The sequence below is a fragment of the Nicotiana sylvestris genome, chromosome 4 (genome assembly GCF_000393655.2).
Source record: "Nicotiana sylvestris chromosome 4, ASM39365v2, whole genome shotgun sequence".
NCBI lineage: Eukaryota > Viridiplantae > Streptophyta > Magnoliopsida > Solanales > Solanaceae > Nicotiana > Nicotiana sylvestris.
Window position 1 is genome coordinate 2,104,752 of NC_091060.1, and position 144,179 is coordinate 2,248,930.

At 37.0% G+C, this 144,179-nt stretch overlaps 6 protein-coding genes across 8 annotated transcripts; 2 read left to right on the forward strand and 4 right to left on the reverse strand.

Annotated features, from left to right (window-relative positions):
• Positions 1-28,393: 28,393 nt before the first annotated feature.
• LOC104237586 (xylan glycosyltransferase MUCI21-like) lies at positions 28,394-31,271 on the forward strand. Its single transcript, XM_009791761.2, has 3 exons — positions 28,394-28,924; positions 29,006-29,077; positions 29,776-31,271. The coding sequence occupies exons 1-3, from the start codon at positions 28,750-28,752 to the stop codon at positions 31,071-31,073; spliced, it is 1,545 nt and encodes a 514-aa protein (XP_009790063.1). The 5' UTR covers positions 28,394-28,749; the 3' UTR covers positions 31,074-31,271.
• A 4,761-nt stretch (positions 31,272-36,032) lies between these two features.
• On the forward strand, positions 36,033-54,922 carry LOC104211314 (F-box/LRR-repeat protein At5g63520). Of its 3 annotated transcripts, XM_070171715.1 has the most exons (10): positions 36,033-36,299; positions 36,836-36,943; positions 50,965-51,057; positions 51,151-51,279; positions 51,497-51,598; positions 51,905-51,944; positions 52,059-52,211; positions 52,829-53,010; positions 53,726-53,844; positions 54,175-54,922. In XM_070171715.1, the coding sequence occupies exons 1-10, from the start codon at positions 36,087-36,089 to the stop codon at positions 54,626-54,628; spliced, it is 1,593 nt and encodes a 530-aa protein (XP_070027816.1). In that variant the 5' UTR covers positions 36,033-36,086; the 3' UTR covers positions 54,629-54,922. The 3 variants fall into 3 exon arrangements, with proteins under 3 accessions (XP_070027816.1, XP_070027818.1, XP_070027817.1); XM_070171717.1 differs by lacking the exon at positions 53,726-53,844; XM_070171716.1 differs by lacking the exon at positions 36,836-36,943.
• A 981-nt stretch (positions 54,923-55,903) lies between these two features.
• LOC104211311 (kinesin-like protein KIN-14L) lies at positions 55,904-64,862 on the reverse strand. Its single transcript, XM_009760351.2, has 20 exons — positions 64,737-64,862; positions 64,213-64,300; positions 63,464-63,621; positions 63,222-63,368; positions 62,868-63,123; positions 62,444-62,535; positions 62,289-62,360; positions 61,153-61,245; positions 60,634-60,708; positions 59,745-59,826; positions 59,564-59,659; positions 59,190-59,363; positions 58,989-59,095; positions 58,688-58,866; positions 58,429-58,593; positions 58,075-58,325; positions 57,724-57,887; positions 56,590-57,575; positions 56,265-56,440; positions 55,904-56,181 (listed from the first exon to the last, which is right to left on the reverse strand). The coding sequence occupies exons 2-20, from the start codon at positions 64,277-64,279 to the stop codon at positions 56,114-56,116; spliced, it is 3,408 nt and encodes a 1,135-aa protein (XP_009758653.1). The 5' UTR covers positions 64,280-64,300; positions 64,737-64,862; the 3' UTR covers positions 55,904-56,113.
• Positions 64,863-71,565: 6,703 nt separating this feature from the next.
• Positions 71,566-72,953, reverse strand: LOC104211312 (protein MIZU-KUSSEI 1-like). Its single transcript, XM_009760354.2, has one exon. The coding sequence runs from the start codon at positions 72,656-72,658 to the stop codon at positions 71,810-71,812; it is 849 nt and encodes a 282-aa protein (XP_009758656.1). The 5' UTR covers positions 72,659-72,953; the 3' UTR covers positions 71,566-71,809.
• Positions 72,954-79,223: 6,270 nt separating this feature from the next.
• On the reverse strand, positions 79,224-85,080 carry LOC104211313 (MADS-box transcription factor 23-like). Its single transcript, XM_009760355.2, has 8 exons — positions 84,855-85,080; positions 82,750-82,828; positions 82,563-82,627; positions 81,564-81,663; positions 81,358-81,399; positions 80,925-80,966; positions 80,681-80,775; positions 79,224-79,538 (listed from the first exon to the last, which is right to left on the reverse strand). The coding sequence occupies exons 1-8, from the start codon at positions 85,034-85,036 to the stop codon at positions 79,451-79,453; spliced, it is 693 nt and encodes a 230-aa protein (XP_009758657.1). The 5' UTR covers positions 85,037-85,080; the 3' UTR covers positions 79,224-79,450.
• Positions 85,081-113,914: 28,834 nt separating this feature from the next.
• LOC138889107 (uncharacterized) lies at positions 113,915-114,253 on the reverse strand. The gene has a single exon (XM_070171668.1). The coding sequence runs from the start codon at positions 114,251-114,253 to the stop codon at positions 113,915-113,917; it is 339 nt and encodes a 112-aa protein (XP_070027769.1).
• Between the last annotated feature and the right edge of the window lie 29,926 nt (positions 114,254-144,179).

The following is a 144,179-nucleotide window of genomic DNA, read 5'->3' on the forward strand; positions in this document are numbered from 1 at the left end:
TTTTCTGTTTGATTTTCCACACTCAAATCTGACTTTTCACTCTCTTAAAAAAAAACTTTCCCTGAAGACTGATATTCAGTCCTAAACTCTTTGTCTGAAAACTGATTTCTCTCTCTCAATTCCCTCTTAAAATCTGATCTTGAAATCTCTCAATCTCACACTCTTTTTTTTCTTCTTCTGTCTGAAAGGCTCTGCTCTTTAAATCTGATTTTTTCTCTCCTAAAATCTCCTAAAATCTGCCTTTTAAAGTCTGTCCAGCTCCCTGTATTTATACAGGGTTGCTCCTATCTTTTTAAGTGCTTCTTGGACCCTTTTCTCCTTTTAAAATCAGAAAGTTTTCCATTAAAACTGCTTTTGAATACTTTAAATCTAAGTGCTCTTATCCTGATTTTTCAGCATCCCCATTATCCCTTGTTTCCCATTATCACTTTAAATAATAGCCACTAACTTTCCATTTTCAGCCCATTATGCTATCATATTACCTTTACTGTTCTGCCCCAAAATGTCCCAAATTTACTGTTTTCTACTGGCATTACTGTCTCAAATTTTAACAAGTTATCTGAATCTAAACTTGTCTAGCAGCTACAACCAATCCTAAAGTTTTGGACTGATTCCTAACTAAGAATGTAATCTTCTAACATAATTACATTTAATCAACATTTGTAAAATTACTGAATTCAGAACTATCCTCATAACAACATCTCACTGAAATTATTATAACAATTCAGACTGGACTTAAACGTTGAACCAAGATCAAACACACACAGGAGCATTGTCAATATACTGACAATGCCCTGTTCAGAAAACAATATATACACATCATACATTTGAATTTACTGATTTGCAAACAAACATGATTTAATTGACGAGTATTAATCAGTTGACTATTTACAACATTTGTCCATAATCAGTCTAAAACAATAGAAGCAGATTGTTTCAATTAGCATTATCATAAATGAGAATTCATAATATAACTAATCGACGAACTTAATCGAGTCGATTACTTACATTGTAAATAATCACAACCAACAGAAACAATTTACATTTAGAATCAAGTAGACGGGTAGGAGACAGTATAACAGAATGAACTAGAAAATTATAAAAATTTAAACAAACTAATGAAACGAACATAGAATACATGTAGAATACACATAAAAACAGAAAATTAACTCTGAACCTTCAAATTCAACCGGACTCAACTCAACTTGGATTTGGACTTTGTTTGAAATCAAACAGACCTTAGTCGAAGTATTTTCTACTGAAAATACTTTGACTAAGGTCGATTAAACCTCAATCTTTCGTCTGAAGTGAAAAAGATGCCAAGGTTGGAAAATTTAGGGTTTCAGAAGGTTCGATTTTGGGTTTAACCATTTCTGGTTAGATTCGAGGGGAACCAACAATAACACAAGGGTGAAGGTAGCCTAGGGGTCATTTGGCGTCAGTTTAGAACAGACTTGAGTTTGTTCTTGTTTGGTCCAAATCTTCAAAAGAAGATTCGAGAAGCTCGGAAACGATTCGAGCCAAACAAACTTCAGATCCATAACGAGGCATGCTAGGGGGTACTATGGTGTTAACTAGGGGTTGTTTGGTTTAGATCTGAGTTTGGCTCGAATCTTCAAATGAAGATTCGAGAACCTTCAGGAAGATTCGAGCCAAGAGGCTAACATATTCGGATAGAGGGTGTTCAGGGGGTTCTGGGGTGTTAAGGTGGTGACCGGCGGCGTTGATGCCGCCGGGTTTCAGGCGAAGGGGAATAGGGGCGGCTAGGGTTAGGGGTTTGGTTTGGGAACGATGATGAATAGTGAGAGGAGGGGGTGTTAAGTTAGGGGCCGGGGTAGGGGTTTGATCCTTAAATAGGGGTGGGGTGGATTGATCTCATCCGTTGGATCAATTAAGATTCACGGTTGAGATCAATCCACTTAACCAAACGTTGTCGTTTGGTCTAAGTTCAGGGTCAGCCTGGATCGGGTCATTGGGTCGGGTAAGGGCTATGGGTTACGGTTCGTGGGATCTCAGCCGTTGGTTGGCTTTGATCCAACGGCCTTTGATGAGGGCGACCAAACGCTGTCGTTTTGGCTTGTGTAAATTGGACCGGACAGGCTATTTGGATTGGGCTGTGGGGAGGGTAATTTGATTTGGGCCTGGATTTTAATCCAGGTCCAATTTTTATTTACAACTTATTTTATTTTATTTTATTTTATTATTTATCATTAAAAAATCCTAATAAAAAATTATAAAACAATTTTAACCTTACACAAAAATATTAATTACTTTATAACAACTATTTAACACATAGTCAAAACACTAATCACACAGTAACATATTTAAAATAGAACGAATGCATATTTTTTGTGATTTTATTTAAATTATCTTTCAAATGCATAATTAAATCCTATATGCATGCAACATGTATTTTATTTTAATTTTCATTTTATTATGACAAAGTAAACATTTACGGACATAAAGCAAATATTTAACACCACGCAAATTCAAAAATTACACAGTAAAAGAAATTTATTTTATTTTTTGATTTATTTTGGAGTAGTTTTCGTAAGGCAAAAATCACGTGCTCACAGCGGGTAAACTTTATCTTCGATAAATTTTGGAATCCGGGTACGTGGGCCCGAGGGCAATTTTGTCGGCTTTTTGACCGGGGTTAGAATTGTTATAAATTGGATTATAATAAGTAATTGAGCATATATATTAATGGGTTTAAATAATTATTGGTTAGTTTTGGAGCGTTGTGCATCGATTTGAGTCTTCGGAAGGGCGTGGAATGCCAATTATGAAACTTCGGAGCTAGGTGAGTCTCCTTTCTAACCTCGTAAGAGGAAATTGTCCCCATAGTTGAATTAATTGGTTATGTGCTTCTATTTGTGGGGGCTACGTACACACGAGGTGACGAGAGTCCGTGCGTAGCTACTATTATGCTTAAGTCCGGGTAGTCTAGGACCCAAAATCATGATTTACTTATAATATTTGTAACCTTATTGGCAATTGAAATTACTTAAATCGTATCGAATCGGTAAATGAATTTCTAAAGAAATTAAACATCATTTTTCATGACCGTTGTCACACCTCCTTTTTCACCTACACCCCGCAAAGGGGCGTAAAAGGAAATTTTTCCAATTAAGGGACAATCGAAACGAGATTTATTATTTAATTCAGAGTCGCCACTTAGGAGATTTATGGTGTCCCAAGTCACCGGTTGAATCCCGAATCGAGGAAAAGATTGACTCTGTATTACAGTCCGTGAACCAGAAATCCAAGTAAGGAATTTTGTTAACCCGGGATAAGGTGTTAGGCATTCCCGAGTTCCGTGGTTATAGCACGGTCGCTCAACTGTCATTTTCTGCGTATTTACTTGATTTTAATACATGTTGAACTTATGTGCAAATTTTAATTATGTACCACTTTTATTATTATTATTTTTATCGAGAATTACAACATCGTGAAAATACATCTCGAACCACGTCACATCAATGCACCCGTGGTTATTGACACATTTCAACTCTGTTGAGATTTGGATTTGGGTCACATAAATGTGCGCCCGAGTTTAAGAAGATAACATTATTAAATACGCGCCTAAAGCGACTAGCGTGTCATTATTTTGGGTAGGGGCGTGAAATTTTGATAAACGGCTCATCCCGAAGGCTAAGTAATTTTACCAACACGTATAGAAGGCCCTGCAGCTTGCGTATTTTTGTTTGTCGAGACTCGTCTCATTCATTATTTTTAAAAGGAATTTGCAACGTCATGGAAATGCATCTCGAACCACGTCACAATCAATGTACCCGTGATTAGCGACACATTTTGACTTCGTTGAGATTTGGATTTGGGTCACATAAATGTGCACCCGAGTTTAAGAGAGTAAATTATTTAAAGCGCGCCGGAAGTGACTTGCGCGTTATTATCTTTTGGGGAAGGCCGTGAAATTCGCTAAACAGCCCGTCCCTAAGTCTAAGTATTTTAAAAAAAATAAATATTTATTGAGGGCCCCGCAATTTTGTATTTTTTTTATTCGCCGAGACTCATCTCATTTTTATCAATTTAACACTTCCTTGATTTCGCCGGACATTGCAAGCTCCCACAGTATCAGAAAGTGCTCTAATACCATTGATGTAACTCGAGAAAAATAAAGAGAAAAGCTAAGAGAATTACTAAGAGAAGAAAAAAAAGTAGAAATCATTCTTTTATATCTGTAAATGAGCATGCTTTTGTTACATATACCCTCAATTACGAAGAATGATTGAGGTGTAAACTAATAGAACTATTAGACTTAAGTGTAACTAAGTAAGGGACTAAACTATCAATATCCAAAAACTATATAACTAACTTAACCACTTATTCGTTACTACTACTAAAGGCTAAGGTACTACTTCCCGCAACTGTGCACAACTCAACTACTCATCAAATCATATCAGAGGAAGGTGTGACTTCTTGGAGGAAGTTGAGTTTTTTGAAGAAGAGAGGGAAATATTTTGACAGTTTGGAGTTATATAGAACTAACTACCTAGCTTGTTCAGTTGGAAACCGTTATTCACACACATATCTTTTTTTTTATTTCTCACCCGGTGTCAGGTACCCGTTTAAATCAATTTTTACGTATATTACTTACTAGATAATGATATTTGGGATCACAATTTACAATTAATCCCAGTATAATTATAAGTAAGATATACAAGATAACAATAACACCAACAATAATAACATACCCAGTATAATCTCACATAGTGAGGTTTGGGGAGGGTAGCGTGTATGCAGACCTTACCCCTACCTTTATGGAGGCAGATAGGCTATTTTCAATAGACCCTCGGCTCAGGCAAGCATAAATACCACAATAATAACAAGAAACAATACGAGACAACACCGAAAAACCATGTAGAAGCAGCATGCAAAAAAACAACAACCTACTACCGATCAAATGCGAAAGCACGTACTAACAGTGCCGATATGAATAATCTAGACTACCTAACCTACTAATCATAATCTTAGACCTCCACACCCTCCTATCACGGGAGTCGTGTCCTCGGTCAGATATAGTTGCGTCATGTCATGCCTAATCACCTCACCCCAACTCTTCTTCGGCCTACAATATACTCCCTCCGTTCACTTTTACTTGACAAGTATACTAAAAATAGATTTTTATTTTTTACTTATCACTTTACGCATATCAAAAGAAGACAATTTTTTTCCTGTTATACCCACAATATTTATTACCCATTTCAAATCATTTATCAAATCCAATAAAATATGCATCAATTAATATGGGTATCATGGTAAATTATGCACTTCATTTATTATTTTTTAAGGGACGTGAAAAGTAAAAACGTATCAAGTAAAAGTGAACAGGGAGAGTACGTGATGTGATATAGTTGCAATTTTTTTTCCTTCGATAAAACTTTCTACTTCGTCTTAATATTATAACGCATGTTCATGTAATTTAGTTCAACAAATATTTTGATATTATTATTAAACATTAATACACTATAATATCAATCAAGAAAGTATTTTACCTTGTAGTTGAATTTATTTATTGTATCATCAAAGTTTGTGGTAGGGTAATTATATCCATTTATTCTTAACCAGAGATTTTGGCTTCAAACCTTATGAACGGAGTTGCTTTCGATATGGAGCACTTTACCCTCAAAACTTTCCGACAAAAATACGAATTAATCAGATCTTAAATAGAGTATTGAACACCTAATAATGATAAAAATGAAAAAGAAAAACTAGAATGCATGTCGCCCTTTCTTGGGTTTGGGACAGTACTGAATGTACGTCGAATATCCGTACTCATCGATCCTCACATGATTAGACTGTTTCCATGCAGGGTTCACAAACTAAAGGCTATTTTTGACCTAAGAATTGTGTGTTATCAAGGTTCGTAGTTACTGCAATTTTGTTCATGAACTTAGGAGTTTATTAAAAAAAAACTGCTCCCTCCGGTCTAAAATAAGTGATTTTTTAGTCGTTTTCATACAAATTGAGAAATTCACCTTTTAACATTAATTAGCAATGAACTTGACCATATTAACATTTACTATCTCTTCACATAAATACTCCTAACACATACTCCAACACTATTTACTCCAAGGACAATGTAGGAAAAAAATAATTAATTCATTCTTGAAGTGAGAGCCCTAGTCCCTTACTTTTAGAGAAGAAGGACAGCTCCGTTCGTGATTCCCGGGTGGGGATCACTTCACTCCAGCGCCTGTAGAGTCTTCTTGCATCTTTCCTTGAAAATCGACTAAGCGCGAACAGAAGCATCCATGAGCGAGAACTAGAACAGATAGGACGAATACGTGACCAGAGAATGAGATGGGAGGCGTGACTACCGTGCTCTTATGCTGAAAAGTACCTCTTATCCGCCCTAAAAACGTGCGAGAATTGCAATGCAAGCGGCGAAACTGCAGCAACAGCCCCTCTCCTTAGAGTCAAGTGGCTGAACGCCCCTCGAATCTTGTCTTCGGTTGCTAACCACCTGCGCAAGGGCCTTGTTATTTATAGGAGAGATTAGGGAGATGAGGCAACCACCCTACTAGGGAGGCTACGCTTTCTGAAAATACCTTAAATAGATATCACTTATTTTGAACCACAAAAAAAAAATCAAAAAATCACTTATTTTGGACCGAAGGGAGTATAAAAATAACGTTGTAAATAATGGAGTTGTTATTAAGAAGAGAATTTATATAATCCTATAATAGTTGGTTTAGGAGTTTTAAATGAATGCCTTTGCATGACTCATTTGGAACGTGATAAAGGTGTCAAAGAATCATGGACATGGAGAATTTATATAATCCTTATTTTTCATCACGAGCTTAATTTATATAGTCCATGACAAAGAATGGAGAATTGGCTTTGATAATAACACAACACTATGAATATTGTTCTTCATTAAAAGCAACACTAAACGAGTTTTCTCTGTGCTCTTTATTTTGGTTCATAACCTCTTTATTTTGAGGACAACCTGTCAAAAAATTAAAATTAATAGTAAAAGTTACCATATCTATTTACTTTTTAAAATTTGTCAATATGTTAAACGTTAAAAAAAATTGAACTTTTACTTAACAAAAATTAATTCAATCTATTGCAAAATACTACTCCATTTATTAATTAAGTCAAATAGATTAACAAGCGCTAACATATTTGTTATGATAAACTAATCATTACAAACAATAATAATAGAATAGAATAGAACTATAAACTAAGTAAATTAATAATTTTAGTAGTATAAGAACTGTAGAAACAAATAATAAAGAAACGGTGAGAGGGGAAATGAGAGGAGGTAAGCAGAATAGTTCAAAATATTTGAATAATTTCAAATTTAAAAAATATATATATAATTGATATAAAAAAAATATTTGAAGAGAAAATAAGAATGTTTGTATACTTAATTTAATAAATTGTACGACATATTAGACGAGTATAAGGGTCATGGGTTAAATGTATTTTATTGTAAGAAAATGAGATTTTAATATGGATATATCAAATGTATGTTATTTATTTTTGGTGTCAAAATATAATAGCTAAGTGACTTTATTATCATAAAATAATAATAATAATAATAATAATAATTTTAGCAAATATTTCCATGAGTTGAGAAGTGGGGCGTTATCAGTTTTTTCAATCAAAGATTAAAGTACAAAAGAGAAAACTAAAAAAAACGAATTTTATTTAAACAAAAAAAAAATAGAGAAAAAGACTGATAGGTGAAATTGATTGGTTGGGATTTGGGAATTTTAGATTTTATGGGAATGGATAATTTGTGAGTAAAATATCTCATTGATAATGTAACCAAACGATTTAATTATTGTCCTTGGTATATTCCAAATTAACAGCTCAGTTTCTGAACTTGTTCATATTGAGCTTTTCTGACTCCTTGTCAGTAAAAAGAAAATGCATAATTTTGAACATATAAAATAAATATTAGTAGTACTAGTTTATTTTTAATATTTATTTCAAGCACTGATATATATCATAAAAAAATAAACCACTTTTTTTTTTTTGCTTATAATGAAATATTACATATATTACTAATATTTATAGCGAGTAAATAGGCGGATGTTTCATAAATAAAAAGAGAGTGGATAATCATATTACAAAATGCTTCCAAAATTTTCAGTGAACTTTCATGCTAATTAGAGTTGGAGTTTTCTCCATTCTTCTTGGGTTCGAGCATTGGATATTAAGTGGTCTTTGTTAGGAACCGATTTACCCCCTAATATGGAATTTTTTGACGTGAATTCGAATTTAATAGGACACCAAAACAGATACCGCACAGTGAATAAAAAACTAAAAAACAAATTGTATAAGATATCCAATTCTTATGTATAAGATAAATACATTTATAAAGAAAATATGAAGACAAATTGCAGATTTAGTAAAGGTTTAAAAGAAGTATACTAAAATAAGAAAATAAATATTTGTTCATATGGAACCTTAAAATTTTATTTGTCCAAGTGTTTATGCTAAATCAATATCAACTTAGTGGGCTTTCGGACAAAAGAATTGTAATTTTTTTAAAAAAAAAAAAAAAAAAGTGAAAATGGTATTTGAAAATGAGAGTTTTGTTTGGACATAAATATAATTTTGGATTGTTTTTGAATTTTTGTGAGTGATCTGAGTGATTTTTTTTTTTTAAAAAAAAAAACTTTTTGAAGTTTTTCAAATTTTCGAAATATTTCAAAATTCGTCTTCAAATGAAAATAGAAATTTATGACCAAATACTGATCTCAAAAAAAGTAAAAAAAAATCGAAAAAAGTAAATTTTTTTAATGTCCAAACGGGGTCTTAATAAAGTTAAGTGAGAAAAATATAAGTGCAAACACATATAATATATTTATTGATTCGATAAGATGTGGTTAAATTATTTTACTTATATAAAACATTACCCTGCAGGGTAAAATTACGTACGATAGACTCTTGTGATCCGACCTTTCTCCGAACTCTACGCATAGCGGGAGCTTACCGCTTAGTGCACCGGTATACCCCTTTTAAAACATTATCTAAAGTGGGGTTTCAGTCTGCCAAGCAGCTCCTGATTGTCATGTGGTAAGATACTTTAAATGAACTCCTTTAAATAAATAAATAAAAATCAGTTGATTCTTTGATCTAGTTATAGAATCTGCTGACTATGATCTATCACTTTCCCAATTATACTTTTTTGTTTAATTTTATTTCTTATAGTTGTATTTTAAATTGAAGAAATGCCCAACAAGTTGGAAAACTCTCACTCAATTCCATTGACCTAATCTTCCCATTATCACTTCAATTAGGCCTCGTTTGTCCCTAAAAAAATTCTTTATTTTCAAAAAAAATTAAAAATATATTTGTCCATAAAATTTTTACAAGTTTATGAAAAATTTTCGAAAACGAGTTTTTTAAAATCAAAATTTTCAGAAAATTTTTTCCCCCACTCACAAAACTGCAATATTTTTTCAAGTAAAATGCATGTCTAACATAATTTTAAATTTCAAATACTATTTTTTTTTAAATTATAATTTTTATGTCCAAACGCCTACTTAATCACCTTACAACTTGTTTGGATGGTCGTTACCTATTGTATCGTATCGTATTGTTACTTTAAATACGATGTTTGTTTTGGTTGTTACTTAAATTTTATTGTATCGTATCGTTAAATCCGTTGTTACGTAACGACGAAATGTGTCATTTTATGTAACGACCGATTTGGTGTGGTTGCGTCATTATCTTGTCTTTTTCTCTCATCTCACCCTTCACTATGATTAAATTATTTTATTTTATCATTTACCCTACCTTTTTATATAATAAATTTACCTCGTATCATAATTTATCTTTATAATATTACAAATTTATTCTTCATATTGCTAGTGCATATGATATCATAAAACAATGGCAAACGATACAATCTATCCAAACATTGTATTCATCAAACGATATAATACAATACAATACAATACGATACATTATGAAACGACGTGTAACAACCATCCAAACAAGTTCTTAATACAAGGAAAATCTTTTCTTTACATTTTTATCCTACTTTTCTTTTATATTGGCTGAGAAGCAAGAAAATACCTTTGAAAAAGAAAGGTATAAATGTACCGTTAATTATGCAATGTATGAATTATAATCGGGTATTGTCACACTATTGTGATAGATACATATGACTGATAATTTATTTATTTATTTATTTTACATTTGGTGCACTAGGTTATCGACTAGTTCAAATTTGCATTACGTAGGCCATTAAAAGAGGAAGCGCTTTTTTTTGTTCAGAATTGTGACTCGAATCAAAGAATCTTAAAAAAAGTGTAGAAAAATCATATTCATTCCATCACAACTCTCGACAATAACTAATACTCCTTCCGGTCCACAATAAGTGACCAATTTATTTTTTTATTTGGATAAAAAATAAGTATCAATTTATATAATCAAGATAAAATTTAATTTATTTTTTCAAAATTACCCTTATGAATGTATCCCTGAAAAGTCTTTTATTCCTCACATTAAATTATGATGCAACATTTAATTAAGGGTAATTTGGTCACACTAACTATTTTTGTCTAGATTTTAGTATTTTCTTAATGGGTATGCCTAAAGCAAATTGATATCTTATTTTGGACCGGAGCGATTATATCGAAGGAAAAGGACAACCAAATAAAAGAAATTTTGAAATGGAATAGTTCGATGTACCTTGTCTTAAAAATTACTACAAAACAAAGAAATAAGTATAAAATGGTTTATACAAAAAGCCTCCAAGCATACCTTTTCGAGGCCTTGATTAGTGCACTATATTTATATATTTATATATTTATTTATTTAAAGGCACTCTTTTTCACGGTATTATTGCTATAGAGCTATTAAAAATATTGCTAAAAAAAACTATTACAAATATAATTCAAAAAGAACCTTTCTTTTCTTTCTAAGCACATGATTTCAAGCTTTACTAGTTCCACCATATGTTTTTACTTTACTTAATGGAAATAATTTTATTATAGGATAAAATATAATGAACGTATGTTTTAGTGGGTTTCATTGTCATGTTTATTTGTAATTCAGACAGAATGTGGCGCGACTTAGGATTACTGAGGATATGGCCCTTGACAGGGAATTATGGAGGTCGAGCATTAAGGTTGTAGGTTAGGAAAAGTTGTGAATATTTCTACAGCACAATAGAGTGAGACTAGCTAGTTAGGAGTTGGACTAAGAATGTCATTGGTCGTCTATTGATGCAGGACTTTACCTGCTAGTTTTACTATATCAGTCATCTATTTCGTATTTCGTATTTTGTATTTCATATCTCTTATATTGCTGTTATTTTATTACATTTTTATGGTACTAATATATCGGCTCCTGTTGCTTTTTTTGAGCTGAGGGTCTCCTGGAAACAGCCTCTCTACCCTTCGGGGTAGGGGTAAGGTCTGCGTACATATTACTCTCCCCAGACCCCACTTGTGGGATTATACTGGGTTGTTGTTGTTGTTGTTGTTGTTTATTTGTAATTCATATACTTAATTATATCGTTGACGTATAATTAAGAAAAAATATTCACATCTTTTAGAATTCTGTTTTAAGAAAGGTCATAATAGGAACGATGTTATATAATATATAGAAAAGAAAAAAAAAACGAAAACTAGAATTACACGGAACAGAAAAAAAAAATGCAACATACATTGATTTATTTATTACTGGTAAGATGCCATAAGAGGTTTTTAATATTTAACAAAATCTTTTGAAACCATAAAAAAATATAACACTTATAGAAAAGCTAAAAATTATTAAAGTGTCCTTTATAGTAAGAACTCAGAAATCGTTGAAATGTGATTAATATACACAAAAAAACTTATTTCTGATGAAAGCAAAATTGAATTCTAATTATTGAAAAAATAACACTGTATAGCTGATGTAAAAATAATAGTTGAAAAATATATAAAATTTGTATATTTTTTTGTATATATATACATTTTGTATGTTATATAAAAAAATTAAACAAATTTTATAACTTTTTGACTACCAGATATAAATAGTTTCTGACGCGGGCTAAAAGTGATAATACGTCTTTATTATTAAACATAAGCAACTTTTTCCTGGTGAAACAAGCAAAAGATTTCATCCCCTTTTTTTAATTTTGCCAATGTCAAATATAACTTTGTATATTTTTATTATTACTCAAACTACACTCTTCATTCGTCATACAAAAAACTTTGACTAAATAAATTCATAAAGTATTTTGTAAGGCTACTTTTAATTATATTGAATATATACACAAACTTTTTCAAAAACTTTATTCGCATATATTGCTTTAATGTATTATTGAGTGTTAAAGAAAATCTTTGCATCTTGAAAATATTTTATTGTCTTTATAGTATTATATATACCTTTTCTTAGCGATTCAACGTCCTCGCTCAAATTTACCACACCAGTTTCTCAAAGACTTGGTATTTACACCGAGGAATTTTAATACTGATATTGTCCTTTTTAAATCTGAATTTGTACGACTTTTATACATGGTACTAGAACCGAAAACTAGCTAAATTATATTATTTAATATCTTGTTCATGTTTTGTCGATATGAAATTTACATTCTTGGTATAACATTATTTGTTCATGAAATATAATCAGTTTTTTTAAAAAAATTAAATTATTTTTCAAGTTTCCAAAAACTGATTTAGGGTAATTTTGGGTGAAATTTTTTCTTCCACTTACAAAACTTCAACTTTTCTTCTAAATAAAATGCATGCCCAAACACAACTTAAACATTCAAAAATTATTTTTTAACACAATTTTAAAAATATTTTTTGCAGGTTTCAACTAAATGTATATCTAGTTTGTTATTGAAAGTCAATTATTTTATGTAATTATTTACTATTTTATTCTGAAAATTGTTGCTTCACCATTCCCTAAGTAGTAAAAGACATCATTGGTGGCATTGGACTACTAATTAGTGCTCTACTTTTCACAGCATTACACCTTTTCTCCATTCATCCCTTTTTAGACTTGTTTAATTTAATGATGTTTAGAATCGAGATTCTCGTCATCTGACGATATTATTGTAAATAAAATATGTTTAATTTTTTAATTTCGATAAGTTTTCTCACATTAGTAAGATCTCGTTTTAAATACCTTTATTTCAACTTCAAGTTTGGCTTTGCTCATGGAGGCATTTCATCACCCAAGTTATCTTATAATCAATTATTCGGGGAATATATAGTTATTCCGTAATTATTATTCAACCTTTCATAGGGATAACTAATTTCATAGTTAGTTATACCGCGATTTTATCTCAACCAAATGCGAGATAATTTCATCTCAAATTTAATTCCGATATTAATTATCTCGTATCTTTCATACCAAATGAGCCCTTATTGTGTTGTGAGTGCGTGACTTTTTCTTCTTCCTATTTCTGAAAATAGATGAAGATAGCAAGATAGGGGCATATATCATGCATTCTCTATGTCGAGCTGTCACGAGCCAAGTTCGCCCTCCGTGAACTGTTGTGACGGCACCTAGTATCTACGACTAGGTAAGCCTAACAATTTCGGAAAAGAAAACAAAAGGATAAAACTAGCCAAAACTATAGAAAAATATCAAAATGAAGCATTTAAGATACCGCTCGGCATATACAATACAACTCTCAAACTGAAACTACATTTCCCAAAACCCGGAATCTCATGAAATCACAAGCTATTGAATAACTACAAGTGTCTAACTCCAGAATATCTAAACAAAGGTAAATACATAAGGGCTGATATTATAAGGGAGAGTAGAAAGGGACTCCTCGGTCTGCGGATGCGGCAGATATACCTCGAAGTCTCTAGAGAATCGCCTCGCCTCAAGGGTAGTAGGGCTGAGTCGAAGTACCTGGATCTGCACATAAAAAACATGCGCAGAAAGAGCATGAGTATACCACAGCAATACTCAGTAAGTGCCAAGCCTAGCCTCGGTCGAGTAGTGACGAGGAAGGTCAGGGCCCTACTGCGTTTAAATGAAAAACAAGGTATAACAGTATGGAATAAGACAATATAATTAAATGCAACAGTAAGAAGTAACGTAGGATAGAAAGGACATCAACAACTACAACAGAGACAAAATAATCACAGAAAGGAATACAGCTCAACACAGAGATACCAACCGGGGATCTCCCATGTTACAACCCATATCCACACGCGTTAGTTCATGCCATATATTAGTTAATATAAATCCAAGAAGGAATTACCTTTGATATGATAAGAAGTTAATCCTATTGGTCTTAAGTGATACAAGGGTGTATAAGGGTGATTAACAAGTATTAGAAGTTAAACGAATCAAGGATGTTGTAACTCATATTTTCAGGTAAACCTAGAGGTTCTTTATACACTCAAGAGGTCATGTATTAAGGTATTTAAATCATATAATATCCGTATCATAAGTCTTGAAGTCAAACGAGTTATGAAACAAAAGTCGACAAACATTGTCGCAACTTAGGTTCATAATTTTACTTAAACATTAGGTTAAATGTTTCTGAGCTTTTCTTCTAATTTACAAGGAATTACGGAGTGATCTACCCACCAAATTAAAGATCTACGAGTCTAGTTTCCAATGCATTAAATCGTTTGTCAATACGATCTCGGAGTATAGAGATATTCATATTTTTGCAAGCCTGCGCAGATTGGTAGATGACAAGTAGGTGCATCACCTACTTGCCAAAATGATAGGACAAAATTAAAAGACCTAAGTCGGCCAAGAGAGGACTTTTAAGGGGTTATGAACTCAGTTATTTCATCCATATTTCAGACCCTCAAAACCAAAGTTAACCCCTGCAACTCCTCCCCAAAAATCCCACACAAACCCTAATCGATTTTCCCTCTCTTTCAAGTTCTATTTGAAGGTAAAACCTAGCGTTTGAAGAACCAAGGGAAGGGCTGAGTTATCCAACAAGTAAGTTAAGTTACTGCCATCTTTCATACATTTTTCTCTGTTATGAATTCATGGTAATTCGTTCTATACATGTAAGAACTCACGGGACGGTGATCGGAAGCTGTGAGTTCGAGTTATTCACTTGTAGCGGACTGTTTTGTGGATTGTTTTGTGTTGCTATTGGGCTGCGTGTTTTACTACTATTTTGTAGAGTTTTGGAGGTGGAAGGGTGTGGAGAAACACCATATATATGTAGGGTTGTGGGCTGATAATTATTCGTAACATTTCCGGATCGTTTGACACGACTACGGTGGCCGTCGTATGCATGATGTAATTTGGTTGTGCGTGGACTATTTTGGGAGGCTCAATATGTTTATTATTGATGTTGTTTGGGCTGTTTGGTGATTGTTTTGAATGGTGTGAAGTCATATATATAGGGGAGGTGCTGTCCGTTTCAACGTAAAATAGGTTGTGGTCGATACATAATAGTTATGACGCTTAAATGATAACGATAGTATCGTTTCTCTTATTGTAGACTAAGGAGTTGTGACAATTGCATAGCTTGTGATTGGGGCAGTATATACAAGGTATGTGAGGCTATCCCTTTTCTTCTTTTGCACGACTCCGATTGTACATAATGTAATGAACGAGCTTCCAAAGATACTCTACTCTTAGAAGCTAGCAGTACTTACATTGCTTTCCCTCTTATGGAACGATTGATGTTAATGTTGCTTCTCTTATTCTTATGTTATCAATGTTGTTGGTACTTCCTGATTCTTATAAGGTTCGTAATGAAGAGTTGGTCCTAATAACGTGTACAGAGGATACCGACCTTACGTCACTCCGAAAGGTTTAGAATGTGATTCCATGAGTCGAGCATGCATTATATATATGTATCTATTTTACACTATCGAGCCGTGCTATAGTCGGCCAGGTACGACACATATTGTGCAACCACTGATCAGTTGGGTTTTACCGAGCTCCACGTGGCCGGGTACGATTCTACCGAGCCATATGACGGCCGGGTATGTTTTTACCGAGCCTATTATGGATGGGTATGATATGATGATGATGATACCCACAGAGGCGTATGTTTTAAAAGTTTATGTATACATACATATGTATCATGCATTTCATGTCAGTAGCCCTCAGAGGTACTCAGATGTTCCAGGTTGTATATTCTTTATCCCTGCTTACATTACTGTTCATATTTATGGTTCCCTACCTTACATACTCAGTACTTTATTCGTACTGACGTCCTTTTTTTTGTGGATGATGCATGTCGTGCTGCAAGACCTAATAGACAGGCAGGTGCAGCTCCCCCACCATAGTAGGTTGTCCAGTTCAGCGGTGATTGGCGAGATCCCTTCTCCGGACTTGCCTTGGTCTTGGTATGCAATTTTTGTTATAGACATTATGGGTATGTCGGGGCCCTGTTCCGGCTATGTTGCAACACTTATGTTCTTTTAGAGGCTCATAGACAGGTGTCGGCTCATGTATAGTTTGGTATGCCTTGTCGGCTAGTTTTTGTTGTATAGTCTTTCATAGTAGCGTGGTAGCTCATACCTTATACGTAGTTTCTTGATTGTCTGGTCATCCCCTGCTATGTATGTTCATGCCGTCATATTTTATTGCTGGTTGTCCATGATCTAGGTCTACCATTTATATTGATCTCGTCAGCCTTAAAAGATAATAATGAAGGTTAGATGAAATGTACGTTGGTGCTCGGCAAGTGTGGTCGGGTGCTAGTCATGGCCCTTCAGTTTGGGTCGTGACAAACTTGGTATCAGAGCAAGTCTGTCCTAGGGGTTGTCTATGAGCCGTGTCTAGTAGAGTCTTGATTATGGATGTGTAGCGCGCCACATTTATAATCAGGAGGCTACATGACATCTAGGGTTGTTACCTTCTTCCTGAATCTAGATCGTGCGTAGAGTTGAGTCGTAAGTGTTCGTCTCTAATATTCACCTTGTTTTCTTTCAGCGATGCCTTCGACTAGGAAGCAAACAATTAGTAGACGGCTTGATACAGCTGCGGGAGAGGGTACCAGTCAGGTGCCCCAAGCTAGAGCAGGCCAATGTGAGGCTCAGAGTGAGATGTCGTCTCATACCTCAACTACCCCGTCTCCCCCAGAGGATATTAGGAGACACCTAGCACCTCCAGTTCCTCCGTCTGGCACTATAGACCAGGATATGCGTAGTGCTTTGCAATTATTAACTAGCTTGGTAGCTGCTCAGGCTAAGAGGCAGAATACATGTGCTACTGATAAACTAGTTAGTACGAGAGTTCGTGATTTTATTAATTTAGACCCTCCAGTGTTTACCGGATCAAACCCCAAGGAGGACCCGCAGACTTTTATTGACTAGGTTCATCGTACACTGCGGGTTATGCATATTAGTGATACAGAGGCAGTAGAGTTGGCTTCTTATCGGCTACGTGATTTAGCGGTTCTCTGGTATGATAGTTGGGAGAGATCCAGTGGTCCGAACGCTTCTCCAACTGTGTGGAAGGAATTTTCTGAGGCCTTTCTTCGTCACTACTTGCCAGTTGAGATATGACGAGCTAGAGCTGATAAGTTCTTGAACCTTAGACAAGGTAATATGAGTGTGCGAGAGTATAGTATGCAGTTCAATTCTTTAGCAAGATATTCTCCCCATATAGTGGCCGAGATGAGTGATATGGTGCATTTGTTCGTGAACAGATTGGGACTACATCTGATAAATGAGTGCACGACAGCCTCCTTGGTGGAGGGCATGGATATTTCCCATATTCAGGCTTATATCCAGACCCTAGAGGATCGTAAGCGCCAACAGAGGGCAGATAGGGAGAAGGATAGGGGCCAACATAAGAGGGCGAGATTTGCAAGGTATTCTAATGACTTCAGAGGCAGCGTCAGGCCCCAGTCTTCGAGGAGTTTGGCGCCACTTGTAGCTAGTGCTCCTCCACAGTTTCAGAAGCCTCGATATGATCGATTTACCCATTCTGGTCTAGGTCAGAGTTCGCAGGCATCAGGCTCACAACATCACAGGGATACTAGTCAGACGAGACCCACAACACCAAGTTGTCATTAGTGCGGCAAGGCCCACTTTGGACCGTGCCATCGAGGTTCTGATGCATGTTATTCTTGCGGACAGCCTGGCCATATGATGCGGGATTGTCCTAACAGGGGAGGTGATGGTATGGCTCAGCCGACTGGATCTGTGTCTGCTTCTTCCTCATCAGTTCGACCTCCAGCACGGGGTTTTCAGCAGTCGACAGGTCGTGGTAGAGGTAGAGGTGCAGTGCCGAGTTTGAGTGGTGGTCAAAATCGAACCTATGCTCTAGTAGGTCGACAGGATCTCGAGTCATCTCCAGATGTTGTTACACGTATATTATCTATGTTTTCTTATGATGTATATGCGCTGATTGATCCGGGATCTACATTATCATATGTTACACCCTTTGTGGCTAATAAGTTTGGCATTGAACCTAAATTGATAAGTAAACCCCTTGTGGTATCTACTCCGATAGGAGATCCTGTGATTGCTAGAAGGGTATATAGAGGTTACACTGTGATGATTTGTAGTCATCAAACCTCGGCAAATTTATTTGAGTTAGAAATGGTTGATTTTGATGTGATAATGGGAATGAACTGGTTGGCCTCATGCTATGCAAATGTTGACTGTCGTACGAAGATGGTTAGGTTTCAATTTCCTTGTGAACCCATCATTGAATGGAAAGGGAATATTGCTACACCAAAAGGTAGGTTTATTTCCTATCTTAAGGCAAGGAAAATGATCTCAAAAGGTTACATTTATCATTTCGTTCGCGTTAGGGATGCGGAGGTGAAACCACCTACTTTACAATCAATCCCCATGGTCAACGAATTCCCAGATGTTTTCCCAGATGAACTCCCAGGCCTTCCTCCTGAAAGGGAGATTGAGTTTAGCATTGATGTGTTGCCTGACACTCAACCGATCTCTATCCCTCCATACAGAATGGCCCCGGCAGAGTTGCGAGAGTTGAAGGTGCAGTTGAAGGACTTGCTGGATAAGGGCTTCATTAGACCTAGCACTTCACCTTGGGGTGCACCAGTCCTATTCGTGCGGAAGAAAGACGGGTCGTTACGGATGTGTATCGACTATCGACAGTTGAATAAGTTTACTATAAAGAATAAGTATCTACTTCCAAGAATTGATGACCTGTTTGACCAACTCCAGGGTGCCAAGTATTTCTCCAAGATTGATTTACGTTTAGGGTATCATCAGGTGAGGGTTAAGGAGAAGGATATTCTAAAGACGGCCTTCCGGACAAGATACAGGCACTTTGAGTTCTTGGTGATGTCGTTCGGGATAACAAATGCCCCAGCAGCTTTTATGGATCTTATGAATACTATATTTAGACCCTATCTTGATGTGTTCGTGATTGTATTCATTGATGACATTCTAGTATATTCTCGTTTGGAGGCGGAACATGCGGGCCACTTGCGAATAGTATTACAGACGCTTCAGGATCGTAAGTTATATGCTAAGCTCTCCAAATGTGAATTTTGGTTGAACTCAGTAGTGTTCCTTGGCCATGTGATATCTGACGAGGGTATTAGTGTCGACACTCAGAAGATCGATGCAGTAAAGAATTGGCCGAGATCTACAACACCATCAGAAGTTCGCAGCTTCCTAGGGCTAGCAGGATATTATAGGCGGTTTGTAGAAGGGTTTTCCTCTATATCATCACCATTGACTAAGTTAACACAGAAAGCTACCAAGTTCCAGTGGTCTGACACTTGTGAACGTAGTTTTCAGGAGCTGAAGAATCGATTGACATCTGCACCAGTGCTCACTCTTCCTGAAGGAACAGAAGGTTATGTGGTATATTGTGATGCCTCAGGTATAGGTTTGGGGTGCGTATTGATGCAGCGTGGGAAGGTGATTGCTTATGCATCAAGACAATTGAAGAAGCATGAAAAGAATTATCCAACCCATGATTTGGAATTGGCTGCAGTAATATATGCTTTGAAGATATGGCGACACTACTTATACGGCGTCCATGTTGACATCTACACAGATCACAAGAGTTTACAATACATCTTCAAGCAGAAAGAGTTGAATTTGAGGCAGCGTAGGTGGCTTGAATTATTGAAAGACTACGACGTCGAGATATTGTATCATCCCGGTAAAGCCAATGTTGTGGCAGACGCTCTCAGCCGTAAATCAATGGGAAGCTTAGTACATATTGAGGCAGGTAGATGGGGGTTGACTAAAGAGCTTCATCAGCTAGCCAATATGAGAATCAGATTGTTAGACTCTGATGACGGAGGTGTTACTGTACAGAATACATCAGAATCATCTTTGGTAGCCGAGGTAAAAGCACGGCAATATGAAGATCCTATCTTAGTACGATTAAGAGAGAGCATTCAGCAGTGTAAAAGTATGGCTTTTGAGATCGGAAGAGATGGGGCACTGAGATACCAGGGCCGATTATGTGTGCCTAATGTGGCAGGGTTGCGAGAGAAGATTATGAATGAGATTCATCAATCCCGATATTCCATCCATCCCGGCTCGACAAAGATGTATCATGATGTCAAGGAGCAGTATTGGTGGGATAACATGAAGAAGTCTATTGCAGAATTTGTAGCCCAGTGTCCCAATTGTCAACAAGTAAAGATAGAACATCAGAAACCCGGTGGATTGCTTCAGAATATAGAGATTCCGACCTGGAAATGGGAGGTGATTAATATGGACTTCATTATTGGATTACCTCGCTCTTATCATAAGTTTGACTCCATCTGGGTGATAATTGATCGACTTACAAAATGTGCCCATTTTCTGCCAGTTAAGACAACTTACACGGCTGAAGATTATGCGAAGTTGTATATCAAGGAGATTGTTAGGCTTCATGGTGTGCCGGTATCTATTATATCAGACCGAGGAGCTCAATTTACAACTAACTTTTGGAGGTCTTTTCAAAAGGGTTTAGGCACACAAGTGAATCTCAGCACTGCATTTTATCCGTAGATTGACGGACAGGCTGAACGTACCATTCAGACACTGGAAGATATGCTACGAGCATGTGTTCTAGATTTTAAGGGAAATTGGGATGACCATCTTCCACTCATAGAATTCGCCTACAATAATAGCTACCATTCCAGTATTAAAATGGCCCCATACGAGGCACTATACGGGAGAAGATGTAGATCACCAGTTGGATGGTTCGAAGTCGGTGAAACAGAATTATATGGGCCAGATTTGATTCACCAAGCTATTGAGAAGGTGAAAGTGATACAGGAGCGATTGAGGACGGCACAAAGCAGGCAAAAATCTTATTCCGATGTCCGACGTCGTGATCTGGAGTTTGAGGTTGATGATTGGGTTTTCCTGAGGATCTCACCAATGAAGGGTATTATGCATTTTGGGAAGAAAGGTAAGCTGAGTCCAAGGTATATCGGGCCGTATAAAATTTTTCGACGGATTGGACAGGTTGCTTATGAGTTAGAATTGCCATCCGAATTGGAATTTGTCCACTCGGTATTCCATGTATCTATGTTGAGGAAATGTATTAAAGACCCTTCTTGAGTCGTCCATATCAAAGATGTACAGGTTGCAGAGGACCTATCATATGAAGAAGTGCCAGTGGCTATATTAGATCGACAAGTCTGCAAGCTGAGAACAAAAGATGTAGCTTCCATCAAAGTATTGTGGAGGAACAAGAATATGGAAGAAATTACATGGGAAAAAGAAGAGGAGATGAAGTCTAAATACCCATACCTATTCCAGAATGAAGATAACAAGGATATTGGTGGAACACATGATACATTGGAAGGTGAAATGGCTCTATGAGGTAAGCAATAACTTGAGAATACTCTTCCTTAATACAAAATGGCGATATGCAGATAATGTACATGTCAATAATGCTTTGCATACTCTTGTAAGGCCATACATTGAGTTAACCGCTTGCAAGTTTGTCCTCTATTTATGGGAGAAACTTGGCCAGAATCCACGATGATTTAAACTCCCCATGAACCCTTACATTCGAGGATGAATGTTCCTAAGGGGGGAAGAGTGTTACAACCCATATCCACATGCGTTATTTTATGCCATATATTAGTTAACATAAATCCAAGAATGAATTACCTTTGATATGATAAGAAGTTAATCCTATTGGTCTTAAGTGATATAAGGGTGTATAAGGGTGATTAACAAGTATTAGAAGTTAAACAAATCAAGGATGTTGTAACTCGTATTTTCATGTAAACCTAGAGGTTCTTAATACACTCAAGAGGTCATGTATTAAGGTATTTGAATCATATAATATCCGTATCATAAGTCTTGAAGTCAAACGAGTTATGAAACAAAAGTCGACAAACGTTGTCGCAACTTAGGTTCATAATTTTACTTAAACATTAGGTTAAATGTTTCTAAGCTTTTCTCCTAATTTACAAGGAATTACGGGGTGATCTACCCACAAAATTAAAGATCTATGAGTCTAGTTTCCAACGCATTAAACCGTTTGTCAATATGATCTCGGAGTATAGAGATATTCATATTTTTGCAAGCCTGCACAGATTAGTAGATGACAAGTAGGTGCATCACCTACTTGCCAAAATGATAGGACAAAATTAAAAGACCTAAGTCGGCCAAGAGAGGACTTTTAAGGGGTTATGAACTCAGTTATTTCATCCATATTTCAGACCCTCAAAATCAAAGTTAACCCCTGCAACTCCTCCCCAAAAATCCCACACAAACCCTAATCGATTTTCCCTCTCTTTCAAGTTCTATTTGAAGGTAAAACCTAGAGTTTGAAGAACCAAGGGAAGGGCTGAGTTATCCAACAAGTAAGGTAAGTTACTGCCATCTTTCATACATTTTTCTCTGCTGTGAATTCATGGTAATTCGTTCTATACATGTAAGAACTCACGGGACGGTGATCGGAAGCCGTGAGTTCGAGTTATTCACTTGTAGCGGACTGTTTTGTGGACTGTTTTGTGTTGCTATTGGGCTGCGTATTTTACTACTATTTTGTGGAGTTTTGGAGGTAGAAGAGTGTGGAGAAACACCATATATATGTAGGGTTGTGGGCTGATAGTTATTCGTAATATTTCCGGGTCGTTTGACACGACTACGGTGGTCGTCGTATGCATGGTGTAATTAGGTTGTGCGTGGACTGTTTTGGGAGGCTCAATATGTTTATTATTGATGTTGTTTGGGATGTTTGGTGATTGTTTTGAATGGTGTGAAGTCATATATATAGGGGAGGTGCTGTCCGTTTCAACGTAAAATAGGTTGTGGTCGATACATAATAGTTATGACACTTAAATGATAACGATAGTATCGTTTCTCTTATTGTAGACTAAGGAGTTGTGACAATTGCATAGCTTGTGATTGGGGAAGTATATACAAGGTATGTGAGGCTATCCCTTTTCTTCTTTTGCACGACTCCGATTGTACATAATGTAATGAACGAGCTTCCAAAGATACTCTACTCTTAGAAGCTAGCAGTACTTACATTGCTTTCCCTCTTATGGAACGATTGATGTTAATGTTGCTTCTCTTATTCTTATGTTATCAATGTTGTTGGTACTTCCTGATTCTTATAAGGTTCGTAATGAAGAGTTGGTCCTAATAACGTGTACAGAGGATACCGACCTTACGTCACTCTGAAAGGTCTAGAATGTGATTCCATGAGTCGAGCATGCATTATATATATGTATCTATTTTACTCTACCGAGCTGCGCTATAGTCGTCCAGGTACGACACATATTGTGCAACTACTGATCAGTTGGATTTTACCGAGCTCCACGTGGCCGGGTATGATTCTACCGAGCCTTATGACGGTCGGGTACGTTTTTACCGAGCATATTATGGCTGGGTACGATATGATGATGATGATACCCACAGAGGTGTATGTTTTAAATGTTTATGTATACATACATATGTATCATGCATTTCATATCAGTAGCCTTCAGAGGTACTCAGATGTTCCAGGTTGTATATTCTTTATCCCTGCTTGCATTACTGTTCGTATTTATGGTTCCCTGCCTTACATACTCAGTACTTTATTCGTACTGACATCCTTTTGTTTGTGGATGTTGCATGTCATGCTGCAAGCCTTAATAGACAGGCAGGTGCAGCTCCCCCACCACAGTAGGTTGTCCAGTTCAGCAGTGATTGGCGAGATCCCTTCTCCGGACTTGCCGTGGTCTTGGTATGCATTTTTGTTATAGACATTATGGGTATGTCGGGGCCCTGTTTCGGCTATATTGCAGCACTTATGTTCATTTAGAGGCTCATAGATAAGTGTCGACTCATTTATAGTTTGGTATGCCTTGTCAGCTGGTTTTTGTTGTATAGTCTTTCATGGTAGCGTGGTAGCTCGTACCTTATATGTAGTTTCTTGATTGTATGGTCATCCCCTGCTATGTATGTTCATGCCATAATATTTTATTGTTGGTTGTCCATGATCCATGTCTACCATTTATATTGATCTCGTCAACCCTAAAAGATAATAATAAAAAGGTTAGATAAAATGTACGTTGGTGCTCGGCAAGTATGGTCGGGTGCAAGTCATGGCCCTCCAGTTTGGGTCGTGACATCCCAGGATACCGTCCTGTAGTCCCAAATATAAATATCCAGTGGATCTTTCGGGATGCCGTCCCGTAGTCCAACTCAAAATGCACGGGGATCTCCCGAAATACCGATCCGTAGTCCCAAATATAAATATCTAGTGCTAGGGGGAATCTACCGGGGTGCAGCCCCGTAGTTCCAATGTAAAAGTATAGAGGGATCTCCCAGAATTCAAATCCGTAGTCCCAAAGTAAACATGCATGGGGATCTCCCGGTATACCGTCCCGTAGTCCCAAAGTAAACACACAGCAACAACACGAAGAACACTCAATTCAATTCAAATTTCGTACCAAGGTAGAACATGTATTTATAACTTAGCATGCTGCACAGAATCCAAATATGGAAGTTTGAGTAAATAAAGCCATTAAGTCAATTAGACATGCTTCCCTAAGCTAACAGTAAGCTTAAATTACAAGTAGTATAGATTGGGAAAGAAGCACAATTATAATTAATTAATGAAAATAGAATTTTCAACAATCAGCACAAGCACACACTCGTCACCTCACGTACAAGGCATTTCCAATATCAACAATACCAAATCCTAAGGGGAGTTCCCCCCACAAGGTTAGGCAAGCCACTTACCTCGAATCGGCTCAAAATCGACCCGAAACCACGCTCTTGCCACGAGTACTCGACTCCAAATGGTCCAAATCTATTCAATTCAATTACATAATGTAAATATAACTTCAAGTAACTGATTCCACTAATTAAATTTAAGATAATACGCGAAATTAGGAAAAATGACCAAAACACCCCTCGGGCCCACGTCTCGGAATCGAGTAAAATTTATAAATTCGAAAGCCTCACACTCTCACGAGTTCATTTATACCAAAATTATCCCAATCTGACATCAAATTCCATATCAAAGTCCCAAAATTAGGCCTAAGAACCTTTTCAATTTTTCTCCAATTTTTCCACCCCAAATTCGAATTTAAAGGATGAATTTAAGCATATACTCGTGGGAACTAATCAAAACCGAGTAAGAATTACTTACCCAAAACACCCAGGTAAAAATCTCTCTCAAAATCGCCAATCCCGAGCTCCCAATCAATTTCTAAAGTTTTGAAACTAAACCCTCGATTCTGCCCCTTTTCAAACTAGTGAAATCGCATCTGCGATGCGGTCCCGCTTCTGCGAAGACCAAGTCATATATGCGACATTTCATTAAACCACAAATGCGACTTCCTTTCCGCAGATGCGGTGCCGCTTCTGCGGTGCCTTGGCCGCATCTGCGGTCAAATCCCATTTCGCCTCAAACCGCATCTGCGGTACCTCAACCGCTTTTGTGTGCTCTCACCTGCGGTCTCCAAGCCGCAGGTGCGGTTATGACAGCAGACTCAGCAGCTTCAGTTGCGAACTCCCAACTTCCCGTTAACCATCCGAAATCATCCCGAGGCCCCAGGGACCTCAACCAAAAGTACGAACAAGTCATATACCACTATCCAAACTTATATCAATTCTCAAAACACCTAAAACTACATCGAAACATCGAATTAATCATGGATTCGAGCCTAAGAACTCCAAAAGCTCTCAAATTACGCTTTCGATCAAAAAGTCTACCAGACCTCGTCCGAATGACCTGAAATTTTGCACACAAGTCACATTTCACACTACGGAGCTACTCCAACTTTCAGAATTCCATTCCGACCTTTAGATCAAAATCTCACTATCGAACAGGAAACTTTAAAAATTCAACTTTCGGCATTTCAAGCCTAAATAAGCTACGGACCTCTAAAACAAAATCCGAACATGCCCTTAAGCCCGAAATCACCCAATAGAGCTAATGGAACCGACGGAATTCCATTCCGATGCCGTCTTTACATTGCTACGATTACGGTCCAAATTCTAAAACTTAAACTCTCGTTTAGGGACTAAGTGTCCCAAAACTCTCCGAAACTCCAAATAATCCTCCCTGTAACTCACAATAGCAGAAACAAATATGGGGAATGCAGTTAATAGGGGATCAAGGCGCTTTGGAGAAGGTTAATGTGATTCAGGACAAACTCCGTACAGCCCAGTCCAGATAGAAGAGTTACGCGAACCGGAAGGTTCGTGATGTTTCCTATATGGTTGGAGAGCGGGTTCTGCTTCGGGTTTCACCTATGAAGGGCGTCATGAGATTCCGGATTTTGGAAAATGTAGTTTCAGTTTGAGAGTTGTATTGTATATGCCGAGCGACATCTTAAACGCTTCATCTTGATATTTTTCTATAGTTTTGGCTAGTTTTATCTTGTTGTTTTCTTTTCCAAAATTGTTAGGCTTACCTAGTCGTAGAGACTAGGTGCCGTCACGACAGTTCACAGAGGGCAAACTTGGGTCGTGACACAAGCAGAGGCGGACCTATGTTTGGAGAAGAGAGGTTATTGGACCATTTTATTTCGGCAATATATATATATATATATATATATATATATATATTTAAAACGATGATATATTTACTTAGAACTCAGATCAAAAGTCAGATGAGGATATTAATTGAGCAGTCCGCTCATATGCCTGCGACACCTTCAAATCCTGAGTCCATCTTGACACCAAGAGAAGAGATTGTTACATAGCGAAATTTTATTATATAAGAGTATAACACCATCTTTGGTTGAAGATGAAATTTAAACAAAAAGAGAATGACTTTTAGCCCATACCAAAAGTATATTAGAATTTATGATTTAATCTGTTATATGACTTAATAGTGAAATGAAAATTTAAAATTAAAGTCTTTTAAAATATAAAAATACTTATATCGTTTTTTTAGAATGGATTACAAAGAAAAGAACCACATGAAATTAAAAAATAGAATTAAAAATTGCCTATCATTGAATGTTAATTTTTTTTTCCCCCTTCAAGCACTAGTATGCAGAATTTACTGATCTAATTAATTTAAATTTGTATCATAATTGGCAAATACTGTTATAAATCGAAATCGATTGAACGTCCATTCAACTATGATTTACAAGTGTTATTGCGACTTATAAGTTGCATTATTGAAATTGCGATTTATAAGTCTCAACTTATAATTGTTAATTACGACTGTAAGTCCGCTTTGCCAATCTCAATAAGATAAGAATTTAATTATGTACTGAAACTTCCTACTTTGGTCACTAAAATACAGCTGACTTGGCTTCCTTCCATTGACAACTCTAAACGGTGATTCCTCATTCCTCACTTAACACCCCCCCGCCCCAACACCCCCACCCCCCAACCCACAACCCCAACTTTACAAAATCCACCACTCTAAGTGGGCGTTTGGACATAAGAATGGTAAACTTTCAAAAAAAAAAAAAAGTAAAAAGAAATTTTAAGTAAAAATGGTTATGTTTGGACACAAATATAATTTTGGGTTATTTTTAAAATTTTGTAAGTGATTTGAGTAAATTTTTTGAAAAATAGCTTTTTGGAATTTTTTAAATTTTCAAAAAAATTCTAAAATTCATCTTCAAGTGAAATTGAAAATTTTGACTAGATTTCGAAAAAAAAAAAGAATTTTTTTTGACAAAAAGTAAAAAAATTCTTATGTTCAAACGGGCACTTATAGCCTGTTTGGCCAAACTTATTTTTGGTCAAAAGTGTTTTTTTTTTGCCAAAAGTACTTTTGGCTAAAAATTGAGGTGTTTGGCCAAACTTCTGGAAGGAAAAAAAACGATTTTGAGGAGAATTAGAAACAGTTTTGGAGAAGCAGAAAACAGTAGATTCTCTCCGAAAACACTTTTTTGAGAAGCACTTTTGAGAAAAATACACTTAGAAGTAATTTTTTAAAGCTTGGCCAAACACTAATTGCTGCCCAAAAGTGATTTTCAAACTAATTAGCCAAACACAAACTTCTTCTCACCAAAATTAATTTTGAGAATCCTTGTTTGAGAATCTCTTTTTCAAGCCTTCAACCCTAGAAAAACCTTTCCCATAAGCAAACTACAAACACTATTTACACAGAAAGTTCTCTTCTTTGAAACATATATTTACATATTTTATAAAAATTTCTTTTCTTTGCTCTCTTCAATCTTGAAAAAATAAAAAAGCTTTCATCTTTCTCCTCCTCCTCCTTTTCTTCTTCAACCCCATAAAAACCTTCTCTTAAGCAAACTATAAACACCCTTTTATTCTTTCAATACATAAATACAAATAAAGTTATCTTCTTTGGTATCTTCATTCTGCAAAAAAAAAAAAAAAAAAAAAAAAATCCTTAAAAACCTTCTTTTAATCAAACTACAAACACCCTTTTGTTTCTTCAACAATTATATTTTCATTCTGAAAAAAAAACTCTTTTTTTTTGTTCAATATGTGCAAGAAAATGATGCATTATAAGAGATATCAGCACTGGAATAAAAAAGAAGATGTGTTTGTGGTTTGTGTAGATGAAGAACTAAACTCTGGTTATAATTGCAAAAGAGCTAAACCAAAACTTTTTTACCTTCTTTTCCTTTCTTTCATCTCTTTCAGCTTTATTTTCTTGTGTAAGTTGCTCTCTGTTTTTCTCTGTTTTTTTTTTTTTATTTTTTTTTTCCTTTTTCTGATTTTGTTTTGCATGTGTGCAGATTCATTTCGTTCTGAAGAAGCAGGACTTGTTCCTAAAACAGATATAAATTCTTGTTCCTCTGTCTCTAACGGTTAGTTTCTCAATATTTTTCTATGTTCTGTTTTTCTCTTCTGCTTTTCTTGAGTCAAGGGTCCGTAGTCGAAGCGCAGGATAAGTTCTGCATACACACTACCCTCCCAGAGCCCAACTAGCGGGATTTTTACTGGGTCGTTGTTGTTGTTATTCTTTTTTTCTCTGCTTTATTTTTTCTCATAAAAAATGGTCCTATATCCTTCTATGTTAATATACAACAACATAGACAGTATAATCCCACGGGTGGAGCGGGGTTAGTGAGCTCTATTTTTGGTTTTTAAGGAACTAGAGCTATTTTTGGCTTCCGAAAAGGAAAAGTTTTTGTTGATTTTTGTAAAATAATATGGATTTTAATTTCCTGTTTTTGAAGGTTCTTTAGGGTAGTAATGAAATATTGTGTACAAAGGGATGAAAAAGCTGCTACTTTTTTATTGCTTAATTGTAGTCCTTTTATGGTAGTGATTTAAATCAGGTTGGAAAATGGTATAAATGCTCAAGTTTATTTCTTGATTAATTAATAGTCTTTTGTTGACAAAGGGAGCAAAAATTATATGTTTATATGTGCTGACTGAGTTTCTTCTTGGTGTTAGAATCTTTTGTTTGTTAAGGTTGTTGGTTTTAATGTAACAGTAAGAGAGTAATATCAACAACTTTTTTTCTTCGCGATTTTTGACAGTTCGTTTGATTGAACTGCAGGGACAATTTGTTGTGAAAGAAGCAGTATTCGCTCCGATGTATGTGTTATGAAAGGTGTTGTTAGGACAGATTCTGCTTCCTCTAGAATTACCCTTTACAAAAACAATGGTCATAGCGATTATGTGTTGCGCGATACTGATGAGAATGACGAGGTACTTCAGCATGAAAAGATTAGGCCGTATACTCGGAAATGGGAAAAGAATGTGATGGATACCATTGATGAGTTAGACCTTGTTGTGAAAGGGAAGCATTATGGCGTTCGCCAAAAGTGTGATGTCGAACATGATGTGCCCGCTGTGTTTTTCTCTACTGGAGGTTATACCGGAAATCTCTACCACGAGTTCAACGATGGACTCTTGCCCCTTTACATCACTTCTCAGCAGTTCAACAAGAAGGTTGTGTTTGTAATCCTTGAGTACCATAATTGGTGGATAATGAAGTACGAGAACGTTCTTCCTCACCTCACTGAATATCCTATTATAGACTTTAGCGGAGATAAGAGGACTCATTGCTTCCCTGAAGCTATAGTTGGTTTAAGAATCCACGATGAGCTAACTGTTGATCCTTCATTGATGGGAAACAATAAGACGATTAGAGATTTCAGAGACCTTCTGGACCGAGCTTATTGGCCTCGAATTAGAGGTTTGATCCAAGATGAGGAACGTGAAGCTCGGATGAATAAAGAAAAACTTATTTCGTCACCCTCATCTGAGTTAAAGATGGTGACGACGGAAGAAAAGAAGGATTTGAAGAAGCCTAAAGTGGTCATAATAGCGAGAAATGATTCTAGAGCTATAATGAACGAAGATTCTTTGGTTAAAATGATCGAAGATATTGGGTTTCGTGTAGAAGTTTTGAGGCCACAACGAACGACAGAGCTTGCAAGGATCTATCGAGTCCTTAATTCGAGTGATGTTATGATAGGAGTTCACGGTGCTGCCATGACTCATTTCCTCTTTATGAGGCCTGGTTCTGTTTTCATCCAAATCATTCCCCTCGGAACAGATTGGGCAGCAGGCACTTATTATGGAGAACCAGCAGTCAAACTAGGTCTCAAGTACATCGGATACAAAATTCTTCCGAAAGAGAGCTCCTTGTATGATGAGTACGATAAGAATGATCCCGTCCTGATGGACCCCAACAGCGTGAACGACAGAGGATGGGAATTCACGAAAAGGATCTACCTTGATCATCAGAATGTGAGGTTGAATCTTGGAAGGTTTCGTAAAAGATTGCTTCGCGCCTACAATCATTCTGTTGCTAATGAAAATGAGCGCCTTCGTCGTCAAAGTCAGTAACTCTTTTACCTTTTTGTGGTTTACCAAATATACTTAGTCTCAATTGTTAAAGCTCTTAGAGTTGTATATCATAATTCTGAATAAAAGAAATAAGCATTGCTGCAGATCTAGATTAGTGGCAATGCCTTTTGTGTACATCAAGTAGGGAAATGGTAAAGTTGTTCTTTGGTTTCTAAGAAAAAGAAATGCTTTGCTTTCTGAGATTTTGCCTATATTTCTGGTTCTCATGCAGTGCATTAACCTCTTCTCCTGGGGCCGCACCCCAAGGAGGCCTCCTTGGGGCGGCCCTTCTCGGACCCTGTGTGAACGCGGGATACTTTATACATCGGGCTGTCCATTTTTCACAGTTCATGATTGGGTTTTTTATCTCACCTAAGCAAAATGTATCTGAATTGTCAGGCTAAATCCTTATGTTTTACTTATTTTTTGAAAATTTGCATAGTGTTTTTAAATCACTGTGTATACTTACCAAGTTTGTTGGCAGGGCACTCTTTTTTTTTTTTTTGGTTTTTAAAAAAAAATAGATTCCCCGAAATTTTTCGCTATGTAGATAATATATCTATATGTACAACAACAACAACATACCTAATGTGATCCCACAAGTGGCGTCTGGGGAGGGTAAGATAGAGGTTGTTTCGGATAGGCCCTCATCTCAATGTATCTATATGTACATATATTATAAATGGCATTTATGTCCTTGAACATGTCATTGCAATTTTTGGTTTAACCATCCTGTATCCGAAACTTATTGGCCAACTAATCCAGATTCTGGGCGGATAAGGCTCAATAAAAGGGGAAGTTATCCTATCAAGGGTTTCTTCATTCGTAATGTTTGACTCTAAAACTTCTTGTTAACGGTGGAGGAATCATATCCATCTGATCACACCTCTTGATAGAAAACATCAAGATGATAGAAGTTCAAAGAGTTTCTCCATTCGTAAGGTTCGACTCTAAAATTTCTGATTAATGGTGGGGGGTCATATCTATCTGATCACACTTCTTGATGGTAAATATCTAGATGGTAGAAATTCAAAGAGTTTCTCCGTTCGTAAAGTCCGACTCTAAAACTTCTGGTTAATGGTGGAGGAATCGTGTCCATCTGATCACACTTCTTGACGCTTACCATCAAGATGATAGAAATTCAAAGAATCCTTTGCACATATTGCTTTTGACTCGAACCAAGTAGTTTTTGAAAAAATTAAAACACATGTATGTCTAATAAATCACAGCCATATCCCACATATCTTGGATCTGTCCATCTAATGACTTTTCCATATGCCTATGAAATTTTGTTTCTAACATGACTTTTGGTGCTAACATGATTGTATTTCTGTTCTCATTAGATCATCTTCTACAACATTTTAATAAATAAATAAAAAAAACAGCCCAGTGTATTAAACTTCCGCATGCGCGGGGTCCGATGACGGATCGGACCACAAGGGTCTATTGTACGCAGCCTTACCCTGCATTTTTGCAAGAGACTGTTTCCACGGCTCGTGACCTCCTGGTCACATGACATTAACTTTACCAGTTACGCCAAGGTAACCCCTTTCTTCTGCAACATTTTAAAATTTTATCAATTATTTTTTCTGCAAAATATTAGTCCTAGGTTTTATATTACTGCAATCATAGAGTTGCATCTATTTTCTTTGCTGGCATTCACAGAACACTAACCTACTTTTATTTAAATATACTGTCTATACATGATACATTTTCTTAAACTAATAATACTTAGATATATTCAGCTTGAATCTTATTAAATACTATGACCGTTGATGCATGTGATTTCGATTGCTTTCCTAGTCAACACTCTAGTTTTCAGCAGTTATTAAAATGTTCCACCTTATTTGTCTTTCCCAATGGTGATGTTTCCGGTACAAAATAAATCTTTTTGTACTATACGGTCGTTTTGAAGGGAGCCTTCGCATAACTGGTAAAGTTATTGCCATGTAATCATGAGGTTAAAGCAGTGAAAACAACCTCTTGCAAAAATGCAGGATAAGACTGCGTACAATAGGCCCTTGTGGTCCGGCCCTTCCTTGGACCCTGCGTCCCGCGCATAGCGAGAGCTTAGTGCACTCAGCTGCCCTTTTTTACATTCGCTTTGAATCCACTTAGTTTGGATCCAATCTCTGATTAGATTTCAAAGTTAATTTTGTCTATGAAGTTTGTGTTTCCAACATGTACTTCTTCTCCATGATTCTATCATTTCTCATCTACCTAAACTTTGGTAGGCAAAGTTATTTGATATATATATTAGTAGAAATTAACAGGTATTCAATAGAATAGTTGAGGTGTGGCCAGCCAGTTCGAGCATCACCATTATAAGAAAAAAGTTTTTCTCTAAAATCCATCTTTTGCAGCATTATAAGAGCTTGACGATTCTTAGTAAGAGACGCAAAATGCTACAACTTTTTCCCATTTGTTCAAGCTTTTGGTGGGTAGAGTTACGCTTCCCTTTTTTTCAAAAATTCATCCATTTTCCTTCACTTCAGAGGGCTTCTCTAATAGGGAAAAACCTTCCATTTACGTCAAATGACATGGCCTTCCCGAATCATCCACCATCCGAGTTCCCTTTCCTCCCTATAATGCTCCCTAGCGCAGGCCTATCACGCTTCACGTACACGGTATCTGTGCAGGTAGGAGGCGATAAATATCTAGTCGAACAGTCCAGATGTGCATGAAACAGTCCAAGTATGCGCAAGCTGATCCAAAAATTACAGTTACTTTATTGTAAAATAAGAGGACCCTAACAATTTTCCATGTACAACTTGCTAGTCTTACTTAAGTTGTTGTACATTAATGCACATGTAGAGTCAGGGTCTTGCTATGTCTGCACGATTTCTTCCAAGTAAAATGGTACGTATCTAGTTTCTTTATTGGCACTTAAAAACCACTAAACTTACTTTTTTTTTAACTACACACTGAATACATAATATATTATCTTAATCAGTGATATACTTATCCAGCTCCCTTGTCATTAAATGCCGTTAATGCATGTGATTTCGATTGCTTTGCTAGTGATCAACACTGCATATTCTGCTGCAAGTTTTTGAGATGTTCCACTTTTTATGTGTTTCCCAATGGTAATGTTTTCAGTACGTACTGATAAATCTTGGAGCAATGTTAGAGTTGTCTCCGTATGACCTATAAGTTACGAGTTCAAGTCGTGAAATCAACCACTGATGCTTGCATCGGGATTATAAGGTTGTCTATATCACACCCCTCAGAATATTGCGGCCATTCCCTAGATCCTGCGTGAATGCTAGATGCTTCATGCACCGGACTTGCCTATTTTTTATACTGATAAATCTTGTTGTACTCTTCATTTAAATACCAATCACGTGTTGCACTCTTACTATTATGGCAAAAGCTCCGATAGCGATACCCATCTTGAAAACTTTATATTATAGTTTCGATTTTCAAGTAAAATCCATATGCCTGAAGTTTGTGTTTCCAACAGGGACTTCTTCGGCTCCACGATAGTGTATATGTTCTCTGATCAAATGCGAAATCACATTTTAATTATGAGTTTAACTGAATCTATTGCTTTGACTCGAATTATATATGCATGTGCACTTTTTTGTTGTTGTAAATGTGTACATAAAATAATATACATTCTAAATCCATTGACATTTAGATCCTAGCTAGATTCATCTGTCTCCATTGATCAATCTTCATATATTAATGTCGTAGTTCTCCATGTAAAACTGCCTAGTCTTAAGTTTTTGTGCTAGTAAGAGGTAAAAAATCAACATTATCAAAAAGGAAAAAAATAATTTGGCTAGTTCTAAGAAAAATGGTACGTATCTAGTTTCCTCATTGGCACCCAAAGACCAATAACTACTTTTTTAAACTATATACTTAATTGTCAATACTTGATATATTATCTTAATTAATCAACGTACTTTTTCAGCTTCCTGAATAAATCAAATTAGTAACTTGAATAATAAGACATGATAATATGCTATAACATTATTAATATTTTTAGAATATTAATAATGATGCTAGGGTCACTTGTTCCTATCTTGACGAGGGTCGAAGCAACACCATCTTAAGGGTGGTCAATTGACCATCCTAAGAAGAAAAATTACAATGTATATAACTTGTGTATTAGGTCTTCAGGGTATAATATATATTGAACACCTTTTGTCGAGAAAATTTTTACTTTTTTCAAGTTTGAATATTCTTGAAAAAATTTCTGGCTTCGCCACTAATCTTGACTATTTTTTCGTGTATCTGCTACCTCCTGCCAACATAAATATTAGGTAAATTTGTCCATCACGACGTGAAATTACATTGAGTATGTTGTCATTGTTGTTGTTATAGCTTAAAATGATAAGAACTCCGAACCATAAAATGGTACCATTTGAATTGGAATCACATATATATGCATAAGAGCAAAGGTTTTAGAGAAAAAGTCTAATTATATGTAGTCGAAGGGGTTCAAAATGAGCATTATCTCATTACATGCATACATTCTAATTTCTTCTTCTTTTGATATATATATACACAATTCGAGCCAAAAGCAAGGCGTTTAATTGAACTTACAGAACCCGCTCTAAATCCCTTACGCGCTTGTAGTAGCTTGATTGGTCATGCTACCAATTTAGATATTTGCCATCAAATTTTCAATCTAGGAAGCATGGGAGGCTCAACACTGTTGAACTACGAGAACAACAAAGGTATAGATCGTTAAACCTCTCTATAACAACATTGCTATATAACAACTATTCACTATAAAAGTCAAGTTACTTTGGAATTAATTTTCATGTTATGTTAATATATATTCTTTATAACAATACTTTGCTATAATAATCAATTTTATTTATTTCAAGGCTATTATAGAAAGGTTTGACTGTATCGGCTAAGCATTTAAACAAAACAAAGAGGACAGGCGGCTAAGTTTTAAATACTACATTTCGGCTATTTTTAAAATTAGCATCCTAAAAGCTGCAGAAGGGCAGAAGACAACACACACAACCAATACGTGGGGATTTCAGCTCAGGAAAAATGGCGGCGAAACCAAGGCAGAAACAGGAGGAGATGGCGGCGGCGACGATTGATATGATCGGAGAAGACCTTCTACACAACATTTTGTCTAAGCTTCCGGCAGTAGAATGTGCAGCAGCAGCATGTGTTAGCCGTTCGTGGAACCTTATCATCACTCGCCTCCTCTCTCTTCCAAATCTCTCCTCTTCTCTTTCCCGAAACCCTAATCTTCAGGTTTCTCTAAATTTAACTAGTACAACAATTAGTCTCTCTATTCCAATTTATGTGATAAAAAAATTATCTTTCTTAGACTCACTTTTGAAACTTGTGGTCTAAATTAATTGAGAAGTTAAAAGTTGAATTGGTTTTATATATAGAAAGGTGTCGTTCTTTTTAGGATTGACTAAAAAGGAAAGTGTGGTATATGAATTGAGATGGAGGGAGTATGATTTGGAGTATCTTTTACAGAATTTTTGAATATGTTGATTATTTGGAAAAATTGAAGAAAAGGGAGTCTGAATACACACAAAAAGCAATAGAATTGACCCTTGTACTCCAAGCCTTGCCTTTCTTTTTAGGGCAGAAGGAGTAATTTATGCTTACAAATTTGAATTTTGATATTATTATATGAAATACAAGAGGAGGAGTGATGAAAGAATACACTTAAGTTTAATCGATAAACAGTTTGTTAGACTTCAGTGAATGAAATGGAGTATTTTGTTTAGTTCATTACAAGAAAGTATTGGGTTGAAGTTGAATTTGTGGTGCAGTGTGCTGTGAATGAGGTTGTTGAAAAGGTTTTAGCGAGGACGATTAGACCCCAGTTTGTCATTGCTTCCATTGGTCCTTCTTTTGACTTGCAAGAAGCTCACCGGCTGGTGTGTGATCTCTCTCTCACTCTCTCTCTATATATTGTTATGAAACTAAATGCAATTTACTATAAACTTGAACACGATAATAGAGATAGAATGAAAGAAGAGAAATTATTTCTTCTTTAATTGTGTGTATTTTCCTATCTATTATAAGGCCTTTATATAGGCATGAAAAGTGAAGAAAATATGTCAAGCATTTGTCAAAATCATGGAGGAGGACTAAACATCCACCATAAGATTTATCTTATAACACTCCCCCTTGGATGTCCATAGACTCGTTAAAACTTATTAGGAAAAAACCCTAATGAAGGAAAAAGAGTACACATGTTTAGAAATATGCTTTTTGGTTGCCTCGTTTAAAACTCCCCCTGATGAGAGCATCAATTCACATCCTTGAGCCTTCGCATCCCAATCTTGTACACTAGTTTCTTGAAGGTTGATGTCGGTAGAGATTTGGTGAACAAATCAGCCATATTATCACTTGAATGAATCTGTTGCACATTAATATCACCATTCTTTTGAAGATCATGTGTGAAAAATAACTTTGGTGAAATGTGCTTTGTCCTATCTCCTTTTATAAATCCCCCCCTTCAATTGGGTTATGCATGTTGCATTGTTTTCATACAAAATTGTGGGTAATTTGTCAGAGTTCAAACCACATTTGTCCCAAATAAGATGTATTATAGACCTCAACCATATACATTCTCGACTTGCTTCATGAATAGCAATTATCTCAGCGTGATTAGATGAAGTAGCCACGATTGATTGCTTAGTTGGTCGCCAAGATATGGCAGTGCCTCCACATGTAAACACATAGCCTGTTTGAGATCGAGCCTTGTGTGGGTCAACTAAATACCCAACATCGGCATAACCAACAAGATCAGGACTGCAATCATTGCCATAAAATAATCCCATATCGGCAGTCCTTTTTAGATACCGCAATATGTTTTTGATTTCATTCCAATGTCTCCTTGTAGGAGCAGAGCTACATCTTGCTAAGACATTAACTGAAAAAGTTATGTCAGGCCTTGTTGAGTTAGCAAGATACATTAGTGCACCAATTGCACTAAGATATAGTACTTCAGGACCAAGAAACTCTTCATTCTTTTCTTGAGGTTGGAACGGGTCCTTATTTACATCAAGTGATCGAACAATCATCGGAGTACTTAATGGATGCGCTTCATCCATGTAAAATCGTTTCAATACCTGTAGGCAGATTGATGAACAAAAGTCCCATTTGCCAAATGTTCAACTTGCAAACCAAGACATAATTTTGTCTTTTCGAGATCTTTTATCTCGAATTCATTCTTTAAATAATCAATTGCCTTTTGGTGTTCTGTAGGAGTTTCAATTAGGTTTATGTCATCAACATATACAACAAGTACAATAAACTCCGATGTTGTTTTCTTTATAAAAACACATGGACAAATGACATCATTTATATAACCTTCCTTTAATAAATACTCATTAAGGCGGTTATACCACATTCTTCCTGATTGCTTTAGACCATACAAAGATCTTTGCAATTTAATTGAAAACATTTCTCGAGACTTTGAATTATGTGCGTCAGGCATTTTAAATCCCTCGGGAATTTTCATGTATATCTCATTATCAAGTGAACCGTAAAGGTAGGATGGAACCACATCCATTAAATGCATGTCAAGCTTTTCATGGACAGCAAAACTAATGAGATAACGGAATGTTATAGCATCCATAACAGGAGAATATGTCTCTTCATAATCGATACCAGGCCTTTGTGAAAATCCTTGAGCAACTAGACGTGCCTTATATCTTTGTACCTCATTTTTCTCATTTCTTTTACGTACAAAGACCCATTTATATCCAACAGGCTTAACACCATTAGGTGTTTGCACTACAGGTCCAAAAACTTCACGTTTCGCAAGTGAAGTTAATTCTGCCTGGATAGCGTCTTTCCATTTTGACCAATCATCTCTCTGTCTACATTCATCGACAGATTTTGGTTCAAGATCCTCGTCTTGTTGCATTATTTCAACAACAACATTATAAGCAAAAACGTTATTAATAACAATATTGTTTCGGTTCCATTTTTTCCCCGTTGAGGCATAACTTATTAAGATCTCTCCATCATCATCATTTTCAGGTACCTGAACCTCCCTTGAGGTCTTATCATTTGTTATGTCTATGTGCTCTTCTTGAGCCACTACCTCCGTATTATGATCACTTTGATCATTTACTCCTTTTCTTTTCCGAGGATTTTTATCCTTAGAACCGACTGGTCTACCACGTTTCAAGCGTGGTTTAAACTCATTTGCTTTAATTGATTGTCCTACCGGGATATCAACTCGAACTGGAGTATTAGCAGCTGAAATATATGACTTAGTCACCCTTGGTAGGTCAGTGAACGCATCTGACAGTTGATTTGTAATATTTTGCAAATGAATTATCTTTTGAACCTCTTGTTCACATTGATTTGTTCGAGGATCTAAATGAGATAGTGATAATACATTCCAATCTATCTCCTTTCTCAGCTGCTTATTTTTCTCCCCCTAATGTTGGGTATATTGATTCATCAAAATGACAATCAGAAAATCTCGCTGTAAATAAATCTCCAGATATTTTATGATAGAAGGAGATTCATACCCAACATATATCCCCAACCTTCTTTGGGGGCCATCTTTGTGCGTTGTGGTGGAGCAATTGGAACATATACCGCATAACCAAAGATTCTAAGATGGGAAATATTTGGCTCCTAGCCAAAAACCAATTGCAATGGGGAGACTTTATGATAACTTGTGGGCCTTATCCGCACAAGTGATGCTGCATGCAAAATAGCATGACCCCATACTGAAATGGGAAGTTTTGTTCTCATAAGCATTGGTCTAGCAATTAATTGGAGACGTTTGATTAATGATTCCGCCAGACCATTTTGTGTATGAACATGAGCGACCGGATGCTCAATTGTTATCCCAGGTTATATATAGTAATCATTAAATGCTTGGGATGTAAATTCACCGGCATTATCAAGACGAATTGTCTTAATTGCATAATCTGGAAATTATGCTCTTAGCTTTATTATTTGAGCCAACAATCTCGCAAATGCCATGTTGCGAGTTGATAGTAAGACCATCTTATAGATGCATCTACCAAAACCATATAATATCTGAATGGTCCACATGGAGGGTGAATAGGCCCACATATATCGCCTTGTATACATTCCAGAAATATAGGGATTCCATCTTAACTTTAATCGTTGATGGTCTAATAATTAATTTGCCTTGAGAACATGCAGCACAAGAGAATTTCTTAAAATGAAGAATCTTTTGGTTCTTCATTGAATGTCCATGTGAATTTTCAATTATTTTATGCATCATAGTAGAGCCAGGATGACCCAACCGGTCATGCCAAATAATAAAATTATCTTGATTAGTAAACTTCTCATTTACTATGGCATGTGTTTCAATCCTGCTAATACTTGTGTAATATAAGCTAGAGGAAAGAGCAGATAACATTTCAAGCATATATTTCTTACCCGAATTTATTGTAGTAATATAAAGATATTCAATCTTTTCATTATTTGTAGTCTCAATGTGATATCCATTTTGGCGAATATCTTTGAAGCTTAATAAGTTTCTTTGAGATTTACTACAATATAATGCTTCATCAATAGCCAAATGTATTCCTCCTGGTAGTAATAAATTGGCTTTTTCAGAACCTTCAATTAATTTTGTACTACCGGATATTGTATTAACATTGGCTTCTTTCATTACCAAATAAGAGAAATATCTCTTAAAATAGTGTGTGTTGTAGCACTATCCAGAAGACATATATCATCTTTATTAATCTTGAGTCCAACTGAAGACTAGGAAATTTTCATATTCTTCATAAAAAAAAATCAAAAAGTACATTATAAGAAATATGAAAGACAAAAAAAAAAGCATTAAAAATTACATACTAGCAACACATGATGCGTTAGGAAACACACTCAAGAAAAATAAACTAGTTGCAATCATAAAAAATGACAACTTTTATTATAGCCTTCAATCCCCAACAAGATGATTAGTTCTTCAGTCAATATTCTCAAAGAAGTCTCCAGCTTCTAAATGAGTAATATTTGCTAGGCCTCCAAAATCATCATCTTTATATGCAAGATGTGCCTTAGAATCATATTTGTTTGAGGGACTTGCTTCAACAACAACAACAACGACCCAGTATAATCCCACAAGTGGGGTCTGGGGAGGGTAATATGTACGCAGACCTTACCCCTACCCCGAAGGGTAGAGAGGATGTTTCCAGGAGACCCTCGGCTCAAGAAAGCAACAAGAGACGATATATTAGTACCATAAAAACGCATAATAAAATAACAGCAATATAAGAGATATGAAATACAAAATACGAAATACGAAATAGATGGCTGGTATAGTAAAAACTAGCACGTAAAGCCCTGCATCAATAGACGACCAATGACATTCTTAGTCTAACTCCTAACTGGCTAGTCTCACTCTATTGTGCGGTAGAAGTATTCACAACTTCCCCCTAATCTACAATCTTAATGCTCGACCTCCATAATTCCCTGCAAGGACCATGTCCTCAGTAATCCTAAGTCGCGCCATGTCCTGTCTGATCACCTCTCCCCAATACTTCTTAGGTCGCCCTCTACCTCTCCGCGTGCCCACTACCGCCAGTCGCTCACACCTCCTCACCGGTGCATCAGTGCTCCTCCTCTGAATGTGCCCGAACCATCTGAGTCTTACTTCCCGCATCTTGTCCTCCATGGGGACCACGCCCACCTTCTTTCGAATATCTTCATTCCTAATCTTATCCATCCTTGTATGCCCGCACATCCACCTCAACATTCTCATCTCTGCTACTTTCATCTTCTGGATGTGTGAGTTCTTTACCGGCCAACATTCAGTTCCATATAACATGGCAGGCCTAACCACTGCTTTATAAAACTTACCTTTTAGTAACGGTGGCACTTTCTTGTCACACAAGACTCCCGACGCTAACCTCCACTTCATCCACCCCACCCCTATACGGTGTGTGACATCCTCGTCAATCTCCCCGATCCCCTGAATAACCGATCCAAGGTACTTGAAACTACCCCTCTTGGGAATGACTTGAGAGTCAAGCCTCACTTCAACTCCCGCTTCCGTCGGCTCAACTCCAAATTTGCACTCGAGGTATTCCGTCTTCGTCCTGCTCAACTTGAAACCTTTAGACTCAAGAGCATGTCTCCAAATCTCTAGCCTCTCGTTGACGCCGCCTCGTGTCTCGTCAATTAGAATAATGTCATCAGCAAATAGCATGCACCATGGCACCTCCCCTTGAATATGATGAGTCAGTGCATCCATCACCAGGGCAAATAGGAATGGGCTGAGCGCAGACCCTTGGTGCAACCCCGTAATAACTGGAAAGTGTTCAGAGTCGCCTCCTACTGTCCTAACCCGAGTCTTAGCTCCAGCATACATGTCTTTAATCACCCTAATATAGTCAACCGGGACCCCTTTATCCTCTAAGCAGCTCCATAAGACCTCCCTAGGAACCCTATCGTACGCTTTCTCCAGATCAATAAACACCATGTGGAGATCCTTCTTCCTATCCCTGTACTGTTCCACCATCCTCCTAATAAGGTGGATAGCTTCTGTGGTAGATCGCCCCGGCATGAACCCGAACTGGTTGTCTGAAATAGACACCGTCCTTCGCACTCTCATTTCTACCACTCTCTCCCAAACTTTCATGGTATGACTTAGTAATTTGATGCCCCTATAGTTGTTACAGCTCTGGACATCACCTTTGTTCTTATACAACGGGACCATTGTACTCCACCTCCACTCTTCAGGCATTCTATTAGTCTTGAATATAACACTAAACAATGCAGTAAGCCATTCCAAGCCTGCTTGACCCACACACCTCCAAAGTTCAACCGGAATTTCGTCTGGCCCGGTAGCTCTGCCCCTTCTCATCTTACGCATTGCCTCCATGACTTCATCGATCTCAATGTCCCTACAATTACTTAATTCATGGGGACTGTCGGCATTCCTCAATTCCCCAAGTATAATATCCTGATCCCCTTCTTCACTTAGAAGTTTATGAAAGTAGGTCTGCCACCTCCTCTTAATCTGGTCATCTCCCATCAAAACTTTGCCGTCATCATTTTTTATGCACCTCACTTGGTCCAGATCCCGAGTTGTCCTCTCTCTCACCTTAGCGAGTCGGAATGTGCCTCCATAGTTTGAGGGACTTGCTTCATCATCATTATTTTGAAAGGTCAAATGTGCCTCTATATTATTTTCTTTCTTTCTAAGGGAGGCTTGATAAAGTTTGACAAAATGATCTGGCGTACGACAAATGCGTGCCCAATGATCTTTCATACCACACCTGCGACAATTATTAACTCTACCTTTTAAAGGATTATTTTGAGGATTCTTATTGTTTATTTCCACCATAATAACGATAATTATTTCGCCCCCTTCCATGTCCACGTCCACGACTATGGCCACGACCACGATAATAATTTTGACTTCTTTCAAACTTTTGAGTGATTGTTACCATATTAACTTCAGCAAAATGGTGCAGAATCAGTAGGACGGGCTTCATGATTTTTCATTAAAAGGGTATTATGTTGCTCAGTTACCAGGAGGCATGAGATTAATTCAGAATATTTCTTTAAACCCTTTTCGCGGTTTTGTTGTTGCAATACCATATTTGATGCATGAAAAGTAGAAAGAGTCTTTTCTAGTAAATCCTCATCATTCACAATTTCCCCACATAATTTAAGTTGAGAAGTTATCCTGAATATAGCAGAATTATATTGACTTACAGTTTTAAAATCTTGTAATCGCAAGTGAATCCATTCATATCTAGCTCTTGGTAATACCGTTTCCTTAAGATGGTCATATCGTTCCTTCAAACCACTCCATAGTTTAAATGGATCCTTTAGGTTAAGTATTCAGTTTTTAATCCTTCATCGAGATGATGACGAAGAAAAATCATAGCCTTTGCTTTATCCTGACTTGATGTTTCATTTCCTTGTATAATAGTATTTTCAAGAACTTTTGCAGCAGGGTGAATTCCAGCATCAAGGACACTTGAATTCGTGGCACTAGACATTACCGGAAAGAATTACTTATCATGGGTCCTTGAATTGAAACATCTTGCTGCAAAATATAACAAAAAAGTGAATTCCAGCATCAAGGACACTTGAATTCGTGGCACTAGACATTACCGGAAAGAATTACTTATCATGGGTCCTTGAATTGATGCTGAAATTCACCCTGCTGCAAAAGCTCTTGAAAATACTATTATACAAGGAAATGAAACATCATGCCAGGATAAAGCAAAGGCTATGATTTTTCTTCGTCATCATCTCGATGAAGGATTAAAAACTGAATACTTAACCCTAAAGGATCCATTTGAACTATGGAGCAGATTGAAGGAAGGATATGACCAACTTAAGGAAACGATATTACCAAGAGCTAGATATGAATGAATTCACTTGCGGTTACAAGATTTTAAAACTGTAAGTCAATATAATTCTGCTATATTCAGGATAACTTCCCAACTTAAATTATGTGGGGAAATTGTGAATGATGAGGATTTACTAGAAAAGACTCTTTCTACTTTTCATGCATCAAATATGGTATTGCAACAACAAAACCGCGAAAAGGGTTTAAAGAAATATTCTGAATTAATCTCATGCCTCCTGGTAACTGAGCAACATAATACCCTTTTAATGAAAAATCATGAAGCCCGTCCTACTGGTTCTGCACCATTTTGCTGAAGTTAATATGGTAACAATCACTCAAAAGTTTGAAAGAAGTCAAAATTATTATCGTGGTCGTGGACGTGGACATGGAAGGGGGCGAAATAATTATCGTTATTATGGTGGAAATAAACAATAAGAATCCTCAAAATAATCCTATAAAAGGTAGAGTTAATAATTGTCGCAGGTGTGGTATGAGAGGTTATTGGGCACACATTTGTCGTACGCCAGATCATTTTGTCAAACATTATCAAGCCTCCCTTAGAAAGAAAGAAAATAATATGGAGGCACATTTGACCTTTCAAAATAATGATGATGAAGCAGGTCCCTCAAACAAATATGATTCTGAGGTACATCTTGCATATAAAGATGATGATTTTAGAGGCCTAACAAATATTACTCATTTAGAAGCTGGAGACTTCTTTGAGGATATTGACTGAAGAACTAATCATCTTACTGGGGAATGAAGGCTATAATTAAAGTTGTCATTTTTCTTATGTTTGCAATTAGTTTATTTTTCTTGAGTGTGTTTCCTAACGCATCATGTATTGCTAGTATGTAATTTTTAATGCTTTTTTTTTTTTGTCTTTCATATTTCTTATAATGTACTTTTTGATTTTTTTTTATGAAGAATATGAAAATTTCCTAGTCTTCAGTTGGACTCAAGATTAATAAAGATGATATATGTCTTCTGGATAGTGCTACAACACACACTATTTTAAGAGATATTTCTCTTATTTGGTAATGAAAAAAGCCAATGTTAATACAATATCCGGTAGTACAAAATTAATTGAAGGTTCTGAAAAAGCCAATTTATTTACTACCAGGAGGAATACATTTGGCTATTGATGAAGCATTATATTGTAGTAAATCTCAAAGAAACTTATTAAGCTTCAAAGATATTCGCCAAAATGGATATCACATTGAGACTACAAATAATGAAAAGATTGAATATCTTTATATTACTACAATAAATTCGGGTAAGAAATATGTGCTTGAAATGTTATCTGCTCTTTCCTCTAGCTTATATTACACAAGTATTAGCAGAATTGAAACACATGCCATAGTAAATGAGAAGTTTACTAATCAAGATAATTTTATTATTTGGCATGACCGGTTGGGTCATCCTGGCTCTACTATGATGCATAAAATAATTGAGAATTCACATGGACATTCAATGAAGAACCAAAAGATTCTTCAATTTAAGGAATTCTCTTGTGTTGCATGTTCTCTCAAGGCAAATTAATTATTAGACCATCAACGATTAAAGTTAAGATGAAATCCCCTATATTTCTGGAACATATACAAGGCGATATATGTGGGCCCATTCACCCTCCATGTGGACCATTCAGATATTATATGGTTTTGGTAGATGCATCTATAAGATGGTCACATGTGTACTTACTATCAACTCGCAACATGGCATTTGCGAGATTGTTGGCTCAAATAATAAAGCTAAGATAATAAAGCTAATTCGTCTTGATAATACCGGTGAATTTACATCCCAAGCATTTAATGATTATTGTATATAACCTGGGATAACAATTGAGCATCCGGTCGCTCATGTTCATACACAAAATGGTCTAGCGGAATCATTAATCAAACGTCTCCAATTAATTGCTAGACCAATGCTTATGAGAACAAAACTTTCCATTTCAGTATGGGGTCATACTATTTTGCATGTAGCATCACTTGTGCGGATAAGGCCCATAAGTTATCATAAAGTCTCCCCATTGCAATTGGCTTTTGGCCAGGAGCCAAATATTTCCCATCTTAGAATCTTTGGTTGTGCGGTATATGTTCCAATTGCTCCACCACAACGCACAAAGATGGGCCCCCAAAAAGGTTGGGGATATATGTTGGGTATGAATCTCCTTCTATTATAAAATATCTGGAGATTTATTTACAACGAGATTTTCTGATTGTCATTTTGATGAATCAATATACCCAACATTACAGGGAGAAAATAAGCAGCTGAGAAAGGAGATAGATTGGAATGTATTATCACTATCTCATTTAGATCCTCGAACAAATCAATGTAAACAAGAGGTTTCAAAAGATAATTCATTTGCAAAATATTGCAAATCAACTGCCAAATGCATTCACTGACCTACCAAGGGTGACTAAGTTATATATTCTAGCTGCTAATGCTCCAGTTCGAGTTGATATCCCGGGAGGACAATCAATTAAAGCAAATGAGTTTAAACCACGCTTGAAACGTGGTAGACCAGTCGGTTCTAAGGATAAAAATCCTCGGAAAAGAAAAGGAGTAAATGATCAAAGTGATCATAATACAGAGGTAGTGGCTCAAAAAGAGCACATAGACATAACAAATGATAAGACCTCAAGGGAGGTTCAGGTACCTAAAAATGATGATGATGGAGAGATCTCAATAAGTTATGTCTCAACGGGGAAAAGATGGAACCGAAATAATATTGTTATTAATAACGTTTTTGCTTATAATGTTACTGTTGAAATAATGCAACAAGACGAGGATCTTGAACCAAAATTTGTCGATAAATGTAGACAGAGAGATGATTGGCCAAAATGGAAAGATGCTATCCAGGCAGAATTAACTTCACTTGCGAAATGTGAAGTTTTTGGACCTGTAGTGCAAACACCTAATGGTGTTAAGCCTGTTGGATATAAATGGGTCTTTGTACGTAAAAGGAATTAGAAAAATAAGGTACAAAGATATAAGGCACGTCTAGTTGCAAAAGGATTTTCACAAAGGCCCGATATCGATTATGAAGAGACATATTCTTGATGAAAAGGTATTGAAACGATTTTACATGAATGAAGCACACCCATTAAGTACTCCTGTGATTGTTTGATCACTTGATGTAAATAAGGACCCGTTTCGACCTCAAGAAAAGAATGAAGAGCTTCTTGGTCCTGAAGTACCATATTTTAGTGCAATTGGTGCACTAATTTATCTTGCTAACTCTACAAGGTCTGACATAACTTTTTCAGTTAATGTCTTAGCAAGATATAGCTCTGCTCCTACAAGGAGACATTGGAATGGATTCAAAAACATATTGCGGTATCTAAAATGGACTGACGATATGAGATTATTTTATGGCAATGATTGCAGTCCTGATCTTGTTGGTTATGCCAATGCTGGGTATACTGACCCACACAAGGCTCGATCTCAAACAGGCTATGTGTTTACATGTGGACGCACTGCCATATCTGGGCGATCAACTAAGCAATCAATCGTGACTACTTCATCTAATCACGCTGAGATAATTGCTATTCATGAGTAATTGCAAGTCGAGAATGTATATGGTTAAGGTCTATAATACATCTTATCGGGACAAATGTGGTTTGAACTCTGACAAATTACCCACAATTTTGTATGAAAACAATGCAGCATGCATAACCCAATTGAATGGGGGGGGGATTCATAAAAGGAGATAGGACAAAGCACATTTCACCAAAGTTATTTTTCACACATATCTTCAAAAGAATGGTGATATTAATGTGCAACAGATTCGTTCAAGTGATAATATGGCTGATTTGTTCACCAAATCTCTACCGACGTCAATCTTCAAGAAACTAGTGTACAAGATTGGGATGCGAAGGTTCAAGGATATGAATTGATGCTCTCATCAGGGGGAGTTAATACGTGTTGTACTCTTTTTCCCTTACAAGGTTTTGTCCCACTGGGTTTTCCTGGCAAGGTTTTTAACGAGGCAACCAAAAAGCGTATTTCTGAACATGTGTACTCTTTTTCCTTCATTAGGATTTTTTTTTCCCATAGGGTTTTTTCCTAATAAGGTTTTAACGAGACACATTATCTATGGACATCCAAGGGGGAGTGTTATAAGATAAATCTTATGGTGTATGTCTACTCCTCCATGATTTTTACAAATGCTTAATGACATATTCAATGACATATTTTCTATGCTTAATGACATATTCAATGACATATTTTCTTCACTTTCCATGCCTATATAAAGGCATTGTAATAGATAGGAAAATACACACAATTGAAGAAGAAATAAATTCTCTTCCTTCTTTCTATCTCTATTATCTTGTTCAAGTTTATAGTAAATTGCTTTTAGTTTCATAACAATATATATATATATATATATATATATTGCATTTACGTGTACCTAGAAATTGTGGCATGCCAGTGAATTTGTTTGTTAAATGGTCTTTATCGAAATGAATGTTAGCTAAATATTCAAGTTGAAATAGAATTAACTATCTTACTTTTTAATTTTAAGTTTGCAAAATAAGTCATCTAGGGATGACAATTGGGGCGGGCCGGGGCAGGGAAAACTCTTAATGGGGCAGGGCAGGGCAAAATCTAAATGGGGCGGGGCAGGGCAGGCAGGGGAAAATTTTATATTTAAAAAATTTTAATAGGGCAGGGCAGGGGCAAATTCCAAGTTAATAACTAGGTCAGGTTATTTTTGTTATTTTTCCCCAATTCCTACTGTGAATATACGCATTATAATGCGTTTCATTTATAAGCTCGGGTGTTGTAGAGTTCACCTTTCCAATTGTTTTCTACTAATCATTAAAAAATATTTCCTTTCTAATTATCTCCCCGAAAGAAGTTCAATGACTGATGTTTATAATTAAAACTTGTTACAGATAAAATGACTAGGATGAACTCTTGAAATGCCAAAATCGTTGATGTCCTCCAAACTGAAAGGAAATTTGTCATTATTTGATTGTCTTTGAATACAAATTATTTCATTAATTTGATTTGTAATCTCCAATATATATTTCATCAATATGTGCATATCGTTTTATTCACGAATGTTTTAATTTTTCCATTCTCACCTTATTTCAAATATTTTTCCATTCTCACCTTATTTCAAATATATCATAAAGATATGAGAAAATCTTCTTTTGATTTCCTTTTCCTCTAATAATCCCAAATTTTCTGTAAAATCATATGTTTAAAAAAAATTAAATAGAATATTACAAATAAAAAAAATGAAGAAGAGTTTAAACGGGGCGGGGCAGGGCGGGGTGAGGCGGGGCAGGGCAAATTCTGGAAAAATGCTAAATATGGCAGGGCGGGGCAGGTTAAAAACTTAGTAGGCCAAAGCTTGCCCTACCCTGCCCTACCCCAATTGCCATCCCTAAAGTCATCGAAAAGGAAACCTTTTCTATTGATTCTAAATACTTTTCTACTCAAGAGTTTAAGATATCAATTTGACTTTTTTTATTATATTTTAGTAATACAAGAAAATATTAAAGTAATAGTTGAGATGTTAGTTTGATAGGAAAAACATTACATTGAAATCTAAATTTGAATATCTTAAACTTGAACTCATAAAAGTTGTGAAAGTTGTATAGGATTATGTTGTTAATAGAATGGTGGCGTACATTTTGGAACATCACCAAATTATTTAGAGTTGAACTAATATTGGCATGATATGATTTTAAATGGAGTAACGTGGTGAATGGGGATTCATATAGCCGACCCTTGGATTGGGGCATAGTAGTAGTAGTTGTTGTACCAAATTAAAAAGAGTGTCACAATTTGAGATAGAGAGAGTATTGGGCAGCCAGTGTACAAAGCATCCCGCTGATTCCACGGCTCGAACCCGTGATCTATAGGTGACACGGAGACAACTTGATCGTTGCTCCAAGGCTCCCCTTCAATAGAGAGAGTATTATTCTATCATATAAAAGAACATTTTAGGACCTCAATTTTGTTCTAAACAATATTCAAATTGTTCAAAAATCAACTTGGATCCATTTTCAGTTTAGTATAATAATAACCTGAAATTTTATCATAGTAGTTGCATCCGAACCAAATAAGATACCTAATGGGTTAAGTATGGGCTAATGTGCAAAAGATTAGGAGAATGAAGTGTAGTAAAACATCAGTTAAGTCCTGTAATTGTTGAAGTTAGTTGTAGGATTGTTGGTTCAATTTTTTGACCTTTAGGAGATATCAAGTAGTTACATAGAGACTGACATAGTTATTAGAATTTGTTAAAGTATCTATAATGAATAACCTACAAAAAATCTCCTAGTTTCTTAGCATAGTTATTGAGTGATTCATACACAACATCTCTTTCCTTTATCAAGGGTTCGGTTCGACCTATGTGAACTACTCGATATCTTGGAATCACTACTTAGACTAGAATATACGAGAAAAATCAGAATGAAAGCGTCCTTTTTTTGTTGTTTTAATTGAAATGTTATACTCTGTTACACTAGTGATCTTAATGAAACCATTCATTCAAAGTATGAATTGTCGTACACTGGAATAAGCTATATGTGCTGCTTATGATGGTTTTTTCCTCTGCAGATTACTTGTAGATTTGGCTCCCGAATTCCAGTAATTACTTCAATATCCCAAGGAATTTTTGGAAAAGATGCTTACACTAATGAGTTTGAAGAGGTGAATCTAGTAGCTATAGACTAGAATTTGCTTGGGATTGCATTCTGACATCTTTTTAACAAAAATTAAAGCGGAGAAATGATGTTTTCCCAGGTTCAGTGGGACACATTTGAAGATGACGAGGCTCATGAGGATCTTGGTAATGAGAACCGGGGTGTTCTACTAACTGTTGGTTTCTTGCCAGGATTGACAGTTGATTTAATCCCATTATCAAAAACTCAGGTAATTCTGCACTCCAGTACAATCCAAACATTTTTTTACAATATCTCTACCTTATTGGGAGAAATGTGAACTTCCATTTTTTAGTTTGATTCTCATTTCAAATATATGAAGTGCCTACTTGGAATCTTGAAGGGGGTGAATAGTTTATATATACTAGAGAATTTGTGCTAACTTGATTTAAAATGGGCTACACTAACTTTGGGAGAACAAATTTCAGGGAAATCAAGTACTCATGATTGATGATCTCGTGCTTAGTATCAGGGAACACTCATCCTCTCATTCTGGATCAGCACCACCAATGGGGATTTTATTATTTTCTGTAAGTCGTAAGTCTGTTTAAACCTATTATTTTGTTATTTCTTGCAAAGCAGTATATCCTCTACTTGTCAAAGTGATGATGTCTAATATTCCTTAAATTGTGGATGAAGGGGATAAAGTTAATCCTCATGTAATTCAGATTGTGTATGAGTGACCAGACTAATTAATTTAGACTTTAGAGTGAGTGGGATTAAAAAACTGGAACACGAACTTCGAGGGACACTTGGGGCTTTTGCTTTTCTATCTATGATCAACCTTCTTTCTTTTTACAATAACTGTAATAAGAATCATTTGAATGTTGTTCTAGGACGAGGACACTGACATCAAACCTGTCCTTGAAAAGTTGGGTGAGTAAGCTTCATAATTTTCATTTATGCAAAACTTTATTTGTTCATATATACCTTTATGTTGATTCTGTGAGAAACAAGTTATATTTTCAGTGCGCCATTTTGTGTTTGTAGATTATGCTTTTTCCACTGAGACTGTCATTGTGGGTGACGGAGGTTCTCAGTTTTTATACCGAGGTGATACAGCAATTAACCGTTCTAATAACAAAGCGTCCAGTTCAGCTGCTGTTGCTCTTTTATTTTCAACGGATAGAGGCAAGCCTCCTGGTATGCAATTATATCTTAACTGAAAACTTTGCGGTTTCAAATTATAATCCTGTTTGTTCATTAACAAGAGCACTGTTTTATAAGGCATTCGGGTCAGAGAGAACCGGGCCACCAATGCTAGTCTGATATAGAGAGTGAAGAGAAAGAGAGATTGGGCATGTGTATTATTTGGTTTCTCAGTTGTGTTAATAGATAACTGTTTAATAATCAGATGATGAATATACAGGCTTAACTAACCCGAGATGTTGAGTTTGTATGAAATTTTATGATTATTTATGGCTTGAGCACTGTGTAGACTGTAGTGCATCTGACCTGGTGCTATGTTATCCAATGTGCTTTCTGAAATGAAATTTCATTCTCTGTAAACTTTGTAGTTATGCATGAAGTTAAAGTACATATCCTTAGTATTTTTGAAATTATCATAAATTCTTAAAGTTATGCTGATGTTTCTTTTGCAGTTATATGAGTAAATATAGTTAAATATATTAGACTTTTATCTAGTTAAAAGTATTGGATTCCTTGTCTTCTGCTTATACTGTCATATCTTTAGGTAATTTAGTATATTATATTTCCAGGGAGTTTATTGTGGCAATCATTTTCTGGGAACCTGTAAACAGGTGTTGGGGAAACTCAGTTTCATGTGATGCTATCCACTGGCATTTCACCAATTGGACCTGCGTACAAAGCTGTTTCTGTTAGGGAGAGACCTAAAGATTATTCTACTTGGCTCACCGCGAAAAGAGAAGCAGTTCGCGAGAGTCTGGATGGTCAGACTATTTTAGATCAGATTTATGATGAGGTAAGGTAGTACATCTTGTGAAGTAAATTTAAACCAGTTCCGAAGGAAGTAATTCACAATAAAGGAAATTATCAAATACTTCCGCGTTTTGTGGTGTGTGTATCTCGTCTTGTTTTCTTTTCCTTGATTCCTTCCACCGTAGTGAAGCATTTTAAGTTCAGAAATGCTAGGCTTTGTCAAATGTCAGAACTCTGTTACTCTTGCCTCACTATAGCAGGGAAGAGTGCGCAATGAGTTTAACAAAATGCATTATGGCAGAATGGACATATTTGGATGATTAGAGTTGATATCATGCTGTCTGGCTGATTTGCAAATTCTAATGGTAAAACTCAATGAATCTGAGCATTGCAAATTAAGGTTACAAAAGACTTTACAGAATTATGATTGTGAGTATATCTTTCATCGCATGCACAATTTACAAAAGGTATGTAATAACAAACAGTAGTGAAATTGTTTTTGTAAATCGGGTGTTATTCCTTAATGGTTTAGTAATCTGCTATAAAGCCTAATCTGAAAGTGAAGGTTTCCTGTGAGTTTGAGATGTTTTTGAACTTAACCATGCTTATTTACAACGTAGAAGCTGTCTAACTGATGAAATATTTTGTTCTCCAAGTATACATCTTCCATCACGCGTGTGTGTGTCTGAAACCCGCTGAACAAAATTTCGCACTCCTCTGACTTGAGATGTTTCTTTTCTACGATTTGATTTCACCAGCTCGGTGGTCATATCAATTGTCCAGCTCTCTATGTTGGAGTTACAAAAAGAAGGAAATGCTCTATTGGGCAGGAAAAGCCAAGCTGGATAAATATGCATGAATTCCATGAGGTTTTAAGGTGATTAATGCACCATCACGCTTTATTATGCTTTTTTGGTCTTCACATATGGTGTCTGAATGTTCCTCATTTTGTCATGTTCTGCTCTCTATAGTCTATATAAACAACCTTTTTGGCTTCCTGAGGTCAAGAATATGCAAAGCATGCCGGTGGAGGTTATTCTCCAAAATTTTTCCATAGTTCCTCAAGAGAGTTGTGAAGTCCGCCTGTTACTTAAGTTTGTTTCTGCTAACACAGCGTTTTAGTATCTTGTTGAAATCATTATGCTGAAAGCCTTGTACGCTTTTCCTTGTCCTCTTCACTTCTATAATTAATTGTAATAATTTGCAGAGGTGATGAGGAGTATCTATATGTCCATGGTGTTGGTATCAGAAGTGGAGACTTCTTTCAGTTTTACCAGGCAAAATCTGATTTGGCACGTGTTTCTTGCAACCATGTATCAAACAGCTTCAGACATTTGAGGCAAGATCTTAACTACCAAAGTGATGATCATACTAATGGCAATGGTTTAGATATGCATAAGAAGTCTGTTTTTGGTGGTATTATGTTTGCTTGTTGTGGCCGTGGCAAGTTGTTTTTTGGTGAACCTAATGTAGACGGCTCACCTTTCTTGGAGAACTTCCCTGGGGTTACCTTCTCAGGAACTTACTGTACCGGAGAAATTGCACGTGGAGATTTAAGCTCATATGGACAGGGGTCTCAAGAACACAGCTCCGTACGTTGCTGTTTGCATGTATTTAGTACTGTCTACCTGGTTATGTCATATACCCCTGCATTGCCATAGCATTAGAGATGGCTGGTATTGTATTTGACGTGCTGGTGACTCTTGCTGGTAATGACCGAAGATTCTTGGGGGTTGGAATAGGCTACTGGTCTGTAATTCTTGGTGTTGGAAACTTGGAATATGGTGGAATCTGGCTAATGCTGTGGCTTAGTAGAGGGCAAATTTCTCATGTAGATATTTCGGAAGCTATATGGAATATTTGCTTCTAATTTGTTGCTGTTTTTAGTAGTATTTTTGTGTTGTAAATGACATGAATATTCTGCAAGTCTAAAACATCAAGGGTATTAAGTGAAATGGTGTCCATTCTTTCAAAAGACAAAAATCTAAATAATCTAAACTTTTCTTGGGAATTATGGAGCATTAATTTCAAGGATTTGACAATATTCGACCATCAAAAGAGGGTTGGGGTGTGTGTGCGTGAAGGTTGGCATTCTGCTCAAGATTCCCTCAAAAGATTGGTTCCTCAAAATTATATCAATAGCCCCTTTAATTTACATTGCATATACCTCCCTTCACTTGTTCTTGAACAAGTCTCGCAACCAAATAATGTCTAAATCTGTATTTAACGGCAACAATAACTACGTTTCAGTCTCGAATATGTTGGGATTAGCTATATGAATTTTCACGGCCATGTTAAGTACTAGAAATTCTCTATGTTTCTAACTGGCATAAACATAGGATTAAAAGACTTCTAGAAAGTATAGAATCTAAAGTAAACGTATTAACATGACAAACAAATTCCCAACTAATTGGTATTGCCTATATGTATTTTATTCTTCCATTGTGTCCTATCTTTCGCTAAAGTCTGCATTAATTTAAGAATATTGTTGATATGTATTTTATTCTTCCATTGTGTCCTATCTTTCGCTAAAGTCTGCATTGATTTAAGAATATTGTTGATCTTTCGAGACATAACTGTATATTAATCAATCCAAAGAATGAACCATAATAAATACCTTTTTAAAGGTAATCTTTATTCTTAACTAGCATTTAGGTTTTGCTAAAAAGTTTGAGCTTTTAGACATGCTCTATTGCAGTTTCTATGTCTTGCTAAACGTTGTTTTTCATCACAAGCCAATGCAGAACCAGATGGTCATGCAAACTTGTAGTAAAGGAAATTTTTTTGTACTTGTATACATCTAAAGCAGGCATTGATGAGAAGAACTTTCATTGAAATGTTAGGTTTTTGATTGGTGTACAACAATGTGCTTCTATAAGGTTATTCATGGTTCGAAAAATGAAGATTTTGCGTCTTTGTGCCCCCCCCCCCCCCAGTTCCTAATTTCTGCCTCAGTAGTCTGTACAGAAATGTCAATGTTAACAGCCTTACTACATCTAAACTTGCAGCGAGTATCTGCAGCATAACCGTGTCATCAATGTTTGTCCTAGCTCGAAGTCAAGCATTCAGTATTCAGTGTACCAAAGCCAAAAACCTACTTTTTGATCCCTACAGCTAACTCCTTGATGTTAACTACTTAGTGTTCCTTATAGCCACCTCGACTTGGCTGAAGCGTGTGATGGAGGAGTCTTGGAATTTCTGCTTTCGTTTGCACCTATAAAATGAACAACGGTTCTGTAAATACTACATTTGGTCATTATAGTTTGTTAACTGAGATATAGTGTTCATTTTACTTACAAGAATCAGGCAAGGTCCCTCCTCCAAGTGAAGATCTCCTCGACATGGTTGGTGGTGGAATGCCAGTTAGGGATTGTCTTCTTAGTGTCCGTGCATTAGAAGCGATTGGTGACTTCACCTCATTTTGGCAATTGAAAGGTGATACTGGTGCTGCTTCAGTCCTTTTCTGTTGGTTCCTGTAAGTTTTCACAAGTCAATAAACACAATTCTCAGGCAACAAAAATCACACTGTTGAACTTCCTGAAAGCTACAGCTTCCTATGCTCATACGAATTGATTAAATGCATAAAAACAACTAAAATGCGATCAGGGAATGGATCACTTACTTTCTGTCGGAGCCATTTATCAGTTTCCCAATAGTGCGAAGTGATCTTCGTATTTGAGATCCCTTTCCATGAGTGCTGCTAATCAAAGTAGGTGTCTGGAATTCGGATGAAATTGTAAGCTCACTTCGAATTCCTCCCTTGATCTCATCTATAGAGGTTATCAGTGGCTCGGGTGTTTTGGGTAGTTGAAGAGAAGGAATCCTTGTCCTGTTATCTGTTGTTTTCACCCCCTGGTTTTTAATGGCAGCACTTGTTGGACTCCTAGGTGCATTGCAGCTCTTAAAAACAGAAGTTGGACTCCGAGGAGGCTGCTGGATTTTATAGGCAGAAGTTGGACTTCTAGGAGCCTGCTTACTTTTGAAACCAGAAGTTGGACTTCGAGGAGGCTGCTGGCTTTTAAAAGCAGAAGTTGGACTCCGAGGAGCCTGCTGACTTTTGAAACCAGAAATTGGACTTCGAGGAGGCTGCTGTCTTTTATAGGCAGAAGTTGGACTCGGAGGAGCCTGCTGAATTTTAAAACCAGCAGTTGGGCTTCGAGGAGGCTGCTGGCGTTTAAAAGCAGAAGTTGGACTGTGAGGAGCCTCCATGCTACCGACTTGATCATAAAATTTTGTGATATCATCTCCCTCTTGAAGCTCGCTAGATTTCTGTAAGCACACAACTTCTGGCTTATCATCTCGCTTGCTTGTGGTTTCTAATGATTTGATCTGTTCAAGGTTCTTACTGGCTAATCTTGGCCTTTCTAAACTTAATCTTCTCGAACGAGTTTTCACAGCTGGGGTTTTGGATCCCGTTTCATCATCAGCGTTGGCCTTTTCTACCCTCATGGTGGTGCAATTCTCTATGCTTAATCTTCGAGCTCGTGGAGTGGGTCTCTCAGCTATTGCTTTAGGCTTCTGGAAAGGTGTTCTTGCTGCTTCCTTTGGTTTGTTAATTTGCGGAGTTTGTGTTTCCTTGTTAGCCAACGCCTTTTTGAGGGTCTCAATCTACAGTAATTGGAGCAGTTGACAGGTAATGAATGATAATCCAACACTCTAAGCCCAAGAAATTTTTGTTTATTTTGTCTTATAACCCATCTTTTAAGCCACTGTATGCTTATAACCATATAATATCATGAAAATGAACGTGTTTTACCTCAGCTTTGAGTTCTAAAACTTCGGTGCTCTCTTTATTTAAACGAGCTGCACCAAGTTCTACACTCGAAACCCTCTGTGCAAACTTCAGAGTACTGACTGTTTCTCCAAAGGAATCCCCTTCAGGACTAACATGAGCAAACATCAACGTTTTTGCTTGTCCACCTGAAAGACACCATAAAAAGCATTAGTAAATCTATAAATGGTCGTAATTGCAGAACTCAATAACATTCCTACATGATGTTTCAAAGCCTAAATTCATAATTGACTAAATCTTGTCTATATCAGTGATGTGAGTTGCTATATCTGGAGCGCGAAATCTTGAGCTAATTGAATAATCTATTGTACAAACCTAAAGAGTTCTGCAAGAGTAATGTGAGTTTGCTGTTTCTATAAGGGATGTGAGAATTCTTCTGTGCCAATGCTGTGATCACATCACCCAAGCAAGAGAGAGATTTATTTATATGTTGTGCCTCTTTGAGGCCGTCTCCAGTAACTTCTGACTTGTCAACTCGTTCACTGCCAGCAAGATCAACCAAATGGAGGCAACTGTGTATTATGTTTCCAGATGTATCTTCACCATGCACATGTACAGTCAGCACACTGCAAGAATTTCATGTGAACATATATTAAACTTAACATATTTTTAGACTGTCTCAATGGCAAGGGAATAGAAATAACTTGAATGCTCTTTAGTTAGCCTCACCTGTGTGAACGGCTACTGCGGTTGTTCATGGCAGTACAGCCAACAGCACGGTTCAAGTCACCAAGTTTCATCAGGTTTATAACATCTGCAGCACAATTCACTGGATGCATGCTAGCATCAGGCAGAGGCAAACCATTGCCACTCATGCAGATTCTAATCTCTAAAGTATGAACAGTTAAGGACGCATTTATTTAACTTCCCCGCTTTGATTCATCTCAAATTTAACTGATGAAATAGGGAATAATCAATGAAAGGATATTTGGTAAGTGAAGCATCCTTTGCAAGAAGATCATGAATTTGCTCATTGTATATCTCGACCATTTGAACGTGGATCTTATAATTCATGATGTCCTTCCTTTCATCAGACAGTAGGAATAGATCATTCAGAGCCAATTGGTTGATTCCGAATTCATTTGATGATCCACCTCCAGGGCCAGACTGCAAAGAGAGAAGTATCAAATATGCATCTAGTGCAGGTTCAACGATAGAGATGATAAAAGTAGCTAACAGCATTGCAATTCACAGGAATACATGGAATTTATTTATCTAAAGGCTCTCACCATAGTATATGTTTTCCCTGATCCAGTTTGACCATAAGCAAATATGCACACATTATAACCATCCATCACAGATCTTACAAGCGGTTTTGTGTCTCGAAATACATCCTCTGTAAAATTAAGCAGTGTTACATGAAAAAAAATATTAGAAAAAGAAAATGGAAGATGTATCTTCAACTGTACTACTGTAGTAATATCCATTACCCTGAGTGGCAGTTGGACCGAAAACACGGTTGAACTGGAAAATTTTCCTCCCATCTTTCCAGGATTTTAGTGGGTCAATTACAACCAAAGAACCATCTTCTCCAATAAAATCTACGGCAGTTTTCGCTTCTGCACTGAAGGCAGGCCTTATTCTGCAGTAAACTCGAATATTCCCTAAAGAATAGATTAATACAGCAAGATTAGAGAGCTTTTGTATAATAAAACTTGACTCTAACAGGTACTTACAGGAATAACAATTCAGACTTTCACTTTCACTTTATATTCTTTGACAGACTTTTCTCCCATCATAAAAAGAGGGATAAAAAGTTATTAAGCCATTAGTACATTTATCGATGATATCATTGTTGAAATACCTTTTAGGTCCTGAACCATGTTATGCAAAGTTCTGTTTTCTTTCAGAACCTTGTGATATCCAAGAGCAGCATTAGACATCTCGAGTACTTGATCACCTGAAACCATGTTAAATCAAACCTCAATTTAGCTTTAAAATTATAGGAACAATTGTTGATATAGATATGTGAAATGTGACCTTACCAAGTTGCTTCAGATCACTTTGTAGCTGAGACTGCAGATCTTCAAATTCTCTTTTCGTGCTTGATAACAGGACCTTAAGATTCTGCCAGCTTAAAATATTAGTTATTCATGAGCAAACAAGAAGGTATTTAGCAAATAAGCCAAGTGTTGAACCGGAAAGAATCTTGTGCAAATCAAAGCATCACAGCTAACTTGCTTGCAGACCACTCATGCTTAAGCTAAACAAGAATAGAAATGAAATATCTGAACACCTAATTCACTTACTTCACTAATATTGGATAAGTTCTTTGACAACCAAGGTACTATTAAGTACTCTCACATCACAGTCTTCGACAGATTAAAACACTTTATGGTTCACCATCATCAACATTTATTTGACTCTACTGCACGAGACATTGTTCTGTTTAGGTCATCTAGCTACCTATGCTAGCATAAAAAGTGTTTGAGGGGGAGTCACATTGTTTCCCAACTGAAGTTAGATTTTGGAGATGAGGGGAGTCCCATTGATTACCGACTGACATTAGTTTTTGGAGATCATGAAGTACCTAAAGGCCTTCACAATTCATGCTTGACTTTGTTCGTCTCTTACACCATCCACAGCCATTTTATGTATTTAGAAATCAGATATTCATAAGGACCACGATATCTGACATATTTTTCTGAAACTCGTGGGAAGAGGTGTAAAATCATATATGTTACTTCAGTATCTTAAGAGATCGACTCTTTTCAATGCTGATCAGAGGGAAACATGTGTGGCCATTGATACTCAAGGACGAAACCAAGTGAAACATTCTTTTTAACATTCTTACTAGGAGAAATTACTATAGGAGCCTTAAACTGAAGCAAATAGTTAGTACAGTAACTTTTATTTAGTTCAAAAATGACTTACCGAAAGTTCCTTTTCTTGCATTGTAACTAGAGTCCAGTGGTTGCAAGTGCCCTTCTTTATGCAAGCTCTGCAACACTGAAGACCAGAAGGTGAACTACGACGCTATCTAAACCATGTGCATAGACATTGACATATTTAAATTCTATGTGCAAGGTCCTGTTTATTTCATCATTTGACCTTAACACTAAATGGAAATTACAGATTCTAACTAGATTGGAACTGTAGATACTGACACTAAATTCAGATTGACTTTTGTTCTCTCAAACAGTTTCCAGATGCTACAATAGTAAATTTTTTTGATTCTTGTGTAAAAAAGTTAAACATGCATGTAGTTTGATAATAGCAAGGTAGACAAAAATTCTTTCCTATAGGCCATGACTTGATTGACATTTCTTCTCATCATACTCAAAAATAAAAGACTCAGATTCTTAACAAGTACTCTGATAATTGCAAGATCGACAAATTGAATGCTTCAGGTTCACAAATGGGGGAAAATGCTTAAAACTGAACTAAGCTTACCTCGCGGTTTCTAAGATTAGATAAATTTTGGAGAGGTATGCATGTGGAGTTGTCTTCTGAGCAGCTCATCTCTTTTAAAGGATCCGATTTCAACTGCAAGTGGAGGAATATAAGCTATATTATCTCAAGATCACTTAAATAGATAGTGTATAAAAAATGACAAGCCAGAAGGAAAATGATATCCAGATTTGACATTAGTTTACTGATCAATTTAGCAGTGCAACAATACACCACCAACAACAACAACAACAACAAATCCAGTATAATCCCACAAGTGGGGTCAGGAGAGGGTAGTGTGTATGCAGACCTTACCCCTACCTTGAGGTAGAGAGGTCATGCAATGCAACAATAACAATTAAGAATTATTCCAAGTAATATTCTACTTATGTTTCATGCATCTTTTGTAGGTAAGCTCACTATAGTCCAGCCTTTTCTTAAAGGTTTACTTTCAAAATATGAAGTTACAGATTCTGCCGAGCCAATTGTGTAGCACGAGAGATTCTCATGGAAAATAGGAGGGAACTGTTTCAAGCTAATACATGAGTTGTTAACATATGGTTGAACGCAATAGTCAAATAAACAACCTCTTTTTCTTTCTCTTTATCTCTAAAGAACAATAGACTTAGTGAAAGTGCCAAGCATATTCTGGGAAGAAATGTTATGCAATATGAAGTCTAGCTCAAGATCATAGGCGAAGCTACATGTTATAAAGGGTGGTCAACTGACCACCCTTCGTCGGAAAATTACACTGCGCATATAGATAAAATATTAAATTTTAGAGGTATATAACATATATTGAACACTCTTTCTGGGAGAATATTTTTAATTTCTTTCAAGTTTGAACACCCTTGAATAAATTCCTGGCTTCGCCACTGCTTAAGATACAACAACAACAACAATAACATACCCAGTACTATCACATACCGTGGGGTCTGGGGAGGGTAGCTCAAGATATGTTTCAAAAAAAAAAAAAGAACCTATGTACGAAAATATGTCATTTTTCATCTTACTAGTCCAATAGGTACATATTCCCATTAGCTGCATGTGGAAAATAGAGATGATGTAGGATAAAAGTTTTTTTGGAGGAGATGTAACAAAAACAAGGTAAATACTCATGTCGAGCAAAGCCCAATTACCTTCGGCAACTTGTTTCGAGGTTGTTCCTCAAAGCAACTAGACAAGATCCTGCTGAACAAGTCAACTTGGTTCTGTTTTGGAGAAAGAAAATCATCAAATATATCAGTGATCATTGACTCTAAGAAAAGCAGCAAATAGTTAGGATGACGCATACCACATTCCCATTGCGAAAAGAAGCAAAGAAGTTATTGCCCATGTTTTCCTTCATGTCCACCATTCTTTCAGCTAGAGCCTTGACAATTATGCCTAAAACCAGTTAAATAAACCAGAATAAACATGAATTTTCTATGTTAAAAGAAAGTGGAAACTAACTGCAAAATAAGAATAAAAAATAAGTTTGTTCATCAGTCTTATAAAAGTGTGGTTAATATGTCTTATAAAGTATTTCAAGACTAATAGCTCAAAAAGTTAATTGCACTTCTAACTCAAAATCCTCTCTCAAGAATAGTAAATTTGGCAGAAACTCAACAGAAGTTGCAACGCTGTTGCAATAGTTAAATATGCAGTGATATTCTTTAACATGAAAATGTTTTTTTTCTTTGCATGCAGACATAAAAGAATGCAAAGAAGTTAAAGACCTTCGATTTTCTGAATTTCATCCTCTGCTGCTGATTGTTTTGGACAGGCAGCAGACATTTCCAATCGCCTGCAACTATCAGAATTAATCGTCATAGGTTGTCGTGCTTGAATCCTTCCCCTCGAAGGGGTCAAGAGAGGAGACCTTAGAGGTTTATAACATCCGACGCCTCCGGTCATTTGCTTCCACTCATGATATGCTTTAAGTTCCAAAATGCAATCCACAACCTTTGTCAATGAACCTGCCTCTATATTATCCTAAGAATGCACAGAATGAATTGAGAAATTGGTATCTCTTTCCGGCCTCCATTTCATTATAAAGCTTAAAAAGAAGACGAAATTAGCTATAATTTTACCCTTTCGAATACCGATGCCTCAAATGCTGGTAGCTTTAAATCTTCCACAGCTACCAAAAAGTTCCTAATGTTCTCAAAATATTGATAAGCTGGTAATGGCTGAGAATCCCACATGATTGAATGCGAAGGCATGTGGTTTTCTACAACCTAAAAACAAGTAGCACAGCATAAAAAACAACAACGAACGAATAACAAATGTTGCATAATGAGCTGCTTTTTTCGCATACTAGATAGTAATGTACCTTTGGAACTGATCCTGGTCGAACTTTGTTAATTAAATTGCAAAGAACCAAACCATTTCTCAAGCAAGAAACAAACTCTCTCTCAGAAGGCTGGCTTGATATACCTAATGGTCCAACGAAACATTCTAACCAGTGGGTCGCTTGATATCGCCTCAAAGCTACATATATACAACGAAAACCCCACATGAACTTCATTTACCCCAGAAGGGAAAATAATACACAAAATTAAACCTCTTTACAGTACTTATAATCCATTTTTCTTGAGTCATAGTACTACCTCAATCAAACAATGAGCACTATGGATAGTTAATATAATACAACAACAACAACTACTACTATGCCTCTATCCCAAACAAGTCAGGGTCGGCTATATGCAGTGGTGAAGTCAGAAATTTCTCCAAGGGTGTTCAAACTTAGAAGAAGTAAAAAAAAGATTGATCAATATTTACCTATATATATAGTATAATTTTCGACGAAGGGTGGTCAATTGACCACTCTTACAAGAGTGTAGCTTCGCCTCTAGCTATATGAATCTTCACTAACCATGTTACTACATATAAGCTCATCCCATGCCAATATTATACAAAATAATAACAACAACAACAACAATAATAATAATAATAATAATAATAATAATAATAATAATAATAATAACAATAACAATAACAATAATAATAATAATAATAATATAATAATAATAAAATTAAAAGTGCTAGAAGTTCTTTATATGGATAGTGAATAAATGAAACCTGCTTCTTCAGCTTTCCTCCAAGCCAAGTTGTATTCATGTCCCCTTCCTCTTCTTGAATCCTCCATTAAAGATCTAACCTTTTAACTCTATCATCCAGAAAAAACCAAAAAAAAAAAAAAATGGTTAAACACATTTTTTGAACGTATCATTCAAACGCCTTAAATGTAAAACATTTTTTGACACATTTGAAGGAAATCATTTTACCCATAAAAATATATCAATTCTAAAACCCTTTAGTCCAAATGAACATAATCACAAGAATCTGTCTACAAACAATTACATAAAAAATCAAGAAAATTAAGATTATACATAACAAAGAAGATTAAAATATAGGAACCCTTCAGATTTTTGAGCTTTACAAAAATTCAAGAAAAATTTACCTAATGAGTAGTATGACTTCTAAAAACCTTCAGACCCAAATGGATATAATTCCAAAAAAATTATAAAAGAAAAATTACTAAACAAAAATTCAGAGTATACAGTAGCTACAACATTTCTACTATAACTGAATAATATACTTACTTTTTCAAGAATCTCTCTCTCTCTCTCTCTCTCTCTCTCTGAATGTAAAAAAAACAAAGGTACCCCACGAATTATCACAATTTAAGTAGAAATGAGAGTGAATTTTTTTGGAAATTAAAGTTAGAATTATTGCTTTTTTTGGAGCTAAGAGAAATGTGGAAGATTAAAGTTAGTAAAAATTTATAATATAATTTACGTATGTTTAGGTTTGGATCCGAACCTAAGGTTCCGGTAATGTAACGTTACCAAATTTGAATTCAAATTGGTGGGGTCTTTGATCTAGACCGTTAATTATTGCTACGTGGGATAATCATAGCCGATGATTGGAGTTCATTGAGAAACTAACTTCTTTGATTTAAGATATTGGGATCTTCTTTTTCACATATATAGTTAATATAGAGATTTCAAAAGTTTCCATCAATCAAAAAGTGAAAAGGAATTTTTTTTCCATTTTTAGCATAGATTTGTGTTTGGGACATGTTTTTTATTTCCAAAAATATTTGTGACAAAATGTTTTTTTGACTTGACTGATCAAAAATTAGTTGATAAAATATTAACGAAATTGATATTATAAGTAAATCAAGGATTTGGATAAAACTAAGTGTTACAACGGATACTAATTAATTTTTATCTATCACGTTAGGTAATTAAATATCCATCTATTTCTTATTTCGTATTTTGTATCCTGTATTTCATATTTCATATCTCTTATATATTGTTGTTGTTATTGTTGTTATTTTTATTACGCATTTTTATGGTACTAATATATCATCTCCTATTGCTTTTTTGAGCCAAGGGTCTCCTAGAAACAGTCTCTCTATCCTTCGGGGTAGGGGTAAGGTCTGCGTAGATATTACCCTCCCCAGACCCCACTTGTGGAATTATACTGGATCGTTGTTGTTGTTAGGTAATTAAATAGATAGAGGATTGTGACATCAATTGATCCCTTTGACTTGGCTGATAAATATTGATGAAATCGATTTTATAATTTACGGATTTAAAAAGAAGTATTAAGACGTATAATAATTGATTTTCATTAGTTACTTTAGCTAAATATATTTGATTCAAAATATTTGTATCATTTATTATCTCGTTCTAATTCCACTATTATTTTTATTCGAAGAAGACATATGATCATTAATTATTCATCTAAGTACAAAAAGCTGAACGGGCACAGGAAATGATACGGTACCTAGGAAACGTACGTCATAATGACACATAACGGACATTCATGGTACCCTGAATCGACGTGACGATCCATCTCCAAACTGACATAACGGTCCAGTAAAGTCCTTAAAGCGTCACGTCGTCGTCTCTCTATATGGACCCCGTCCTCGCATAATGATCAGATTTCTCCCCTTGAATCCACAGGGTTCACCCATTGAGCTCGCCAAAAGACGAACCCAATAGGTGGAGGAACTAACTCTATGGGTCAAAATCTAACCATAAGATGGTTGAGTAACGATAAGGGGTCGACCAAGCCGTAGTCGTGCCCATGAGGTGTGATAGCAAAGAGCACCTCGGCCATTGCTGGGTTCAAGCCGTCAAAAAACTTACATCGCAGAACAAATGTAATGTTCGGGCAAGTAATGAAGGATACAGTCATAAGAAAGTACGTCGGTCAAAGACCAGTGAATAAAAGGGAAAATTGTTAATATATATATAGGGGCTGAGCCCAGATCTGGAGGGAGAGAGGATGGAGAGCCATCATTATGGAATCAACAAAGGGGGATCTCTTAATCGTCAACAGTTTCCTCTCCTCTCCTTCTGTGCTTTTACGATTATGATGCAAATCTGTCATAGATGTAAGCTTATTATGTACATTTGATGTATGATAATCATCTTAAGAAATATTACACGTTCTTGTTCTTCTTTGATTTTTATACTCGATATGTTTGGATCTAGAGTTAATTATGTTTGGCTAAGATTTACCTTCTATATCTATGAATAAGTAGTTAAACAAAAGGGTTTAACACTTTTTGACAAAAGGGTTAAAACCCTTTTGTTAAACAAAATTAATCAGAGATATAGAAAGTAAATCTTAGCCAAATATAATTAACTATAGATCCAAACATATTGAGTATAAAAATCGAAGAAGAACAAGAACGTGTAATATTTCTTAAGATGATTATCGTACATCAAATGTAAATGATAAGCTTACATCTATGACAGATTTGCATCATAATCGTAAAAGCACATAAGGAGGGGAGAGGAAACTGTTGACGATTAAGAAATCCCCCTTTGCTGATTCCATAACGATGGCTCTCCATCCTCCCTCCCTCCAGATCCATGCTCATCCCCTATATATATTAATAATTTTCCCTTTTATCCAATGGTCTTTGACCAGTGTACTTTCTTATGACTGTATCCTTCATTACTTGCCCGAACATTACACTTGTTTTGCGATGTAAGTTTTCTGACGGCTTGACCCCGGCAATGACCGAGGTGCTCTTTGCTATCACGCCTCGTGGGCACGACTACGGCTTGGTCGACCCCTTATAGTTACTCAACCATCTTATGGTTAGATTTTGACCCTTACAGTTAGTTCCTCCACCTATTGGGTTCGTCTTTTGGCGAGCTCAATGGGCGAACCCTGTGGATTCAAGGGGAGAAATCTGATCATTATGCGAGGACGGGGTCCATATGGAGAGACGGCGACGTGACGCTTTAAGGACTTTACTGGACCGTTATGTCAGTTTGGAGATGGATCGTCACGTCGATTCAGGGTACCATGAATGTCCGTTATGTGTCATTATGACGTACGTTTCCTAGGTACCGTATCATTTCCTGTGCCCGTTCATCTTTTTGATTAACGACTCTCGGGTTTCCCGCTCAGGCCATTTGTGTACCTATAAATAGGGGAACCCACCATTCAATTGTTACGCTTTTCGATTTACCTAAGGAATTTTGCAAATTTCCACCTTCTTCAGTATTTCATACTTCTGCTTTCGTCAGAATTTGACGTGACCATCCTCTCTTTTCCTTTATCACTCTTGTTTATTTCGATCAAGTTAGACAAACGGCTGGTACTTCTTCCTAGATTGACAGATTTGTCGAAGCTCCGATGCCGGAAAATGACGTATCTCTTCTTGGAGAGGGAGTGGAGGTGACGAGAGATGAGGGATTTCCGACAATGGCTAAGATACTATCCCGTCCGGGGAAATTATGGACTAACTTTAACAACCTTGCCGGAGATGAACCGGAACCCGTCCCTTCCACTATGGATGAAGTGGCGATTACGGCACTCAAGGCTAAGTGGGGAAATCCAAATCACATCAAAATGGTGCGGACGTCGGGGACGGATATTGTATATTTGCACCGCCCAGGGTACTGTGCATTTTATGCGTATCCTTTCGTTAACGGATATACGCTTCCTCTTCCCTCTCTAGTGATAGACTTCTGCCGCTTCTACGAAGTGTGGCCGGCTCAGCTATCACCATATGCATACAAGCTCTTCCTCATGTTCATCAAGTACGCAGAGCTCGCCGGTTGAGGGGTTACTTTAGGGCACATGCTTCATATTTTTGCCCCTCAATTTCTTCGGGGCACGATGATCCACATGCATCATCGAAGAACCAAGGGTTTGGTGGTGAAGATGGAAGATAAGGCTAATCGCCACTTCTGGGAAAGCTATTTTTATGTGTGGACGAAGCACCTTGTGGCGGACTCGGCAGGGTTCCCTGACTCTCAAGTGCTCAACCACTCGGTACTGTATATGGTCATCTGACTCAGGAAAATCCATCCCGAAACATATACAACACTGACTGTAAGTCACCCAGTACCGAGGAAAAAGGGCAATCCAACCATGTGGAGAAATCCATCTCCAGGTATCAAGTACTTCGGACAAATCCATGTCCAGGGAAATCCATCCCTCAATAATATCATCCGCGCTCACCGGGGTGTGTTACAGACTCTGGAGGGGCTCCTACAGCCCAAGCGCTATCATAATCATCAATATAATTATTGCGGCGTGCAGCCCTATCCCATAACTGTCACTCATAACCAGGCTCTCGACCTTACTCAGTCATAAACCTCTCCAGTCTCACCCACATGCTTACAATATCATGAAAACAAACCCGGAATAATGATATGATGAATCAATAAATAACTGAGACTGAGATATGATATAAAAGTGCATGAACATGACTGAGTACAGAATATTAATAAAAATAATGAGGTAACAGCAAGAAACGACCACTAAGGGTCCCCAACAGTACCGACATAAAGCCTAAACATCATATCTAGCATGATTTACAGCTCAATTACCTTATCACATAATGAAAACATGGATATCAACAGGATATAGTCATTAAATCGTGCCATGGAATCACCCAGGTCAAAAATCTCACGGTGCACGCCCGTCACTTGGCATGTGTGTCACCTCAATACTAATCACATAACACATAGTTCGGGGTTTTGAAGCCTCAGAACCAAGTTTGGAAGCGTTACTTACTTCAAACCAAACAAAATTATACTCCGCAATGCCTTTGCCTCTCAAATCTGCCTCCAAACGTCCCGAATCTAATCACAAGCAATACAATACGACCAATATAGGCTAAAGGAATCAATTCCACAAGAAAAATGCCAAATTATAACCAAAATCCGAAATTGCGGCTCAAACCCGGCTCCCGAACACAAGTCTCAAAATCCGACAAAAATCACAAAACCCGTGCTAAATCTCCTCGGTAGCATGTGCTAAATCCGATTGGCCTCGGCCGAACTGCCTATGATAAGTTACAATTCTCACGATAATTACCTTCTTCGTGCTAAATCTCCTCGGTCGAATTTTAATCCATATAGGTATATTATCATTTCTTTTATAATAGTAATGTCCCGATCAGTTTGTGTGTTCCTCGTCATTTTCCCTACGTAAAATTATTATTTCCTATTAACACATGGATCGAGTATCCTCGCCCACTAAAATTTACAAAGATCAAGGTAGTAATATATGTATATGTCAATATGTTGTTGGCCATATATATTACCTAACTCTATATTTCATAAGCTCAAGGGCTAATTAGAATCGACTTGTAACTTTTTTTTGTTGCCACAATTAATCATTACATAAGTATATACATTTTCTTGGCTTGTAGTAGGCATAAACCCCACGTATAATGATAAATCTTATGCGTTTTCTTCACTTATAACATTAGGTTAGAGAAGAAAGATTTGTTTAATTATCACAACTTTGAGTAGAATCCGTTCATTCTAAGTGATTAATTCAAATTCTATTCTACACATCTATACCATCCCTTTGTAATTAACATAACTTTAGGAAAGAAACGAATTAAGAAACATAAGATTGGATATAAACACTTACATGCACTTAATATTAGCAATAAGAAAATTAGTTTGGTATAAATATCGACTTGATACATGTAATAATTGCTTTACGGACCATCTATCGATCTTGAACACAAAATTTTTCCCATTAATTAATAATTAATAATATAATAATATATAATTTCTTTTCACAACCATGAACCTAACTATATAAGCTAGCACTTTCTTTGGTATCCTTTCTTGGTTTAATGTATAAACATATATAGCCATACATAATTTACTCAAATTAGACAATAAATAATGTAAGTATTAATAGTAGCTTCTACGGTTTGAACCACCGACCATACGTAAACACAAAATATCTTTTGCACCCAACGAATGGTCGTTTCATATATACTACGAAGAGATGTCTTCATGCACCTCATATAACTTAGGGTGTGTTTGGTATGAAGGATCGAAGAATATTTTTCAATTTTCCCCTATTTGGTTGGCTTAAATATTTTGAAAAATATTTTCCTAATGAACTCATTCCTCCAATTGGAGGAAAATGTTTTCCTTATCAAGAGAAAGGAAAACATTTTCCAAAACTCCTTCTCAACCTTCTCCACCCCACCACCTCTCTCCAAAAAAATTTTTTTTTTTTTCAAATTTCAGTTTTTTCGTTGTTATCCACCCTACGACCCCTCCACCCCATCCCACCCCACCCACCCCACCCCCGCAAAAAGATGACTATTTTTTTACCTTATTTTTTTTTGGTAATTTCAAATTTTTGTTTTTCGTTTTTCTACATCACCCACCTTCACACCTGCCCTACCCCAATTGCCCCCCACCCCCGGCACAAAAAAAAATTTACTTTTTTTTTTTTTTTTGTAATTTCACCCTTCTGTTTTTTCATTTTTCTGCCCCCACCCCCCTCCCAAAAATAAATATTTGATTAATATATTTTTCAGTTTTAGTTTCTTTATTTATCGGTTTAAAAGTTCAAAATTTTACAAGTTCCAAAGTTATAAGTTCGGAGGTTTATGTTTTGAAAGTTTACAAGTTTAGAAATTATAAAGTTTACGGGTTTGAAGTTCCGCAGTTTCGAAAGTTTAGCGGTTCGAAAGTTTACGAAAAATGTGGGTTCGGAAGGTTATTGGTCTGAAAGTTTATCGCTTCATATTTATTATATCTAAATTACTTATGAATACTTTTGAGAAGTCATTTTTTTTAATTTGCATACCAAACACCGAAAATTGAATAAGATTACTACTTGTTTTTCAAGAAAACATTTTCTTGGAAAACATTTTTCACGGAAAATATTTTCCGTTATACCAAACACACCCTTAATTTCAAATTTGTATAAAACATATTCTAATAGTCATTTTCTTAAACATAGAAGTCTGCAATTACGCAATAAAGTCACAAAAATATTACTAACTGATCTTTTTATCTGCCTAAATTTTGATGGTTAAACTTATTGAATATCTTAAAAAAGAGGTAGTAAATATTCTATGAATTAATTAAAATGTGTGTAAGTTAGATGCTATGATAGTGAAGATCTATATTCAACATACATAAAAACTAAAAGGGATAAATAAATAAAAAGCATGCATATATGGCCATGCAATATACATATAAGATAAGTTACACAACGTACAAAATCACTAAACAACATTTCATATACCTAATTAAACACACTATAATCAAAATGAAGTACTCAAAAACATCACAAATTATAATTTTTCCTTTTTATGTTCTTTAATTTCCATATTTTTTTTTTCCTCTTAATTTCTTTTTTTTTTTTTTTTTTATATTCTAAGTAAAAAAATACTGAGTTCAGGACCTCCATTACCATCTGGATTCATCATATAAAAAGCTTCTGAGTCACGACTCCCCACAACTCGTTCAAATTTAGCTCTCATGTATAACAACTCACCTTCCGTCGCACTAATTTTCCGGCCGTCGTCCACCACCGGAATCACTCCGGCACCGACGGACACGCTCTGCACGGTACCAAGCACGTGCCAATCCGAATCTGTACACGCGCGTGAAAGCGCGTGCCCACACTTCCTCCCATTACAGTACATAGTCCACACGGGCTCCTGAAAAAGTTCCACGCGCAGCCTGTTTCCACTCCCACGCGCCGCCGTCTGCGGAGGCGCCACCATTTTCTCGCATTCTAACGCTATCCTTACGAGCCCAGATGACATTTCCTTCACCAAAGACGAAGTTGAAATTGCGAGCTCGATTAAAAGTACTGGTTCTGATTTCGGATCGTCTTGAACGGCGAAGGTGACGTGTCCTCTCCGGTGACCAAATAGTGTTCCGGTGAGTTTCCGGCCAAGAGACGGCGTAATGGAAAATTGGGTCGGGAGATTAAGCCACTTGCATGCAGGAAATATAGTAGGAAATGAGATAATACTGATTAGTGACTTAATTAGAGCTGAAACTCCAATTCTTGATTTGGTTATTGGATTAATATTTGTTGATGACGTGGAACTTCCATTTTTTGGAACAAGAGATTTATCTGAAAAACTCTCATTTAAATCATGGTTTATAGAAGTTGATCTTGGATAAGTGGAAGGAATTATTTTCTTGGAATTTTTGCAGCTACTTGTTCTTGAAAGAGCACCAAAAGGTTGTTGTTGTTGTCTCATTGTATTAACCAAAAAAATGGACAAAATTGAAATTTTCTATAGATTTGTAGGTATTGAAAAAGGAAATTTCATGCAATAATGAAGAACCAAGAATATAGTAATAAGCTTGTTTTCTACTACAACTCCAAAATGATATCAAGTCTCAAGAAAACAAGAAATGTTTTTTGAGGTATTTTGGCTACTAAAAAAGAGATTTTTGTGGGCATGTAGTTTAGCTAATGATCAAAAGCCAAGGTTTTAGTACAAACCAAGAAAAGGGCAAAAAGCAAAAAAAATAAAAAAAATAAAAAAAATAAAAAAGGTGTTTTTAGGTTTGGTGGGGGTGATTTTTTCTTTTTAGGTTAATTTTTTACGACAAAAAGAACATAAACAAGATGAGAAGAGAAAATAGTAAGAATCGAAATAAATTTCACCAAGTATAAGCTTTAGTAGACTAATAGTAGTGAATTATTTTTGCTCAGAAAAGAAAATAACAAGAATTGAACTGACACGTATAAGATTTTAATGGTTGAATAATTTTGGATCACAAGAAATACAAAGAATAATAAGTAGTATTGATCCTTTTAGATATGAAAAAGCAAGTGGAAACTATAGGGATTTTTGGTTGTTTTAATAGTAATATGCTCAAAATGAAGAAAAATGTTATAAAGAGAATAGAGGAGAAAGAGGCCGACAAGGTAATGATGAGTGTTTTGAAAGTGGCTAAAAAATAAAGGGAAACTATAGAGGTTTGTGCTGTTTGTGAAATGATTGTGATCATTTTTTTGCATTCATGCCCTCTAATATTTATATGCAAATTTTGTTTTATTTATTTAAATTAAGATTACACGTTTAGCCGTTCTTTGATGGTAATTTTTTGAAAACTTTCCTCCTTTTTATCAAGCGTGATTCTGATAAAAAAAGATTGGCTAATTGTATGAAATAGACGGTCTGGATTGGCTGATAAAGATTAGATGTTGTATAAGCGCTTTTTCACGAAAAATAATATTGTATTGCTTCTTTCAAAACTAGCCATATATATATATATATACACACAAAAATTATACAAATTTATAAACTTTTTCGATTATTAAATATAAATAATTTTAGTGCGGGCTAAAATTAATAATACCCTTTTCTTTTATTATTCTATATCCGAATTTCACGAAGACTTGTGATGTAGAAAGCCAATGCAAGCAACCACGAGATAACGCGGACATGAGCTAAAAGCTACCCCTTTCACCAACTAAAATAAGTGGCTAGAAAGCAGAAAATATTTTTTTAAATATATATTTTAGGCAAATACTTTGACAGACGAAATGAATAAGGTCAGAGAAGCGTGGTAAATCAGGGTCTAAGAGACGGGATGGCGATGACAAAGGCAGGAGCGGTGGTAAGGGGTAGAGTTTGGGCTGGGGTAGCACTAGGGGCTTGGAGGGGTGGGTGGGGGTAGGGGTTAGAGGAGTGGGGTGGGAGGAATAGTCCGGGGAAGGTTAAAAACGAATTTTGAGAAATATTTTTCGTATTTTCGTAGGGAAGTCATTTTCGTGAGTTCATGAGTAAAATATTTTTCAAAACACTTAAGCCAATCAAACATGAGAAAATTAAAAAAATAATTTTTAAAATATATTTTCTTTCGTACCAAACTCACTCAAATTCGAGTACTTTTTTCCTTTAAGTGTTTGATATTCAAAAATACTAATCCAATTAATTTAAAATCAAGATTTATTTAGTGAGCCGATAAAGTGACTCTTTCAAAATGTTCTTCATTCTTAAAATTCGAACTCATGTAAAATATATCTTAATTAACTATTTAAATTTGATCTATTATTTAAGATAAAACTAAAAAATTAAATTTATCTTTTGGACGGTTCCAAACAAAGCGTTATTATTTGGGTCCCTGGGGCTAATCGGATAATTGGTGGCCTAACCTTAATTAAACGGCCAGGATTAAATTGACCTTCTTTAATCCTGACACGTTGACTCTTTAATATTTTTTCTTTTCCATAAGCATGTGACATCTTCCTTTGCATCACTATTTTCCTTTCCCTTCTTTTAATCTACTAGTCTTAGTGCACGTATTTCTCAATTCAATAAATATTTTTTTCGTAAGAAACTTACATATTTATACAATTGTGTTTGAGTAATACAATAAAGTGTAAGCTTCTGAAATTGTTGAATATTGATCTTATATAGCTTACTCTATAAAAAAAAATTATTCATGAAAGTTCCCAATCATTATTCAATACGTTCATCTTAAATTATGTTCCAATTTATAATTTTATCAGTTCAATTTCACAAGTTATCGTGCTCTCTTTTTAGTTTCGGTAAAAACATATATCCTTTACAGATTTAGAATTTTTCTGATTCTTTTTTTTTTTCAAAAACTATTCTCAAGTTCATTAGAAGACATAAACATGGTATAGACTTAAAACTTTTATTACGATTCTTTCAAAATTTGTCAAATAATATAAATTAAAAAATTAAGTCATATGTCTTCTCAATTTAATACCTTTCAATTTTAATATTACCCATGTAGTGAAGTTTAAGTTCTTGAAACAAAACAAAAAAAATATAATACATAACTTTGTCTAACGAATAAAAGATCAATTAACTTTTTGTGTAGAAGTTTCGTACTTTTTATAATATTAATTTAGGCTTGTACGATTTAGTATGATTGAATATGATATGAAATAATTATTTTGGGTGCTTAATTGAACACGAGTTAATTATTTTATATGATTAAAATAAGAATTATAAAATACATATTCAATTGTTCTACGTTGAAATAATTTTAATTTAAATATGTATTTTAATTTTAATTTAATATGTGACTTACCCATATTTCAATTTCTTAATTAGAAATCAATTGAATTCACCGTATAACATCGTTCTCATATTGATTCTACGTATTACACAAAGGATTTATTTTCAAATAGTACAATATATGTAAGACAAAATATTTATTACTTTTAAATTCTTAAATATTAGGACTTCTTACATTTAATAGATACATTTTTCATTGATTTAAATTTAAAAGTCCTAAATATTAGGAAAGTAACTTAAATTAGAATTTGTAAAAGCTATTATAAAAGAGTAAAAAAATAAAAGATATTTCACTAGAGGTGTTCGTACTTTTGATATAGTATAGATAGATAGATATAAATTTGTGTTAGTCAAGTACTTCTTCCTGTTCATCCTGAGATAGAATATGTTCTTGTTTCTTTGTATTTTGTTAGAATTAGCTTAATATAAACAATTTTTTTAAAATTAGATTAATAAAAAGAAGAAGTGCACAATGAGAATTAAGTGAAATATTTTTCATAGCAATTAACACGTTATTTAAGGATTTCAGAAAATAATTTTTTATAATGATCAATTTGGAAACGGCAAAAGAAAGTGATAGTGTTAAATTTTGGTCTGTTAGCTTATTATAATATTTTATTGGATGCAGAAGTTAAGAAAATTAATCTAACGTTATGTTACATTATTCGAATAAGAAAGTGATTATGTAAGGTAAAATTTTAATTGATTTTGACTTTCTAAATTTTAGGATTTTATATTGATTTCAAAGTCTTAAATATTAGGGAACTGTCTTAAATGATAGTTTTGTTCAGTGTGAAGTCTATTTTAAAAGGGTAAAAAAGATGAACAATATTTCGCTAAGGTCCTTCGTGCTTTTAATAGTATAGATAGATATAGATATAGATAGATAGATATAGATATATACAAAAAAAATCAACAAAAAAAGGTATTTATATTATATTAGTGTAAAGAATAGTTACCAAAAGGGTCGTTTAGGACAAGGAATGAGGATAATAATCTCAAGATAGAATTTGAGATTGTATATATTTTATGTTTAATTATAGGTATTAATTAGCTAATCATTGGACCAACAAGGGTTGTGGTGAAGTGGTTTTAGTACTCCTTCGTTCTTAACCAGATTGCATTTATTAGGGAGCGTTTTACCCCCAATGTGGAACTTTCTGTGCGTGAATATGGATTTAATCGGGCTTCAATGTATACCAGAAACCATGTGAATAACCAAAAAAGAAAAAAAGCTAATCATTGGATAAATTTTACATTAAAATAGTAGAATTAGCTATCCCATTATTATACCAAACAACTCCTAGAGTATTACAATTAATTATAGGTTAAACAGTCAGGCATATAATTTGTTAATATAGATAAAAATAATATTAATACTATAAATATATTTTTTATATTGTTGAGGAGCGATGACATAAGTTAAATCTTAATAAACAAAAAATATTATGGAAACTATCTTGAAAGTAGAAAAAAATCAAAGTTAAATCCTAAAAATAATAAACAATTGAAAATCTTTTAGAATATTTTAGCTGCATCATTTTATTAATAATGATCGTATTATATGCTTCAATTGTTACACTTGATTGCAATATGATTATTTCTAAATTAAGTTAAGGATTACTAAGATTGTTCAGATTTTGGTATATCTACTCAAACAACTTAAAAAAAATGTAAACTAAATTGTCATGACCCAAATCCGCAATAGGTCGAGACTGCACCTAACGCCGCTATTAGACAAACTCATAAGTTTAACTATAATTTATTTACCCCCTTTTAACAATTTTAATGCGGAAGTTTTCCTTTTCAGTGAACACTTTAAACTAGATTTCATGCAACTGTGACAAGTCTTTTTGAAAATATCAATATAATAAGTACATACTCTGCGGTGATAGAAATTACAAGTACAACAATACACAAGCGCAACAAATCCCCCAAAATCCGGCGTCACAAGAACATGAGCAATTTAGAGAATATACAAAACTACTAAAGCTACTGTCCGAAAGTAATAGAGAAGAATAGTAAATAAGGTGGAAGGAGACTCTCGTGCTGCGGATCGTAGCAAGGCAAGCAACTCACTACTAAGTCTTCATAGATGATCGGCTACACGCCTGCATGGCCACTGGCGGAACTTGTCTCAGTACCTGCACATCAGTGCAGAAGTGTAGTGTGAGTACGAAAAATAACGTGTACTGAGTGAGTATCTAGTCTAAACTCAAAAAGTAGTGACAAGGGGTCGACTTGACACTTACTAGAGGTCCATAATAATATTATTAGTGCATAAAGTAAACATGATGAGCATACGACAATTATTAATGAAACAATTAAAATCAACTGCAATAAATACAACATGAGTCCGTATCTCATTACCAACATCTTATAACTGTCCGTGAAGGCAATAACTCAATTATACCCAAACTAGAACTTGTTTCGATTATTAAGCACGAAGTTACCGAGGCGAACAACCCGATCCCATAAGAATAGTAGTACTCAATATAGCTGAAGCCAACGGCCTGAACCCATAAGAATAATGTTATTATATTGTCGAGGTGAACGACCCGATCCTATAAGAATAATGTTACTATACTGCCGAGGCGAACCCGCCGATCCCATAAAAATATTATATTATCTTGGACAAAAAGGTATTCATTTTAAAAAAATTGTCATGTTTTATACACGAGTAATTTTATATTTCATTTTGTACGGCAAAAAGTATGGAAATCTCCAATTAAATTAAGTTCATGTTTATTCAAGGTGAGATAACATATAGGCAATAATAAACAAAAGTTGGATATGTTTGAATTGCTAGCTGTACCATGCATAGCAAATATTTTTATTTTTTATTTTTAAAGTAGGGATCAATATAGTAAAGTGAGCATGCGACTATTATCAGATAATTGTAATTAAATTAATGAACAATCTTATCGAACTCCTCGTCATTTGCTTGACTAATAAAGTCATGATTAGATTAATGCCTGCTAATACTTAATTTAGAAAAAAATTAGTTACTAAAGAATGATGTGTACTTTAAAAGAAGGGGTGACCACAAAAATAACATTATTTTTGGGGTGTTATTTTTTCTTTTAAAAAATATATATATAAATAACGTCAAGCTAATAGAGGAAAGGGTGACACGTAAACATGCGTTGATGCAACTCAAAATATTAAAACCATGCATCTAAAAATGACATAAATTGTGGATTAGCTGATAAAATGATGTCCTCTATAATTATTTTCTTTTTTAAAATAATTTTCCATGTGAACATTGGATTTCGTTGGTAAAAATAAGGGAATTTTGATTGGGAATCTGCAAATAAACATATTGATCTAACAATGAAAAATTAATTACATATTGATATTTATAAAAGATTTAAATATTCAGTATTCGAAACTCATTGATTCGACTTATCAACTTCGCTTCGAGTAAGCTTGTTAAGGGAGTACTGCCCCGTTTACCAAGAAGTTATTCATTTATAATCTCGAACCCAAAAAGTGCTAATTCGCAGAAGTTGTCAATGGTGGCGGAGCTAGCATAAGATTTGCGGGTTCGACTGAACCCAATAATTTGATTCCAACCCTTTATTTGTGTTAAAATTTTTATTAAATATATATAAATTATTGATTTAAAACCCGAACCAACAAGGTTCAAATCCTGATTCCGTCCCTGATTATCATAGCAGATGAAGTGGCTATCGCACAACCACAAATGCCATTTCAAACACAAAAATTGACATGAAAGAGTAAAATAAAATTCAAGAAATTAAATTAATTTAAGTTCTCTCTATTCTTGATAGGTCTGATCTTTACCAACTTTTGCAACTAGTTCTAGTCATACATTGACTGAGTACAAGAAGAAATATGTGAAAATAAAAAAAGAAATTGATTTGATAATTAAAACCTAGCTAAATCCAAGCTAAGCAAAAGTAATATAAGAAAAAGTCTTAATTTAAAACTGTGATAGAGAAATGAGTCTAATGCAAGAAGATATCACTCCAAAACAATTGTATTTTGAGCATCATTGGAAGTACTTTCCATCTTTGGTATTATCATATTCTGACTTGTATCAACTGGTAGCCTGTAAGAAAAAATAAGAAGAAATAATTTAAATAATTATTCACCTACTCGCTTTAACTTAAAATAATTGACAGATATATAATTTATGTATAATCCATATATAATATGTGTATACTCTATGTGTATCGACTAGGAAAAATAAATAGTGAATCTGGTCAGTTGTTTATATAAAGGTTCGAAATAATAATAAGAAATTTTAAATTTGTCCTCTAAGTTTATTTTCATATCATAAATGATAAATATTTTAAAGGAGAAACATCATATTTTAAGTAGTTTTTTATAAATTTTGGTTAGACATGATAATTTGGAGTAGAAAATTTTAAAAATGATATCTAAGAAGAATTAATTTAAATAATTGTTCATTCACTCGCTTAAACAAAAACTAATTGACAGATGTATAATATATATATCATCTGTATATATAATATATATATATATAATCATATATAATATATGTATACCGATTAGAAAAAAAATAAATAGTGAATTTGACCAGCTATTTGGATAAAGATCCCAAATAAAAATAAGAAATTTTGAATTTGTCCTCCAAGTTATTTTTCATATCATAAAATATAAATATTTTAAAGGAGGAACATCAAATTTTAAGTAGTTTTGTACAAATTTTAGTTTGACATGATAATTTGGAGTAGAAAATTTTAAAAATGATATCAAAGAAGAATTAATTTAAGCAATTGTCCATTCACACGCTTAAACAAAAAATAATCGACAGTTGTATAATATATGTATCATCTGTATGTAATATGTATAATCATATATAATTTATGTATACCGGCTAGAAAAAGTAAATAGTGAATCTGACCAGCTATTTGGATAAAGATCCCAAATAATATAAGAAATTTTGAATTTGTCTTCAAATGAGTTTACATATAATAAATTGTAAATATTTTAAAGGAGGAACATCATATTTTAAGTAGTTTTTTTTATAAATTTTGGTTTGACATGATAATTTGGAGTAGAAAATTTTAAAAATGATATCTTAAGGATCGTTTTGTTCATAAACGAATTATATTGGGATTATAATGTACTTAATAATTATTAGATGAAGACTAATAATACTTATGTGAATAACTAGTAATATAAGTAATTTAATTAAGTAAAAATGTAATTACATATTATAATTACCCTAAACGCAAACATGTGTCTGAATCACAAACTGAATTCTCCAAAGCTAAAGCTCTTTCTTGACAGTGCCTGGAGCTGCGTCTTAGTTCCTCAATCTGAATAAACAAAAAATAATTTTACACATTTAACAAATAAAAAGGTAAATATTATACTGAAATTAGGAAAAAATTACTATAAAACCACAATTATAATATTAAAAAATACAATTAAAATGTATAATCAGAATATGAACTTTAGGGCATACCTGTTCACGCAGGGCTTCATTTTCTAGTGAAACCTTTTCCTCCTGCCACGCAGAAAAACAAAGAAAAAGAAAAAGTAAATGAACAAGTATTTTAGTAGGTATTTGGGCACAAAAAATTTGATTTTAAAAAAAAAAATTAAATATTTTTTGGAGTTAGATTGATAAAAGGTATTTGAAGGTATTTAAAAAAAAAAATTACTTGAAAAAGTATTACAATTTTATCAGAGAAAATGAAATTTTGAATGAAAAAGCGATAAAACCCACATAGATCAATCTAAACATATAGAATGATCATGAACCCCCCCCCCCCCCCCAAACCCCACCCCATGACACCAAAAAATATTATGCTATAATTTCCAATAAAAAAGAAAGTGAAATAAGTCAATAAAAAAACAAAATACAGGGATTTTTAAATTTTAACACAAATGTATACCTGCAGCAGTGATTTTTCAATTTTTCCCAACAATACTTGTTCCTGAAAATATATATAGCAAAATTAATAAATTCAAGAGCAATATAATATGTTTCCTTCCTTTTCTTTTTTTTTTCTTTTTTTTTTTCCTGAGTATTAAATAGGACTAATTTTTGAAGTACATATAATAACTACTCCTTAATTAATAAAATGCAATTAATATATACCTTTTTATCTTTAACTGCTAAAATGCCTTCAGTTAGCTGATGTTCTAATTGCTGCAAGTCTTTGAAGTTCAAACCTTCAAGTTCTTTCCCCATCAACCGACTTCACATTATATAATATGCAAAAATATAGAGAATAATATTATCACTAATTAATATTATACAATAACATTTATTACTATATATACATATTTTAGTATAACTAGCTTATATGTAACTTGACAGTATAAGAATTATATTTTAGTAAAGCATTTTTAAAATATACGCTTCCATATTTTGCAAAATTTCTCTTTCACTCATTAATCTACTCTGGCGCCATTTCAGCTTACCGAGGACATGGCCCTTAACATGAGGGTATAAAAGTCAAAGATTAGGGTAGAAGGGTAATAGGTCGTCGTGTGTTTTCTGATATGTTTCAGGTTTTTTAGGGTTAACTGACTAGTACATTGTCTTTGATTCTTAGAATGCCTGTATTAGGGTTGTTTTAGTACTATTTTCTACTTCGATTTTCTAGTACCCTGTCGTGTCACTGCTTGTGGCTATTGCTATTGCTACTGCTTTCTTCTATTTATTTTCTCTCCGATCCTTACATTGTTGATATCATTTTCCGTGCTTTGTTGTTGCTATTCACTTGTTCCTATTCTTCCTCTCGAGCCGAGGGTCTTTCGAAAACAACCTCTCTGCTCTCCAGGGTAGGGGTAAGGTCTACAAACACATTATCTTCTTCAGACCCCAAATTTAGGATCCGACTGTGTTGTTGTTGTTGTTTGTTTGGGGGGGGGGAGTGTGTGGGTGGGGGGGGGGGCGTGCATAAGGTTAGAAATTATATCCATTTTTTAAATACCAACAGTACATTTTAATTAATTGAAGGTTATATGTGCATAAGTAAATACGACAAGGACCAAAACATAAATTATTGAAACTTAGGGGAATAAAGTGAATTTTTTCCTATTTATTTTATGCAAAAGGAAAATATTGTAGAAAATTAAAAGAAAAACTTACCTTTGCACCTGACGTAGCAAAGCAACTTCAGCTCTTAATTCATTCACTTTAGGCTGCGACTCATGCTTGTTTAACAAAATCAAGATCTTTTAAATTAATTAATTGAAAATATTAAATTGGAAATGATTTATTTAAATAAATCATGTGATTAATTAAATTATGTGATAAATATTTGTTTAATTACTACCTCTACTGCCACATTTTCGATTGTGGTAAGCTCAGAAGATTCTGGAGCCTTGTTATACCTTGACAGTATGTTTTCCATGCTTCAAAATACAAAGTGAAAATTATCAACCAAAGATGATACAATAAAGACTAATATATTGAAATAGTTTAACTTCTATACACATAATTTAATTATCTAAGAAATAAATATAGGTAATCGTTCGTGATAAGTGAAATTATAACTTGGAAGTATAGACATATATCTGGGAGAAATTCAAAAAAAAAAAAGAGCCAGATTTACAAGTGGTCATTCAAAAATAATCACAGTTTCAAAAGTAATCGAAATTTAGCCACTTTTCATATAAGATAAATCTGAACGAAAACACTGTACAACATCCGGAAAATACTCCAGCATAATATACTGGAAATCTAGTATAATATACTGGTCCAACATAATATGCTGGAAGTCCATACACAGGTGCTCCAATCTCCAGTATATTATGCTGGAACTTTTCGCGTGTTGGAGTTCAAGCATAATATGCTAGAAGTTCATATACTGGTGCACCGATCTCCAGTATATTATGCTGGAACTTTCCGTTTTATAGCAAAATAATGGCTATTTTTCAATGACTTTGCAAGCGCTGGCTATTTATGAATGACTAACCCGAAAACTGGCTAGCCCGTGCTATTTTTACCATATATCTTGCTATACAAGGCCTAGTAGAAAATGACAATTTTGAATAGAAAATAGATCTTATCGGCCGGCCAAATGGGAGATCGACCACTCCTACCATTCAAAAAAATAATCGGCAAATGTATAATATATGTATAAGTAATTTACAATTAATTTTAGCTAGTGAATATAAATATTTTTGGCCGAGCTACCAAACGTGTAATTTCGCCCCAAGAAAAAAAAAGAAGAAGATCGATTTATTGGGCTTTATTTGGGCCGCTATAGACGATTGATGGTTCAAGAAAATGGGGCCAAGTGTATAAATAATCATTCTCACATATGCTATTTAGAGATTAGTTAGTATCTATTTTGTCCTAAAATTTTAAACTAAAAGTTTTAATTTAAGAAAAATTCAAGACTTTATTGTCCCGAAAAAATGAACTAAAAGTTAAAATTTAGGACGCGCTGGCTAATTTCTAAATAGCATCCCCTTAGAGTGATTATCTGATGTCATCTCTACAAAAGAATGGTTGTGAATTAAATGAAAGCCCATATCTTCTGTTGGGCTATTTCATTACTAATACTTTTGTAAAACTAACCTTCTATTTATGGCCCATCCCAACAACAATTCATTCTATTAATGGAATAATCTATCAAATTTTAGAAATTCATTCCATAAATAAAAGTATTTCAATCCATATTTGGGTTGTATATCACACCATCTCTAAAAATATAATTTACTTGTTAAGCATTTTTAGAATCTTCCACTCCTAGAACACTTTCTAATTATTCAAATATAATCAACCATTTTAGGAAGAAAATGTATTTTTAATCCTTTCCCTTTATCATCATTTCCAAGCTACAAATAAAAAAAATTCATAATTTAGAAATAATTCGAATTACATCTTTATTTGCCCCACCTTACAGTAGAAAAACAATTGAGAAAGGATACAACAACTTCATCTAACACACAAAATTTTCTCTATTTCTGAACTTCTATGATTAAAAAAATAGGAAAATCATTAAATCAATCAAACATAGCCCACAATCAGAAAAAAGGAAGAAGAAGAATTCATCTTTGTACTAACAGGAGCCTCACAACAGAGGTGAACAACAGAAGAAATAAATACTTATATATATATATACATAATTAACCAATCCGGACGGGATTCTTGAAGTAACGGTAAAATTATCTCCAGGTGACTTATATGTCAGTTCGAGCCGGGGAATCAGCCCCTAACGCCTACGTTAGGGTAGACTGCCTACATCACACACCCCTTAGTGGCCATCCCTTCCCCCAACCCGACGTGAATGCGGAATGCTTTATGCACCAAACTGTTTTTTTTTGTTGTTTTTTTTACATTAGAAAAAAACACAAACACACACAGACACACACAGATATGACAAATCCTATACATAAAAGATAAAGATAGATTAATTAAATTAAAATTTACCTGGAACTAGCAAATTCATAAAGCTTTCCAGTGTTGGAGAAAACAAGAACACCAACCTCAGCATCACAAAGAATAGCCAATTCTTTAGCTTTTTTCATCAATCCTTGCCTTCTTTTTGAAAAAGTAACTTGCCTACTATTTGTATTTTCAATCATCTTAATTTCAATTTTTCCTCTCCCCATTTTCCCTTTTCTTTATTTTCTTTTCCTTATAATAAAAATGGAGTGAATGATAATAGAGAAAGGAGTCATGTCTTATATAATTATGTTGAATTCTTGAAAGGTCTAAGGATGGAAAGTGTTACTACATTTGGAAAGGAAATTTGGAAAGGAAATAATGGTTTTTCTATGTGTGGTAAATTACTTTTTGGAATGTTTCTATTAAAAGGCATGTTTGGTTTAGTATTTTAGTTGGTCATCTATTGTCCAATTTGCTAACATTTTCATTTATGTTCCTAAATTTATTAAGTATATATTTTACACGATAGAAAATATTTTCCGAAAAATGAAAAAAATGGGGGATTTGGTTGCCAAAAGATATTTAGTGACTTCGTAATATTTAGGTGAAATTGACTAATTTATTAGTGACTTTAGAGCAATAAAGTGAAAGTACTCTTTGGGAAGTTTCTATTATAAAGCATTTTTGGATTAATATATTGGTTGGGCATCTATTGTCTAATTTGCTAACATTTTCATTTATATTCCTAAATTGATTAAGTATATTTGATACGATAGAAAATATTTTCCAGAAAAATGCGAGATTTGGTTGCAAAAAATATTTAGTGACTACGTAATAGTTAGGTGAAATTGGCTAACTTTTTCGTTACAAAAAAATAGTTAGTCACTTTGGTGCAATAAAGTGAAATTACTCTTTGGGATGTTTCTATTAAAAGGCATGTTTGGTTTAGTATTTTAGTTGGTCATCTATTGTCCAATTTGCTAACATTTTCATTTATGTTCCTAAATTGATTAAGTATGTTTAGTATAATAGAAAATATTTTTCAGAAAATGCGGGATTGGTTGCCAAAAAATATTTAATGACTTCGTAATACTTAGCTGGTAAAGCTGACTAAATTTTTCATTACAAAAAATAGTTAGTGACTTTGGCGCAATAAAATAAAACTCTAATAGTCATTTTCTCAAAAAAAAATTCTCTCTATTTTATCTTCTTTTTTACTCGAAATTCCTTTATCTCTAATAAGGGGTAATTGGTAATGGAGGAAAGACTCATATATTATATAGTTATGTTGAATTGTTGAAGGGTCTAAGAATAGAAAGTATTACCAAATTTAGAAAGGAAATAATTCTTTTCCCATGTGTAACAAAGTACTCTTAATATGGCTTTCCCATTTTTCCTTGTTGTTTTGGGGGGTTTCCTCTTTTGGAATGTTTCTATAAATGGCATGTTTGGATTAGCATTTAGGTTGGGCATCTATTGTCCAATTTACTACTTCTTCATTTTATGTTTCTAAATTGATACAAGTGAAAATTATTGTGTATATTTGTGTTTGCATGTGTACAGAAATAAGCACTTCGCCTATATTTCTGTTTTAAAATTATATTACCCTCAAATATGAAATAACATTACAAACTTAACATAATATATGAATAATCAAATGATGCAAGGATATCTAATTGTTAAATTTGTGTATATTCACATCCAGAGAGATCAAAAGTGCATATTTCAATAAATTAAAAATTATCACAGGGATCAAAATTAGGATTTATCGATATTTGAGAGACTAATACAAATTATTATATATGAATAATCAAATGATGCAAGGATATATAATTGTTAAATTTGTGTATATTCACATCCAGAGAGATCAAAAGTGCATATTTCAATAAATTAAAAATTATCACAAGGACCAAAATTAGGATTTATCGATATTTGAGAGACTAATACAAATTATTATATATGAATAATCAAATGATGCAAGGATATATAATTGTTAAATTTGTATATATTCACATCCAGAGAGATCAAAAGTGCATATTTCAATAAATTAAAAATTATCACAAGGACCAAAATTAGGATTTATCGATATTTGAGAGACTAATACAAATTATTATATATGAATAATCAAATGATGCAAGGATATATGTATATATTCACATCCAGAGAGATCAAAAGTGCATATTTCAATAAATTAAAAATTATCACAAGGATCAAAATTAGGATTTATCGATATTTGAGAGACTAATACAAATTATTATATATGAATAATCAAATGATGCAAGGATATATAATTGTTAAATTTGTATATATTCACATCTAGAGAGATCAAAAGTGCATATTTCAATAAATTAAAAATTATCACAAGGATCAAAATTAGGATTTATCGATATTTGAGAGACTAATACAAATTATTATATATGAATAATCAAATGATGCAAGGATATATAATTGTTAAATTTGTATATATTCACATCCAGAGAGATCAAAAGTGCATATTTCAATAAATTAAAAATTATCACAAGGACCAAAATTAGGATTTATCGATATTTGAGAGACTAATACAAATTATTATATATGAATAATCAAATGATGCAAGGATATATAATTGTTAAATTTGTATATATTCACATCTAGAGAGATCAAAAGTGCATATTTCAATAAATTAAAAATTATCACAAGGACCAAAATTAGGATTTATCGATATTTGAGAGACTAATACAAATTATTATATATGAATAATCAAATGATGCAAGGATATATAATTGTTAAATTTGTATATATTCACATCCAGAGAGATCAAAAGTGCATATTTCAATAAATTAAAAATTATCACAAGGATCAAAATTAGGATTTATCGATATTTGAGAGACTAATACAAATTAGTATATATGAATAATCAAATGATGCAAGGATATATAATTGTTAAATTTGTGTATATTCACATCCAGAGAGATCAAAAGTGCATATTTCAATAAATTAAAAATTATCACAAGGATCAAAATTAGGATTTATCGTTATTTGAGAGACTAATACAAATTTCTACACCAGATATGATCACAATATGGATGCGCGTGTGACATTATGCTTTGATTTAAATGGCTAGCGCATAGGGAAAAAATGACAACATTTTAAGAAATAAGGTATTAATCATTATTTTCTAATCAAGGCGAGGAAGTGGAATTCCGAAAATTCGAACAATTTATATAGAATTCTTTTAGTTTAATTTCTTTCATTTCTAGCAAAAGAAAGATTATACTAAAATTTTAGTGTATATGATTTATATACCTTGTGAATACATATTTATATGCTGCGATCCACAAAACATTTAGTTTGTTTTAAATTCCATATCGAAATAGCAATTGTTGGGATTTTAAGTATATGATATGCTTAAAATAGGGTGAATGAGAAATAGAGAGAAATGAAAATTTTAAGTTTCCCCTTTGACAAAGGGACATTATCCCATATTGGAAGAGGAAGAGATTTTTTGTCACGACCCAATTCTCGAACCCAGTCGTGATGGCGTCTCTCGTGAAGACAAGGCCAACCAGACCAAAACGGAATACCTCTTTTAAACAATTAATTTCATAAACGGTAATAAAACATAATATATTATCCATAAGTTGCGAAATTTAATGATAATAACAGCAGAAACCATCCCGACATAGCCCAAACCGGGGTGTCACAAGTCATGAGTAACTAAGAAATCCGGAAACAAGTCCACTGAAAACTAAATCCGATACAATAGTTCTAAAAATATGAAAATGATAAGATAAGGGAGGCACGGGGCTGCGGACGCCAACAACTACCTCGTAGTCTCCGAATCACTGCCTGGACTGGGAGAATCAACACTCAAGAGCGAACTCTGCGATGCCTGAATCTGTACACATAGTGCAGGGAGTAATGTGAGTACTCCGACTCAGTGAGTAATAATTATAAATAATGGCTGAAAGTATAAAAACACGTAAAGGCACAAAGCAATTCCATATCAAGCAGAAAAATCGCTTAAGACAGTAAATCAGTGAAAAAATCAAATGAAATCCCTTTTAAAACAAGCAAAACAGGAAATTTTAACAGGTAAATATCAAGTAGAAATCCGCCCTTCGGGCACAGTATCAATCGCTTAGAATAGTATCAGCCCCTCGGGCTCACTCTCAGTACAGTATCAGCCCCTCGGGCTTAGTATCAATCACTCAGAACAGTATCAGCCCCTCGGGCTCACTCTCAGATCACAATGGGTACCCGCGCTTACTGTGGGTGTGCAGACTCCAGAGGGGCCCCTTACGGCCCAAACGCCATATCAAGCCACCTCGTGGCATCATCACCCGGCACTCGGCCTCACATCACTCAAGCCACCTCGTGGCATATAAAGTATCTCAGGACCTCGACCTCATATCACTCAGCATATCCTCACATATGGCCCTCGGCCTCACTCAGTCCGAAAATCATCACAAGCCCCTTGGGCATTAGTAAAACAGTAGTTCTCAGCCCAAAATATGATGTAAAAATATCATTTAAGTTTCAAATCTGAGTAAAAGTGGCTGAGTTTGTAAAACAGTAGATATCAACAGGACTGAGTTCAAATAATAAGTCAAGTAGTGAGGAAAACAGTGATAAAAATCCCCGAAGGGTCCAAATAGTTAGCAATCAGCCCAAATATGGCAATCAGCCCAAATCATGATGATAACAAATAAATTTCAGTCAAATACGCGGTAAAATCATCAATCGGGATGGACCAAGTCACAATCCCCAGTAGTAAAAGACCCTACGCTCATCATCCAACGCGTGTCTCACCTCAATATAGCACTACGTTGTGCAATCCAGAGTTTCAAACCCTCAGGACGTCATTTACAATCATTACTTACCTCGAACCGGCTGCAACTCTAGCTCGCGACGCTCTTGCCCCTCGAATCGGCCTCCACGCGCGTCGAATCTATCTAAAATCAGAACGAATACGTCACAATATGCTAAGGGAACAAAACCCAAATGAAAACAATCGAAAAATATCAAAAATCCTGAAATTAGCAAAAACCCGAGCCCCGGGCCCACTTCTCGAAACTCAGAAATTTTTACATCATTAGATTCCTTATCACCCTATGAGTTCATACATATCAAAAGTTCTCCAATCCGACCTCAAATGGTCCTTCAAATCCCAATTCAAAAATCCCAAGTCCCAGTTCTTCCATTTTTAGCTTAGGTTCCATGAATTTCTATCTCCTCCTCAGGAGATGCGACAGAAGGTTGTGCGAGGACTGCAAGGTTATCCCAAGTGAGACCCTCTCAACGCGGCATAGGCTTTTGGTGATGGACATTTGTATTAGGATAAGGAGGAAGAAGAGGTCAGTACGAGGACGCCCCAGGATTAGGTGGAGTGCCTTAACTAAGGATAAGGCTAAAGAGTTGGAAGGTAGGTTATCGGCAATGAGAGCTTGGAGAAGTAGTGGGGACGCAAACACAATGTGGTCGACGACGGCAGACTGTATAAGAAAGGCGGCGAGAGAGGTGTTAGGGATATCTACGGGCCACTATGGTGGACACAAAGGAGATTGGTGGTGGAATGCAGTGGTCCAAGGTAAAGTGGAAGCAAAGAAGGCGGCTTACCTAAGGTTAGTAGGGAGCACTGACGAGGAGGAGAAGAGAGAGAACAGTCAAAGGTATAAGGTAGCTAGGAAGGAGGCGAAGATGGCAGTGACGGAGGCTAAGACGACAGCTTTTGCTCGTCTGTATGAGGAACTAAGGAACAAAGGTGGGGAGAAGAAGTTATTCCGACTCGCTAAGGCGAGAGAGAGGACAACTCGGGATCTGGACCAAGTGAGGTGCATAAAAGATGATGACGGCAAAGTTTTGATGGGAGATGACCAGATTAAGAGGAGGTGGCAGATCTATTTTCATAAACTTCTAAGTGAAGAAGGGGATCAGGATACTATACTTGGGGAATCGAGGAATGCCGACAGTCACCATGAAGTAAGTAATTGTAGGGACATTGAGATCGATGAAGTCATGGAGGCAATGCGTAAGATGAGAAGGGGCAGAGCTACCGGGCCAGACGAAATTCCGGTTGAACTGTGGAGGTGTGTGGGTAGAGCAGGCTTGGAATGGCTTACTGCATTGTTTAGTGTTATATTCAAGACTAAGAGAATGCCTGAAGAGTGGAGGTGGAGTACAATGGTCCCGCTGTATAAGAACAAAGGTGATGTCCAGAGCTGTAACAACTATAGGGGCATCAAATTATTAAGTCATACCATGAAAGTTTGGGAGAGAGTGGTAGAAATGAGAGTGCGAAGGACGGTGTCTATTTCAGACAACCAGTTCGGGTTCATGCCGGGACGATCTACCACAGAAGCTATCCACCTTATTAGGAGGATGGTGGAACAGTACAGAGATAAGAAGAAGGATCTCCACATGGTGTTTATTGATCTGGAGAAAGCGTACGATAAGGTTCCTAGGAAGGTCTTATGGAGCTGCTTAGAGGATAAAGGGGTCCCGAGTAACTATATTAGGGTGATTAAAGACATGTATGATGGAGCTAAGACTCGGGTTAGGACAGTAGGAGGCGACTCTGAACACTTTCCAGTTATTACGGGGTTGCACCAAGGGTCTGCGCTCAGCCCATTCCTATTTGCCCTGGTGATGGATGCACTGACTCATCATATTCAAGGGGAGGTTCCATGGTGCATGCTATTTGCTGATGACATTATTCTAATTGACGAGACAAGAGGCGGCGTCAACGAGAGGCTAGAGATTTGGAGACATGCTCTTGAGTCTAAAGGTTTCAAGTTGAGTAGGACGAAGACGGAATACCTCGAGTGCAAATTTGGAGTTGAGCCGACGGAAGCGGGAGTTGAAGTGAGGCTTGACTCTCAAGTCATTCCCAAGAGAGGTAGTTTCAAGTACCTTGGATCGGTTATGCAGGGGATCGGGGAGATTGACGAGGATGTCACACACCGTATAGGGGTGGGGTGGATGAAGTGGAGGTTAGCGTCGGGAGTCTTGTGTGACAAGAAAGTGCCACCGTTACTAAAAGGTAAGTTTTATAGAGCAGTGGTTAGGCCTGCCATGTTGTATGGAACTGAATGTTGGCCGGTAAAGAACTCACACATCCAGAAGATGAAAGTAGCAGAGATGAGGATGTTGAGGTGGATGTGCGGGCATACAAGGATGGATAAGATTAGGAATGAAGATATTCGAGAGAAGGTGGGTGTGGCCCCCATGGAGGACAAGATGCGGGAAGTAAGACTCAGATGGTTCGGGCACATTCAGAGGAGGAGCACTGATGCACCGGTGAGGAGGTGTGAGCGACTGGCTGTAGTGGGCACGCGGAGAGGTAGAGGAAGACCTAAGAAGTATTGGGGAGAGGTGATCAGACAGGACATGGCGCGACTTAGGATTACTGAGGACATGGCCCTTGATAGGGAATTATGGAGGTCGAGCATTAAGGTTGTAGGTTAGGGGAGAGTGTGAATATTTCTACAGCGCAATAGAGGGAGACTATCCAGTTAGGAGTTAGACTAGGAATGTCATTGGTCGTCTATTGATGCAGGGCTTTCCCTTCTAGTTGTACTATACCAGCCATCTATTTCGTATTTCGTATTTTGTATCCTGTATTCCATATTTCGTATCTCTTATATATTGTTGTTGTTATTGTTGTTATTTTTATTACGCATTTCTATGGTACTAATATATCATCTCCTATTGTTTTTTTGAGCCGAGGGTCTCCTGGAAACAGCCTCTCTACCCTTCGGGGTAGGGGTAAGGTCTGCGTACATATTACCCTCCCCAGACCCCACTTGTGGGATTATACTGGGTCGTTGTCGTTGTCGTCGTTCCATGAATTTCTAGGTTAATTTCACACTAGAATCACGTTTTAAGTTCAAAAAGCTTACCTCCAATCGATTCTCCTTGAATCCATCTTTAATCACCTTCAAAAAGCTCTCAAAATGCTCAGTTATGGAGAAAAAATGACTCAAAATCGCGGATGAAATGTTTAATAAACTTTTTGCCCAGGTCTGACCTCCTTTCTTAGCGAACGCGGTCAACGCCTCGCGTTCGCGAAGCATAAAATCTTGTTGACAAACTTTTTCTCTATGCGAACGCATCAACCCAGTCGCAAACGCGATGCTTCTGCCTCCCATACCTTCGCGAACGCGGACGATCTTACGCGAACGCGATGAAGAAATTACTTGGACCCTTATTTACTCTACGCGATCGCGAGTTTTCTCTCGCGAACGCGTTGCAGAGCTTCACCACCCTTCGCGAATGCGGCACCTACCTTGCGAACGTGAAGGACAAGCCTTAACCTCCCTCGACAGACTCTTCGCGAATGCGAGGGTCCTCCCGCGAACGCGAAGAACAATTGTCTGCAACTGCTGGAACTGATTTTCTGCAGCTTCCCAAACTCCAATTTGGTCCGATTGACCACCCGAAACTCACCCGAGGCCCCCGGTACCTCAACCAAAAGTACCAACACATCCTAAAACCTTATTAAAACTTGTTGAAATCATCAAAACGCCTCAAACAACATCAAATTACTCAAAACAAATCGGATTCAAGCCTAAGTTTCTAAAATCTTCCGAAATACGGCTTTGATAAAAAACCCAACCAAATTACGTCCAAATGACCTGAAATTTTGCACACACGTCCCAAATGACACAACAAAACTATTGCAACTCTCGGAATTCTATTCCGACCTCTATATCAAAATCTCGCCTATCAACCGGAAATCACCAAAATATCAACTTCGCCAATTCAAGCTTAAATCTTCTCTACAACTCCAAAACTCATTTCGATCGCGCCCCTAAGTCACAAATCACCTCCCGAAGCTAACCGAACCATCGGAACTCACATCCGAGCCCTCTAACTCATAAGTTAACATTCGGTTGACTTTTCCAACTTAAACCTTCTTAAAAGAGACTAAGTGTCTCATTTCTTACCAAAACCACACCAAACGCAAACCAATCAACTCGACCATATAAAACACGGATAACGAAGCATAAAGAAGCAGAAATGGGGGAAAAAGAGCGGTAACTCATGAGACGACTGGCCGGGTCGTCACATTTTTATGGGTATATAAGCAATTGCTCTTCTTCTAGCTCTTAAAGAGTTGAGAAGAAGGCAAGACTCGCGTCGTTATCGTCGCTCGGCGCGGCTTCGACTTGATTAATTTTTTGGACCAAATTTATTTATTAATAGTAAAATGTTAACAGGAATGTTATTAAATATTTGTTTTAATAACAAAATATTAATATTAAAATAAATATTAATATTAAATCCAATGCATTTTTCAGTTGTGTAATTGAAAATTAGACTACCCTCTTCAATTTTTCCTTGTTATTTTCCCTCTTTATTGTTGAGTAAATAGCCATTTATGTTATGGCATTTATGCTGTGGCGTTTTTCATAAACAACCATTCTGAAGATTTGCACCTCTTCAGATTTCAGCCCAACTTTGGCTATAAATACAAGACTATTCTGCTCAGAATATCCATACGATTTTCTGAGTTTCTCCTCCTTCTTCTGCATACTTTTAACATCAAACAAAGCAACAATAAGTGTGATTTGTTACCGAACTTTGTCTTCGCTAAAACACTGTGGTTTGAAGTACCACTACACCAGTGTGTAATTCGTTGTATCCTGGGAGAAAATAATCCACAACCTTGGGTACTAGGAGGGGATTAAATTTCTTAAGGAAACACTGTGAATTCAATGAGCTCGGATTAAAATTCTGTTTCTGTTTTTCATTTCTGTTTATGTTCATTTATATTTTAAAGAAATAATTTTACAAATACAATTTACTAACATACATAACCACAGTCGTGTCAAAATTTTAACTGATTTACACCCCATTTTTAGTAGGACAAAGACAAATAACTTTTGGCAAATACAATTTAGGAATTTTTACCTCTTGTAGTAAAGGTTGATACCTTATTTATTTTAAATAAATACCTTTTAAAAAAATTATATTCCATAACTACATTTTGTTTTTAATAGCCAAATATCTATTTATGGTCACCTCCTACCCTTAAGCTATAAAATACGCTTTATATTATTTTTCTCTCTCATTCTTTCAGATTTTTCTCCACCCTCTCTCTCTCAACCAACGCCACAAATCACCGTACTAAGAGATGCAACTGCGGTGCTGGTGTCACGATCCAAAATCTAACCATAGTCGTGATGGCGCCTATCGTGTTACAAGGCAAGCCTACTTCCCAAAATATTACTACTAAGCCGATTATAAGAAATTAATAAAATATTTCAACATTTAAATTTTTCATAAACTAAATCAACTCTAAATATAATATAGAAAAATACGGAAATGAGCCCCAACCATCGAGGTGTCATTAAGTCATGAGCGTCTAAAACTATGAACTAAGATATTTAAACTATCTAACTGTCCAAAAGAAGAAATGACAAAAAAAAGTAACAAGGTCCTGCGGATGCTAGCAGCTACCTTAGCAATCTCCACAGATAGCCGGCCTGAAATCAACAATCGTCGTGCTCTAACTCACCTGAATCTACACATAAAGTGCAGGGTGTAGATGAGCACAACCGACTCAGTAGTAACAGAAATAACTAAGGAACTGAGCAGTAGTGACGAGATAAGTAAAATAGTCCCATTATTTATTTTCCCAATTTTAAAATAAATAGAAATAAACAGGTAAATTCCATAAAACCAACAAATGCCACAAAGAAGTTAACAGGTAAATGCAGCAACAACAAAAGTAAATGCAACCTCACAGCAATGTCACTCCATCACTCAGCACTCGCACTCAGTACTCCACACTCAACACTCTACGCTCACTAGGGGTGTGTACAGACTCCGGAGGGGCTCCCAAAGCCCAAGCGCTAAGCACTGACAACTCACGTGCTACCATATCAATACTTGGATCCGCATGGTCAACTCACGTGCTACGCGGACAACTCACGTGCTATGGTATCAATATCTGGACCTGCATGGTCAACTCACATGCTATGCAGACAACTCACATGCTATGGTATTAATATCCTCACAACTAGGCCCACGACCTTACTCAATCATGTACCTCACTAGCCTCACCATCATCAACAAATAAGGGGACACAACCCACATCAAGTATCATAGCATATTAGCAATTAATAGAGACTGAGGTAAACATGTAAAAAAATTTCTATGACTTAGTACAAATAATGTGAGAATGAATAAAGCCTAAGCATGATCTCTAACATGAAGGTAGACAAGTTTAACAATAAGTAAACGCATAAACACAGATAATGGTTATTAGGCCCCACAACCTCACGGGACGGACAAAGTCTTAATCCCTCGAGGAATACACCCACACGTCCGTCACCTAGCGTGGGTATCACCTCAGAACAATCATGTGACATCAAATTCTCCGGGTTTATACCCTCAAAGCCAAAGTTAAAATTGTTACTTACCTCAATAGCGTAAAATTCTACTCCGGGATGACCTCGTCTCTAGATTCGATCTCCAAAAGCTCCGAATTTAACCATAATCAGATTAATACCATCAACATAGGCTAACAAATCGAATTCCACAATAAAACTACAAAATATGCCAAAAATTCGAAATCGGCCAAAACCCGCCCCCCAAGCACACGTCTCGAATTTAGTTAAAAATGGAAGAATCAAAACCCTCGTCCTCTCCTGAGTCTAACCATATAAAATTTATCAAAATCGGACTCCATTTGGTCCCTCAAATCCCTACCTAAAACTCTCCAAAACTCAAGCCCTAACTCCCTCAATTTCACTTTGAAATCATCAATCAAATCCCCAAAACAAAGATGAATTCATAAAATAAAAACCAAAACCGAGTACACAACACTTACCCCAATCCATATGGTGAAAATCGCCTCCAATATCCCCCAAATCCGAGCTCCCTAACTTAAAATATGACCGAATGAACAAACCCCTTGTTTTATACATTTTTCTGCCAGCTATTCTGCCTCGTTTCTCATACTAAACGATCCCGAAACTCATTTTTTATGCCTCCAATGGATTCCTTGTGAAATTCTAGTCAAGTTAGATTTTTGAATCACTCAATTTGACCTTATAATGAATGAGATATAGTGGTTTCAATATTTGCAAATAGTGCAGATTTTTAAATACGCCGTTAGTGGCAATTTCATAATGAATCTGAAAAATCTGGCAACCTAATTCTTAGTAAAATGATCATAAAATCCTCATACGATGTCCAAATTCGACTATTCTTTTTGCTAAGGGTCCGTAATTACGATACGGATTTAATGCTTCAATCAAAAAAGAAATTGGAGCTCATTTGTTCAATATGGTATCATTTATGCTTGAAGAAACGACGTCGAAACATAAGAAAAACGAGCGCAACACAACCCAAACCTATCCGAAACTCACCCGAGGCCCTCGAGACCTCAGCCAATAACTCCAACAAGTCATTTATCACTACTCGAACTTAGTCGAACCTCCGGAACACCCAAAACAACACCAAAACACCAAATCAACCTCGAATTCAAGTCTAAGAACTTCTAAACTTCCAACTTTCGCCAATTCAAGCCTAATTCTACAATAGACCTCCAAATTATATTTCGGACACACTCCTAAGTCTAAAATCACCCAACGAAGCTAATCGAATTATAAAAATCCAAATTCGAATTCGTTTACTCATAAGTCATTCCGGTTGACTTTTCTAACTTAGCTTTCTAACTAAGAGACTAAGTGATCATTTCAATCCAAAACTACTCCGAACCCAAACCTACCAACTCGATACAACTCAACACAGCTGAACAACACATAAAGAAACATAAATGAGAGAAATGGGCTATAACTCTCAGAACGATTGACCGAGTCGTTACAACGGAGTTGCCATTTGTACTAGATTTTGATGTTGATCCACCTATTAGGCCTGGTGATGATGATCCGAATGAGAGTCTAGAAGCTTCTACGCAACCACTAAAATATGAATTGATGCAGCAACCATTAAAACAATGATTGTTTGCAACATTCCCTTTTTACATTTTTCATGAATAATTTGCCCCAATGGAAACCACAGGTATTGTGAGAGACAAACTCAAAGTCGTTTGATAGGTTTTCCTCTTATGGCCTCTTACTATTCTTGTAGACTGCAAAATATTGTACCCTTCTTCCCTTTTGGTTACTAGGGTAAATTGGGGCTGACAATGGAGGTTCGAAACTATCGACGAGACGACATTAGGATTATTCTTGAACAAAGACGACAGAGTTTTGGGGCTAAGCAACTTGAAGAGTCTGTTACTTTTTTTTTCATTTTATTTCAATGTATCTCGCTGTATTCTATGTATTTCATTGTATTCATTGTCTATTTTCTCATTGTATTTCAATGTATCTCGCTGTATTCCATGTATTTTATTGTATTCACTGTCTCGCTATATTCCATGAATGTATTCATATATTTTTTAATTAATATAATGTCACGACCCAAACTGAAGGGCCATGACTAGCACCCGACCACACTTGCCGAGCACCAACGTACATTTCATCTAACCTTCATTATTATCTTTTAGGGCTGACGAAATCAATATAAATGGTAGACCTAGATCATGGACAACCAACAATAAAATATGACGACATGAACATACATAGCAGGGGATGACCAGACAATCAAGAAACTACATATAAGGTATGAGCTACCACGCTACTATGAAAGACTATACAACAAAAACTAGCCGACAAGGCATACCAAACTATACATGAGCCGACACCTGTCTATGAGCCTCTAAAAGAACATAAGTGTTGCAACATAGCCGGAACAGGGCCCCGACATACCCATAATGTCTATAACAAAAATTGCATACCAAGACCAAGGCAAGTCCGGAGAAGGGATCTCGCCAATCACCGCTGAACTGGACAGTCTACTGTGGTGGGGGAGCTGCACCTGCCTGTCTATCAGGACCTGCAGCACGACATGCAGCGTCCACAAATAAAAGGACGTCAGTACGAATAAAGTACTGAGTATGTAAGGCAAGGAACCATAAATACGATCAGTAATGTAAGCAAGGATAGAGAATATACAACCTGTAACATCTTAGTACCTCTGAGGGCTACTTACATGAAATGCATGATACATATGTATAAATACATAAACCTTTAAAGCATTCGCCTCTGTGGGCATCATCATCATCATATCGTACCCGGCCATAATAGGCTCGGTAAAAAAAACGTACCCGGCCATCATAAGGCTCGGTAGAATCGTACCCGGCCACGTGGAGCTCGGTAAAACCCAACTGATCAGTGGTTGCACAATAGGTGCCGTACCCGGCCAACTATAGCGTGGCTCGGTAGAGTAAAATAGATACATATATATAATGCATGCTCGACTCATGGAATCACATTCTAAACCTTTCGGAGTGACGTAAGGTCGGTATCCTCTGTACACGTTATTAGGACTAACTCTTCACTATGAACCTTATAAGATTTAGGAAGTACGAACAACATTGATAACATAAGAATAAGAGAAGCAACATTAACATCAATCGTTCCATAAGAGGGAAAACAATGTAAGTACTGCTAGCTTCTAAGAGTAGAGTATCTTGGAAGCTCGTTCATTACATTATGTACAATCAGAGTCGTGCAAAAGAAGGAAAGGGATAGCCTCACATACCTTGTATATACTACCCCAATCTCAAGCTATGCAATTGTCAAAACTCCTTAGTCTACAATAAGAGAAACGATACTATCGTTATCATTTAAGCGTCATAACTATTATGTATCGACCACAACCTATTTTACGATGAAACGGACAGCACCTCCCCTATATATATGACCTCACACCATTCAAAACAGTCACCAAACAGCCCAAACAACATCAATAATAAACATATTGAGCCTCCCAAAATAGTCCACACACAGCCTAATCACTCCATACATACGACGACCACCGTAGTCGTGTCAAACAACCTGGAAATGTTACGAATAACTATCAGCCCATAACCCTACATATATATGGTGTTTCTCCACACCCTTCCTCCTCCAAAACTCCACAAGATAGTAGTAAAATACGCAGCCCAACAACAACGCAAAACAGTCCACAAAACAATAACATTACTACCAAGCCTTTCGATATATATTTCACAAGTTCTAGCTTCAATGGCTTAGCCGCAACTTGGATAATCTTAAATACATATAGAGTAAGAGGTTCCTTACCTTTATACAGAAAGAACAACTCCAATTTTACCTTAAATTTCCATGAAATATCCCTCCAATGCTGCCACAACAACAAAAAAGCGAAACTAGCGATCAATTAGTGTTTTTCGGCACTAGAATCACTTTAGAAGGCTTGAAATCACCTAGGATTGATATTAAGAACATGAGGGAGTATTTACAGAACATAAACCCTTTAAAACAACCTCCCACATGAGCTGGAACGACACAAAAATGAGCAACAACAAGAAGAACAAGAGACTTACTAGCGCCACGGAATTCCCGACACTTGATTTGTGTTGTTTGCCCTTTTTTGGGTCTTGAATCTTGAGAGAACCTTGAGAGGATGTTACTAGGGTTCTAAGGTCTGAAAATATTGAGAATAAATGACTTAAAACGGGTTGGAGGCATCCTATATAGGTCCAAATATCTTAAACCGCCTTAGTGGGCCCCATAGGGAGGTGCTTGACGCAGTCTCGCGAAAACATGAATATCTCTCTACTCCGAGATCGTATCGATGAACGGTTTAATGCGTTGGAAACTAGACTAATAGATCTTTAATTTTGTTGGTATATCACCCCGTAATTCCTTGTAAATTATGAGAAAAGATTAGAAACATTTGACCTAATATTTAAGTAAAATTATGAACCTAAGTTGCGACAACTTTTGTCGACTTTTGTTTCATAACTCGTTTGACTTCAAGACTTATGATACGGATATTATATGATTAAAATACCTTAATAAATGACCTCTTGAGTGTATTAAGCACCGCTAGATTACCTGAAAATACGAGTTACAACATCTTTGATTCGTTTAACTTCTAATACTGGTTAATCACCCTTATACACTCTTGTATCACTTAAGACCAATAGGATTGACTTCTTATCATCTCAAAGATAATTCCTTCTTGGATTTATGTTAACTAATATATGGCATGAACTAACACATGTGGATATGGGTTGTAACACCCTCCCCCCTTAGGAACATTCGTCCTCGAATGTAAGGGTTTATGGGGAGTTTAAATCATCGTGGATTCCAATGGAAATTTCCGATCAATTTTCCCCTATAAAATGGTCACTAGCAAAACTTGCAAGTAATTAAGCCCAACATATGGCTTCACAAGGCTACACAAAGCATTATGCGTATTTACATTATCTACATATCACCATTTTGTATTAAGGAGGAGTATTCTCAAATTATTGCTTACCTCATAGAGCCGTTTCACCTTCCAATGTATCCTGTCTTCCACCAGCATCCTTGTTATCTTCATTCTGGAATAAGTAAGGGTATTTAGACTTCATCTCCTCTTCTGCTTCCCATGTCATTTCTTCCATATTTTTGTTCCTCCACAATACTTTGACGGAAGCTACATCTTTTGTTCTCAGCTTGCAGACTTGCCGATCTAATATCGCCACTGGCACTTTTTCATATGATAGGTCCTTTGTAACTTGTACATCTTTGATAGGGACGACTCGAGAAGGGTCTCCAATACATTTTCTCAACATAGATACATGGAATACCGGGTGGACAAATTCCAATTCGGATGGCAATTCTAACTCATAAGCAACCTGTCCAATTCGTCGAAGAATTTTATACGGCCCGATATACCTTGGACTCAGCTTACCTTTCTTCCCAAAACGCATAATACCCTTCATTGGTGAGATCCTCAGGAAAACCCAATCACCAACCTCAAACTCTAGATCACGACGTCGGACATCAGAATAAGATTTTTGCCTGCTTTGTGCCGTCCTCAATCGCTCCTGTATCACTTTCACCTTCTCAATAGCTTGGTGAATCAAATCTGGCCCATATAATTCTGTTTCACCGACTTCGAACCATCCAACTGGTGATCTACATCTCCTCCCGTATAGTGCCTCGTATGGGGCCATTTTAATACTGGAATGGTAGCTATTATTATAGGCGAATTCTATGAGTGGAAGATGATCATCCCAATTCCCCTTAAAATCTAGAACACATGCTCGTAGCATATCTTCGAGTGTCTGAATGGTACGTTCAGCCTGTCCGTCAGTCTGCGGATAAAATACAGTGCTGAGATTTACCTGTGTTCCTAAACCCTTCTGGAAAGACCTCCAAAAGTTAGCCGTAAATTGAGCTCCTCGGTCTGATATAATAGATATGGGCACACCATGAAGCCTAACAATCTCCTTGATATACAACTTCGCATAATCTTCAGCCGTGTAAGTTGTCTTCACTGGCAGAAAATGGGCACATTTTGTAAGTCGATCAATTATCACCCAGATGGAGTCAAACTTATGATAAGAGCGAGGTAATCCAATAATGAAGTCCATATTAATCACCTCCCACTTCCAGGTCGGAATCTCTATATTTTGAAGCAATCCACCGGGTTTCTGATGTTCTATCTTTACTTGTTGACAATTGGGACACTGGGCTACAAATTCTGCAATAGACTTCTTCATATTATCCCACCAATACTGCTCCTTGACATCATGATACATCTTTGTCGAGCCGGGATGGATGGAATATCGGGATTGATGAATCTCATTCATAATCTTCTCTCGCAACCCTGCCACATTAGGCACACACAATCGGCTCTGGTATCTCAGTGCCCCGTCTTTTCCGATCCCAAAAGCCATACTTTTACACTGTTGAATGCTTTCTCTTAATCGTACTAAGATAGGATCTTCATATTGTCGTGCTTTTACCTCGGCTACCAAAGATGATTCTGATGTATTCTGTACAGTAACACCTCCGTCATCAGAGTCTAACAATCTGATTCTCATATTGGCTAGCTGATGAAGCTCTTTAGTCAACCCCCATCTACCTGCCTCAATATGTACTAAGCTTCCCATTGATTTACGGCTGAGAGCGTCTGCCACAACATTGGCTTTACCGGGATGATACAATATCTCGACGTCGTAGTCTTTCAATAATTCAAGCCACCTACGCTGCCTCAAATTCAACTCTTTCTGCTTGAAGATGTATTGTAAACTCTTGTGATCTGTGTAGATGTCAACATGGACGCCGTATAAGTAGTGCCGCCATATCTTCAAAGCATATATTACTGCAGCCAATTCCAAATCATGGGTTGGATAATTCTTTTCATGCTTCTTCAATTGTCTTGATGCATAAGCAATCACATTCCCACGCTGCATCAATACGCACCCCAAACCTATACCTGAGGCATCACAATATACCACATAACCTTCTGTTCCTTCAGGAAGAGTGAGCACTGGTGCAGATGTCAATCGATTCTTCAGCTCCTGAAAACTACGTTCACAAGTGTCAGACCACTGGAATTTGGTAGCTTTTTGTGTTAACTTAGTCAATGGTGATGATATAGAGGAAAATCCTTCTACAAACCGCCTATAATATCCTGCTAGCCCTAGGAAGCTGCGGACTTCTGATGGTGTTGTAGGTCTCGGCCAATTCTTTACTGCATCGATCTTCTGAGTGTCGACACTAATACCCTCATCAGATATCACATGGCCAAGGAATGCTACTGAGTTCAGCCAGAATTCACATTTGGAGAGCTTAGCATATAACTTACGATCCTGAAGCGTCTGTAATACTATCCGCAAGTGGCCCGCATGTTCCGCCTCCGAACGAGAATACACTAGAATGTCATCAATGAATACAATCACGAACACATCAAGATAGGGCCTGAATATAGTATTCATGAGATCCATAAAAGCTGCTGGGGCATTTGTTAGCCCGAACGACATCACCAAGAACTCAAAGTGCCCATATCTTGTCCGGAAGGCCGTCTTTGGAATATCCTTCTCCCTAACCCTCACCTGATGATACCCTGAACGTAAATCAATCTTAGAGAAATACTTGGCACCCTGGAGTTGGTCAAACAGGTCATCAATTCTTGGAAGTGGATACTTGTTCTTTATAGTAGACTTATTCAACTGTCGATAGTCGATACACATCCGTAACGACCCGTCTTTCTTCCGCACGAATAGGACTGGTGCACCCCAAGGTGAAGTGCTAGGCCTAATAAAGCCCTTATCCAGCAAGTCCTTCAACTGCACCTTCAACTCTCGCAACTCTGCCGGGGCCATTCTGTATGGAGGAATAGAGATCGGTTGAGTGTCAGGCAACACATCAATGCTAAACTCAATCTCCCTTTCAGGAGGAAGGCCTGGGAGTTCATCTGGGAAAACATCTGGGAATTCGTTGACCACAGGGATTGATTGTAAAGTAGGCGGTTTCGCCTCCGCATCCCTAACGCGAACGAGATGATAAATGTAACCTTTTGAGATCATTTTCCTTGCCTTAAGATAGGAAATAAACCTACCTTTCGGTGTAGCAATGTTCCCTTTCCATTCAATGACGGGTTCACCCGGAAATTGGAACCTAACCATCTTCGTACGATAGTCAACATTTGCATAGCATGAGGCCAACCAGTCCATTCCCATTATCACATCAAAATCAACCATTTCTAACTCAAATAAATTTGCCGAGGTTTGACGACTACAAATCATCACAGTGCAACCTCTATATACCCTTCTAGCAATCACAGAATCTCCTATCGGAGTAGATACCGCGAGGGGTTTACTTATCAATTCAGGTTCAATGCCAAACTTATTAGCCACAAAGGGTGTAACATATGATAATGTAGATCCCGGATCAATCAGCGCATATACATCATAAGAAAACACAGATATAATACCTGTAACAACATCTGGAGACGACTCGAGATCCTGTCGACCTACTAGAGCATAGGTTCGATTTTGAGCACCACTCGAACTCGGCACTGCACCTCTACCCCTACCACGACCTGTCGACTGCTGAAAACCCCGTGCTGGAGGTCGAACTGATGAGGAAGAACCAGACACAGATCCAGTCGGCTGAGCCATACCATCACCTCCTCTATTAGGACAATCCCGCATCATATGGCCAGGCTGCCCGCACGAATAGCATGCATCAGAACCTCGACGACACAGTCCAAAGTGGGCCTTGCCGCACTGATCACAATGTGGTGTTGGGGGTCTCATCTGACTAGTATCCCTGTGATGTTGCGAGCCAGATGCCCGCGAACTCTGACCTGGACCAGAATAGGATCGATCATATCGAGGCCTCTGAAACTGTGGAGGAGCACTAGCTACAGGTGGCGCCGAACTCCTCGAAAACTATGGCCTGATGCGGCCTCTGAAGTCATCAGAATACCCTGCAAATCTCGCCCTCTTATGCTGGCCTCTATCCTGCTCCCTAATTGCCCTTTGCTGGCTCTTACGATCCTCTAGGGTCTGGGCATAACCTTGAATACGGGAAATATCCATGCCCTCCACTAAGGAGGCTGTCGTACACTCATTTATCAGATGTGGTCCCAACCCATTCACAAACATATGCACCCTATCACTCATCTCGGCCACCATATGGGGAGCATACCTTGCCAAAGAATCAAACTGCATACTGTACTCTCGCACACTCATATTACCTTGTCTAAGGTTCAAGAACTTATCAGCTCTAGCTCATCGTATCTCAACTGGCAAGTAGTGACGAAGAAAGGCCTCAGAAAATTCCTTCCACACAGCTGGAGGAGGGTTCAGACCCCTGGATCTCTCCCAACTATCATACCAGAGAACCGCTAAATCCCGTAGCCGATAAGAAGCCAACTCTACTGCCTCTGTATCACTAACATGCATAACCCGAAGTGTACGATGAACCTGGTCAATAAAAGTCTGTGGGTCCTCCTTGGGGTCTGATCCGGTAAACACTGGAGGGTCTAAATTAATAAAATCACGAACTCTTGTACTAACTGGTTTCTCAGCAGCACCTGTATTCTGCCTCTGAGCCTGAGCAGCTACCAAGCTAGTCAATAACTGCAAAGCACTCCGCATATCCTGGTCTGGAGTGCCAGACGGAGGAACTGGAGGCGCTGGGTGCCTTCTAATATCCTCTGGAGGAGATGGAGTAGATGAGGTATGAGAGGGCATCTCACTTTGAGCCTCACTTTGTCCTGCTCTGACTTGGGGCACCTGACTGGTACCCTCTCCCGCTGCTGTATCAAGCCGTCTACTAATCGTTTGCTTCCTAGTCGAAGGCATCACTGAAAAAAACAAGGTGAATATTAGAGACGAACACTTACGACTCAACTCTACGCACGATCTAGATTCAGGAAGAAGGTAACAACCCTAGATGTCATGTAGCCTCCTGATTATAAATGTGGCGCGCTACACATCCATAATCAAGACTCTACTAGACACGGCTCATAGACAACCCCTAGGACAGACTTGCTCTGATACCAAGTTTGTCACGACCCAAACTGAAGGGCCATGACTAGCACCCGACCACACTTGCCGAGCACCAACGTACATTTCATCTAACCTTCATTATTATCTTTTAGGGCTGACGAGATCAATATAAATGGTAGACCTAGATCATGGACAACCAGCAATAAAATATGACGACATGGACATACATAGCAGGGGATGACCAGACAATCAAGAAACTACATATAAGGTATGAGCTACCACGCTACTATGAAAGACTATACAACAAAAACTAGCCGACAAGGCATACCAAACTATACATGAGCCGACACCTATCTATGAGCCTCTAAAAGAACATAAGTGTTGCAACATAGCCGGAACAGGGCCCCGACATACCCATAATGTCTATAACAAAAATTGCATACCAAGACCAAGGCAAGTCCGGAGAAGGGATCTCGCCAATCACCGCTGAACTGGACAGTCTACTGTGGTGGGGGAGCTGCACCTGCCTGTCTATCAGGACCTGCAGCACGACATGCAGCGTCCACAAATAAAAGGACGTCAGTACGAATAAAGTACTGAGTATGTAAGGCAAGGAACCATAAATACGATCAGTAATGTAAGCAAGGATAGAGAATATACAACCTGTAACATCTTAGTACCTCTGAGGGCTACTTACATGAAATGCATGATACATATGTATAAATACATAAACCTTTAAAGCATTCGCCTTTGTGGGCATCATCATCATCATATCGTACCCGGCCATAATAGGCTCGGTAAAAAAAACGTACCCGGCCATCATAAGGCTCGGTAGAATCGTACCAGACCACGTGGAGCTCGGTAAAACCCAACTGATCAGTGGTTGCACAATAGGTGCCATACCCGGCCAACTATAGCGTGGCTCGGTAGAGTAAAATAGATACAATATATATAATGCATGCTCGACTCATGGAATCACATTCTAAACCTTTCGGAGTGACGTAAGGTCGGTATCCTCTGTACGCGTTATTAGGACTAACTCTTCACTATGAACCTTATAAGATTTAGGAAGTACGAACAACATTGATAACATAAGAATAAGAGAAGCAACATTAACATCAATCGTTCCATAAGAGGGAAAACAATGTAAGTACTGCTAGCTTCTAAGAGTAGAGTATCTTGGAAGCTCGTTCATTACATTATGTACAATCGGAGTCGTGCAAAAGAAGGAAAGGGATAGCCTCACATACCTTGTATATACTGCCCCAATCTCAAGCTATGCAATTGTCAAAACTCCTTAGTCTACAATAAGAGAAACGATACTATCGTTATCATTTAAGCGTCATAACTATTATGTATCGACCACAACCTATTTTACGATGAAACGGACAACACCTCCCCTATATATATGACCTCACACCATTCAAAACAGTCACCAAACAGCCCAAACAACATCAATAATAAACATATTGAGCCTCCCAAAATAGTCCACACATAGCCTAATCACTCCATACATACGACGACCACCGTAGTCGTGTCAAACAACCTGGAAATGTTACGAATAACTATCAGCCCATAACCCTACATATATATGGTGTTTCTCCACACCCTTCCTCCTCCAAAACTCCACAAGATAGTAGTAAAATACGCAGCCCAACAACAATGCAAAACAGTCCACAAAACAATAACATTACTACCAAGCCTTTCGATATATATTTCACAAGTTCTAGCTTCAATGGCTTAGCCGCAACTTGGATAATCTTAAATACATATAGAGTAAGAGGTTCCTTACCTTTATACAGAAAGAACAACTCCAATTTGACCTTAAATTTCCATGAAATATCCCTCCAATGCTGCCACAACAACAAAAAAGCGAAACTAGCGATCAATTAGTGTTTTTCGGCACTAGAATCACTTTAGAAGGCTTGAAATCACCTAGGATTGATATTAAGAACATGAGGGAGTATTTACAGAACATAAACCCTTTAAAAAAACCTCCCACACGAGCTGGAACGACACAAAAATGAGCAACAACAAGAAGAACAAGAGACTTACTAGCGCCACGGAATTCCCGACACTTGATTTGTGTTGTTTGCCCTTTTTTGGGTCTTGAATCTTGAGAGAACCTTGAGAGGATGTTCCTAGGGTTCTAAGGTCTGAAAATAGTGAGAAGAAATGACTTAAAACGGGTTGGAGGCATCCTATATAGGTCCAAATATCTTAAACCGCCTTAGTGGGCCCCATAGAGAGGTGCTTGGCGCAGTCTCGCGAAAACGTGAATATCTCTCTACTCCGAGATCGTATCGATGAACGGTTTAATGCGTTGGAAACTAGACTCATAGATATTTAATTTGGTTGGTAGATCACCCCGTAATTCCTTGTAAATTATGAGAAAAGATTAGAAACATTTGACCTAATGTTTAAGTAAAATTATGAACCTAAGTTGCGACAACTTTTGTCGACTTTTGTTTCATAACTCGTTTGACTTCAAGACTTATGATACGGATATTATATGATTAAAATACCTTAATAAATGACCTCTTGAGTGTATTAAGCACCGCTAGATTACCTGAAAATACGAGTTACAATATCCTTGATTCGTTTAACTTTCAATACTGGTTAATCACCCTTATACACTCTTGTATCACTTAAGACCAATAGGATTGACTTCTTATCATCTCAAAGATAATTCCTTCTTGGATTTATGTTAACAATATATGGCATGAACTAACACATGTGGATATGGGTTGTAACATATAATTTATGTATTCAGATGTATTTATGTATTCAGATTTTTAATTGAGTTTGTTGAGTTATATTAGGACTTTATTTGTGTTAATTGATTCACTTTCCATTTAAAAATAATTGAATAGACCACGATTTACGCTATTTACGTTACTGTATTTATAAATACATATCGTGAATATAATCGAATACAATAATTGCCTAGCTGTACTCCCCTGTTTCACGCCGAGTTTTGCTACTGTATTCATGAATACAGTAGCTTAAATACATCGAATACACTTTAGCAAAACTGAAAACATAGTTATAGAAAGTAATATAGTAAATGTTAGCTACAACTAGCTAATAATCACTAAACAATAGTGGTTTGTGAAAATTTCTCTACAATTTATTGCAATTTCGGTAAAATTATGAAAACAAAGAATAGCCCAATGAGCCTGGTACCCTAGCCCAATGAGTCTTATTAGGACCTCAATATAAAGTGGACGTTTGGACATAATAATTGCAAAAAAGTGAAAATGGTATTTGAAAATTAGAGTTGTGTTTGGACGTGAATAAAAATTTGGGTTGCTTTCGAATTTTTGTGAGCGATCTGAGTGAAATTTTTTGAAAAACAGCTTTTTGGAGGTTTTTAAATTTTCGAAAAATTCCAAAATTCATCTTCAAGTGAAAATTGGAAATTTTATGGCCAAACACTGATTTTGAAAAAAAATAAAAAAATTCTTATGTCCAAACGGGCTCAAAGAATAGTCAAATTTTACATTTTTTTTAAAAATTTAGCTGTTTTATAATCAACTTTACGCATGCTAGTCTGTAATTTGAATCTTTTTTTATTTTAATTCAACACTTAGGGTGTAAAGTTTCACTGAAGTTCTGAATGTGAACCGACCTAATGTCTAAAGTTTCACTGAAGTTCAAATTAAGACCTGCTTCAGACTCGTAGTGTAGAATTTAAACTTTGGCTTATCAAACTTCAAACCTTGGGGTATGAAGTTAGTCTTTGACAGAGCCAACTTAAAATTCGAAGAAGAAGAAGAAGAAAAAATAGCAGATTTAGTTCAAACTTTATTAAAATTGACTTACCTATAAATAACTTTAAAAAATGCATATGCTTTAAATGGTTAAAATAGCATGGCGTAGCCATTTTTATGGATGGCTATCCAAAAATAGCCATCATCGGTAATGTAATCAATTTCTATTCATTTTAACTTAAAATATATTAATAAATGACATAATTGCCCTTGAACGCTTTAATATCCTGTTTACTTACTTTTTATTTTTTATCGCTCTTCTCTTTCTTTTTACAGTGGTGTACGGATTTCGCTTTCGTTAGAGCACTTTCTTCGAATTTAGTCTGGGTTTAGTCCAATTTTCTTCAAAATTATCTGGGTGAGTGTTGTTTTTACAATAATGTGTTTGAATTTTCGTTGTTGTTACTGTTTTCTTAGTTTTAAGTTTGATTTCCGTACTGTTAGCGTTTAAATATTTGTGGTATTTTAAATTTTATGATTTTTTCTCTGTTCAGTAGTTCGTCTTATTTCTGATAATTTTGTGACTCTGTTATTAGTTTTGTGTTGTATGTTGTTAACATTGTGTAATTTGTTTTGAAAAGTTGTTCAAATATTTAATTTTCAATATTAGGGTTAATTTTCAAGTATTTTTTTTGCTTCAATTGCATTACATACTGGATCTGTATAATATAATAGATTAGTATAATATACTGTATGAGTATAATATACTAGATCAGTATATTATACTAATTATACTGAATGCTGCTATATTCGAAGTGATTTAACTGAGTATTAGATAGAAAATTTGATAGATATATTATTTTGGTTAACAAAATTTATTATATAACTGCAACAAAGTATGTTGATATAGAAGATACAAAGTTTAGGGTCATTTTGACTTTAAATCAAGAAACAAAAAAAATAGAAAGTTATAACATTTTGTGTCACGACCCAAAATCAGGCCGGTCGTGATGACGCCTATTATAGAACTAGGCCAACCGACACATTCCCAAATAGTTTTGATATTTCATTTAAAATCCAGATATTAACCTTTTTCATACTGAAAGAAATTAATTCGAAAACCAAAATGCGAAAATACAAGCCCGACCTCAGGTGTCACTACGTCATGAGAAAAATACTACAACTGTTCGAAATAAAACAAGACTAACATAGTCTGAGAATAGCCAACAGTACACTAAAAGGAATATAAGGAAGGAGAAAGGCGAGACTGCGATCGACAAGCAGCTACCTCGCTATCTCCAATGAAAGCCTGCGACTGAAATGATTAGCAACCGCTACTGTGGCCCGAGATAGCTGGATCTGCACACAAGGTACATGGGGTAACGTGAGTATACCAACTCAGTAAGTAACAAGTCCAAACTATGGACTGATAGGTAGTGACGAACTCAACCTTCTCAAAAGATAACAGAAATAACGTATAGAAACGTAGGCATGCTTTCAGTTAAATAGACAGTTCAAAACAGTGAATAGAGTAGATATAAACATGATAAAGAAATGTGACTCTGCTATATCTACATTTCAATGCACATGCTGAGTGCCTCATGTGCCCACAATCTCAAATGCTCGTCCATTCAGTATTGTATATGGCTCATACGGCCCAGGGAAGATCCATCCCGAAATATATACATCTTTGACAACAGTCACTCAATACTGAGGAAGGCCAATCTAGCCTATGGAGAAGATCCATCTCCAGATAATAATAATGATAACCTCACAACCACTCAGTACTATATATGGCTCACAAGGCCTAGAGAAGATCTATCCTGGAATATATACATCACAGACCATCAGTCTCCAGTACCGAGGAAATAGGTCAATCCAGCCTCATGGAGAAGATCCATCTCCATACCAAGGGAAGATCCATCCCCGAATATAATCAACTGCGCTCACTGGGGGTGTGTTACAGACTCCGGAGGGGCTCCTACAACCTAAGAGCTATCATAATCATCAATATAACCGCTGCTTCGTGTAGTCCGATCTTATAACTGGCACTTACAGTCAGGCTCTCGGCCTCACATAGTCATCATTTTCTAGTCTCACAACGAGCTCACAATGCCATGAAACTAGCCCGACACAATGATATGATGTGCCAAATAATAATAACTGAGACTGAAACATGATATGATATGCATGAACAAGACTGAGTACAAACTATCAATGAATGTAATGAGATGACAGCAAGAAACAACCACTCGGGTCTCAACAGTATCGGCGTGAAGCCCTAACAGGATATCTAGCATAATTTACAACACATTTACTTAATTACATGATAGACACACGGATATCAATAAGAAAGAGTCAATACGCGGTGCCATGGAATGAACCAGGCCACAATCCTCATGGTGCACGCCCGCACACCCATCACTTGGCATGTGCGTCACCTCAATACAAATCATATAGCACATAGTTCGGGGTTTCGAACCCTCAGAACCAAGTTTGGAAGCATTACTTACCTCAATCAAGCCAAAATCCTACTCCGCGATATCTTTGCCCCTCGAATTGGCCTCCAAAAGCCCCGAATCTAACCCAAAGAAATACAATATAATCAAGATAGGCCAAGGAACCAATTCCATACGAAAAACTATTAATTTGCACCAAAATCCCAAAATTCACCCAAACCCGGCCCCCGGGCCCACATATCGGAATCCGACAAAAATCACAAAATTAGAAAGCCTTTTCATTCACTAGTCCATACATACAATATTTATCGAAATCCGACTCAATTTGGCCCCTGAAATCCTTAATCAAAGCTCTCCAAATCTCGAGCCCTAACCCCTCAACTTCACTCCAAATTCCCACTAATTTCATGATTAAACAGTAGGAAAATCATCATAAACACAAATAATAAAGCCCAAGTAACTTACCCAACTGATAACCCTCGATTCCTCTTGAAAATCACTACCCAAAGCTCCAAACTCGTCCAAAAATGGTGAAGAATGAGCAAAAATTCGCGAAGGGTTCCTTATATACTTTCTTCTCAGGCATCTCGCACTTGCGGCCCTTTTTCTGCATCTGCGGACCGCTTCTGCAATCCAACCAACCACACCTATGGTTTTTACTTAAGTCCTCAGACGTCGCACCTGTGCCCCAGGCCTTGAATCTGCGGGCTCGCAGATGCGGTCCAACCCTCCGCTCCTGCAACAAATGCTGCTTCCGCGGTCCTTTTCCTATTCTGTGGCTCGCACCTGCGGTCCCCAATCCGCAGGTGCGGTTATGACAGAATCAGCAGCTTCAGCTGCAACAACAAATTTTCCATCTCTCCGTTATCCATCTGAAATCATCCCGAGGCCCTCAGAACCTCAACCAAATATACCAACAAGTCACATATCACCATTCAAATTTATTCAAACCTTCGAAACACTCAAAACAATCAAAACACCAAATCTCCCTCAGATTCAAGCCTAAGAACTTCTAAACTTTCGAATTCCGCAAACGATACCGAAACCTATCAAACCTCGTCCGAATAATCTGAAATTTTGCACACACATCACAAATGACACTACGGACCTACTCCAATTTCCAGAATTTCATTCCGACCCTAATATCAAAATTTCCACTGGCGACCGAGAAACGCCAAAATTCTAATTTTGTAAATTCAAGCCTAAATCTACCACAGACCTCCAAATCACATTCCGGAAACGTTCCCAAATCCAAAATTACCTAACGAACCTAACCAAACCATCATATTTTCCATCCGAGATTATTTACACATAAGTCAATATCAGGTTGATTTTTCCAACTTAAGCCTACTCAAAAGAGACTAAGTGTCTCATTCCACTCCAAAACCACTCCGGACCCAAATCAACCAACACAATATGATAAGACCCAACTGAAGAACATAGAAGAAAGCAGAAATGGGGAAAACATGGCTGTAACTTATGAAACGACTGGCCGGGTCATTACATCCTCCCTCTCTTAAACAAACATTCATCCTCGAACGAGTCTAGAAACATACCTGAAGCCTCAAATAGGTGTGGATATCTGCTCCGCATTTCCCGCTCGATCTCTCAAGTAGCCTCTTCCACGGGCTGAACTCTCCACTGCACTTTCACAGAAGCTATATCCTTTGATCTCAACTTGCAAACCTGCTGCTCCAAAATAGCCACCGGCTCCACATCGTAAGTCAAATCACCGTCTAACTGAACCGTGCTGAAATCCAAGACATGAGATGGATCGCCGATATACTTTCGGAGCATAGAAACATGAAATACCGGGTGCACCCCCGAGAAGCTAGGTGGCAAAACAAGCTCACACGCCACCTTCCCAATCCTACGAAGTACCTTTAAAGGCCCAATGGACTGAGGGCTCAACTTGCCCTTCTTCCCAAATCTCATAACACCCTTCATGGGTGAAACCTTCAGTAAAACCTTCTCCCTAACCATATAAGACACATCACGAACATTTCTGTCAGCATAACTCTTTTGCTTTGACTGTGTTGTACGAAGCCGCTCCTGAATCACTTTCACCTTATCTAAAGCATCCTGCATTAAGTCTGTACCCAAAATCCTAGCCTCGCCCGACTTAAACCATCCCACTGGAGATCTACATTGTCTCCCATATAAAGTCTCATACAGAGCCATCTGAATACTCGACTGATAACTATTGTTTTAAGAAAACCGGCGAGTGGCAGAAACTGGTCCCATAAACCACCAAAATCAATAACATACGTACGTAACATGTCCTCCAAAATCTGAATAGAGCACTCGGACTGCCCATCCGTCTAAGGATGTAATGCTGTGCTCAACTCTACCTGAGTGCCTAACTCTCGCTGCACGGCCATCCAGAACTGCAATGTCAACCATGTGCCTCTATCTGAAATGATGGAAACTAGCACCCCATGAAGGCGAACAATCTCTCTGATATAAATCTCTGCCAACCGGTCTGAAGAATAGGTAGTACACACAAGAATGAAGTACGCGGACTTGGTCAACCAATCCATAATCACCCAAATGGCATCGAACTTCCTCAAAGTCCGTGGGAGTATGATAACTAGGGATTTTGATACCTTTTATACTCCTTCTTGCTTATGTTTTAATTAGGAATTTGTACAAAATAGTCCCAAAAGGCTCACAAGTTGTGCTTGATTGCAGGTTTGATCAACAAAGTGACAAGATGTCAAAGATCAACTCAAAAGGAGTGAAACTTGCACAAGTGCCAAAGACAAGACAAGCTCAGGCAAAACAGGCCCAATGCGGCCGCACACCTTTCTGTGCGGTCTGCACTAGGAGATTCAGAGAGGCTGATTTCCAGGCAAAGAGGCAATGAGGCCGCACTAGATTTTGTGCGGTCCGCACTGGAGTTAATGCGGCCACACTCGATTTAGTGCGGTCCGCAGGCCCAAGGATCAGAGAGATGCCAAATGTGAAGTTCAAAACCAATGCGGTCCGCAATTCATTCTGTGCGGACTGCACTAGAAGCCTCCGCGGCTGCAGTCCATTCTGTGCAGTCCGCATTGCCCGAGTTTAGAGAGCTGTATTTTCAAGATCAGAGTCCTAGTGCGGCCACACTCCATTTTGTGCGGTCCGCACTAACCCCGTAGGGGTATTTTTGTCCAGATTTTTTAGCTTAGTATAAATAGCTTCTTTTTCCATTTTAGGGTATCATATAGTTTTGTAACGTAGTTGCGCTCGTGGGTTTGACTTTCTTAGCCATTTGGGCAATTTTACCAACTTATCATCATTGAATCTTGTTATTTACCTTAGTGATTAATTAATATGAGTTGTTCTTCATCTATTTCTTGCTTTTCTTCTTTAATTATGAGTAGCTAGACCCATAAGCTAGGGTTGTGGCTCAACCCTAGTATGGGTAATTGACGAGTCTTGTATTTTAGGGCTAGATTGACTATGAGTGTTTGATATTTGGGCCAATTTCATGGTTAATTGCTGAGTTAGTGGTTGCAAACACTAGTTTGTGTTTAGTTGACTAGGGCTCTTCTTGAGAAAGAGAGCCTAAGTCTCCGAAATTGGTCCAACAAGGAATTGGGGCGTACTCAAGAGATTGATAGCCCCAATTAAAGGGTTAAACCTTGAGAGAGTTGTCACACCTCCTTCTTTCGCCCCCGCGAGGGGGTGCAAGGGAGTTTTCTCCAATTAAAGGACAGTCGAAACGGAATTTGTTTATTTATTTCAGAGTCGCCACCTAGGAATTTTAAGGCGTCCCAAGTCACCGGTTTTAATCCCGAATCGAGGAGAACATGACTCTGTTTGTCATTCTGCGAACCAGAAATCCGAGTAAGGAATTCTGTTAATTCGGGAGAAGGGGTTAGGCATTCCCGAATTCCGTGGTTTAAGAACGGTCGCTTAACCATTTTTATACTTGGCTAAATTATCTTGATTTAAATACATTTTTTTTCTTGTTGCCCGATTTTATTACTGCTTTTGTTTAGATTATTCACAATTATGAAAATGAATCACGCGTACGTATATTCGTATTATATACCTTTTATAAATGTAGAGAATCGTGTCACGCATACGTGTACACAAAAAGATTGATAATATTTTTATATTTTATTATAAAAAAATTTGATGTTCGAAATTGTGCTTAAAATAAAATTAAGAACATTCATCACTCTTATATGATTGGATAGTGAACTACACATCTCGGGTTATACGAAATTAATTTAATATCCTCCGACGAATCTCCTTTTATTAAAATTTTGGCTCAAAGTTGCGCGAACGCATAATCCGAACTGCCTTAAAAAATGTAATTAGGCCACGCGAACGTATCCCTAATTTCACAAAATATTCTTGATGGTAGCATAAAATTCTCTACAAATTGTTTATTACATCCATCTAGTTTTAAATATGAAAGTCATGGGAAATCGCTGATTTGGACGTCTTCAAACTTCTTGAAAAGAATTCAAAATTTATTATGTGTTGACCGCAAGTTTTATTTTACGCGTATGAATTATATACCTCAAAACTATTCAAATTTTTAAGAATTAATGATATGAAAAACAAACAACGTGTAACTAAAACTACCATTTTTATCGTGAATACAATATTTGTATACCAAAAAAAAAAAAAACGAATTGCATGCAAAACTAGGAAAAGAATTAATTTGATAAACAAACTAATAGTTTTTGAAGAATTTTCATTGTTATATTTTGAGCGAACTCTATTTTTATATATCTTTGATATAAATGTGGCAATTCGTATTTATAAATCCCACCTCCTTCTCATCTACTTGTTTTAGTCCAAAGTTATAATTATTTGGTTAATTTTGCTTACGATGATTGGGTTTGGGATAGATATAATCAAACCAATTCTTATTCTCAGCCTATGCGAGCTATTTGCAAACACTAACTCTACACTTTGTAAAAATTATTGACATTATTTTTTATACTATTTTTAAAGAAATGAATTGATCGCATTCTTAAAGTAATTGGGCTATTTGTTATAAAAAAAAACTAATCTACAAATCGATTTAATAAGATGACATTACATGTAACGTAGTTGTACATCTGAACCATTCATGATATTCCAACATCGTAAACGTAACGGATTATATCAATTCACCTTTCCACTATGGTTATACACATAACCGTTATTACGCCATATACGAACAAAATACAACTAACATCGTTCAGCCTTAAACAAATCGGATATTTGACAAAATAGGCTAGTAATGTAGTTTCTTGATATTTCCATACTATTCTATACTTAGCTAACAATATCACAAGATTTAATTAATGGCCAACTTTCTGCCATGTTCCCTATCTCGACAATTCAAACAATAAATGTCTTCACTAAACTTCAAAATAAATAAGATTATCGTAGAAATTACTACTTCACAAGGTCAATTGGCTAATAGTTTATCATATCAAGTATAATACTATATTAACCAGCTAAAACAAAACTGAAACTTAAACTAATAAATTTAATGAGTAGAAGACATAATTGTAATTCCAAACTTCATTTTTCTTGCAATGTTGAAGCTTTTCATGACATGAGTTTACAGATATGTACCTGGAAATGAGGGTAAAAAGAGGTAAAGTTCAGCAGTAGCAGCAGCAACAAAACAACAGAATATACCAATGTTTCAACAGATTTGAGCAACAAACAACAAGACCCGTGAAGCCCAGACGCACAGTGGCAGGAATTTTAGGAAATTGCAGATTTAAACCAAACAATATCAACAAAACAAACCCGGACAGATTCAAGGAAACGATATTTCAGATTTTCTTTCTTTCTTCTCTATCTGTTTCAGATTTGTTTCCCTCTATATGATTCTCCTCCCTTTTTTTCTGTTTTTCTGTTTCTCTCTGTCTATTTTTTCCAGTTTCAGATGCAGATTTCTTTCTTTCCCTCCTTGTTATTCTCCTCTCTATCTGGTTCTCTCTGTATTCTCTATGTGTTCTGTCCTCTCTACTGATTTCAGCTCTCTTTTAGATCCTTTCTTTTGTATGTATATCTCTCTCTCTCTATCTTTTTTTTTGTTCTCTATGTCTGGTTCCTCTTCTCTCTTCTTTCTTCAAATCAGTCCCTAACCCCCTTCTTATACAAGTCTGCCCCCTTTCTTTTAAAATCAGAAAATTTCCACTCAAATAACACTAAAACTGCTTTTCTAATCAATTAGCCACTAAGGATACCTTTTTCCTTATTTTCAGCACTCCCAATTCCCTTTTGTTCCCCATTAGGATTAATTAATATCTCAATGATAAAGCACTAGCAATAAAGTGTTATACTGACTATTTTATTTCCCAAACACCCCTGAAAATCACTTAATATTACTGCCCTTAATTCAAAACTTTCAGCAGCCTATTATTGACCCTCTATATTTCAAACCTGTTAATCGATGACTGAAGATCAAAACTGAATGACCAAGGCTGAATTCAAACTGGAACTAAGAGACTGAATGTGAATAAAACATATTACCACACAGAACTCAGTAGAACAATTTAAAACTGAAATTGAAACTCGAACTAAGATCAAACAAATGTAGGAGCATTGTCAGTATATTGACACTGCCCTGAAACTAACTGCCTAGAGATCAACATACACAACATCCATTTGACGAACTTATTGATTTACAAAAAATGATTTAATTGACGAGTACTAATTAACTGATTATCTACAATAATTGATAACAATCAGTCCAAAATAGATAAACAGGTTGTTTCAATTAGCATTAACGGAAACAAGAATTTATAAAACAACTAATATCGAGTCGATTACACATATTGTAAACAATCACAACAAACAGAAACAATGCTATACTTTGATCAAACAAACGGGTATGAGACAGAATCAAATAAACAGATAGGAAAATTACACAGATTACTGAAACAAGCAACAATATACACACAGGATACAAAAAGGAAGTAGGAAAAATACCTCTGATTCTTTAAAATTATACGGACACAGGCTTGATTTGGATTCGGACCTTTTGAGGCTGAACAGACTTTATTCGAAGTATTCTCAATTGAGAATACCTTGATTAAAGTCTCTTAGACCTCAATCCCTCATTAAATTTGGGCAAATTCCACAATTTGGATTTTTTAGGGTTCCTGATTCTTCGATCTAAAATTCGAACACTTCTAGACATATTTGAACCCAACCGACGGTGTTTTAGGTACGAGGGAGGTCAGGTGGATAACTGGTGTGAGTTTGAGGTGGGTTGGGGTAGGGTCAGGTTTTACTCGAATCTTCAAATGAAGATTCGAGCAGTTCCAGGAAGATTCGAACTATGCTACTAACAAGTTCATGACGAGGATGGACATGGGAAGCTATGGTGTTAATTTGGAAGTCATCGGAGAAAAATTGGGTTTTCAGACCAAACTTCGATTGAAGATTTGAGATGTTGTAGTCTGATTCGAGGGAAACTAATACCAGATCCGTAAAGAGGAGGTTGTGGGGAAGTTATGTTGTTAAGATGGGGTCGTTTGGACCACCGGAACCGCTGTGAGGCGATTTCCGGTGGGCGGTGCACGGTGGTGGACGGTGGGGTTCATCTAGTCTCTTGAAAGGGACGATGAACAGGACCGGGGGGGGGTTTGGTTTGGGGGTGGGGTATGTTTTAGGACTTATATACGGGAGGGGTGGATTGATCTGGGCCGTTAGATTAGGCAAAATAAATGGCCAGGATCTATCCACTTAAAGGAACGGTGCCGTTTTGGTTTAGTTGGGGAATAAGTCGGCCCGGGAAATGGGTCGGGTAGGGGATTACGGGTTTGGTCAAAGCTCTGCGGCCATTGGATCAAAATAAATGGGCGGCTCAGATTGAACACCTGAAACGGTGCCGTTTCAAATCAAACCAGGGCTGCCCTAAACCGTTTGATTTGTTCGATCAACGACTCAGATTGATAATACCCACATGACGTCGTTTGGGAGCCGGTTGAGAGACCTGGTCTTGGACTGGGTCATTACCCATTTTGGGCCTGATTTTTTGTTAATTAAAAACGGCCCAACCCAATTTTCTTTCCTATTTTCCTTTTAATTCTTAATTATTAAATTCCTAATTTTAATTATGAAAATCAAAAATATCCTTACAAAAATATTAATTACCCTTTAACAACCATTAACACACAAGACAAAACATTAAACACACAATGACACATTAAAATGACAAAAATAGGATAAATGCATATTTTTGTGATTTTCTTTTTTTTAGAGCTAAATAACAGTTTAATTAATTCTTAAACGCATAATTAAATCCTAGATATGCATGCAACATGTATTTTTACTTTATTTTTCCTTTAACTATAACAAAGTAAACATTTACGGACAATACACAAATAATTATCCAATAAATGCCACATAAATTCTAAAAATTGCACACTAAGAGAATTTTGTTTTATTTTTTGATTTATTTTTTGGAGTAGTTTTTGTGAGGCAAAAATCACGTGCTCACAGCTGCCCCTCTTTGTGCGGAAACTCGAAGAGTTTTCGTGCAAAGATAAAGTGAGTGGATACGAGCGATTTTTGCCTGTTCGAATACTCCGTGGGAAGCATTTTTTGAAAGATTTGACCGAACCTCTGCTTCAAAGGTTTTCTACATATCCTTGGCTATAACGGAATCAGGTCAATGTAGTTCGGGAAGTTTTGGTAGCTGGGACTACCATGGGGCTGTGATGTTACTGCTGTTGCGTGCAGCTTTTACTGCTTGCCGACCTCCTTATTACACCCTGCTTAAAGAAAAGTAAAAGCTATACTAGACCATGGTATATGAATTACAAAATCTTATCTAGATCATGCCCTTGTTTTTCTTGTTGCTTTGATGTCTTGGTGACTCCTTTGATATCTTTTTGCTTCCGATTTGTCTTGTATTCTCTTTTGACCGCCGATCTCGAACTGCTTATTTCTTTTCGCCTTGTTTTTCATTGTGTCTTGTACTTCCTTCCTCTGGTTGAGACTCTTGTTGTTTCCCTCTGGGGATTTGGTTGGATTCCTCTACTTCATTGACTTTAAGCGTACTTCTCTATTATATGGGCGGGCTCTTGACTCCAGCCAGCAATGTCAAAAATAAATTGCCATTCTGTTCTTCAGGTGGGCTCCTGATTGCTGATACTTCAATTGTATTCCCTTATTTTCCAGGTGGGCTCCTGACTGCTGATACCTCAATTGTATTCCCTTATTCTCCAGGTGGGCTCCTGATTGCTGATACTTCAACTGTATTCCCTTATTCTCCAGGTGGGCTCCTGATTGCTGATACTTCAACTGTATTCCCTTATTCTCCAGGTGGGCTACTGATTGCTGATACCTCAATTGTATTCCCTTATTCTCCAGGTAGGCGCCTGATTGCTGATACTTCAACTGTATTCCCTTATTCTCCAGGTGGGCTCCTGATTGCTGATACCTCAATTGTATTCCCTTATTCTCCAGGTGGGCGCCTGATTGCTGATACTTCAACTGTATTCCCTTATTCTTCAGGTGGGCTCCTGATTGCTGATACTTCAATTGTATTCCCTTATTCTCCAGGTGGGCTCCTGATTGCTGATACCTCAATTGTATTCCCTTATTCTCCAGGTGGGCTCCAGATTGCTGATACTTCAATTGTATTCCCTTATTCTCCAGGTGGGCTCCTGATTGCTGATATCTCAATTGTATTCCCTTATTCTCCAGGTGAGCTCCTGATTGCTGATACTTCAACTGTATTCCCTTATTCTCTAGGTGGGCTCCTGATTGCTGATACTTCAACTGTATTCCCTTATTCTCCAGGTGGGCTCCTTATTGCTAATATTTCCATTGCTCTTCCTTATTCTCCAGGTGGACGCCTGATTGCTAATACTTCCATCGCTCTTCCTTATTCTCCAGGTGGACGCCTGATTTCTAATACTTCCCTTGCTTTTCCTTGTTCTCCAGGTGGACGCCTGATTACTAATACTTCCCCTGCTCTTCCTTGTTCTCCAGGTGGACGCCTGATTGCTAATACTTCCTCTGCTCTTTCTTGTTCTCCAGGTGGACGCCTGATTGCTAATACTTCCATTGTTCTTCCTTGTTCTCCAGGTGGACGCCTGATTGCTATTTCAATTGCTCTTCCTTGTTCTCCAGGTGGACACCTGATTGCTATTTCAATTGCTCTTCCTTGTTCTCCAGGTGGACGCCTGATTGCTAATACTTCCATTGCTCTTCCTTATTCTCCAGGTGGACGCCTGATTGCTAATACTTCCATCGCTCTTCCTTATTCTCCAGGTGGACGCCTGATTGCTAATACTTCCCTTGCTCTTCCTTGTTCTCCAGGTGGACGCCTGATTGCTAATACTTCCCTTGCTCTTCCTTGTTCTCCAGGTGGACGCCTGATTGCTAATACTTCCCTTGCTCTTCCTTGTTCTCTAGGTGGACGCTTGATTGCTAATACTTCCTCTGCTCTTCCTTGTTCTCCAGGTGGACGCTTGATTGCTAATACTTCCATTATTCTTCCTTGTTCTCCAGGTGGATGCCTGATTGCTATTTTAATTGCTCTTCCTTGTTCTCCAGGTGGACGCCTGATTGCTGATACTTCCATTGTTCTTCCTTGTTCTCCAGGTGGACGCCTGATTGCTATTACTTCCCTTGCTCTTCCTTGTTCTCCAGGTGGACGCCTGATTGCTAATACTTCCTCTGCTCTTCCTTGTTTTCCAGGTGGATGCCTGATTGCTAATACTTCCATTGCTCTTCCTTGTTCTCCAGGTGGACGCCTGATTGCTATTTCAATTGCTCTTCCTTGTTCTCCAGGTGGACGCCTGATTGCTAATACTTCCATTGTTCTTCCTTGTTCTCCAGGTGGACGCCTGATTGCTATTTCAATTGCTCTTCCTTGTTCTCCAGGTGGACGCCTGATTGCTAATACTTCCATTGCTCTTCCTTGTTCTCTAGGTGGACGCCTGATTGCTAATACTTCCATTGTTCTTCCTTGTTCTCCAAGTGGACGCCTGATTGCTATTTCAATTGCTCTTCCTTGTTCTCCAGGTGGACGCCTGATTGCTAATACTTCCATTGCTCTTCCTTATTCTCCATGTGGACGCCTGATTGCTAATACCTCTTTTGCTCTTCCTTGTTCTCCAGGTGGACGCCTGATTGCTATTTCTTCTTTTGCTCTTCCTTATTCTCCAGGTGGACGCCTGATTGCTATTTCAATTGCTCTTCCTAAAACAAATATTATTTTTGCCCCTGTTTCAAATCAAAGAAATTTTGTTAGTTTAAGGCATTGTTGTTAGTTGTGGCATTCTTGCTGAGGGTGGGGTTTCTCTTTGTCCTGTTTTACTGCCTTGGAGTGGTTGAAAAGACTATTTTGTCATTGTAATTGATCCTTAACCATAGGATCCCCAACTATTGTTTTTCACTTCAAACCCTTTCAATTGTAATTATATATCTCTCCTGACATTACTGAACCCCTTTTCTGATTCAACTTTTCTCATACCCATATCTTATTTTCATCCTATTACTTCCCGCCTATCATGGCCGCATTTTGTATTATGCAATCTTGAATCTTGGTAGTATACCTTGACATTCCTTTTTATTTGGAACAAAACTTACCTCAAAAACTTTAAAAGAGTAAGATTATTAGTGGCGAAACATGACGATTTTGACAATTAAGAATGAAAAGAAAAATCCAAATTTGGATGACTGTTGGAGAAGAAATAAGGAACTTATCTGATTGAAGTTACTGGCACCAATGATCAGGGTATGCATTTTGGATTAATCAGCCCAGTCTATTTAACCAATCTCCTTTTCAATCTTTCCAAAACTCCCACAATCCAATTTTACTTTTGCCAACTTACAGACCTTGTTTGACTTGCAGTATCTTAAAGAGTTTTCACCGCCAAACCTTCCTCATTTATTTACTTCTTTATTCCTTTTCGCCTTATGGTGCCTATGAAGGTTTTCACCAATAAGACTCTCTCATTTTACTTTCTCTCAGCTTCCGTCGTCTCATGGTGCCCGTGCGGGTTTTCAGCTATAAGACTCTCTCATTTTCATCGCTTTTTCTTGTTTGGTGTTACGAACCATCTTCATTTGCTTGACTCGGCATTTTTCTAAGATTGGTCGAAAGGTCTTTTGGTATATGTTTGGAATGAAAGGGTATCAAAAGTTAAATAATTTTGATACGGGTTAAAATTACAACTTTTGGAATCATTTTTCTTATTGCCAATACAATTCCTGCCCCAGTTTCTTGATTAGGGTCTCTTGATATTTCATTTTATGCACATTATGCATATTATGCACCCTATGACCGAGCCGTGAGGCGCCTACGTATCCTCTTTGAGGAATCAGGTCAAACGTAGTTCACTCCTATAATTTTTTTTAATGATTCCAAAAGAGGGATAGGAAAGAAACAAAATATGGCTCAAAAGGGGGAACAAAGGATACAGTGTTTGGATAGCAGAATAAATTGCCTTTGTCATTCCAATCTTCGAAATAATGCCAAATACAAACATTCAATAATTATACCAAAGAAAAATCATGCATAATATCTCTTTACCGCATCAGAATTGATAGCCATGTCTATGCATTTTCCTTCAACATCTGTTAAACATAATGCACCATTGGACAATACTCTGGTCACAATGAACGGTCCTTGCCAATTTGGGGCAAATTTGCCCTTTGCTTCAACCTGATGTGGAAGAATACGTTTCAGCACATGCTGACCCACTTCAAACTTCCGGGGACGCACCTTTTTGTTGTATGCTCTTACTATTCTTCTTTGATACAATTGGCCATGACATACTACTGCCAATCGTTTTTTATCAATCAAGTTTAACTGTTCCAAACGGGTTTTGACCCATTCCTCATCATCAATCTTAGCTTCGACGATGATCCGAAGGGAGGGAATTTCAATTTTAGCAGGAATTACTGCCTCAGTGCCATATAAGAACAAATAAGGAGTTGCTCCTACTGAGGTGCGCACAGTAGTGCGATATCCCAACAACGCAAATGGTAATTTTTCATGCCATTGTCTTGAACCTTCTATCATTTTCCGAAATATCTTCTTTATGTTTTTGTTGGCTGCCTCGACTGCTCCATTTGCCTTGGGCCGATATGGGGTGGAGTTGTGATGTATAATCTTAAACTGTTGACATACTTCCCTCATTAAGTTACTGTTAAGATTAGCACCGTTATCTGTGATGATCACCTTTGGGATTCCGAATCGACATATGATATTTGAGTGAACAAAATCGACCACAACTTTCTTGGTCACTGATTTGAATGTTTTGGCCTCAACCCATTTGGTGAAATAATCAATGGCTACCAGAATGAACCTGTGCCCATTGGATGCTGCCGGCTCAATTGGTCCAATAACGTCCATGCCCCAGGCGACGAAGGGCCATGGTGCCGACATTGTGTGCAACTCGGATGGCGGAGAATGAATCAAATCCCCGTGTATCTGGCATTGATGACATTTGCGCACAAAATTGATACAATCTCACTCCATGGTAAGCCAATAGTAACTAGCTCGGAGAATTTTCTTTGCCAACATATATTCGTTCATGTGGGGTCCGCAAACTCCCGAATGTACTTCAGACATGACAGTCGTAGCTTGTTTAGCATCTATGCATCTTAATAATCCAAGGTCTGGTGTTCTTTTATACAAAACTCCTCCACTTAAGAAGAATCCATTTGCCAATCGCCTAATGGTTCTCTTTTGATCCCCTGTGGCTTGTGCTGGATATATCCCCATTCTGATATACTCCTTGATGTCGTGGAACCATGGTTCACCATCAAATTCCTCCTCAACCATGTTGCAGTAAGCGTGCTGATCGTGGACTTGAATATGCAGTGGATCCACATAAGCTTTGTCCGGATGGTGCAACATTGATGCTAGGGTAGTCAATGCATCGGCAACCTCATTATGGACCCTTGGAATGTGCTTGAACTCCACTGATCGAAACCGCTGACAAAGATCATGTAAACATTGCCGGTATGGTATGAGCTTCAGGTCTCGTGTTTCCCATTCTCCTTGAATTTGATGTACCAGAAGATCCGAATCTCCCAAGATCAAGATTTCCTGGATACCCATGTCTGCAGCTAGCCTTAACCCCAAAATACAAGCTTCATACTTAGCCATATTATTGGTGCAATAAAATCGAAGTTGAGCCGTAACAGGATAGTGATGTCCAGTTTCAGAAATAATTACAGCTCCTATCCCGACTCCTTTCATGTTAGCAGCCCCATCAAAGAAAAGTTTCCAGCCGGGTTTCTCAATTTGCTCCATCTCATAGATATGCATTATTTCTTCATCTGGAAAATAAGTCTTTAAGGGCTCATACTCTTCGTCGACTGGGTTTTCGACCAAATGATCGGCGAATGCTTGGGCTTTCATTGCAGTCCGAGTCACATAGATGATGTCAAATTCTATGAGCAATATCTGCCACTTTGCAAGTCTCCCTGTTGGCATAGGCTTTTGAAAAATATATTTCAATGGATCCAGTCGCGAAATGAGGTAAGTAGTGTAGGATGACAAATAGTGTTTCAATTTCTACCCAAGTTAGGGCGCAACATGTTCTTTCTAGATGAGTGTACTTAACCTCATAAGCTGTGAACTTCTTGCTAAGGTAGTAGATGGCATGTTCCTTTCTACCGGTGATGTCATGTTGCCTCAGCACACAACCAAATGAGTTTTCCAAGACTGTCAAGTAAAGAATCAAAGGTCTTCCTGGTTCGGGTGGAACCAGCACAGGTGGGTTTGACAAGTATCCTTTTATCTTATCAAATGCTTCTTGACACTCATCGGTCCATTTGACCACAACATCCTTCTTCAACAATTTGAAAATAGGCTCACAAGTTGTCGTGAGCTGAGCAATAAACCTGCTGATGTAATTCAACCTCCCTAACAAACTCATTACTTCAGTTTTGTTCCTTGGAGGTGGCAATTCTTGGATGGCTTTGATCTTTGACGGGTCTAGCTCGATGCCTCGCCGACTGACTATGAATCCCAACAGTTTTCCAGATGGAACACCAAATGCGCACTTGGCAGGGTTAAGTTTGAGGTTGTACCTGCGAAGTCTCAGGAAGAATTTCCTCAAATCCCCAACGTGGTCGGCCTAATGCTTTGATTTTATGATCACATCGTCCATGTATACCTCAATCTCTTTATGTATCATATCATGAAACACCGTGGTCATCGCTCTCATGTAAGTTTCCCCGACGTTCTTCAAACCGAAGGGCATTACCCGGTAGCAATAGGTTCCCCATGGGGTGATGAATGCCGTCTTTTCTGCATCTTCTTCATCCATTAGAATTTGATGATACCCGGCATAACAATCCACAAAAGATCCTATCTCATGCTTAGCACAATTATCGATCAAAATATGGATATTGGGTAATGGGAAGTTATCCTTTGGACTTGCTTTGTTGAGATTGCGGTAATCGACGTAGACTCTAATCTTGCCGTCTTTCTTTGGCACAGGAACGACATTAGCCAACCAAACAGGATATCGAGTGACTTGAATGACCTTTGCCTCCAACTGTTTGGTGATTTCTTCTTTAATTCTCACACTCATATCAGGCTTGAACTTTCTCAACTTTTGCTTGACGAGATGCACCATTGGATCAGTGGGCAATTTGTGAACCACTAAATTAGTGCTCAAACCTGGCATGTCGTCATATGACCATGCAAAAACATCTTTGAATTCGATGAGCGTTTTAATTAACTCTTCTCGGATCTTTGGTTCAAGGTGGACACTTATTTTAGTTTCTCGGATATTATTCGTGTCCCCTATATTGATGTCTTCGGTATCACTCAGGTTAGGTTTGGTTTTTTTCTTCAAAATGAATTAACTCTTTACTAATCTCTTCGAAAGCCTCATCCTCATCATATTCTGATTCATAATCACAATATACTTCCTGAATTATTATTTCGGAACCAGATTGATTTTTAAGACTGGGCTGAGGATTCCTTATGCATGCCATATCACTAGAGCCAGCGTAAAAAGGACTGTACAGAAAAAAAGAAAAGAAAAACTATCAGGAATGATAATGAAAAGGAAACTGTATTTCATTGGATGATAAAAGACAACAAGGTTTGCACACTTCAAATAAACTGTAAGATGAACATTGGGATTACAACCCTGAAGTAACCCAAACAAACTGAAGGAAAATCAAAATAAACTACCAAGACTCTTTCCGAATGGGGAGAGGAGTGGCTTTCCAATTATTAAGCTTTGTTTCTGGCCCAACGAATTGAATTTACGCGTTGCTAGAACCTTCACCACTTTCCACCATGTTCACATCGTCAAACAACTTTTCAAATCTTTCAATTAATTCCTCTTCAGGATTAATCCTGGATTTATGAATTGTTGTTATCGGGTGATTTCTGGTACCGGACTTGACAAAAGACTTTGATAGATGTGGAACTGGCTTTGGAAGGACCCATGCTTTCTGTTTTGGCTTTCTGGCCTTTCTCGCGTTTGGGACAGTGGGTATGAATCCCAATCCAAATGTTCGCCAATTCTTGGGAAGAGATACTGGTTGTGTAATGCCTTGTAAAGTCGATCCCAAACCTTTGCCGGGTACAAAACCATTCTTTAACATTTCATAGGCTACCATGACTGATGCAGAGGTTATCTTTGGATTCAGAATATATTTCCCCTCTGGAATTTTCTCTACCATCATTGTGTCGGAAACCTGGTAAACCCATGGTCCTTGGTCATTTTCTATTCCTTCGACCGGTACAATGGCACTGCTGGGAGCATTTAAACTGTCTTTCCCATGCACAACTATTTCTTGCTTATCCCATTCAAACTTGACCATTTGGTGTAGTGTTGATGGGACTGCTTTAGCCGCATGTATCCATGGTTGACCCAACAGTAAATTATAAGAAACAACTATATCCAACACCTGAAACTCCATTGTGAATTCAACTGGCCCTATTGTTAGCTCCAGCACTATGTCGCCAAATGAATCTCTGCTTCCACCGTCAAACCCCCGTACGCAAATACTATTTTTCTGGATCCTCTCCTCTTTTATTTTCAATTTACTAAGAGTGGAGAGAGGGAAGATGTTTGCGCTTGACCCGTTGTCAACCAACACCCGGGTCATTACGGAGTTTTCACATTTTAAGGTGAGGTAAAGAGCTCTGTTGTGCTCAGTACCTTCCACAGGCAATTCGTCATCAGAAAATGTGATTCTGTTTGCCTCAAAGATTTTGTTGGCTATTTTCTCCAAGTGATTCACGGAGATTTTATCAGGAACGTGTGCCTCATTCAAAATCTTCATTAAATCTTGACGATGTTCGTCTGAATGGATCAGCAGTGACAATAATGAAATTTGAGCGGGTGTCTTTTTCAATTGTTCCACGATAGAATAGTCGTGGAGCTTCATCTTTCTCAAGAATTCTTCCGCTTCGTCTTCCGTCACAGCTTTCTTCATTGGCGTTGGATTATTTTTAGTTTTTCTTAATTCTTCGGGAGTAAAATATCTTCCCGAACGAGTCAAGCCTTGCACCTCACAGACTTCTTCCTTGACTTCTTTTCCCTTGTACATTACCGTCACCCGTTCATAGTTCCATGGAATGGCCTTGTTGTTGATCACTGGTAACTGGGTCACTGGCTTGATAATAACCCGATCTACACAGGCTCCTTTCACGACTATGATGGGTTTGCTGGCGACCCCTGGTACAATCACTTTTGATCCTTCCTGCTTGGTAGCAACTTTGCTCGAAGATCCCTTCTCAACTACCACTGATGGCTCATCACCATTTTTGTTCTGCTTAGGTACCGACTTCTCCTCTGTTAACTGCTCATCTGGCTTGGCTTCATGAGACCAAATCATCATGACGGTTTGTGATGGCTTCTTTGTTTCTCCATCAGCCCATACTATTTCTATCATATTGGCCTCCTGATGAGCTGGCATTGGATTTTTGTTGATGTTGGGAGCTTCGGGGGTTTGAACTTCAATTTTATTAGTATCAATCAGCTCTTGTATTGCATTCTTTAAATGCCAGCATTTTTCTGTATCATGGCCTGGTATACCAGAACAATACTCACAGCTAATGGTGTAGTCCAGATTCTTTGGAGGAGGATTGGGCAGCTTGGATTGTATTGGCCTTAGCATATCTAGCTGTCTCAACCTGTGAAACAGACTAGTGTAGGACTCTCCCAATGGATTGAAGGTTTTCCTTTTCTGTCCCCTTTCACCCCTGAATACTTGACTAGGCCTGAAACCTGGTCCGGAGTAGGCTTGTGGATAAGGGTAGGTACTTGGTATGACAGGAGCACGCCAATTGGCGTGGGCAGGTGGCTGATTGTATTCTTGTGCATGGTTAACGGAAAAATGAGGTTTCGACGGGTGATAGTAGTATTGGGGTGAATTGTGGTGGTAAGTTGATTGGTGGGGTCGATGTTGATTGTAGTAAGGAGGTGAATATCTGGATCCCGACCAAGTTCCTTAATCAACCACACCGCTTCCTCTCTTTTCTTTTCTCCAATCCCTCCTACTCCGCCTTGAATAGCTTGAGTAGTTGCCTTAATAGCCGAATAACTCATGATTTTATTTGTCTTGAGGCCTTCTTCCACCATACCTCCCATCTTCACTACTTCATTGAATGATTTTCCTATCGCCGAAACCAAATGGGCATAGTAAGTTGGTTCCAAGGCTTGTAGGAAGTAGTCTACCATTTCACTCTCCTTTATAGGAGGATCCACCCTTGCTGCCTGTTCCCTCCACCGGAAACCATACTCTCTAAAGCTCTCATTGTGCTTCTTCTCGAATTTTGTCAGGGATAGTCGATCTGGGATAATTTCTAGATTGTATTGGAAGTGATATGCAAATGCATGTGCTAGGTCATCCCAGGTGTACCATCTCCCATGGTCCTGGCGAGTATACCACTCTAGCTAATCCGCTCAAGCTTTAACTAAAATAAGCCATTAGTAATTTGTCTTTTCCCCCAGCTCCTCGCATCTTGCTGCAGAAACCCCTCAAGTGGGCTACTGGATCGCCATGCCCGTTGTATAGGTCAAATTTGGGCATCTTGAAACCGATTGGTAATTGCACATTTGGGAACAAGCATAAGTCCTTGTAGGCCACACTGACCTGTCCTCCCAACCCTCGCATGTCTCGGAACGATTGCTCTAGGCTTTTGACCTTCCTGACCATCTCTTCTTGTTCGATATTTTTGACGGGGTTGTCAATTTCTGTTGGGAGGTCAAAACGGGGAGTAAATGAATGGATTTCGGAGGCTTTGAAAGTGGGCTCTGGGGGGTAGTATTGGTTGTCTTGGGCCTGGAATATAGGCTCACTAGGAGATTTGTGGAATGTAGCTGTGGGAGGTGCCACGAAGACAAGAGATACTGGTGGAGGGGGGTATGGAACAGGTTTAGGAGGTAGAGACTGCGGTGTCTGAGAGGTGGTGCCTCAGTAGTGTTGGTAGATGGGGAAATTTGGGGATAGTTCAGTGATAGGATTATCCTGAGTTTGGGCTAGTGATGGGGTGGAGGCAGGATTAGCTGGGTAAGATGGGGGTGATTGCCCTGTAGACCAAGCCCGGTACATCTCAGCCATTTGTTGCTTGAGTTTAAGCATCTCTTCTTTCATTTTACTAACGTCTATCTCCTCTATCTCAATACCTGTGTCGACATCCGGGATAGACATACTTTCGGGTATTGGTCCTTTTGATCTCGTGTGATAATGATAATATACCAGTATACTCTTAGAGAAACTAACTGCTTGAACTCTGGAAATGAGCAAACTTGTTAGTTTTGAGAGTTTAACACATATATAATTACACGTTGAGATGCAATGTTCCTAGACAAATAACCCTTTTCTATTATGCATTTGCTTGGTTGCTTGTGTTATCCCAGCTTTTCTTGGCCTTTTTTATTGTCACTCACTCTTTATTTTATTCTTTTTTTTTATTTTATGATTGTGGTTGAATCTTATAGAGATTGCCTACGTATCATGCCCCCACATGAATCAGACCGTGCGTAGTTCCGGTGTAAGGCAATTGTCACACTTTTATTCATTCTTAAAATAATACAAAGATGGAACAGACACTACATTTGGAAAACATTATATAAGAAAATGGTTTAAAAACTTGACACAAACCCAAATCAAACAAAAGACACAACTCTTAACAGCTCTGAACATGCTCCACTCCCCATTTTTGTTTTCAATCATTGGATCATCTGCTCAATGTGGGGCTTGACCTGGATGACCTCCCAGCGTACGATACATTCTTTCTAACTCCATTGCCAGATGACGGGCAAAAATAGGTGCATGCTCTATAAACCTTTCATAATCCATCCCTTGGCAGTTCACATAACTTTGAGAGGTGTAAACCGCTAAATCATGGATTTGTGCCCTAAAATCTTGGAGACGTTGGTCTTGGTTTTGCAGTTGCTATTGGCGATTGGTGGCTATATCTCTGATACGGTCTTCACAATCTAAAGCTGACTCTAATTGAGCACGGAGTCTGGCCTGATCGAGTCTTGCCTGTGCTCTTTCTCTGTCAATGTCTGCGTGCTGATGTTCTCTGTTGTATCTTCTCGCTTCTTCCAGTTGTGCATGAAGTTGGGCTTCTGAATGTATCCAACGGTCTTTCTCCTTCTTGAGTTGTGCCCTGTCTTCTTCGGATTGCCTTACTTGGCGTTCCTTATTAGATCTGGCCTCTTCGTTTAATTGTTGGATTCTTTCTTTAGCTTTGCTCAACGCCTTTTCGGTTTTTGCCAAAATGGAATCACAATCTTGCATTTTTTCCAAAAGATTGGCGATGATTTTTTGATCCTTCCAACTCCTCATTGGTGTTTCAGAAGCTTTCTTCATTTTTTGAAATTGAGCGTGAAGATTTTTATTCTCACAAGCCAGACTCTTGTTCTCGCCTTCTGCTTCTCGTGCTTGTAAGTCTTTCTCCAAATTGAGGTTCCTCAGATTTTCCTTTAAGGCATGGATAGTTGCTTTGTATCCTTTTTCCTTTTCTCCCCAAATCAATCGCTCTTGGATTTTATCGTTAAAGGTTTGAACATGGGGTCTTTTTATTGGCCTTTTTAGATCGGGTTCTGGTGCATCATCCACGCGGGATCGTTTTTCAAACCATCTTGCATATCCTGGATTTATCTCGCCCTTTGTAGTATCTGAAACTTGAGTATCATCTTTCAAGTATCGACATCCATTCCACATCTGCTGAATTAAAGCCTCGGGAAGAGTGGCTTCGGGATGTAACTCGATTACTTGCATACTCAAATCTTCATCATCTGGCACCAGTTGGTATCTCTCTAGTTGTCTTAGAACTCTCTGTGGTGCATATGGCTGGACGCTTCTCAATCCCAATAGCAGCAAATAACTATTCAAGGTTGACATGTGTATCACTTCCTTTACCGAGAGCCATCCCAAACTCCACTCAATTTGATTCGCCGTTAAAGACCTTAGATGAGATATCCAGGCTTCCATCCCTTCTGGAGACTTATAATCTTTTATTCTTTCTTCATAACTCTCGATGAAATTATCATTGCTTGGACCATACTGTATGAACTTGGGCTGATGTTGGAGATGTTCAATCATCCACATTTGCAACAAAATTTTGCATCCTTCGAAGACCTTTGCCCCTGATTTACATAAAGTCAACGCCCGATAAATGTCTGAAAGAATGATCGGGGCAAGGGTGTGATTTTCCTTGGTAGTGAGGACCTGTACGACTTTCGCTGTGCGAATATCAATTGTTCGTTCTTTGTTTGGGAAAACCATGATTCCAAGAAAAGCCACCATGAAAGCAAAGCGTCGGTGAATTTGCCAGGTGTCTTTGTTCTGTTTGTTGGTAAGGCTCTTTTCATGAATTTCAAATCCGTCCGGCTTTCCGAACCTTGAATATAGGAAGTTGAAAGAACAACACCCGGTGACAACATTGCTTTTTCTGATTTGATTACTGATGTTTAGAAGGCCAAAGAATCAATGCACCGAGGGAGCCTTTGTGAATATCAGATTTTGATTTCTTAGATCTCCGTCAAAACCAGCATATCCAGCTATCTCTTCTAATGTAGGAGTAAGCTCGAAGTCAGAGAAACGAAAGACATTGTGCACAGGGTCCCAAAAAATTACTAACGCCGCAATCAAATCATCACGTGGTTTAACTTTCATAATATCTGTGAGAGTTCCCAAATGCTTAATGACCCATTTTTGACCATCTTCTCCTAACTCATACCACCACATCTGAAGCCGAAATAGAAACTCATTTGCATTTGCGGATGGTGGGTTTTGGGTGGTGCTCATTTTGTATCTGAAATTAATTTTAACAAAATCAAGACTCATTTTGAAAACAGACACTAAAAAAAAAAGAAAAATCATTTTTTTTCAAAATGTAAAACTGTTTTAGGAATTCTCTAAAACAACCCATTTTATTTCTCGGCTCTCACAATGATTTTTTTTAAGCTGGTCAACATGCAAATCCGAGGCAAATGAATGCACAAGTAGCAAGTAGGATGCATCAGGATGGTCTTTTCATTTCGGGTTCACCTGTCCTAGACAGACCCAACCCCTATGTTGAGTCTCCAAGGTCAAATGTATATGATGCAAATAGACGTTCCTACTAGGGATCCGGTACGTGGCTGAGTTATTCTAAGTGAAAAACCTGAGGCAGGTTGTTCTAGACCTGGCTTACCCAAACAGACAGTTTGAGTCGAAGTGGGGGCAATGTACCGGGAGCACGAAAGTCTACCCGACCTAGTTACTTGTCCCAACTTCGTCTTATTTGGTATGACTTTTAACAGAAAGGTGGATCACGCGCACGTGTGCACCATAAATTCAGAAGACTCAGAAAGAAGGAGGGTTTCGTAGCAGTTTTATATACACAATTCAGATAATATTAAAGCGGTAAAAGCATCATTTAACACATTAAGCATATATCATGTAAAAATCAGATAATAAATAAAACCAACTATAACAGTTATTTTAAGCTCGAATTCTTGAACCCTGAACCAGAGATTCTGGGCTTTTAGTTCCCCAGCAGAGTCGCCAGAGCTGTCACACCTCCTTCTTCCGCCCCCGCGAGGGGGTGCAAGGGAGTTTTCTCCAATTAAAGGACAGTCGAAACGGAATTTGTTTATTTATTTCAGAGTTGCCACCTGGGAATTTTAAGGCGTCCCAAGTCACCGGTTTTAATCCCGAATCGAGGAGAACATGACTCTGTTTGTCATTCTGTGAACCAGAAATTCGAGTAAGGAATTCTTTTAATTCGGGAGAAGGTGTTAGGCATTCCCGAATTCCGTGGTTTAAGCACGGTCGCTTAACCATTTTTATACTTGGCTTAATTATCTTGATTTAAATACATTTTTTTTCTTGTTGCCCGATTTTATTACCGCTTTTGTTTAGATTGTTCACAATTATAGAAACGAATCACGCGTACGTATATTCGTATTATATACCTTTTATAAATGTAGAGAATCGTGTCACGCATACGTGTACACAAAAAGATTGATAATATTTTTATATTTTATTATAAGAAAATTTGATGTTCGAAATTGTGCTTAAAATAAAATTAAGAACATTCATCACTCTTATATGATTGGATAGTGAACTACACATCTCGGGTTATACGAAATTAATTTAATATCCTCTGACGAATCTCCTTTTATTAAAATTTTGGCTCAAAGTTGCGCGAACGCATAATCCGAACTGCCTTAAAAAATGTAATTAGGCCACGCGAACGTATCCCTAATTTCACAAAATATTCTTGATGGTAACATAAAATTCTCTACAAATTGTTTATTACATCCATCTATTTTTAAATATGAAAGTCATGGGAAATCGCTGATTTGGACGTCTTCAAACTACTTGAAAAGAATTCAAAATTTATTATATGTTGACCGCAAGTTTTATTTTACGCGTATGAATTATATACCTCAAAACTATTCAAATTTTTAAGAATTAATGATATGAAAAACAAACAACGTGTAACTAAAACTACCATTTTTATCATGAATACAATATTTGTATACCCAAAAAAAACGAATTGCATGCAAAACTAGGAAAAGAATTAATTTGATAAACAAACTAATAGTTTTCGAAGAATTTTCATTGTTATATTTTGAGCGAACTCTATTTTTATATATCTTTGACATAAATGTGGCAATTCGTATTTATAAATCCCACCTCCTTCTCATCTACTTGTTTTAGTCCAAAGTTATAATTATTTGGTTAATTTTGCTTACGATGATTGGGTTTGGGATAGATATAATCAAACCAATTCTTATTCTCAGCCTATGCGAGCTATTTGCAAACACTAACTCTACACTTTGTAAAAATTATTGACATTATTTTTTATACTATTTTTAAAGAAATGAATTGATCGCATTCTTAAAGTAATTGGGCTATTTGTTATAAAAAAAAACTAATCTACAAATCGATTTAATAAGATGACATTACATGTAACGTAGTTGTACATCTGAACCATTCATGATATTCCAACATCGTAAACGTAACGGATTATATCAATTCACCTTTCCACTATGGTTATACACATAATCGTTATTACGCCATATACGAACAAAATACAACTAACATCGTTCAGCCTTAAACAAAATCGGATATTTGACAAAATAGGCTAGTAATGTAGTTTCTTGATATTTCCATACTATTCTATACTTAGCTAACAATATCACAAGATTTAATTAATGGCCAACTTTCTCCCATGTTCCCTATCTCGACAATTCAAACAATAAATGTCTTCACTAAACTTCAAAATAAATAAGATTATCGTAGAAATTACTACTTCACAAGGTCAATTGGCTAATAGTTTATCATATCAAGTATAATACTATATTAACCAGCTAAAACAAAACTGAAACTTAAACTAATAAATTGAATGAGTAGAAGACATAATTATAATTTCAAACTTCATTTTTCTTGCAATGTTGAAGCTTTTCATGACATGAGTTTACAGATATGTACCTGGAAATGAGGGTAAAAAGAGGTAAAGTTCAGCAGTAGTAGCAGCAACAAAACAGCAGAATATACCAATGTTTCAACAGATTTGAGCAACAAACAACAAGACCCGTGAAGCCCAGACGCACAGTGGCAGGAATTTTAGGAAATTGCAGATTTAAACCAAACAATATCAACAAAACAAACCCGGACAGATTCAAGGAAACGATATTTCAGATTTTCTTTCTTTCTTCTCTATCTGTTTCAGATTTGTTTCCCTATATCTGATTCTCCTCCCCCCCCTTTTTTTTTTTTTTTTTGTTTTTCTGTTTCTCTCTATGTCTATTTTTTCCAGTTTCAGATGCAGATTTCTTTCTTTCCCTCCTTGTTATTCTCCTCTCTATCTGGTTCTCTCTGTATTCTCTATGTGTTCTGTCCTCTCTACTGATTTCAGCTCTCTTTTAGATCCTTTCTTTTGTATGTATATCTCTCTCTCTCTCTATCTTTTTTTTGTTCTCTATGTCTGGTTCCTCTTCTCTCTTCTTTCTTCAAATCAGTCCCTAACCCCCTTCTTATACAAGTCTGCCCCCTTTCTTTTAAAATCAGAAAATTTCCACTCAAATAACACTAAAACTGCTTTTCTAATCAATTAGCCACTAAGGATACCTTTTCCCTTATTTTCAGCACTCCCAATTCCATTTTGTTCCCCATTAGGATTAATTAATATCTCAATGATAAAGCACTAGCAATAAAGTGTTATACTGACTGTTTTATTCCCCAAACACCCCTGAAAATCCCTTAATATTACTGCCCTTAATTCAAAACTTTCAGCAGCCTATTATTGACCCTCTATATTTCAAACCTGTTAATCGATGACTGAAGATCAAAACTGAATGACCAAGGCTGAATTCAAACTGGAACTAAGAGACTGAATGTGAATAAAACATATTACCACACAGAACTCAGTAGAACAATTTAAAACTGAAATTGAAACTCGAACTAAGATCAAACAAATGCAGGAGCATTGTCAGTATATTGACACTGCCCTGAAACTAACTGCCTAGAGATCAACATACACAACATCCATTTGACGAACTTATTGATTTACAAAAAATGATTTAATTGACGAGTACTAATTAACTGATTATCTACAATAATTGATAACAATCAGTCCAAAATAGATAAACAAGTTGTTTCAATTAGCATTAACGGAAACAAGAATTTATAAAACAACTAATATCGAGTCGATTACACACATTGTAAACAATCACAACAAACAGAAACAATGCTATACTTTGATCAAACAAATGGGTATGAGACAGAATCAAATAAACAGTTAGGAAAATTACACAGATTACTGAAACAAGCAACAATATACACACAGGATACAAAAAGGAAGTAGGAAAAATACCTCTGATTCTTTAAAATTATACGGACACAGGCTTGATTTGGATTCGGACCTTTTGAAGCTGAACAAACTTTATTCGAAGTATTCTCAATTGAGAATACCTTGATTAAAGTCTCTTAGACTTCAATCCCTCATTAAATTTGGGCAAATTCCACAATTTGGATTTTTTAGGGTTCCTGATTCTTCGATCTAAAATTCGAACACTTCTAGACATATTTGAACCCAACCGACGGTGTTTTAGGTACGAGGGAGGTCAGGTGGATAACTGGTGTGAGTTTGAGGTGGGTTGGGGTAGGTTCAGGTTTTACTCAAATCTTCAAATGAAGATTTGAGCAGTTCCAGGAAGATTCGAACTATGCTACTAACAAGTTCATGACGAGGATGGACAGGGGAAGCTATGGTGTTAATTTGGAAGTCATCGGAGAAAAATTGGGTTTTCAGACCAAACTTCAATTGAAGATTTGAGATGTTGTAGTCTGATTCGAGGGAAACTAATACCAGATCCGTAAAGAGGAGGTTGTGGGGAAGTTATGTTGTTAAGATGGGGTCGTTTGGACCATCGGAACCGCCGTGAGGCGATTTTCGGTGGGTGGTGCACGGTGGGGTTCATCTGGTCTCTTGAAAGGGACGATGAACAGGACGGGGTGGGGGGGGTGTTTGGTTTTGGGGTGGGGTATGTTTTAGGACTTATATACGGGAGGGGTGGATTGATCTGGGCCGTTAGATTAGGCAAAATAAATGGCCAGGATCTATCCACTTAAAGGAACGGTGCCGTTTTGGTTTAGTTGGGGAATGGGTCGGCCCGGGCAATGGGTCGGGTAGGGGATTACGGGTTTGGTCAAAGCTCTGTGGCCATTGGATCAAAATAAATGGGCGGCTCAGATTGAACACCTGAAACGGTGCCGTTTCAAATCAAACCAGGGCTGCCCTGAACCGTTTGATTTGTTCGATCAACGGCTCAGATTGATAATACCCACACGACGTCGTTTGGGAGCCGGTTGAGAGACCTGGTCTTGGACTGGGTCATTACCCATTTTTGGCCTGATTTATTGTTAATTAAAAACGGCCCAACCCAATTTTCTTTCCTATTTTCCTTTTAATTCTTAATTATTAAATTCCTAATTTTAATTATGAAAATCAAAAATATCCTTACAAAAATATTAATTACCCTTTAACAACCATTAACACACAAGACAAAACATTAAACACACAATGACACATTAAAATGACAAAAATAGGATAAATGCATATTTTTGTGATTTTCTTTTTTTTAGAGCTAAATAACAGTTTAATTAATTCTTAAACACATAATTAAATCCTAGATATGCATGCAACATGTATTTTTATTTTATTTTTCCTTTAACTATAACAAAGTAAATATTTACGGATAATACACAAATAATTATCCAATAAATGCCACAAAAATTCTAAAAATTGCACACTAAGAGAATTTTGTTTTATTTTTTGATTTATTTTTTGGAGTAGTTTTAGTGAGGCAAAAATCACGTGCTCATAAGAGTAATACCCGACTTGAACCCTAGTTGCTTGTGCAAATTTGCATACCCAATTGGTCTTGAGAAAGTCAATTCGGGCAAAATCACTCGAACCATCGAGAGGTGTTGAGTGGGTAATATCGTGCAACGGTTATATCATACTCCCCAATTATGTCAATCGTGTCTTAGATTCAATTACCCATCAATTAACCACCTAGGTGAAAGTCATTACCCTAGTTCCTTTTAAACCATTTGAACAACCCTTTTTAGTTTAACTCTTAGCTTAATCTAGTTGCATTTACCATTTGTATTTTGATAATAGTAGAATTAAAAAGAAAACCCCAAAAATGAGTAGAAGTGTAATTTGGAACACATACGCAACTCTACACTAGATAGATACTCGATTCCAAATTCTAGCTCTCTGCGAAAATCAATCCCGACCCTCTCTCGCTACTCAATAGTAGTGCGGTAAAAGCTGCTTCGACCCTCTCTCGCTACTCAATAGTAGTGCGGAGTAGGCCGCGACCACTTTTTGGCACCGTTGCCGGGGAGATAACGGTTTTGGCTATCTATTTAGTTAGTTTTGTGTATTGTTCTTCTTTCCTTCTTTGTTACTAACTTGTTTTGTGTCACAACTCAGGTACCAAATGGCAGCGAACAACATTAATGACCCTCTTGGAAATTTGATTACGGGGGAGGAGGTAGATGATGTTGGAGATGATGAGGTGCCTCTTTACCTCAAGGAAAATGTAGAGGCCGCAATAACAATGCTAATCCTAATGGTGATATCCCAGACCCTCCTCCGCCACCTCCAAGAGTGGCTCCCAGATTACTTCTGAACTAGGGCTATGCGAGTGCTATTGTCCCACCCCGAATCCGGGCAGGCAATTTTCAGATAACCGATGTGACGTTGAACTTACTTGAGCAGCGTGAGTATTTCACAGGCGCTACAAATCAAAATGCCTACAAATATCTCAAGGGGTTCATGGATACATGCTGGGGAGCAAGCAAATGAATGTGTCCGAGGATGCTCTTAGGTTGAGACTCTTCCCATTCTCACTTCGGGTGAAGGCATTAGATTGGCTCAAGAGACTTCCCAACCATTCCATCACAACTTGGGATGAGTTGGTGGATAAATTCATTGCTAAAATTTTCTCGCCGGGACATATGATAACATTGCATGATGAGATATTGGCCTTCAAGCAAGAGCCCACAGAACTTTTGCATGAGATTTGAGAGCATTATAGAACGATGGTGAAGGAATTCCCCAACAATGATATGACCGAGGCTATGATCCAACAAATCTTCTACCGGGGTATTAACACCACAATCTAATGCATAGTGAACCAACTAGCTGGGGGCAACTTTATGAAGCTGTTGTATGATGATGCATGTGATATACTTGATGAGATGACTGACACTTCTTTTGCATGGCAAAGTAGAGCAAATGTGCCCCAGGGTGACCACACGTTTACTCATTTGCACAAGGAATTGCATGACCATGGGCAAGCTATAGTGGAGTTGACAACTACTATGAACCAATTGGCTAAGGCATAGTTGCAACAAGTCCAAAACCCTCGCCAAGTGAATGCCATGGAGGGTGTCAATATGCTTGTCAGCAAGAGAAGGCAAAGAAGGCAACAAAACCAAGGGAGTTCTGAGCAATTTGATGATGACTGTGATGGATTTCGAAATGATGGTTATGATGACCAAAGTAAAGAGGTTCAATATGTAAACAACTATCAAGGCCAATGGGGCAACTCTTCCAACCAACAACAGTGGAGACCTCAAGGCAATTGGGGCAACCAACAACAAAACAGTGGTAATTGGGGGAACAACAACCAAAACAACAACTGGGGCAATCAGAATAACAATCAAGGCAACCAAGGGAATTGGAATGGTAATAACAACAATTGGGGTGACAATAACAATCAAAGTGGATGGAACAATGAAAACCAAGGAAACCAGGGGCAAGGCTTTCAAAGGCCCCAATGTACTAACAACCGAACAAACCGCCCCAATTTCTATATCAAGGTCCTAGTTCTTCTGGCAATGATATGTGTAGAATTGAAATGATGTTCGAACAGATTATGAAGAAGAATGCAGATTCTGATGCACAGTTGGCTTCCCACAATACCTCTATCAGAAACTTGGAAGTGCAGTTAGGCCAAATCTCACAGTCTTTAAATATTCGCCCTAAGGGTGCTCTACCAAGTGATACGGTAGTGAACCCGAAGGGTGGGAACAACCATGTTATGGCGATTACAACAAGAAGTGGGAGAGGCGGTGATGTGAATGCCTCCTAACAAAAGCAAATCTTGGATGATGATGTTGAGTTGCATGAGGATGAAGTCCCTTTGGTAGTTGAAGATGTGGTTGATGAAAATGTGAACAATGAAGTGAGGATTGATATTCAAGATGTCGAGGTGGAAACTCAAAATGATGTGAACCCGTCTAGGGAACACATGATTGACATGCCAGAGCCGGTTGTGCTAAAAGCCAAGGCTCCTTTGCCAAGGCCACCTCCACCTTATCCTCAAAGGCTTGCGAAGTAGAAAAATGATAATCAGTTTAAAAAGTTCATTGATATGATAAAGAGATTGTCCATTAATGTGCCTTTGGTGGAAGCTCTTGAACAAATGTTGGGCTAAGCAAAATTCATGAAAGACTTGGTCACAAAGAAGCGTTCAGTGGATTGTGAAACTATAAAGATGACTCACCAAGTTAGTGCTATAGTGCATTCAATGGCCCCAAAGCTTGAAGATCCCGGTGCTTTCACCATTCATTGCACCATTGGGAGTGCGGACTTTGCCAAGGCTCTATGTGATTTGGGAGCTAGTATCAATTTGATGCCCTACTCAGTTTTCAAAACGTTGGGTATTGAGCAACCTAGGCTGACTTCTATGAGGTTATAAATGGCGGATAGATCGATGAAGAGACCATTGGGTATTATTGATGATGTGCTTGTCCGAGTGGACAAATTTATCTTGCAAGCTGATTTTGTGATCTTGGACTACGAGGTGGACTATGAAGTTCCTATCATATTGGAAAGACCTTTCCTAGCTACGGGGAAGGCATTGGTTGATGTGGAAGCAGGGGAACTCACCTTCCGAGTGGGTGATGAAAATATGGTCTTTCATGTGTGCAAGTCTATGAAGCAGCCCAATAGTATCGACGTGTGCTCTTTTGTTAACCTCGTCATAGCAGTGATAATTGATGACACCAGTGCAATGATCAATGTAGAGGACCTATTGGAGGCTGTATTGTTGAATCTTGATGTAAATGAGGATGCAAGCTGAGTGGAGTGCGTGAATGCTTTACATGGAATGGGCTCTTATTCTTATGAGCCCAGGAAATTATCTTTAGACCTCGAGAATAGAAAGACTCCACCAATAAAACCTTCAATTGAGGAGCCTCCGGTGTTGGAGTTGAAACCACTTCCTCCATACCTCAGGTATGAGTTCTTAGGCTCAAATTCTACTTTGCTAGTTATTCTTTCTTCTTGTCTTACTAACCTGCAGGCTGATGCCACATTGGCGGTGCTTCAAAAGTAGAAAAAGGCAATTGGATGGACTTTAGCTGATATTTAAGGGATAAATTCTGTATGCACAAGATTATTCTGGAAGATGATGCAAAGTCCTCCTTGGAGCATCAAAGGAAGTTGAACAAGGCAATGTAAGAAGTTGTGAAAAAGGAGGTGATCAAGTGGTTGGATGCCGGGGTTGTGTACCCCATCTCTGATAGCTCTTGGACTTCTCCGGTGCAATGTGTACCAAAGAAAGGTGGCATCACCATGGTTACAAATTCCAAAAATGAGTTGATTCCTATAAGAACCGTCACTGGTTGGAGGGTATGCATGGATTATTGCAAGTTGAATAAAGTGACCCGCAAGGATCACTTTCCTTTGCCTTTACTTGACCAAATGTTAGACCGACTTGCTGGGCGTGCCTTCTATTGCTTCTTGGATTGGCATTCTGGGTACAACCAAATATTGATTGCTCCAGAAGATCAGGAGAAGACCACATTCACTTGTCCATATGGCACTTTTGCCTTCTCTAGGATGCCTTTTGGATTGTGTAATGCACTAGCTACATTTCAGCGATGT

Bases quoted from the DNA above. Each gene is read 5' to 3' on its own strand.
- LOC104237586 (XM_009791761.2), top strand. From the start codon at position 28,750: ATGTGCAAGAAAATGATGCATTATAAGAGATATCAGCACTGGAATAAA. The intron at 28,925-29,005 runs GTAAGTTGCTCT...GCATGTGTGCAG, and splicing joins TTTCAGCTTTATTTTCTTGT to ATTCATTTCGTTCTGAAGAA. The intron at 29,078-29,775 runs GTTAGTTTCTCA...ATTGAACTGCAG, and splicing joins TTGTTCCTCTGTCTCTAACG to GGACAATTTGTTGTGAAAGA.
- LOC104211314 (XM_070171715.1), top strand. From the start codon at position 36,087: ATGGCGGCGAAACCAAGGCAGAAACAGGAGGAGATGGCGGCGGCGACG. The intron at 36,944-50,964 runs GTGTGTGATCTC...TTTCCTCTGCAG, and splicing joins TGCAAGAAGCTCACCGGCTG to ATTACTTGTAGATTTGGCTC. The intron at 53,011-53,725 runs GTAAGGTAGTAC...TGATTTCACCAG, and splicing joins TAGATCAGATTTATGATGAG to CTCGGTGGTCATATCAATTG.
- LOC104211311 (XM_009760351.2), bottom strand. From the start codon at position 64,279: ATGGAGGATTCAAGAAGAGGAAGGGGACATGAATACAACTTGGCTTGG. The intron at 62,361-62,443 runs GTATGCGTCATC...TCTCCAAAACAG, and splicing joins CTTTTCGCAATGGGAATGTG to AACCAAGTTGACTTGTTCAG. The intron at 61,246-62,288 runs GTAATTGGGCTT...CTCCACTTGCAG, and splicing joins CTCGAAACAAGTTGCCGAAG to TTGAAATCGGATCCTTTAAA.
- LOC104211312 (XM_009760354.2), bottom strand. From the start codon at position 72,658: ATGAGACAACAACAACAACCTTTTGGTGCTCTTTCAAGAACAAGTAGC.
- LOC104211313 (XM_009760355.2), bottom strand. From the start codon at position 85,036: ATGGGGAGAGGAAAAATTGAAATTAAGATGATTGAAAATACAAATAGT. The intron at 82,628-82,749 runs GTAGTAATTAAA...TTGTTAAACAAG, and splicing joins TCGAAAATGTGGCAGTAGAG to CATGAGTCGCAGCCTAAAGT. The intron at 81,400-81,563 runs GTATATATTAAT...ATATATTTTCAG, and splicing joins TAGCAGTTAAAGATAAAAAG to GAACAAGTATTGTTGGGAAA.
- LOC138889107 (XM_070171668.1), bottom strand. From the start codon at position 114,253: ATGAAGGGTGTTATGAGATTTGGGAAGAAGGGCAAGTTGAGCCCTCAG.